General features: G+C 42.6%; 3 protein-coding genes across 7 annotated transcripts; 2 read left to right on the forward strand and 1 right to left on the reverse strand.

Annotated features, from left to right (window-relative positions):
* Nucleotides 1–32,844: 32,844 nt before the first annotated feature.
* On the forward strand, nucleotides 32,845–58,867 carry samsn1b (SAM domain, SH3 domain and nuclear localisation signals 1b). 4 transcript variants are annotated; one of them, XM_035780351.2, is made up of 16 exons: nucleotides 32,845–32,995; nucleotides 35,201–35,359; nucleotides 35,780–35,826; nucleotides 37,127–37,170; nucleotides 37,461–37,541; nucleotides 38,156–38,253; nucleotides 39,552–39,614; nucleotides 40,878–40,998; nucleotides 41,214–41,623; nucleotides 43,632–43,712; nucleotides 52,130–52,261; nucleotides 55,126–55,261; nucleotides 55,882–56,039; nucleotides 56,202–56,408; nucleotides 56,658–56,808; nucleotides 57,882–58,867. In XM_035780351.2, exons 1-16 carry the CDS (start codon nucleotides 32,972–32,974, stop codon nucleotides 58,070–58,072), a joined length of 2,103 nt encoding a protein of 700 aa, XP_035636244.1. In that variant the 5' UTR covers nucleotides 32,845–32,971; the 3' UTR covers nucleotides 58,073–58,867. The 4 variants fall into 4 exon arrangements, with proteins under 4 accessions (XP_035636244.1, XP_035636245.1, XP_035636247.1 ...); XM_035780352.2 differs by lacking the exons at nucleotides 32,845–32,995; nucleotides 35,201–35,359; nucleotides 35,780–35,826; ... (4 more) ...; nucleotides 40,878–40,998; nucleotides 41,214–41,623 and adding an exon at nucleotides 42,130–42,374; XM_052457030.1 differs by lacking the exons at nucleotides 32,845–32,995; nucleotides 35,201–35,359; nucleotides 35,780–35,826; ... (5 more) ...; nucleotides 41,214–41,623; nucleotides 43,632–43,712 and adding exons at nucleotides 51,163–51,307; nucleotides 51,718–51,911.
* Nucleotides 58,868–59,050: 183 nt separating this feature from the next.
* Nucleotides 59,051–110,531, reverse strand: LOC118390115 (glycerophosphodiester phosphodiesterase domain-containing protein 5-like). Of its 2 annotated transcripts, none has more exons than XM_035780355.2 (16): nucleotides 110,212–110,531; nucleotides 74,665–74,842; nucleotides 67,949–68,052; nucleotides 67,652–67,745; nucleotides 67,488–67,547; nucleotides 67,274–67,372; nucleotides 67,078–67,171; nucleotides 66,741–66,886; nucleotides 66,309–66,391; nucleotides 65,809–65,959; nucleotides 65,395–65,616; nucleotides 65,136–65,281; nucleotides 64,787–64,934; nucleotides 64,327–64,409; nucleotides 63,478–63,590; nucleotides 59,051–63,228 (listed from the first exon to the last, which is right to left on the reverse strand). In XM_035780355.2, the coding sequence occupies exons 2-16, from the start codon at nucleotides 74,782–74,784 to the stop codon at nucleotides 63,152–63,154; spliced, it is 1,740 nt and encodes a 579-aa protein (XP_035636248.1). In that variant the 5' UTR covers nucleotides 74,785–74,842; nucleotides 110,212–110,531; the 3' UTR covers nucleotides 59,051–63,151. The 2 variants fall into 2 exon arrangements, with proteins under 2 accessions (XP_035636248.1, XP_035636249.1); XM_035780356.2 differs by lacking the exon at nucleotides 110,212–110,531 and adding an exon at nucleotides 109,868–110,205.
* A 6,504-nt stretch (nucleotides 110,532–117,035) lies between these two features.
* Nucleotides 117,036–121,496, forward strand: serpinh1a (serpin peptidase inhibitor, clade H (heat shock protein 47), member 1a). Its single transcript, XM_035780360.2, has 5 exons — nucleotides 117,036–117,226; nucleotides 118,615–119,236; nucleotides 119,360–119,458; nucleotides 119,607–119,839; nucleotides 120,057–121,496. Exons 2-5 carry the CDS (start codon nucleotides 118,639–118,641, stop codon nucleotides 120,357–120,359), a joined length of 1,233 nt encoding a protein of 410 aa, XP_035636253.1. The 5' UTR covers nucleotides 117,036–117,226; nucleotides 118,615–118,638; the 3' UTR covers nucleotides 120,360–121,496.
* The last annotated feature ends 12,068 nt before the right edge of the window (nucleotides 121,497–133,564 follow it).

The raw sequence follows: 133,564 nt of genomic DNA on the forward strand, positions 1-133,564 counted from the left end.
CTCCACATAAAATGTCTCATCACACTCAGTTCAATGGTCCCTGGTACATCCATGATACTATGGAGGAGTGATCTGTGTTCATTCAGTACTTTAGCGGTATATTTCTCCTCTTAGACCAGGGATGTCAAACTTATTCCATGGAGGGCCTAGTGTCTGCAGGTTTTTGTTTTTCCTTTCAATTAAGACCTAGACTACTAGGTAAGGGGAGTTCTTTACTAATTAGTGACCTTAATTAATCAATCAAGTACAAGAGAGGAGCGAAAACCCACAGACACTTGGCCCTCCGTGGAAAGAGTTTGACACGTGCCATAGACTATATCTAATTAAATCCTTTGGCTATTTAAAGTAACATTTTTGGTTTTGAGAGTATTCCTTCTTGTAGTATGTGTTACAGTACCACCATGTGACTGGTTTTATCTTTAGGTTACATGGATGGCTAGTAATGCGTGCAGGGTCACAGTGGGTGGTAGAAGGGTGACTCATGGGTGGGTATTTGTTTAACAACTGTAAAATGCAAATGACTGTATACCCTGAACCACTGTTGTACTAACAAAGGACTTGAGGGAGACATCAGCAGTGTTTACAAGGGGCCAGGGGAGGAGGGAGGACAGATGGCTTTGGCATTAAATCTCAATTAGATGGATTTAAACACTAGATGGGTTGGGACTATCCATGATACAACAACAACAACACACATGATCTCACCATTAATGTTGTTTTCATATATAGTATTTAAACAGACAGTGCCAATAAAATAACATCAACTGAGTGAATACAATGCAAGGGCTGATATGACATCGAATTTGGAATGAACTTCAAAGCGACCAATGGAAACCAGGGTTAGGGTCAATTCCCTTCTAATTCAGTTAATTCAAGAAGTAGGCAAAAATATCAATGTTCCTCACTGAAGTGGAATTGACCCCAACCCTGGTGTAAACATCACATGATAGCTTAGTCATCTAGTGATCCTCTAAACCAGCCTGTCATCACAGGTGTGACAGACAGTGCGTCTTTGATTGTGGTTGTCCGAATGTTCCTTCCTGCCTCTCTTCACATGGTCCTAATGGGGTCTATATGAGAGGGCAGGTGGACATCACAGGAAGCCCTGTCTCTCTAATCCCATGGATTGCTGTCAGGTCAGGATGGCGCTGCTGCTGCTGCTTTGATGAGCGTTTTGACCACATGGTTCCTCAGAGTCAGAGTCATCCCATTCTTCTATGTTGTGGGACTGGGAGAGCAACGTGTTCTGTGGAGAGAGGTCGGTCGGCATCAAGGCCAACTCCCAGAGTTTGTGACGGTGGTGGTGAGATTACTCATTGGCGTCGTTTTGTTAAGGCTTTTCTCCAGCTTCAGCAGAACATGTTCCCGAGTGGCTTGCGCAGGGTCACCCTGATCCCTGCTTGCCCATTCTCTCCTCCTCCTCCCTCGTTCTCCTCCTCCTCCTTCGTTCTCCTCCTCCTCGTCTCTGTGTTTTTTGTGATGTTATCTTTTCACTCTCCTCCCACTCACTGCTGTTCCCTGAAGCTGTCTCGGGATGAACAGCTCATTGTTTTTGTCCTTGTGCTGGTTTCCAACACAGCATGCCTAGTCAGGGTGTTTAGCTGTTTCCTACACAGCCCCCTTTGAAAGGAGGACAGGTCAGCAGCAGGCCAATGCCAACTTAAAGACCTCTCCCAGCAACACGCAGGCTGGAGCCTAAATGTCAGTGTCCATTGTCATACAGCCCTGTTAGCATGTGATGTATAGATCTATGCACTATGCATGATTCATCTTCTTACTGTAAATAAAATCTACAAAACACCCTCCTGTTTATAGGCGAGACGTAGCATAATGAAACATATGAACGCCTGAACACAGAAGGGTGTACAGCAGTTCAATTGCTTTGCTTTTCTTGTATTACTAACACAGGCAGGAAGTGAGCACAGGGCCATTGCAGGGTCACGACAAGATAAAACAAGTCCTCTTTTCAGCTTCATCTGTTCACATAAGTTGTGTCACATAAATTGTGTCTCCTTTTGTCTTTATTTCATTTTCATTCTTTACACAAATCAAGAAGGAATGCTTTGCAGATGGGTTGATGAAAGCAGCTCTCTCTGCTCAGTGGGGGGTGGAGGGGGGCTGAGTGATTGAGGAGAGGACATGTTACTCCTCACGAGGGCCCTAAAATGTATGTGCCCTTTTGGCGCTGCGAGGGGTGACCTTAAAAATCAGGAACACTCAACGAAAGGCACGGCCACCGTCTCAGCACTGATCAATCTCCATCCTCAGCTCCCCCTCTGTACCATTCACACACAGATACCGCTACTCAAATAATACAATCTGTTGGTAAAGCTGGTGGCATGTCATGAATAAAGCTAACTCTCTCTCCTCTGCTCTCATCCTTCTAGACCTATCGGCTGCCTTCGATACTGTGAACCATCAGATCCTCCTCTCCACCCTCTCCGAGTTGGGCATCTCCGGCGCGGCCCACGCTTGGATTGCGTCCTACCTGACAGGTCGCTCCTACCAGGTGGCGTGGCGAGAATCTGTCTCCTCACCACGCGCTCTCACCACTGGTGTCCCCCAGGGCTCTGTTCTAGGCCCTCTCCTATTCTCGCTATAAGTCACTTGGCTCAAGTCACTTGGCTCTGTCATAACCTCACATGGTCTCTCCTATCATTGCTATGCAGACGACACACAATTAATCTTCTCCTTTCCCCCTTCTGATGACCAGGTGGCGAATCGCATCTCTGCATGTCTGGCAGACATATCAGTGTGGATGACGGATCACCACCTCAAGCTGAACCTCGGCAAGACGGAGCTGCTCTTCCTCCCGGGGAAGGACTGCCCGTTCCATGATCTCGCCATCACGGTTGACAACTCCATTGTGTCCTCCTCCCAGAGCGCTAAGAACCTTGGCGTGATCCTGGACAACACCCTGTCGTTCTCAACTAACATCAAGGCGGTGGCCCGTTCCTGTAGGTTCATGCTCTACAACATCCGCACAGTACGACCCTGCCTCACACAGGAAGCGGCGCAGGTCCTAATCCAGGCACTTGTCATCTCCCGTCTGGATTACTGCAACTCGCTGTTGGCTGGGCTCCCTGCCTGTGCCATTAAACCCCTACAACTCATCCAGAACGCCGCAGCCCGTCTGGTGTTCAACCTTCCCAAGTTCTCTCACGTCACCCCGCTCCTCCGCTCTCTCCACTGGCTTCCAGTTGAAGCTCGCATCCGCTACAAGACCATGGTGCTTGCCTACGGAGCTGTGAGGGGAACGGCACCTCAGTAACTCCAGGCTCTGATCAGGCCCTACACCCAAACAAGGGCACTGCGTTCATCCACCTCTGGCCTGCTCGCCTCCCTACCACTGAGGAAGTACAGTTCCCGCTCAGCCCAGTCAAAACTGTTCGCTGCTCTGGCCCCCCAATGGTGGAACAAACTCCCTCACGACGCCAGGACAGCGGAGTCAATCACCACCTTCCGGAGACACCTGAAACCCCACCTCTTTAAGGAATACCTAGGATAGGATAAAGTAATCCTTCTCACCCCCCCCCCCTTCCCTTAAAAGATTTAGATGCACTATTGTAAAGTGGCTGTTCCACTGGATGTCATAAGGTGAATGCACCAATTTGTAAGTCGCTCTGGATAAGAGCGTCTGCTAAATGACTTAAATGTAAATGTAATGAATAACAGGTTATAGCAACAGTTATGGAATCTTTTGATTCAGGTTAGCAAAGCTGCTGTTAGCTTGTTGGGAGCTATCTATCTAGGCTGAATTCTCCAATATCATTATGTCACCTTTGTGTGAAGGTCATAAGGTGAATGCACCAATTTGTAAGTCGCTCTGGATAAGAGCGTCTGCTAAATGACTTAAATGTAATGTGATGTAATGTACCTTTGTGTGAAGGTACAGTACCAGTCAAAAGTTACTTACTCATTCAAGGATTTTTCTTTATATGTAATATTTTGTACATTGTAGAATAATAGTGAAGATATCAAAACTATGAAATATCACATATGGAATCATGTCATAACCCAAAAAGTGTTAAACAAATCAAAATTGATTTTAGATTCTTCAAAGTAGCCACCCTTTGCCTTGATGACAGCTTTGCAGACTCTTGGCATTCTCTCAACCAGCTTCATGAGGAATGCTTTTCCAACAGTCTTGAAGGAGTTCCCACATATGCCAAGCTGCTTTTCCTTCACTCTGCGGTCCAATTCATCCCAAACCTTCTCAATTGGATTGAGGTCGGGTGATTGTGGAGGCCAGGTCATCTGATGCAACACTCCATCACTCTCCTTCTTGGTCAAATAGCCCTTACACAGGTTACAGGTGTTCTGTTGAAAAACAAATGATACCCACTAAGTGCAAACCAGATGGGATAGTGGTTTCTTTGCAGCAATTTAACCTTGGAAGGCCTGATTCACACAGTCTCCTCTGAACAGTTGATGTTGAGATGTGTCTGTTACTTGAACTCCGTGAAGCATTTATTTGGGCTGCAATCTGAGGTGCAGTTAACTTTAATTAACTTATCCTCTCCAGCATAGGTAAATGGGTCTTCCTCTCCTGTGGTGGTCCTCGTGAGAGCCAGTTTCATCATATCGCTTGATGGTTTTTGCGTTTGGATTGACTGACGATGTCTTAAAGTACTGACGGACTGTTGTTTCTCTTTGCTCAAACACATTAAGAAGGAAAAAAATTCCACTGTAACGATGTGTGCTGAGAGTTGGGAAGCAAGTTCAGGGAGTGAGTGTTTTAATAAATAAACACAACATAATACAAAATAAGAAACACGAACAACGCACAGACAGAAACAGGAACAGAAACAATAACGCCTGGGGATGGAACCAAAGGGAGTGACACATATATAGGGAAGGTAATCAGGGAGGTGATGGAGTCCATGTGAGTTTGATGACGTGCAGGTGCATGTAACGATGGTGTCAGGTGTACGCCATAACGAGCAGCCTGGTGACTTAAGAGGCCGGAGAGGGAGCACATGTGACATCCACAAATAAACTTTTACGAAGGCACACCTGTTAATTGAAATGTATTCCAGGTGACTACCTTATGAAGCTGGTTGAGAGAATGCCAAGAGTGTGCAAAGCTATCATCAAGGCAAAGTGTGGCTACATTGAAGAATCTAAAATCTAAAATATATTTTGATTTGTTTAACACTTTTTGGTTTACTACATGATTCCATATGTGATATTTCATAGTTTTGATATCTTCACTACTATTCTACAATGTAGAAATAGTAAAAATATAGAAAAACCCTTGAATGAGTAGTTGTGTCCAACCTTTTGACTGGTACTGTATATCACCATTCCGTTAAACATGAAAAATGTGAAGCACCACAGCAGTTTATTGTCCATAGCAGTTTAATATTACAGTGCCTTGCGAAAGTATTCGGCCCCCTTGAACTTTGCGACCTTTTGCCACATTTCAGGCTTCAAACATAAAGATATAAAACTGTATTTTTTTGTGAAGAATCAAGAACAAGTGGGACACAATCATGAAGTGTAACGACATTTATTGGATATTTCAAACTTTTTTAACAAATCAAAAACTGAACAATTGGGCTTGCAAAATTATTCAGCCCCCTTAAGTTAATACTTTGTAGCGCCACCTTTTGCTGCGATTACAGCTGTAAGTCGCTTGGGGTATGTCTATCAGTTTTGCACATCGAGACACTGACATTTTTTCCCATTCCTCCTTGCAAAACAGCTCGAGCTCAGTGAGGTTGGATGGAGAGCATTTGTGAACAGCAGTTTTCAGTTCTTTCCACAGATTCTAGATTGGATTCAATCTGGACTTTGACTTGGCCATTCTAACACCTGGATATGTTTATTTTTGAACCATTCCATTGTAGATTTTGCTTTATGTTTTGGATCATTGTCTTGTTGGAAGACAAATCTCCGTCACAGTCTCAGGTCTTTTGCAGACTCCATCAGGTTTTCTTCCAGAATGGTCCTGTATTTGGCTCCATCCATCTTTCCATCAATTTTAACCATCTTCCCTGTCCCTGCTTAAGACAAGCAGGCCCAAACCATGATGCTGCCACCACCATGTTTGACAGTGGGGATGGTGTATTCAGGGTGATGCGCTGTGTTGCTTTTACGCCAAACATAACGTTTTGCATTGTTGCCACAAAGTTCAATTTTGGTTTCATCTGCACAGAGCACCTTCTTCCACATGTTTGGTGTGTCTCCCAGGTGGCTTGTGGCAAACTTTAAATGACACTTTTTATGGATATCTTATCGCTTGCACAGTGCTCCTTGGGATGTTTAAAGCTTGGGAAATATTTTTGTATCCAAATCCGGCTTTAAACTTCTTCACAACAGTATCTCGGACCTGCCTGGTGTGTTCCTTGTTCTTCATAATGCTCTCTGCGCTTTTAACAGACCTCTGAGACTATCACAGTGCAGGTGCATTTATACGGAGACTTGATTACACACAGGTGGATTGTATTTATCATCATTAGTCATTTAGGTCAACATTGGATCATTCAGAGATCCTCACTGAACTTCTGGAGAGAGTTTGCTGCACTGAAAGTAAAGGGGCTGAATAATTTTGCACGCCCAATTTTTCAGTTTTTGATTTGTTAAAAAAGTTTGAAATATCCAATAAATGTCGTTCCACTACATGATTGTGTCCCACTTGTTGTTGATTCTTCACAAAAAAATACAGTTTTATATCTTTATGTTTGAAGCCTGAAATGTGGCAAAAGGCCGCAAAGTTCAAGGGGGCCGAATACTTTCGCAAGGCACTGTAAATGAACTACTCCTGAGATTGACTGGCAATGGGCATCTGACATTGCAATTTGCAATTAACCACACAGGAAGGATTAGGCTGGAAAGTATTTGTGGAAATAGAATCATACTATTTAGCAAGAGTTTTCATCTATATTTTTCATAGCTTTTGACCACCACAAACCGATGCTGGCACTGGCAGCACTCAAGAAAGCAAACAAGAAAATGCTAACGTAGAGGTGGCGCCCCTAGTGACCAGTGACTTTAATGCAGAAACACTGAAATCCGTTTTTCCTCATTTCTACCAACATGTAACCTGTACAACTAGATGCGCAAAAAACTCTGGATCACCTTACTCCACACACAGAGATGCAGACAAAGCATTCCCTCGCCCTCAATTTGGCAAATCTGACCTTAACTCTATGCTTCTTTCCTGCTTACAAGCAAAATCTCAAACAGGAAGTACCAGTGACGCACTCAATAGGGATGTGGTCCGATGAAATGCATGCTAAACTACACAGACTGGAATATTTTCTGGGACTCAGTTGATGGCATTAATAAGGGAATCGATGACATCATCTCCACAGTGACCGTACGTACATATCCCAACCAGAAGCCATGGATTACAGGCAACATCCGCACTGAGTTAAAGGCTAGAGCTGCGGCTTTCAAGGAGCAGGACACTAACCTGGACGCTATGCCCTTCGACTAGCCATCAAACAGGCAAAGCTTTAACTTCTTATGGGCAGGTGGGACGGTAGCGTCCCACTTGGCCAACATCCGGTGAAATTGCAGAGCGCAAAATTCAAACTACAGTATTATATATATTTAACTTTCATAAAATCACAAGTGTAATTCATCAAAATAAAGCTAAACTTCTTGTTAATCTAGCCGCGGTGTCAGATTTCAAAAAGGCTTTACGGCAAAAGCAAACCATGTGATTATCTGAGGACAGCGCCCTGCATACAAACACATGAAAAACATATTTCAACCAGGCAGGTGCGACACGAAAGTCAGAAATCGCAATATAAAAAATGCCTTTACCTTTGATGATCTTCTTCTGTTGGCACTCCAAAAGGTCCCAGTTATATCACAAATGGCCCTTTTGTTTGATAATGTCATTTATATCCATAAAAACTCAGTTTAGCTGGCGCGCTTCAGGCAATAATCCACCAGTTTCCCTCCATCAAAATGCATACAAAATGAATCCCAAACGTTACTGATAAACTTTTCCAAACAAGTCAAACAACGTTTATAATCAAACCTTAGGTACCCTAATATACAAATAAACGATAACATTTAAGACGGAGAAATGTTATTGTCTTTACCGGAGAAAAATACCAAAGATCGCACTCTTTTCCACGTGCTTGGAAACACTACAGCCAAAATGGGAGCCTCCTAAAAAAACGACAATTTCTGGCTCATTTTTTCAAAAACCAGCCTGAAACTCTTTCTAAAGACTGTTGACATCTAGTGGAAAGTCTAGTGATAGACTTTGAAAATAGAGGTAGGCTGATGTGTTTTGTTTGGGATGATTTGTCCTCGGGGTTTCGCCTGCCATATCAGTTCTGTGATACTTACAGACATTTTAACAGTTTTAGACACTTTTGAGTGTGTTCTATCCAAATCTACCAATTATATGCATATCTTAGCTTCTGGGCCTGAGTAACAGGTAGTTTACTTTGGACATGCTTTTCATCCTGACGTCAAAATACTGCCCCCTACCCCAGAGAGGTTAATACAGGACCAAGATCAAATCCTACTACACCGGCTCTGACACTCGTCGGATGTGGCAGGGCTTGCAAACTATCACGGATTACAAAGGGAAAACGAGCTGAGAGCTATCCAGTGATGGGAGCATTCCAGACGAGCTAAATACCTTCTATGCATGCATCGAGGCTAGTAACACTGAACCATGCATGAAATCACCAGTTGTTCCTGACGACTGTGTGATCACGCTTTCCGTAGACAATGTGAGGAAGATCTTTAAACAGATGAACATTCACAAGGCCGCAGGGCCAGACTGATTACCAGGGCGCGTACTCGGAGTATGCGCTGACTAGCTGGCAAGTGTTTTCACTGACATTTTCAACCTCTCCCTGATCCAGTCTGTAATACCTACATGTTTCAAGCAGACCACAATAATCCCTGTGCCCAAGGAAGCCAAGGTAGCCTGTCTAAATGACTATCGCCCCGTAGCACTCACATCTGTAGCCATGAAATGCTTTGAAAGGCTGGTCATGGCTCACATCAACACAATCATCCCATTCACCTTGGACCCACTCCAACTCGCATACCGCCCCAACAGATCCACAGATGACACAATTTCTATTGCACTCCACACTGCCCTTTCCCACCCGGACAAAAGGAACACCTATGTGAAAATGCTGTTCATACTACTCAGCGTTCAACACCATAGTGCCCTCCATCTCATCACTAAGCTAAGGACCCTGGGATTAAACACCTCCCTCTGCAACTGGATCCTTGACTTCCTGACGGCTCACCCCCAGTTGGGGAGGGTAGGCAACAACACCTATGCCACGGTGACACTAAACACGGGTGTACCTCAGGGGTGCTTGCTTAATTCCCTCCTGTACTCCTTTTTCACCCACAACTGCTTGGCTACATACAACTCCAACACCATCATTAAGTTTGCAGAGGGCAAGACGGTGGTAGGCCTGATCACCGACGATGATGAGACAGCCTACAGGGAGGAGGTTAGAGACCTGGCAGTGTGGTGCCAGGACAACAACCTCTCCTTCAACGTCAGCAATACAAAGGAGCTGTTCATGGACTACAGAAAACGGAGGGCCGTGCACGCACCCATCCACATTGATGGGGCGTAGTGGAGCAGGTCAAGAGCTTCAAGTTTCTCGGTGTCTACATCACTAAGGAATTATCATGGTCCACATACACCAACGCATTTGTGAAGAGGGCAATGCCTCTTCCGCCTCAGAATGCTGAAAAGATTCAGCATGGGCCCTCAGATCCTCAAAAAGTTATACAGCTGCACCATTGAGAGTATCTTGCATCACCGCTAGGTATGGCAACTGCTTGGCATTCGAACATAAAGCACTAAAGAGGGGCCAAGTTCCATGCCATCCAGGACCTCTATACCCAGCGGTGTCAGAGGAAGGCCCACAAATTGCACCAAGTCTGGAACCAACAGGACCCAGAACAGCTTCTTCCCCCAAGCCATAAGATTGCTAAATAGTTAGTTAACCAATAGCTATCCAGACTATCTGCATTGACCCTCTTTTGAAATCATCATATGCGCTGCTGTTACTGTTTATTGTCTATCCTGTTGCCGAGTCACTTTGTCCCTACCTATATGTACATATCTACATCAATTACTTCATACCCTTGCGCATTGACTCAGTACTGGTACCCCGTGTAGACACTAAGTGTACAAAACATTAAGAACAAATCAAATCAAATGTTATTTGTCACATGCGCCAAATACAACAGGTGTAGACATTACAGTGAAATGTTTACTTACATGCCCTTAACCAACAATGCAGTTTTAAGAAAATACCAACAAAAATAGTATGAGATAAGAATAACAAATAGTTAAAGAGCAGCAGTAAATAACAATAGCGGGACTATATACAGGGGGTACCGGTACAGAGTCAATGTGCGGGGGCACTGGTGTCAAGGTAATTGAGGTAATATGTACATGTAGGTAGAGTTAGTAAAGTGACTATGAATAGATAATAACAGAGAGTAGCAGCAGCGTATAAGAGGGGGGAGGGTTGCAATGCAGTCTGGGTATCCATTTGATTAGCTGTTCAGGAGTCTTATGGCTTGGGGGTAGAAGCTGTTTAGAAGCCTCTTGGATCTAGACTTGGAGCTCCGGTACCGCTTGCCATGCGGTAGCAGAGAGAACAATCTATGACTAGGGTGGCTGGAGCCTGACAATTTTTAGGGCCTTCCTCTGACACCGCCTGGTATAGGAGGTCCTGGATGGCAGGAAGCTTGGCGCTGGTGATTTACTGGGCCGTTCGCATTACCCTCTGTAGTGCCTTGCAGTCAAAGGCTGAGCAGTTACCATACCAGGCAGTGATGCAAGCCGTCAGAATGCTCTCGATGGTGCAGCTGTAAAACCATTAGAAGATCTGAGGACCCATGTCAAATATTTTCTCCTGAGAGGGAATAGGTTTTGTCGTGCCCTCTTCACAACTGTCTTGGTATGCTTGGACCATGTTAGTTTGTTGGTGATGTGGACGCCAAGGAACTTGAAGCTCTCAACTTGCTCCACTGCAGCCCCGTCAATGAGAATGGGGGCGTGCTCGGTCCTCCTTCTCCTGTAGTCCACAATCATCTCCTTTGTCTTGGTCACGTTAAGGGAGAGGTTGTTGTCCTGGCACCACACGGTCAGATCTCTGACCTCCTCCCTATAGGCTGTCTCATCGTTGTCTGTGATCAGACACTGTTGTGTCATCGGCAAACTTAATGATGGTGTTGGAGTTATGCCTGGCCGTGCAGTCATGAGTGAACAGGGAGTACAGTAGGGGACTGAGCATGCACCCCTGAACACCTGCTCCTTCTATGATATAGACCAGGGATCATCAACTAGATTCAGCCACGGGACAATTTTTTCCTGAGCGATGGTCAGGGGCCCAGAACATAATTACAAATAATTTGTAGACTGCATTTGACCGCAAGAATCCCAAACAAATATAATATTTGACTAAAGCATAATCATTTCAAGCCTTGTTATATTTGAATACGATCACGTGTCTCTCTATTATGTGTGGGAATACTTGGGAACAGATTTCCAAAATTAAAATCACTTGGAGCTGATTTCCTGGTGATTTTACAGTCTTTTACTTCCAACAATAAAATGGGTGAATGGGAAAGACAACAGATTTAAGTGCCTTTGAATGGGGTATGGTAGTAGGTGCCAGGTGCACCAGTTTGGTTCAAGAACTGTTTTTCATGCTCAACAGTCTCTCCTGTGTATCAAGAATGGGTCGGCAGGTAGCCTAGTAGTTAGACTTTTGACCGACAGGCATGATTGAATCCCCGAGCTGACAAGGTAAAAATATGTCGTTCTGCCCCTGAACAAGGCAGTTAAGTCACTGTTCGTAGTCCATCATTGAAAATAAGAATTTGTTCTTAATTGACTTGCCTAGTTAAATAAAGGTGGAATAAAAAATAAGATAAAAAATGGTCCACCACTCAAGGGACATCCAGCCAACTTGACTCAACTGTCAATCATTGGCGGGGGGGGTGTCCTCAATGCTTTGTACACTCAGTGTATAAAAAACATTTATATTATATACTGTACATATCTTTCTCTCTGCATTGTTAGGTAAGTAAGCATTTCACTGTTGGTCTACACCTGTAGTGTACACCTAATGCATGTGACAAATACAATTTGATTTGATTCGAATAATCATATTTTTTTCTCCCTGGTCTTGCGTTGCATTGTTACTCGATAATTACTGTGGTCCCTGGAGGATTCTCATTAGGGTGTTGACCTTGAGGAGGTTCATCCACAATTGACATTTTAACTAAAGACCGGAACACTCTTCATTCCATTCCCCAATGCACAGCTCAGGCAGGCAGGGACACACTGATCACATTGTCTGCTGTGAGCCAACTGAAGCGGAAAAGCCATTGGAAGTCCAGGAAGCATGGATAAAAACTCTGAATGTGATGAGGTGCTGCAAGGGCAAGATGTCTTAAATTACCCCCCCCTTCCCCTCTCCTTCCCCTCAGCCCCCCACACTTTTACCCTGACAGTCCCAAGCACCCATCCCCTACCCATTACTCTCTCACCCCCCATATTTATAGATTTCTTCAATCTCTCAACCTGTTCCAACCCCCACCTCTATTTCTCCCCTCCTTCCACAAGTTTGTTTTTCTGTTATTGGCTTGGTGAGGAGGAACACAGTAGGTTGAGTAATTCTCCCGGTGATAATGCCTCCTGACCTTTCATTAAACCTTAAGCAAAATAAGGACTTTACCGCTCCTTGTCTGCCATGACTGCCATTGGTGCATTGTGGGTCTGTGGCTGAGTGAGCCCCTGGAGTCAGGAGGGTCTGGAAGGGGGTGGCTCAGTGCTGTCACAGTGTGAAGCGTCAGGTGGTGGGGTCAGAGGCTGGGGCAAGGGCCCCTGGGTGGCATACAGGCTGACAGCAGACAGACCTGCTATTTGTTGGCTGTAATACCTCTGAGCTGAGGAAGATGTCAGCCAGCATCCCAACCGACAGGGCCATCACCTTTCCCCTCACTTCCACCCGCCTGCGGCCTTTGGAGGTGCTCTGCCTATAATGCAATAAAGATCCTCACCCTTCTATAGCAATAAGAACAAGTGACGCTTTGCACCTTATAATACAATGACCATGGCCCTTTGGATAGCATGATTGGTTCACTGTACTACACCAACGTGATAAATAAACATAGGAGATGATACAATTAACATACCACATCCATCGTGAATTCAAAGTCCAGAGAGCAATGAACTAACCAGTGATATTATTTCCTAATCCGATTGTACAGTATGAATAGTTTGGTCAGTCAGTGCTGTGACAACTAAGATCATTAAGAGTTTCCTGTGTCATGTGGTTCGCGATGGAATGGATAGGAAGGGCTTGTCAAGTCATGACAACAAACCATATAGGCTCCACATAGAAAACAGTCAAGCAGCTAATTCATTAGACCCAACAGAACATATACAGAATATACTTTTTCACTAGCTCAGATAACTGAAAGGAGATGGTGCTGGTTGTAGAGGCTTTTCAGAGAAACCCACAGGGAAGTGATTGGTAGTAGGACTGACTGGCAAGATAGAAAGTGGCTAGCTAAAAGCATTGCTGCCTGCTCTGGAAGAGTGAGTGGCCCATGGGGGTTGGGGTAATCGACAGAGCCTGAGCAGAGGCTGTATATACTGTATGTCACAGTAATACAAGGGAAGCAACCCCTTAATTTGAGACCCTGTTTACAAAGCCTCTTTTATGCAGCTTTTCCTAATTTACACCAGGCCAGAAGAATGAGTAATTCCTAACCAGAAAACAGGTTTATTTTCCTATCCTATTAAAACATACATGGTGAAAATCACAATGTTCCTCTTCTGGAGAGAGATAAGTAGGGAGGCAGCACTATGACGACAAAGACACACATGGGTGGGACTCTCAAAATTAGAACTGGGATCACATTCGTGGCACAACAAACATCACTTTTGGAGGGAATTGGGTGCCGTACGCTTGTGCCTTGTGCTCCTAATTTCTTCCCGGTCCCATAATAACAAACCCCTTTGTCAGTGATTGAGGCTTTGTAGATATTTACACGCCGGGGGAAATATGTTATTTTATTATACCAAACAATGGGGCTTACGCTGCGTCTGAAATGGTTCACAAACCGATTATAAATCGTTTTTTGGTTTGTTTTTTTGACTACTTTCATTCTCTATTTTTAGACATAGTAAGGAGGTGTTTTTTTTAAACATTTATTTTATTTTATCTATGACAGAAGATACAGTGGTGAGCATCAATAAACACTGTTTTTTAATTATTCTTTAGGAACATCTCATAATATGCCATTAAAACAAAAATGTCTGCTGATCCCAAACCATTCATGGACATACTGTGTGTGAAAGTGAGGACATTGACAGAGCATTATACACTGCTCAAAAAAAATAAAGGGAACACTTTTAAACAACACAATGTAACTCCAAGTCAAAACACACTTCTGTGAAATCAAACTGTCCACGTAGGAAACAACACTGATTGACAATAAATTCCACATGCTGTTGTGCAAATGGAATAGACAACAGGTGGAAATTATAGGCAATTAGCAAGACACCCCCAATAAAGGTGTGGTTCTGCAGGTGGTGACCACAGACCACTTCTCAGTTCCTATGCTTCCTGGCTGATGTTTTGGTCACTTTTGAATGCTGGCAGTGCTTTCACTCTAGTGGTGACATGAGCCGGAGTCTACAACCCACACAAGTGGCTCAGGCAGTGCAGCTCATCCAGGATGGCACATCAATGCGAGCTGTGGCAAGAAGGTTTGCTGTGTATGTCAGCGTAGTGTCCAGAGCATGGAGGCACTACCAGGAGACAGGCCAGTACATCAGGAGATGTGGAGGAGGCCGTAGGAGAGCACCAACCCAGCAGCAGGACCGCTACCTCCGCCTGTGTGCAAGGAGGAGCAGGAAGAGCACTGCCAGAGCCCTGCAAAATGACCTCCAGCAGGCCACAAATGTGCATGTGTCTGCTCAAACGGTCAGAAACAGACTCCATGAGGGTGGTTTGAGGGCCAGACGTCCACAGGTGGGGGTTGTGCTTACAGCCCAACACCGTGCAGGACGTTTGGCATTTGCCAGAGAACACCGAGATTGGCAAATTCACCACTGGCGCCCTGTGCTCTTCACAGATGAAAGCAGGTTCAAACTGAACACATGTGACTGTCACGACTTCTGCCGAAGTCGTTGCATCTCCTTGTTCGGGTGGTGCTCGGCGTTCGACGTCACCGGTCTTCCATTGGTTTTGTCTTGTCTTCCCACACACCTGTTTTCAATCCCATTCATTACCTGTTGTGTATTTAACCCTCTGTTTCCCCTCATGTCTTTGTCAGAGATTGATTTGTTGTCAGTGTAGTGTGATTGTTTGTATAGGTGCGCGTCGGGTCTTTGTACCCATGTTTTGTTTGTTTGTACATTTATTGTTATGGAGCATACTCGTGGAACTTTATTAAAAGACTCCATATTTACACTCCATTTGACTCTCCTGTGCCTGACTTCCCTGCCACCTATTACACCTATGCATGACAGAATCTCTGACCAATATATATGAAGTCAGCAGGAGAAGACACTATACCCATGGACCTGGAGGAACGCGTTCAGGAACAAGCGAGGGAGCTTGACTGTATCAGCTCCGTCATGGAGCACATTGTCCAGAAAATGGATCGCTGGGAGAGACAGGGAGTTTCTCCAGCGCCACCACCACCACAACCGGAATCTCCCGTGAACGTTTTTTCCTCTCCGGAATCGAGGATCCATTTATCCCTACCCACGGGATACAACGGAGATACTGCCGGCTGCCAGGGTTTCCTCCTCAAGCTAAACTTATATCTAGCCACAGCCTCCCCAGTACCATCTGACCGTGAGAAGAGTTACGCCCTCGTCTCATGCCTCACCGGGAAAGCCCTGGAATGGGCCAGCGCTGTGTGTAGAAGGGAGGATGCGGCGTTGGACCATTTTGAGGAGTTCACCCGCCAATTCCGGATAGTATTCGATCACCAACCTGAAGGCAAAGCAGCGGGTGAGCTCCTCTATCATCTGAGGCAGGAGACGAGGAGTGCACAGGATTTTGCTTTGGAATTTAGGACCTTGGCTGCCGGCGCTGGATGGAGCGACAGGGCCCTGATCGACCATTACCGTTGTAGTCTACGCGAGGACGTCCGTCGGGAGCTGGCCTGTAGAGACACCACCCTCACCTTCGACCAGCTGGTGGACATGTCCATCAAGCTGGACAACATGCTGGCTACTCGTGGACGTCTAGATCGGGGTCTGGTTGTTCCATCCTCCCGCACCCTCTCTCCTTAACCTATGGAATTGGGAGGGATGGTGCGCAGGGAGACCGGAGGGGGTTCCCGCTCGAGCACCATTCATGGTCGCAGAGGGCACACTGCTGGTCGGTGCCGGGTTGGTTCCTCTGGGAATAGAGAGGGCAGGCAGGGCATTCTGGCGTCACCCCAGGTGAGTAGGCACCATTCTCATCCAGAGCCCTCTGCTGCACTAATGTTTGTCTCTATCTCTTTTCCTGATTTTTCACTGCATTCCCAGTATAAGGCACTAGTTGATTCAGGTGCGGCTGGGAATTTCATTAATAAAAGTCTAGCTCATAGTTTAGGGATCCCTATTGTTCCTGTGGATATGCCTATCCCTATTCATGCCTTAGATAGTCGACCATTAGGGTCAGGGTTTATCAGGGAGCTTACCGCACCTTTGTGTATGATAACGCAGGAGGATCACAAGGAGAAGATTATTCTTTTCCTTATTGATTCTCCTGCGTATTATGTGGTGCTAGGCCTACCCTGGTTAGTTTGTCATAACCCCACTGTTTCTTGGCCACAGAGGGCTCTCACGGGGTGGTCGCGAGAATGCTCAGGTAGGTGTTTAGGGGTTTCCGTTGGTGCTACTACGGTGGAAAGTCCACCCGAATATGCCGATTTGGCTCTCGCCTTCTGTAAAAAGAAGGCGACTCAATTACCACCCCATCGACGGGGGGATTGTGCGATAGATCTACTGGTAGACGCTGCATATCCCAAGAGTCACGTGTATCCCCTGTCGCAAGCGGAGACGGAGGCTATGGAGACATATGTCTCTGAATCCCTGCACCAGGGGTTCATTCAGCCATCCATTTCACCCGTCTCCTCGAGTTTCTTTTTTGTGAAGAAAAAGGATGGCGGTTTACGCCCGTGCATTGATTATCGAGGTCTTAATAAAATCACAGTGAAATATAGCTACCCGCTACCTCTGATCAATACGGTTATTGAGTTAATGCACGGGGCACGTTTTTTCACAAAATTGGATCTCAGGAGTGCGTACAATCTGGTGCGTATTAGGAAGGTTGATGAGTGGAAGAAGGCATTTAGCACTACCTCAGGTCATTATGAGTACCTGGTCATGCCATATGGGTTGATGAATGCTCCATCAGTTTTCCAATCATTTGTAGATGAGATCTTCAGGGACCTGCACGGACAGGGTGTAGTGGTGTATATCGATGATATTCTGATATACTCTGCTACACGCGCTGAGCATGTGTCCCTGGTGCGCAGGGTGCTTGGTCGCCTGTTGGAGCATGATCTATATGTCAAGGCTGAGAAATGCTTGTTTTCCAACAATCCATCTCCTTCCTAGGGCATCGGATTTCCACTTTAGGAGTGGAGATGGAGAGCGACCGCATTACAGCCGTGCGTAATTGGCCGACTCCAACCACGGTAAAGGAGTTGCAGCGTTTTTTGGGGTTTTCCAATTACTACCGGAGATTTATCCGGGGTTTTGGCCAGGTGGCAGCTCCCATTACCTCACTGATAAAGGGGGGCCCGGTGCGCTTGCAGTGGTCGGCTGAGGCGAACAGGGCTTTTGAGCACCTGAAGACTCTGTTTACCTCGGTGCCTGTGCTGGCTCATCCGGATCCCTCTTTGCCATTCATAGTGGAGGTGGACGCATCCGAAGCTGGGATAGGAGCAGTGCTCTCTCAGCGTTCGGGTACGCCACTGAAGCTTCGCCCCTGTGTTTTCTTTTCGAAGAAGCTCAGCCCAGCGGAGCGAAACTATGATGTGGGGAACCGAGAGCTGTTAGCTGTCGTAGAAGCCTTGAAGGTGTGGAGGCATTGGCTTGAGGGGGCTAAACACCCTTTTCTCATCTGGACTGACCACCGCAATCTGGAGTACATCCGGCAGGCGAAGAGATTGAATCCTCGCCAGGCAAGGTGGGCCATGTTTTTCACTCGTTTTGTGTTTACTCTTTCTTACAGACCAGGCTCCCAGAACGTTAAGGCAGACGCATTGTCTCGGCTGTATGACACAGAGGAGCGGTCCATGGATCCCACTCCCATACTCCCAGCTTCGTGTCTGGTGGCGCCGGTAGTGTGGGAGCTGGACGCGGACATTGAGCGGGCGTCACGTGCAGAGCCTTCTCCCCCTGAGTGTCCAGCTGGTCGTCTGTACTGTCCGCGACCGATTGATATATTGGGCTCACACGTCACCCTCCTCTGGTCATCCTGGGATAGGTCGGACGATGCGCTGTCTTGAAGGAAGGTACTGGTGGCCCACATTTTACCTAAGGATGTGAGGATTTATGTTTCTTCCTGTTCGGTGTGCGCCCAGTGCAAGGCTCCTAGACACCTGCCCAGAGGTAAGCTACAACCTCTACCCGTTCCTCAACGGCCATGGTCGCACCTGTCGGTGGATTTTTTGACTGATATTCCACCTTCACAGGGTTACACCACGATCCTGGTCGTTGTGGATCGGTTTTCAAGGTCCTGTCGTCTCCTCCCTTTGCCCGGTCTCCCTACGGCCTTACAAACTGCAGAGGCCCTGTTTACACACGTTTTCCGGCACTATGGGGTGCCTGAGGATATAGTGTCTGATCGGGGTCCCCAGTTCACATCAAGGGTCTGGAAGGCGTTCATGGAGCGTCTGGGGATCTCGGTTAGTCTTACCTCAGGTTTTCACCCCGAGAGTAATGGGCAGGTGGAGAGAGTTAACCAGGATGTGGGTAGGTTTCTGCGGTCTTATTGCCAGGATCGGCCGGGGGAGTGGGCGAAATTCGTGCCCTGGGCAGAGATGGCTCAGAACTCGCTACGTCACTCCTCCACTAACCTTACTCCCTTTCAATGTGTATTAGTGTATCAGCCGGTTCTGGCCCCTGCGGTGGACAATTGGTTTCGGCACGCTGAGGAAACCTGGGAGGCAGCCCACGTCCACCTTCAGCGTGCCATAAGGCGCCAGAAAATTGGCGCAGACCGTCGCCGCAGTGAGGCCCCAGTGTTCGCACCAGGGGACAGGGTCTGGCTCTCGACCCGAAACCTGCCCCTTCGCCTGCTCTGCCGGAAGCTGGGTCTGCGGTTTGTGGGGCCGTTTAAAGTCCTGAGGAGAGTGAACGAGGTATGTTATAGGTTACAACTACCCACTCATTACCATATTAATCCCTCGTTCCATGTGTCTCTCCTCAGGCCGATGGTGGCTGGCCCGCTCCAGGAGGCTGAAGTGCGTGATGTTCCTCCGCCTCCTCTAGACATCGAGGGGGTTCCGGCGTACTCTGTTCGATCCATTTTGGATTCGAGACGTCGGGCGAGGGGCCTTCAGTACCTCGTGGACTGGGAGGGGTACGGGCCGGAGGAGAGAGGCTGGGTTCCGGTGGAGGACGTGTTAGATCCTTCCATGTTATCAGAATTCCACCGTCTCCATCCGGATCGCCCTGCACCTCGCCCTCCGGATCGTCCCCGAGGCCGGTGTCGGGGGGTACTGTCACGACTTCTGCCGGAGTCGTTGCCTCTCCTTGTTCGGGCGGTGCTCGGCGTTCGACGTCACCGGTCTTCTAGCCATCATTGATCCTTTTTTAATTTTCCATTGGTTTTGTCTTGTCTTCCCACACACCTGTTTTCAATCCCATTCATTACCTGTTGTGTATTTAACCCTCTGTTTCCCCTCATGTCTTTGTCAGAGATTGATTTGTTGTCAGTGTAGTGTGATTGTTTGTATAGGTGCGCGTCGGGTCTTCGTACCCATGTTTTGTTTGTTTGTACATTTATTGTTATGGAGCATGCTTATTAAAAGACTCCATATTTACACTCCATTTGACTCTCCTGCGCCTGACTTCCCTGCTACCCATAACACCTATGCATGACAGTAACAGACGTGACAGAGTCTGGAGACGCCATGGAGAACGTTCTGCTGCCTGCAACATCCTCCAGCATGACCGGTTTGGCGGTGGGTCAGTCATGGTGTGGGGTGGCATTTATTTGGGGGGCCGCACAGCCCTCCATGTGCTCGCCAGAGGTAGCCTGACTGCCATTAGGTACCGAGATGAGATCCTCAGACCCCTTGGCCCTGGGTTCCTCCTAATGCAAGACAATGCCAGACCTCATGTGGCTGGAGTGTGTCAGCAGTTCCTGCAAGAGGAAGGCATTGATGCTAAGGACTGGCCCGCCCATTCCCCAGACCTTAATCCAATTGAGCACATCTGGGACATCATGTCTCGCTCCATCCACCAACGGCACGTTGCACCACAGACTGTCCAGGAGTTGGCGGATGCTTTAGTCCAGGTCTGGGAGGAGATCCCTCAGGAGACCATCCGCCACCTCATCAGGAGCATGCCCAGGCGTTGTAGGGAGGTCATACAGGCACGTGGAGGCCACACACACTACTGAGCCTCATTTTTCCACTTTAATTTTGAGTGTGACTCCAAATCCAGACCTCCATGGGTTGACAAATTTGATTTCCATTGATAATTTTTGTGTGATTTTGTTGTCAGCACATTCAACTATGTAAAGAAAAAAGTATTTAATAAGAATATTTAATTCATTCAGATTTAGGATGTGTTATTTTAGTGTTCCCTTTATTTTTTTGAGCAGTGTATTTAGCCTGGCTTACAGTGATAATTAGAAAAACATCAATACCCAGCCATTCCCCCTCCTACATGGTGATCCCAAAACAAATCCAACTTGACAGCTTGTGATCATTTTCTAGTGAGTTATAATGATGGATTTTAACGTGTATTTTTATAAATATTAGATGTTATGCTTTTAGTTACGCACACACACACACACACACGGAGGTATTCATTAATAAATAATGAAGGCAACAAGAACACCACTAACAGAACACTAGACACTAAGGTGCTTTGTCATCCTGAGACATTAGTAGTTTTACAGTCCTCCCAGGCCCACTGTGTGTAATTAGCCTGGCTGTTGCCACATCTCTGGGAATGAAAGGGCACCTCACGACCCCAGGGTCATGCGGGATCAAAGGTCACAGTGGAACCATCATGAAGACTGGTGAGCACACATCAACATGCACACACACTCAGGCATGCACACACACTGAAGCAGGCAGGCACACATTGGCACACACAAATGCAGGCATGCATTTATCTTAAATGCATGCAATGTCTTTAATGTCCTTAGGTGTCACGGTAAAATATGCAAAGCAAATAAACTGGCTTAATAAAGCGTATTAATTAATCATATCACAATGAATTTTACTAGTTGAATATACACACCGATGTGATACTTCTTTGTACTACAACTTTTCTGAAATATTGAGGCAATATCTCCTTAAATATGCACATAATTGCATAACCCACAAATACATTTTTCTGGACACTGGATAAAGTCAACCTATAGAATTATGTTAAGTTTTGTTAAGAGACTCCAGGAACGGACTTGCATAGAGCAGAATGTGGATATATACTTTTTTCATCTTTCTATCTGTAAAAAACTAAAGCTGCATCTTTGGCGCATATTTCCAAAGAAAATGTTATCTATAATTAAAATTTGACAACATATCAACAATTCCCTCTATACATGTCTGGAAAATATATCTAAGGATAACTCACACAATTTGGTGAATGCAGTGCTTATGAAGCTGATTTAAATGAGTTGGCTGTGGGAAGCATCTGACTTTTGGGAAATGCCAGTTAAAGAGATTAAAGAGAAGTACAATGAATTTAGGCTACTAATCGCCAAACGCCTATTTAGACCCAATCTCTATAAGGTAAGTTACTACATAATGTCTAGTTTGTAACATTCTCTATGAAATGGGCTTTTACATTCTGTATGATTATTCAGAACAAAAATACAAAACGCAACACTCAACTATTTCAAAGATTTTACTGAGTTACAGTTCATATAAGGAAATCAGTCAATTTAAATAAATTCATTAGGCCCTAATCTATGGATTTCACATGACTGGGCAGGGGTGCAGACACCCACTTAGCAGCCAGGCCCACCCACTGGGGAGCTAGGCCCAGCCAATCAGAATAAGTTTTCACCCACAAAAGGGCTTTATTACAGACAGAAATACTCCTCAGCATCCCACCACCCCATCTCAGACGATCTCGCAGGTGAAGAAGACGGATTTGGAGGTCCTGGGCTGGCATGGTTACACGTGGTCTGCAGTTGTGAGGCCGGTTGGACATACTGTCCAATTCTCTAAAACAACGTTGGAGTCAGCTTATGGTACAGAAATGAACATTCAATTCTCTGGCAACAGCTCTGGTGGACATTCCTGCAGTCAGCGTGCCAATTGCACGCTCCCTCAAAACTTGAGACATCTGAGCCATTGTGTTGTGGGACAAAACACCATTTGAAGTGGCCTTTTATTGTCCCCAGCACAAGGTACACCTATGTAATGATCATACTGTTTAATCAGCTTCTTGATATACCACACCTGTCAGGTGGATGGATTATCTTGGTATGTAAACAAATAATAATATTTTTGTGCGTATGGAAAATGTCTGGGAGTTTTTATTTCAGCTCATGAAACATTGGACCAACACTTTACATGTTGCATTTATATTTTTGTTCAGCGTACATGCAGTGAGCATAGATATTATGGATTTATGTCCATTTGAATGTGTTAAAATTAATGACATTTTTATGATGGTAGTAGCATAAACATAAGAACATCTATTTACATCAAGTTTTTGACATTTACATTTTTAGATACTAATAATAAAGGACCAAAATACCTGCAAAAAAATCTAAATTGATAAGTTGATGCAAAAATGTCATTTTAGCCTGTGGTGCCTCGCCTTAATGAAGCCAAGTAAGGCTGTCCTCTCTTTTACTTCATTACTGTAAGGTTGGAGGGTGAATGTGGCCCTTAGGACAGGGTCAAGGAAATGGTAACGGGTCGACTGTGAGTGACATTTCAGATGGAAATGACATAGATTGTGTCACCCACATTCCCTGTGGCATGGCATTGAATGGAGGCAATGTCAACATGATCTTATTTAGCTACAAAAGCTACTGATAAACAGCCCACCCCCAATGACACACAAACATACACACGCATGCATCCTTATGTATATGCTTTAACACTCACACACATGTACACGTGTGCACATACACACACATCTCTGACACACGTGATTGTCAACCTTATCTCACGTCAAGTGACAATTAATAAGACACGCCACCTTCCACATGTGAATGCGCCATCCTAGCCACAGGTCAGGTTCAGCTGTGAGAGGTTTTAGTGAAATACATTCAGTTGTCTCATCGCGCTCGATGTCACAGTACTGTTTGACATGGAAATGGCTGAAGGTCAAGCTGTCCTTGTTTGTGTAAAAAAAATAGAGAACAGAAATGTGTTTGTAGAACTAGAAAGTCGATGAAAACTGTGATCACAATGTTCAGAACAAGTGAAGGTGCTTCTTATACCGCTGTCATAGTGAATATAACTATATTTCTAACAAAATGGGAACAAAACAAGCAAAACACTGAATTACAACTGTTTGTTGAAGGAATTCACATCCACCTATAACCTCATAATAACAAAAGAGTACAACATCCAATTACCTTATTCATACATGGAGCAACGACCTTTAGCTGTAACATTCATATGGTCAACTCCAATATCACTCATACCGTAAAAAGTCACCATAAATAGTTTCCCCCCTCTAACAAAAGCTTATCTTGAACTGGGGCTATGTTTGATATGGGATCTGTTCTACATAAGTCATCTGAACTACAACTCCCAAGGAGAACGGAGATCAGATATGGAGGTCAAGCATCAAGGACAGTGAAGCTATTTAAAGGTAACGTGCTCAGTCAACGCAAAACAGAACGCCAATCTATCTTCCCTGTTTGCTATATCTTCGTGCTCCTTGTTTCATCCCTCTCTCTCCTTACCCTGCTATTTTAGGCTTTCCCCTGCTCTCTCCCCCCTCTCCCCCCGACATGCTGAAGAGGCAGCTGTGAGGAAGCAGGGTAATAAAAAGAAGAGCTAATGAAAGGTCGCAAGGGGTCAGCGTGCTCACATACCTTCACCGGACAAGGGGATGAGAGGTCAGTCATTCCAGGGAGACAAACTGTTTAACTTTTTGACTAGAGTGCGTTAAATGTTCGAAAGGTCGCAAGTAAGGGTGCAGGGTCATAACCCCTGGGTTAAGATTCCGAGTGCCCTGCGGGTCCGAGGTCAGAGAAGGAATGCTGTGTAATGGGGGGTTGGAAGTTTGGTCTCCATCCTCCTTTTCAACGAATGATCGAAGGCTGCAGTGTAAATGAACAGTTGTCTCTCCTTGTTTTACCTCAGTCTCACCAACATCACCATTTGGGACGTCAACATACGATATGATGAATTTGTAACTCAAATGAAATATTTCAATAATGTAGACAGTTCATGGGTATATTGCGAGTATCAATATACTGAAATATTTCCAAATCATAAGGAATTTTTCATTGAATTTTAAATTGAAAGGGGAATAGTAAGAAAACTCATTAAAGCTATTTTAGTTATACATTTCAATAGCGATTTAGTTATCCCCTGAGACGTTAGTTGAAGGCTTAGTTGAGCCTGACAAAATAAAACAATATTCAAAATTCCTCCACTTAACTAACGTTGCAACAAAAATCACACCCGTCAGCTTAAAATGATTTTTATTGTGAAATGATTGACATAAACTGTTGATTTGATTCCAAACAAAAATACTTCTCTCAATACCACACGCATCAAAGTGTTTTGCAAGTGACAAGATGTGTATTACATCAGTCATAGTGAAGGTGGATTATTGCCAACAATAAGACATTAAACCCATTTCCCCCTGTGTTCTCTTGTGTTTTAACTGTATCTGAGACATGTGACAGTTCAGATCTGCTGAAAAGCAGTAGAGGTAACACTGCCATCTTGAGGAGAACATTAAAAACAGACACCAACATGCAGTGTGGTGCAGGGGTAGAACTCCCAGTAGAGGGCACTGCAATGGCACCTACCCAGTCCAATTCAACATGATTTCAACCCACTGCAAACAACAGCATTTAAACATCTATTTGAAATGTAAAGTCCTTTTAGGAAATCATGCTGTATAAGAGGTGACAGCACACACACAAGTTAAGTGTGTAAGTAAAGTCACTTTGGGTAATTTATATACTTGATACACAGTTGAATTCCTAACATCATTTGCTAATTCTCCTGGCCTGCTTATTGGATCTCAACTGTGGCGAATAACTGGATAAAGCTGAAGAGACATGATACATCTGTGTGTTTCCAGTGGACTAGCCACCTCCTCCTCCTCATCCCAGCTGTCCCATTAGATTCATGAATCAAATTATCTGCAGCAGATGAGTAACACCGATATGATCATTGGCAAAACATCAGATCAGGATTTGACCATGTACCTAGCAATTCTATCCATGTCAAACATACTGTACCAGGGATTAGTCTGTTTGAACCAATGGCAGCTAACTGCCGGACAGCAGCACACTGTCAGTCTGCAATGCTCAGAGTGTGGCATTATAGTAATGAATGGGTTTTAATAACTAACCTACCATATGAACTGCACTCCTCAGCTGTATACGAGCCTAATCAGTAGTCACAACAGAAAACATAGTTAATAATGGGTTTATAAATCTGTTATTAATTTTTTATATATTTGCTAATAAAAACTGAAATAGCTTATTTACATAAGTATTCAGACCCTTTGCTATGAGACTCGAAATTGAGCTCAGCTGCATCCTGTTTCCATTGATCATCCTTGAGATGTTTCTACAACTTGTTTGAAGTCCACCTGTGGTGAATTCAGTTGATTGAACATGATTTGGAAAGGCGCACACCTGTCTAAAAAAACGGGTTTTGCTTTGCATTATGGGGTATTGTGTGTAGTTTTAGAATCAGGCTGTAACGTAACGTGGAAAAAGTTAAGGGTCTGAATACTTTCCGAATGCACTGTATGTACACTGAGTTAACAAAAACATTAAAACACCTGCTCTTTCCATGACAGACTGACCAGTTGAATCCAGGTGAAAGCTATGATCCCTTATTTATGTCAATTGTTAAATCCACTTAAACCAGTGTAGATGAAGGGGAAGAGACAGGTTAAAGAAATATTTTTAAGCCATGAGACAATTGAGAAATGATTGTGTATGTGTGCCACTCAGAGGGTGAATGGGAAAGATAAAAGACTTAAGTGCGTTTGAACGGGGTGTGGTAGTATTTGCCTGGAGCACCGGTGTGTGTTAAGAACTGCTAGGTGTTTTATGCTCAACAGTTTCTCGTGTGTATCAAGAATGGTCCACTACCCAAATCACATCCAGACAACTTGACACAACTGTGGGAATCATTGGAGTCAACATGAGCCAGCATCACTGTGCAACGCTTTCGACATCTTGTAGAAATGTTACCTATTCTGTTAAAAACAACTATTAATCCAATAACATTATCATATACCACGCAATAGACAGCATATCTTACAGTATCTTGCCGTGCAGTGAGCAAAGCTGCTGCTATGTGTGTCGGAGTGAGAGTGATGACAAAGGAATTTGAGTCTTGCTCCAGCACACTAATCTAAATCCTGCCCCCCCCAGGCAGAAGGAGCCTAGTGTGAAGGCCACAACACACAGACAGACATGCAACGCTCAGCTGAAGGAGTCATACACAGCTCCAATGGATTTACAAGCGATACGGCTATCTCTCTGAACCCTGACAAATGCATGCATTTTACATGAGTGGAAAAAGGTGACATAAGGTATATAACTGCTACATCACACATTACATTAGCCTGCTGAGCTTAAGACTAGGCACTAGTTCGGTGAGCTACTGCAAGTCTCCAGGTCTCAAGCGACTTCCCAGCAAACCAAAAGTGGTTCTGTGAAAGTACTCGTTCTTTAGGTCGTCCAGTCGTGCTGATGATTATAGAATGATTATATAAAACATTCACCTGATGTTGCAAAACTGTTTTCTAGAACACGTTTAATCTGTTCTATATTAAAACATTTTGGGGGGTACTGTTACCCCTTTTTCTCCCCAATTTCATGATATCCAATTGGTAGTTATAGTCTTGTCCAATCGCTGAAACACCCGTACGGACTCGGGCTTCTTGACACATGCTTGCTTATCCTGGAAGCCATCCGCAGCAATGTGTCGGAGTCAGCGTGCATGCGCCCAGCGCCACAAGGTAGCTAGGGCGCCATGGGACAAGAACATCCCAGCCAGCCAAACCGTCCCCTAACCAGGACGACGCTGGGCCAATTGTGCGCCGCGTCATGGGTCTCCCGGTCACGGGTGGCTGCGACACAGCCCGGGATCAAACCTGGATCTGTAGTGACGCCTCTAGCACTGCAATGTAGTAGACTGCTGCGCCACTCGGGAGGCCCCTAATCTGTTCTTTAAAGACTACCAGAATGTTTCATTAGGTTGTGGGAATAATCTGGTGGGAGAATTGTGGGAACATCACAAAATAAACTGCCAAGTTGTGCAGACAATTCTACAATGTTTATTTTAGGGTGCACAAAACAGTAACCTGATGTTACAAGAATACTTGTCATCTGTTCTTTAAAAGGTTCCAGAATGTTTCATTAAGTTGTGAGAACCGTCTGGTGAGAACATTGTGGGATATCACAAACGATATGTTCCCAGAACACAAAAACTGTCAAGTTGTGCAGATGATTCTAACCAGTTGCCTCTACCAATCTCGTTCTGAACGTCGTCTATCTGCACGGACCCGGGCCTCACCAATGAGTTCGTACCACACCAATCTTAGTTGAATATTTATTTACTCAAAAGCTAAAATGATGATAAAAGATACACATAGACAAAACACATTATAGTCTATTGATTAGAACTTAGTATAACGGGCCAACACACTATGGCGCGTGTTACCCACAATGGGGATTTCAAAAGAGAGAGGAAAAAGAAAGTACACAAGAGAAATATACATTTGGGTGAATTTGTCAGCTATGCTATTCTAACCCTAGCCTCGCCCCAAACTGCCGCTCTTATGGGTCAGAACAATAATGATGTAATTACGTGGGGATGATCTCTGAGGATTCTCTGCGTAGGCCTTCAGGCTGCTCGATGACGCACTACTCCGGCGCACCTCTCTGATTGTCCTCCCGATGTCAGTGTCCTTTTTGGCTTAGGAGTCTGTTCCCTCACCCTTTGCTCTGGAAGGGGTCTTCTGAGGACAGACAGCTCTGTAGCTCAGAGCTCACAGCATAGGAATGAAACCCTTTAGATACCACGATTCGATGGGAGATGGAGGTGGTTCGACTTGAATTCACCCACTTAGACACAGCTCATCTGTAGCTTGGGTAGAAAAATGTTTCTTTGTCTTCAAACTTGCGTTGCATTCTGGGTTCGTTAACTTTTTAGACCTTGCTGCAGCTTGGGTCACGTTGTCTCCTGTAAATTCTATACTCACAGGTTTTATACCCTTGGGTCAGAAGTGGGCATAACCGCCTTTAGGGCAATTCTCTGGGCGTACCAAGTTAATGAGGCAAGGTCTAGATTTGATTCAAATCCAATTTTAGACAACTAACTTAACATTTCATCTTCCCCAAAACATTCTCTTAGATTTGGATATTTTCCATACAACGTACAATTTATAAACATCAAACATATACTAGGAAAACTCTTCACATTACAATGTTTTTGTAATAATGTCATCTATTAACCTTTAATAACAAAACAAAAATGACAAACATTTTCATATTCCATCTATCGTCATGACCACCATTGTGGCTGACGGAAACCATTGTTCCAAAGTCCCTTTATTTCATGTTTAATGTTCTGAGGCTGGTTCTCCATAGTAACAGGGCAAAGGAATTTGTCTGAGGCCAAGGATTTACCAGCGGACTGAGGGGTCATAAAACCCCCCACATCTTCAGACCCTTAGATCTCTCCTCCTCTGTTGGGGTTGAGAGATAATCTGTAGGGTTGTGGTCTCCTGTAACCTGACCTGGTCAGGACAGTCATGACACGTGTCATTGGCAAGATAGTTTTTTTAAGGGAAAAAATAAACAGAATAGAGCAAAGCACAGGCAAAATCAGAGAGAAAAATTCACCTTTCAGCAGGACAATAACATAAAACACAAGGCAAAATATACACTGGAGTTGCTTACCAAGACGAAATTGAATGTTCCTGAGTGGCCTAGTTCAAATCAAATCAAATCAAATCAAATCAAATTTATTTATATAGCCCTTCGTACATCAGCTGATATCTCAAAGTGCTGTACAGAAACCCAGCCTAAAACCCCAAACAGCAAACAATGCAGGTGTAAAAGCACGGTGGCTAGGAAAAACTCCCTAGAAAGGCCAAAACCTAGGAAGAAACCTAGAGAGGAACCGGGCTATGTGGGGTGGCCAGTCCTCTTCTGGCTGTGCCGGGTAGAGATTATAACAGAACATGACCAAGATGTTCAAATGTTCATAAATGACCAGCATGGTCGAATAATAATAAGGCAGAACAGTTGAAACTGGAGCAGCAGCACAGTCAGGTGGACTGGGGACAGCAAGGAGCCTTCATGTCAGGTAGTCCTGGGGCACGGTCCTAGGGCTCAGGTCAGTTGAAACTGGAGCAGGAGCATGGCCAGGTGGACTGGGGACAGCAAGGAGTCCTCATGTCAGGTAGTCCTGGGACATGGTCCTAGGGCTCAGGTCCTCCGAGAGAGAGAAAGAAAGAGAGAAGGAGAGAATTAGAGAACGCACACTTAGATTCACACAGGACACCGAATAGGACAGGAGAAGTACTCCAGATATAACAAACTGACCCTAGCCCCCCGACACATAAACTACTGCAGCATAAATACTGGAGGCTGAGACAGGAGGGGTCAGGAGACACTGTGGCCCCATCCGAGGACACCCCGGACAGGGCCAAACAGGAAGGATATAACCCCACCCACTTTGCCAAAGCACATCCCCCACACCACTAGAGGGATATCTTCAACCACCAACTTACCATCCTGAGACAAGGCCGAGTATAGCCCACAAAGATCTCCGCCACAGTTTTAGTTACAGTTTTGACTTAAATAGGCTTGAAAATCTATGGAGAAACTTGAAAATGGCTGTCTAGCAATGATTAGCAAACAACTTGACAGAGCTTGAAGATTTTTTTCAAGAATAATGTGAGAATATTGTAAAATCCAGGTGTGCAAAGCTCTTAGAGACTTACTGTACCCAGAAAGACTCACAGCTGTAATCGCTGCCAAAGGTGATTCTAACATGTATTGACTCAGGGGTGTTAATACCAATGTAGATGAGATATTTCTGTATTTCATTTTCAATACGTTTGCAAAAATGTATAAAAACATGTTTTCACTTTGTCATTATCAGGTATTGTGTGGAGATGGGTGAGAGAGAAAAACATATTTAATCCATTTCTAATTCAGGCTGTAACACAACAATATCTGGAAAGGGCCAACGGGTATGAATACTTTCTGAAGGCACTGTAGTTTAATGTTCTGGGAACCTTTAAAGAACTCAGAAAGGCTGTTCTATCAAAATTATTGCAACATCCTGATTGTGAATGTTTCTGAATGTCATTCAAAGGATATTTCATTTAAGAGATAAAACAAATCAAATAAAAATTGTCATTATCAAAAACATTATTGGTATGTTTTTGTGAAGTTATCATCCAAATGTTAGAGCAAAACCCTATCTAGAACTTAATGGGAATCTTAGCTAATGTTCTGGGAATGTTACCGTTTTGCTGGGTTATCATACATATACAGTGAGTGTACAAAATATTAAGGACACCATCCTAATATTGAGTTGCACCCCCCTTTTTCCATCAGGACAGCCTCAATTCGTTGGGGCATGAACTCTGCTAGGTGTTGAAAGCATTCTACAGGGAAGCTGGCCTACAGTATTTTGACTCCGTTGCTTCCCACAGTTGTGTCAAGTTGGCTGGATGTCCTTTGGATGGTGGACCATTCTTGATACACACGGGAAACTGTTGAGCTAGAAAAATGCAGCAGCGTTGCAGTTCTTGACACAAACCGGGGCGCCTGGAGCCTACCACCTCACCCCGTTTTGTCTTCACCTTCTGAATGGCACATATACACAATCCATGTCTCAAGGCTTAGAAATCCTTCTTTAACCCATCTCTTCCCCTTCATCTACACTGATTGAAGCGGATTTAACAAGTGACATCAATAATTGATCATAGCTTTCCCCTGGATTCACCTGGTCAGGAAATAGCAGGTGGCATTAATGTTTGGTACACTCAGTGTATGTGTTATCAGTGCTGACAGCAAGACATGTTGTTTTAAATATTTCAGACCTAATTCTGTTGCAGTGACCCTGTCATAGCCAGATGGAAAATGGTGTTAATGTCTGGATTAAAGACAAAAGGGGTGAGTGATGAGTAGATGAGAGTAGATGCCCTGTAAACAAATACAGCAGACAGATCTGGGTTCAAATAGGTCTGACAACATATACTGTACACACATTCCCTTGCCTGAGAAGACAGTGACTTGAGGCAGATGTGGACAAGAGAATAGGAGGGACGCAGACCAGAAATTCAATACACATGTGCCCAAGAATAGAGAAATGTGCCGAAGTTGTTAGTGATGGAGCAGAAGTACAGTAGAGGACAGGGAGAGGAAGGATTCACAGAGGATTAACCCTGCGCCTCACATCAATAATAATAAAAAATAATGTTATTTTTCTGAGGGCAATCCTCTACGGAACCTCTGCTTAGAGTAAATGGGCCATATAGCCTAGTGAAAACAGATATATATTTGTGTCATATCTGTCCTTGGAATGGAGAAATAATATCACTTTAATGCTGACAATTGACAGGATTTGTTTAAGAAAGATGTGGACAGTTGATCTGTTTATCTGAGTGGATTGAAAATGGTGGTATCATATCTTATGCTTTTAGTCTTTTGTGTTTATCGTTTCATTTTATATTCAGTGTAGTGCATGACATGTCTGCTGTGTGTGTCTGCTAACATTGTCCACGAAATCTATTGAACAACTGAAATCTAAACATGAAGAATTAACATCAGGGTTTATAAGAGATTATACAAAAGATGGTTTTAATGTCTGGGTTTGCCCAGTCGCATACACATACCAATTAACTTTACATGTAAAAAATGTTTAGCATGTTTAGCAGGCCTGCAATGTTTGGGTGGGGAAAATATTTTCTTGATTATTTAAATGTTTTGTGCCCTCAAGAAGGGTATAATATTGCAACAAATGTAAATACTGTATTTTTTCTATAAATTGTCAAATATAATTTATGAATAAAATACCTTTGCTAAGTGTTCACTCAGGAATATTAGAATTGTTTTAATTGGCAAAAGTAACCATCTTAACACTTTCACTTATATCACTAAAGCCTGACTAAAAGATCACAACTCCATCACGTCAAAATCCCAGTAATGACAACAACATCCCATAACAAAAGCGGCGTGAGCTGTAGCACTGTTTGTTGTGTGCAGTTAGCCAGCCTGAGCCAGCGCCTGCCTGCTGAGAGTGTGATTATGGGTGGCCTGCCTAGTCCAGGCCGGCCTGCCTGTTTGTGAGGGCTGTCTTGGACAGTAATGGTTCACTGCTTCTATTGGATTATGAGAGGGATTTTAAACTGGTACTAAGCCGCAGGGCTGTAGACAGCCTGCGGAGCGCAGGAGCTGTGTATTTGGGCATGTGTATATAGGGGTGTGTGTTTGTGGGTGTGTGTGTGTGCATGTGTGTGTCCTGGAGTCCCCAGCAGTCAGCTTGTCTCTACTGTTTTCCATTGTCTGTGGCCAGAGGTGGAGAGAGGCACAGCATCTGAAATATGAACCTATTCTGCTTCTCTCTGGTAAGACACACGCTTGCTTTAATGAACCTTCTCTTCCTTGTATTTTGTATTATTTTTTTGGTGTCTCAAAACTCTTCCATCTCAGACAGGGTTGTGGATGTTTACTTCCTGAATTGAATTAATTCAAATGGAATTGACCACATCGCCAGGACAGACTGTCTTGTCTCTGCGTTCCCTGTCCAGTCCCTCTCATAATCTGGCAGATTGCTCAGAAAGGATAGGTAGCACAGAGCTCTCTCAGAAGGAGACATAAAGGAGATTGAGCTTTCAGTTGTACTATGTTATAGTTATCAAAAGACATTTGTGTATTGTAGTTGTTGGTCACGTCGGGTTTTTAGAGCTGACAGATCATTTTAATAGGAGGATTAAATGTTCTGAATTGATGAAGCGGCAAATGTTTTATTAATTGGTCCTAAAATACAATTTTTCTTTGACAAAGTAGGTTTCTCTTCAAATACATACTTTTATAGAGGTTGACATAGAGTCAAGCAAGACAATGTGATGCTTTTGAACTTAACATTTCCTTTGTAATGTAACTTGAACTTTGAAGAAAAGTTTAAAATAGTATTCTTTGAATACTGTTGACATAGGGGTGTTGTGAAAGTGGTTAGGACACAGTTAGAGAGTCCATTTTCCCTATACACATCCTGGATGAGTCTCCAAAAACTAGTTAGCAACCTGTAACAATAGCCCACATTTAAGAAAAATAAAAAAGCATGACTTGTTTTTATAGAATGGACATTCGATGTCAAATTTAAAATACCTTTAAAAGTAAGAAAAAGTTCATTTTTTCGTTTTTTGCATAAATATTTTTAGCCTGTTTGGGATTACTGGGTGAATGTGGTCGACATGGAGCTCCATAGAACAGATCACGGCTCACCAGGTTATGTAGAGAGGAACATGTCCTATTCATGGATTAGGCCAAAGTAATCACCCCAGAGTCAACATTTAATCCCCCATGCTCACTGTGTAAAGTGTCAATGCAGCTACTTCATTTGTTGTTGGCATGTTATGTACACTTCAGAATTGGACTTTTACAGCAGGTCTGACTGTAACCTCAGGTAGGATTTAAGACACAGGTATCTAGGTTGGTTTAGCACACCATAGGGATTCATAACAGACTTTAGGGGTTTCCGAGACTAACCAACCCCGAATATGAATACAACAATTATAGTACTAGAGCAGTGCTCAAACACACTCAAGGGTCAAAGGTAAGAAGGACCGTGTCTTACTGTGTGTCATACTATAATCAGATGTATTTTATCAAGTCTCCTAACCTGACCTGGCTAGCCGCATTCCCCCTGATTGGAAGAATCCAGCATGTCATTCCTATCCAAATAACACGTATAGAACTTGCAACTAGACAGTGAACTTGGTGAAATGGTGTGTTAAGATCAGAAAGAAAAAGTGTGGCACTGCAACTTAAAGATTTGACTGTTTTCTATCATCACCTCATGCTTATGACAACCAATATAACACAGTAACAAGTCACGGAACTTGGCAACGTGTGAATTTTGACCATTGAGTATATAAACAATACCCCATGGAATAGTCTACTGAGAACATAAAGCAGGGGTTCTCAAACTGGGGTCCGCCGAAGTACTGCAGGGGGTCTGCGGCCAGATCTCAAAATATACAAAATATCTGGGAATCTGTGGGATCTGCGGAAAAAATGTAGAGGGTGTAATACAATACAATACAATATAATTAATCTATAATGTATCTTCGTAACCCTGTGCAACATGGGCCTGGGAGGCTCACAGGGATATTGGTATCCATCCTTAATACTTCTTGTGTTCCCCCAAAAAGTTGAATTTACTTTCTGTTTTACATAAATACACTGTAATTTAAGCTTTAAAATGACTAAATGATCTCCCTGTCTCATGGCAAAATGTGTAGAATCACAGGATATAATCTTTAAATCTGAAACAACAAAAAGTCTCTCTGCAAAATCTCTCTCTGATGCAAAGAGGTGGGCCTTCAAAATGTTACTTCCCAAGGCCCGAAACTTGGTTTGTTCGGCCATGCACTGCCGAAGTCATAGTAAACCTATGAGGGGGTCCCTGATGAATTTTCTATCACAAAAGACGTCCTCGACTCCCAAAAGTTTAAGAATCCCTGCTGTAAACCACAGCATTCAGTGTGTTTATACTGTTTTATGTCTTTCCTGTCCCTGATCATGTTGCTCTCTTCCCTCTGGTCTAGGAGGGCTCGACGGACAGCCTGTACGAGCCTGCTCTCAACAAACACCCAGTCATCCAAGAACACAGTTGTAGAGTTCCCAGTCGACACAACAGCCGACACAGCAGCCCTGCTCTGAGGGACAGGGCTAAGTGGAGAGGCTCAGATCCATGTATACCCACAGTGAGTTCTACCAAATATTTAACAAAATATCAATACACTAACTAATGTCCTCCCTAACCCTAGAAAATTGTTGCACATCAACACTGTTGCAGTTTCTAGATTGAGCATATATAGATAATCTATAGGTGACTATCCAGATAAAGCAGGACCTAAAGTAGACCTCATATCAGGCCAACAGCTTCCAACACACTGACGTTAGTCTCCAACAATAACAAACCAGTCAGACATTGCTGGTGACCTGTGACTGCAATCTGCTGCTGAAACTTCAGGTCATTGGATGGGTGCCTGAAGACCAAATTTTCTGTGTAAGCCTATACCAATCTCTAAGTTTAATCAGGGTATTTGGAGATGGCCTACTTGTGCAATACATTATGTGTGCCAGTTCAACGCAGTGTTACATTACATTTATTTTCTTCCCAGGAGCCGTCCGAGGCTCACAAATCCCATTTGAAAAAGAAGAAGAGAAGGTATGGAAGTTTGTATTGTTTTACGGATTTCAGTCAATAAATGCTTTGGTTAAAGAAAGAGTGAGGGATTTAGTTAAGCCCTGAAATGGATACTAAGGGGTGCTGCTTACTGTATACCTCCAGGAGGTGATGAGTTAATCCAGAGTTCTCAGCAGGTCCACCGTTAATGTTCCTGTCCTTTCATGGTGGCCTTCACTCTCTAAGCCTCCAGGGAGCTGTCTGTTTGGACCTTGGTCTATTAGAGGGCACCTATTCCATAATTTTCACATCGGAACAAGGCCATAGTTCATAGTCTGGTTTGACCGAGGATTGGATTTTTTAAAAATGACCCAATAGAGGTTGAAGTTCAAGGGTGTTCCTAGGGATGTAATGTAATGTTAATTCAAGCAGAAACGCACTGAAAGCTGAAGACTTTTTCTATATATTTGACAAATTACAAGCAGTCTACCTGATCTCCTTCACTTAATTCTACTGTAGTAAACAATTAAAGATGGAACTCTTTTCTTAAAGATGTACTTCTCTCCAAAGATCCACAAACAAATTGGCAAGCCCAGTCCATTTACTGACGTAGGTGGAACATAAAACATGTTTACAGTTGTAAACATGGAGCCTATAGCTAGCCTGTGGTTGTGTTTAACTATGATATTAGATCAATGCTGTGTATTAGGTGTTATGGTGCAATTTCACGAGAGTTGGGTGGGATTAGGATTAGATTCATTGGGATAAGAGTTGGGATATATAATATTCTTTCTCGTTTACATTTATTGCATGTACTCACCTATTGTAAGTCTAAAATGTAAGATAAAATATTTCACAGAATGTTGTTGGAAATACAGTACCTTGGATTTGGATTTCCCAGAATGTTTATTTAGGCTAGTGGTTTACAGAATGACACAGACCCAATCTTTTAAAGAAATTGCTATTGCATGCAAGGAGATGGGTCAAAATGTAGAATTGTACGTTGGAAATGACTTGTGTCTTGATTGACTTGATTGCGAGTGACTCAAACAGTTGTGTTATGACAAATCTTATCAAGCACTTCGTTGTTGTTGAAAGATAAAATCCAGTTAGTATTGTGTGTTTCACGTGTTCATACTGCAACCACAGCACCAGACTTCTTCTGAGGTGTTGTTAGAGCCATAATATGTCATCATCATAGACCGTTAGTGACATTTATCTAATATGGTTAAACAACAACATTCTGACAAAATGTCTGCATATTGAGTGAATGCTCTGCTGGCGACAACTTGTAGAGACAACCTCAACATTGACCGGAATCTATTTTCATTTGTCATTTCAGATCACATGTACCAACAACGTCAACATCGGACAATGAAACCATAGGTTAGTACAACAAAAATGATTGCAATACACTGACATACTCAGACGTGTTTGAGTGAGCGTAAAATCACAGGATTCTTACTAACTTTGCTTTGATCCTGCTCTCCAATTTATTTGGAGCTGTATAGTGTGCACCCAATGCTGCACTCAGTATTAGTAACCTACTTGGCTGTGCTAGACCTACTGGCTTCTGTACTCTATTTGATTTCACTTGGCTCCCACTTAGCCTTGCTTGCCACTAATATAGAGGCCTTAATGGCCTCTGTTTTCTTCCCCTGACCCCTCTATTGCAGATAACACAGACACTAATGTCTACTGGCAGTCACTCAGAGAGAAGCAAGATTTTGTTCACATCAAGAATAATGACAAAGAAGGTAAACGGCCAGAAACATATGTCAGCCAAAGAACATAAACTCCATGTTTCATTTAGGGTATGCTTGCTAAGGCCCGAGAGAGACACTATGTGTATGAGACAGACTTGTAGGATTTAGGTAATGATGACAGATACAGACAGACCTACTGATGCTCCCCATGCTTTTCCAAAGTCAGTGAGGAAGGAAAAAACCTATCGCAGTGTTTTATGATGAGGGATTATGTTGAATGGGACAGCTGAACAGGGAGTCTGTTGGCTGTAAAAAACTAACTGAGGCTGAGACAAATGGCCAGTTTCCTTTGGATTCTGGTTCATGAGGCATAGTTACAGTAGGTAACCTTACACCTGCAAATCTACAATCAAACAAGTCAAGATTGTGGTGTGTGTGTGTGTGTGTGTGTGTGTGTGTGTGTGTGTGTGTGTGTGTGTGTGTGTGTGTGTGTGTGTGTGTGTGTGTGTGTGTGTGTGTGTGTGTGTGTGTGTGTGTGTGTGTGTGTGTGTGTGTGTGTGTGTGTGTGTGTGTGTGTGTGTGTGTGTGTGTGTGTGGTACTGACAACAACCTACTGAGTACCAGAAAAGTGGTCTAACCTTGCATTCTTACCTGTGGTTCCTCAGAGATGGGTCAAGGTCCTTGTCAGAGAAGCGTGCTGGCGGTAGAGGACAGAGTGGAGCAGCTGAACTCTGAAAGAAGAGAAAAAGAGCCCGCAACTCAGGTAATACTATGCATATCATCATCATCATCATCATCATCATCATCATCATCATCATCATCATCATCATCATCAACCTCATCAACTGTTTGACAAAAGATCAATTGTAGGCTAGCACAATACCACAAATTCGATTAGAGATATTGGACTTCACTTTTCAAATGACAAAGGCAACTGGATAAACACTTTTCCCCTGAAATGAGCAGCATTGGCTTAATTTACCCAAACAGGTGAGCTCAAATCACCTGGCCTTGCTCATTTCATCAGTGAGGGATATATGGTACACATGCAATATTCTCTAGGTAAAAGTCACATTTTGAATTTCCGGCTTTTTCTAAATTCTTCCCTCCAATGCCCTCCCAATCACACATAAATCTCTAAAACGTATGGCCCTTGTTTTTCACTTTCTGTTTGAGATATAATCACTTCCTGATTGAAATGCTCGATCATTTTATTAATGAATTCCCCAGACACAGAGCTGTTTGGTTGTGTAAACATTTTGGGTCATCTTGAAATACAGAGAAAGCAACCTACAGTCCCTCAATAATTAGCACCGTAGCCTGCATTAGACCTACTACAGCCACAAATATTTAAGGACTTGGTGATGGTTGTGGTGAAGTCCACCCTAGGCTCCTATCCTCTTATCACAAATGTGTTCTTTGTCTCCCGCCAATTCGGGTGCATGAATTGTTTATTAAAGGTGAATTATCTGTTTATCAATTCCTGCAATTGACGCTAAATTTACCATTAATCCCCACCATTTCTCAATAATCTAGAACGATAGTGTTTGGATAACTTATTATTATTCACGGAATATATTATCAGTAGGCCCATCACATTCATTTATTTATTCTCATTCTTGGAGCGGACCCGTTTCCAGAGCTCACAAACCACGATACACTTGTGAGAAATACGTTTTGGAATATTTCATTTCATTTAAGACTTTTCTGTCAATTTCCAATTTTATTTGGAGAGCTCCATGTTTGTTTGCATGTGTCTGGTTCCTCCATCCCGACAAAATGTTCAGTGATCACACGTAGAAATACACACGCATGTCACGTTTGGGAGTCAGTAGGTCTATTGTGAGTTGAGATACATTTGGGAATAGAGATCAATTTGTGAACAGTCATAAAATAGTATGATTAAGTCTGATTTAGATGAATTTACCAACGTAATGAATGATATATAAATAGCCTTTTATGTAGTGCCATGTTGAACATTAGGCCTAACCCTGGATTTCACTAAAAGCATTGAGGATATAAGTAACTCATTAAACTTGTATTGTTATTTTGTTTGTGCAGGGGGTGAACTTTGAGGCCTGGAACCCAAACTATGAGCCCCCTGACAGCCATCAGCAGAACATGGTGAGTGTTATTGTCAGCAGGGGCAGCCAGAGTCCTCATGCCCATTGAATGGTGTATGGTGGTGTACTGATGCTGTACCTTAATACATTTTCAGTATTTATCTGAAAGATATACACAATAAATACAAGAAATACTCTCTTGTTTCATGCAGTGCTAAATACTGACCGTATGCTACAATAGACGACACAGTAATTGTAGATTGGAGAGAAGAACAATGCACTATGGCATTAGCACAATCTCCTGTGGGACAAGCAGGCAGCAATCACTTTAGCAGCACAGTGATAATTATTAGTAATGCAGTGCAGATGGCAGAGCATGGAAATGGTAATCCCTCACCCACATGGCCCCTGAGCTGCACACGGATCGGTCTCTCTGTGTTAGTGTGTTTGTCTGGATGTGGCACGCGGATCCTTGTGTGTGGATGTAGCAAGCCCTCTCTGTGCTTCTCTCTCTACATATAGTATAGGGGAATGTGAGCACACATGGGTTCTTACATGTTGTGTCCGTTTATATGGTTCTTCTGTATTTGGTTCTATCTATTTGAGATTTTGGCACAAAAAAACATTGCTGGAGCTGGCATATGTGTATTTATTGGGCTCCCGAGTGGCGCAGAGGTCTAAGGCATTGCATCTCAGTGCTAGAGGCATCACTACAGACACCCTGGTTCAAATCCAGCTGTGATTGGTAGTCCCATTGGGTTGCGCACAATTGGCCCAGTGTCGTCAGGGTTTGGTCGGTGTAGGCCATCATTGTAAATAATAATTTGTTCTTAACTGACTTGCCTAGTTAAATAAAGGTTATATTTAAAAAAATAATCGAGTGAAATGTACCTTTGCATTTTATTTTGGTGAGGTTTAAAAATGTCCCGGTCCATCCATTCCCTCATCCCGCCAGTTGAATTTCCAACTAATAGATCAACCGAAGTCCTCAGGTGACTGGGAAGGCACCATGTGGTACAGTTAGACCTACTGCTCTGCTGGCCAGGATTGTCAGGGTGGTTGGGGTGAGGAAGAAGTAGGTTGTGAACTGAGGGTAGGAGACGTCAGGTGTGTGTCTGTGGCGGCGGCCATATCACAGACACTCCTCCACTTTAATCTTCATGCTGACTCTATAACCAGTGCAAAACTAAAGACAAATACAAATAAGACAAAAACATGCCATGTCAAGTTTTCACTTGACAACTTGAGAGTACTAGGCATTACATAATGCACACTGATATTATGGACACTGATAGCCTACTCTACCCATATTATTCTGCTGCAGACTGGGGATGCGGAGGCTGACATGGCTGAATCTAAGGGAAAGCTGAAGAGGTTCCAGAGGCTAGTGAAAGTGAAGAAGGGAAGCCAGATGGGACTAGATGATGGAAAGACTGACAGCAATTGTGAGTTCTAATGGATGCACCTTGGCTCCAAATCCAAAGACAGAGCTGCCTGCCTGCTTGAAACACAACAAATCCTATGAATACAAAACCCTAGAATAATAGGGGCAACTCTCATTAACAATTGAAAGCTGATGATTTTATTGTTCTTTAAAGAATCAATTACGTATCTATGAATGAATAGGACTAAAAAGTCCTTTATTTCTCTTCTTGTCCAGGTCACTTGGCAGACTCTGTGTTCAGTAACGACAGTCCCGTCATCACCTGCATCGGGCTGGGGAAGAAGACAGAGAAGAAGTCCTCGAAGGCTGACCCACCATCGCCAGAGAAGCAGCAGACTAAGGAGACCAATGGGAAAGCTGTGGAAGGACCTTGGAGCACTGGGGTTCACGACCACCATTGGGGCCTCACAGAATTCCCTCCACCCTGGGATGTCCCCTACCACACCTGTCACCGGCCCCCAGACGAGCCCCGGAACTATGGCTTTGACTTCACCCTGCCCCGAGCAACAGCTTGGGACCACTTTGAGAGTCTGGTCCAGGAACTGGACAGCAAACAGACGCCGCCAGTGTTCTCACACCAACGGGTCATCCGCTCGATCACAGATCTGGACATCTCAGAATCCACGGTAAGATACGGTTCACTTAAAGTAGCTTACATACAGGTCTGACAGAGGTATTGTGGGAAGCTGTGGGACTGGTCTTTCCCAAATTATTTCTTTGTAGGGAACACTTCCCCCTACACAGGCAAATTTCTATTTGGTATTCATTTAACAATGAACAAGCTTATTAAGGTAATAGAAACGGAAACTGCAATATACAGGCTTTGTGGTAATTCACCCCTTCCTGTGCTCACCAGTTGCTTGGTCACTTCCTCATAATTCATTTTACTGGTTACAGTGAACTATCAAAAAACTATGAAGACAACAGTTTGTGACATAGTATGAAAAGTCTTTCAACCTTAAAAGATTGCAATTATGGCAACAAAAAAAACAATTACTCAATTATTACAACCCCAATCAAGCAGTCATCAATGAGGCTTTCTGGGTGCGCTGAGGATTATTCAGTGTCTGTAGCTTGTAGACCAGACTTTCCACCTCCCACCTAAAAGTACAACACATGCATGTCTTTCATCACAGATAAACAGACTGTGTAGAGATAGTCACATCCTGGCTGCCTTAGAGGAAATGTAGCTGCTCTGCACAACTGTCGCAGTACAGTAGGTTGTTGATATGATGATCGGTTAAATAAGCAACAGCACAGTTGTTTTTTATCAACAACAAAAAAACTGACCAGCAGTTATTCAGATTCAGCACTATGCTTCAGAGGAAACCGTCAAATGTCTCAAACAACGACACGAAGAGCAAGACAAAACCAAAGGTGAGATGATTTAAAAGTCTGTTTTTTTGTATAAAATGTGCTTTTCGATTTGCTGTTGTAATAACAGAAAACAACATTTTACATGGCTGAGCATTTTGTTTAAACATTTTTTAACTTAAAGTACTTGTTGTAATTTAAAAGGAAAAGTTGTAAAGCATATTTGCCAAACATTAGGCTGTATTACAGCGGTAACTCAGGATATTGAAAATGAAGATTCACTCAAAAGTTTGAGTTCATTATAAAAGCAATACTAGCATTTGTTGCTCTTGCTATTTGACCATTATTTCTGTTCGAAATCATTAGCTTTCCCCAGTAGGTGACAGTGACTGCAGCCGGTCAAGGTTCACGGTTCACTAACGGTCAGATGATCATTGCGGGGCCACGAGCCAGGGTTTAATGTAACAGATGTTGGATGAGAGCCTCAGAATGACCACAAAAACTAATCTAATGGGCCGCCAGTGAACAACGGGCCATTGCTTTTCACACAGTCACATTTTTTATGACGTTTATGCAGATTATTATCTTTCAATTAGCATAGTGCAGATGAGCAGATGACAGGTTTAAGGGCGAACAGCAGGATGTACTAGAATAATAAAATCCATAACAATAACGCTATTATATAACAGGAATACAACACACACAAAACATTGTAGCACAAGAATGACATGAAATAGTATAATATTCAATGTATTACATTGGATTTAGTATAAGAGATTTACATTACATCACTTTATGGCAAACAGCCGACCATAACTGATACAAACTCCATTAGCTGTAGTGAAGCTGAACACCACTCAGTACTCATCCATTACCATACAGAAGTACTCATAATACTCAGGATATCAATAGTAGTAGTAGTACAAAACAACAATACTACAAAGACAAGGTTTGGTTTGGTTTGGTAGCTTTAGAAAATACATCTGTAGAGTTCAAACTGAACCTGCAGTTATATCATCAAATCCAATCTTAGTCAAATGCAACATAAGACACAATAAGTACAAAAAAGATTAAGAGAAATCTCATAAAATGCCATAATGGAGCCTGGTGGTAATACAGACAGTACTATGTAAATACATGACCAGAGGAACAGCCAGGTTAGATGTATGGTTTACAAGGTATAGGCCTACTACAGACATTACTTGTTTGTATTGTGCTGCTTTGAGTTCAACATAAACACGACAGCCAGACAACATGTGTCCTGCTGTTACCATCTCAAACACGTTTTAATCTGTGAAGTTAATCTCTCATCTCACTCAGCGCTCCACCAGCTTTGGCCGATTTGACTCACTCAGACACCAACCAGCCCCAGTGAAGCCAGAGGAAAATGGAGGTGCTTTGGTATGTGAAGCATCTGTCTGATTTTGTTGGCTACTTCAACAAGTAATTCCTTATAAGTGATACTGTAAACTTTCTTCATTGTTTCTAGGGATGTGACGGTCATGGAATTTTGGATGACGTTTATTTGTCAGCCAAATGACCGTGGTCACCGTTATAGGCGTTCGAATAGCAAAATAAAATGAACAAATACATTTTCTCCTGACCGCATGTGCTGCCATAGAAATAGAATGACTAGAACGGTCATCCCCATTCAAGTCAATGATGGCATAATGGGTGGACTGGGGGCCATTGCAAGCATACCCATAGCAGAGGTCATTTTGAGAAGAGGGGAATCTCACTCGAATCGTATTAACACCCATTGTGTACATTTCCCATGTGTCGTCAATGGGCCACACAGTGAATTATGGGTGATTCTGGGACAGGGAGATCACTCCTTCAAGAATGGGAGTCAATTGGACGCTAAACTAAAAAAAAACAGCATTAGCATGAATTACTTGAACAAGAAGTACAACATTACGAATCTTTTCCGAGATGTAAGATAATGAACTTATTCTCTGTAATATCGTACAGCTTTGAAATCGTGATCCAATCACGATCGTCTCCATTCATTGGCCACTGGGATTCATATCTTCTCCTTTCTAAGTATATAAGTATATATAGACGTGACCCAGTCGTTCAGGCTTTTTGTTTTGTATATATAGACGTGACCCAGTCGTTCAGGCTTTTTGTTTTGTATATAGAGACGTGACCCAGTCGTTCAGGCTTTTTGTTTTGTATATATAGACGTGACCCAGTCGTTCAGTCTTTTTGTTTTGTATATATAGACGTGACCCAGTCGTTCAGGCTTTTTGTTTTGTATATATAGACGTGACCCAGTCGTTCAGGCTTTTTGTTTTGTATATATAGACGTGACCCAGTCGTTCAGGCTTTTTGTTTTGTATATATAGACGTGACCCAGTCGTTCAGGCTTTTGTTTTGTATATATAGACTTGACCCAGTCGTTCAGGCTTTTTGTTTTGTATATATAGACGTGACCCAGTCGTTCAGTCTTTTTGTTTTGTATATATAGACGTGACCCAGTCATTCAGGCTTTTTGTTTTGTACATATAGACGTGACCCAGTCGTTCAGTCTTTTTGTTTTGTACATATAGACGTGACCCAGTCGTTCAGTCTTTTTGTTTTGTATATATGGACGTGACCCAGTCTTTCAGGCTTTTTGTTTTGTATATATAGACGTGACCCAGTCATTCAGTCTTTTGTTTTGTACATATAGACGTGACCCAGTCGTTCAGGCTTTTTGTTTTGTATATATAGACGTGACCCAGTCGTTCAGGCTTTTTGTTTTGTATATATAGACGTGACCCAGTCGTTCAGTCTTTTTGTTTTGTATATATGGACGTGACCCAGTCGTTCAGGCTTTTTGTTTTGTATATGTAGACGTGACCCAGTCGTTCAGTCTTTTCGTTTTGTATATGTAGACGAGACCCAGTCGTTCAGGCTTTTTGTTTTGTATATATAGACGTGACCCAGTCGTTCAGGCTTTTTGTTTTGTACATATAGACGTGACCCAGTCGTTCAGGCTTTTTGTTTTGTATATATAGACGTGACCCAGTCGTTCAGTCTTTTTGTTTTGTATATAGAGACGTGACCCAGTCGTTCAGTCTTTTTGTTTTGTATATAGAGACGTGACCCAGTCGTTCAGTCTTTTTGTTTTGTATATATAGACGAGACCCAGTCGTTCAGGCTTTTTGTTTTGTATATATAGACGTGACCCAGTCGTTCAGTCTTTTTGTTTTGTATATATAGACGTGACCCAGTCGTTCAGTCTTTTTGTTTTGTACATATAGACGTGACCCAGTCGTTCAGTCTTTTTTGTTTTGTATATATGGACGTGACCCAGTCTTTCAGGCTTTTTTGTTTTGTACATATAGACGTGACCCAGTCGTTCAGTCTTTTTTGTTTTGTATATGTAGACGTGACCCAGTCGTTCAGGCTTTTTGTTTTGTACATATAGACGTGACCCAGTCGTTCAGGCTTTTTGTTTTTATATATATAGACGTGACCCAGTCGTTCAGGCTTTTTGTTTTGTACATATAGACGTGACCCAGTCGTTCAGTCTTTTTGTTTTGTATATATAGACGTGACCCAGTCGTTCAGGCTTTTTGTTTTGTATATATAGACGTGACCCAGTCGTTCAGGCTTTTTGTTTTGTATATATAGACTTGACCCAGTCGTTCAGTCTTTTTGTTTTGTATATATAGACGTGACCCAGTCGTTCAGGCTTTTTGTTTTGTATATATAGACGTGACCCAGTCGTTCAGGCTTTTTGTTTTGTATATATAGACGTGACCCAGTCTTCAGTCTTTTTGTTTTGTATATATAGACGTGACCCAGTCGTTCAGGCTTTTTGTTTTGTATATATATACGTGACCCAGTCGTTCAGGCTTTTTTGTTTTGTATATATAGACGTGACCCAGTCGTTCAGTCTTTTTGTTTGTATATATAGACGTGACCCAGTCGTTCAGTCTTTTTGTTTTGTATATATAGACGTGACCCAGTCGTTCAGGCTTTTTGTTTTGTATATATAGACGTGACCCAGTCGTTCAGTCTTTTTGTTTTGTATATATAGACGTGACCCAGTCGTTCAGGCTTTTTGTTTTGTATATATATACGTGACCCAGTCGTTCAGGCTTTTTGTTTTGTATATATAGACGTGACCCAGTCGTTCAGTCTTTTGTTTGTATATATAGACGTGACCCAGTCATTCAGGCTTTTTGTTTTGTATATATATACGTGACCCAGTCGTTCAGGCTTTTTGTTTTGTATATATAGATGTGACCCAGTCGTTCAGTCTTTTTGTTTTGTATATATAGACGTGACCCAGTCATTCAGGCTTTTTGTTTTGTACATATAGACGTGACCCAGTCGTTCAGGCTTTTTGTTTTGTATATATATACGTGACCCAGTCGTTCAGGCTTTTTTGTTTTGTATATATAGACGTGACCCAGTCGTTCAGTCTTTTTGTTTTGTATATATAGATGTGACCCAGTCATTCAGGCTTTTGTTTTGTACATATAGACGTGACCCAGTCGTTCAGTCTTTTTGTTTTGTATATATAGACGTGACCCAGTCATTCAGGCTTTTTGTTTTGTACATATAGACGTGACCTAGTCGTTCAGTCTTTTGTTTTGTATATATAGACGTGACCCAGTCGTTCAGGCTTTTTGTTTTGTATATGTAGACGTGACCCAGTCATTCAGGCTTTTTGTTTTGTATATATAGACGTGACCTAGTCGTTCAGTCTTTTTGTTTTGTATATATAGACGTGACCCAGTCATTCAGGCTTTTTGTTTTGTATATATAGACGTGACCTAGTCGTTCAGGCTTTTTGTTTTGTATATATAGACGTGACCCAGTCATTCAGGCTTTTTGTTTTGTATATATAGACGTGACCTAGTCGTTCAGTATTTTTGTTTTGTATATATAGACGTGACCCAGTCGTTCAGGCTTTTTGTTTTGTATATGTAGACGTGACCCAGTCGTTCAGGCTTTTTGTTTTGTATATATAGACGTGACCCAGTCGTTCAGGCTTTTTGTTTTGTATATATAGACGTGACCCAGTCGTTCAGGCTTTTTGTTTTGTATATATAGACGTGACCCAGTCGTTCAGTCTTTTTGTTTTGTATATATAGACGTGACCCAGTCATTCAGGCTTTTTGTTTTGTACATATAGACGTGACCCAGTCGTTCAGTCTTTTTGTTTTGTATATATAGACGTGACCCAGTCGTTCAGGCTTTTTGTTTTGTATATATAGACGTGACCCAGTCGTTCAGGCTTTTTGTTTTGTATATATAGACGTGACCCAGTCGTTCAGGCTTTTTGTTTTGTACATATAGACGTGACCCAGTCGTTCAGGCTTTTTGTTTTGTATATATAGACGTGACCCAGTCTTTCAGGCTTTTTGTTTTGTATATAGAGACGTGACCCAGTCGTTCAGGCTTTTTGTTTTGTATATATAGACGTGACCCAGTCGTTCAGTCTTTTTGTTTTGTACATATAGACGTGACCCAGTCGTTCAATCTTTTTGTTTGTATATATAGACATGACCCAGTCGTTCAGGCTTTTTGTTTTGTACATATAGACGTGACCCAGTCGTTCAGGCTTTTTGTTTTGTACATATAGACGTGACCCAGTCGTTCAGTCTTTTTGTTTTGTACATATAGACGTGACCCAGTCGTTCAGTCTTTTTGTTTTGTACATATAGACGTGACCCAGTCGTTCAGTCTTTTTGTTTTGTATATATAGACGTGACCCAGTCGTTCAGGCTTTTTGTTTTGTACATATAGACGTGACCCAGTCGTTCAGTCTTTTTGTTTTGTATATATAGACGTGACCCAGTCGTTCAGGCTTTTTGTTTTGTATATATAGACGTGACCCAGTCGTTCAGGCTTTTTGTTTTGTACATATAGACGTGACCCAGTCGTTCAGTCTTTTTGTTTTGTATATATAGACGTGACCCAGTCGTTCAGGCTTTTTGTTTTGTATATATAGACGTGACCCAGTCGTTCAGGCTTTTTGTTTTGTATATATAGACGTGACCCAGTCGTTCAGGCTTTTTGTTTTGTATATATAGACGTGACCCAGTCGTTCAGGCTTTTTGTTTTGTATATATAGACGTGACCCAGTCATTCAGGCTTTTTGTTTTGTACATATAGACGTGACCCAGTCGTTCAGGCTTTTTGTTTTGTATATATAGACGTGACCCAGTCGTTCAGGCTTTTTGTTTTGTATATATAGACGTGACCCAGTCGTTCAGGCTTTTTGTTTTGTATATATAGACGTGACCCAGTCGTTCAGGCTTTTTGTTTTGTATATAGAGACGTGACCCAGTCGTTCAGTCTTTTTGTTTTGTATATATAGACGTGACCCAGTCGTTCAGTCTTTTTGTTTGTATATATAGACATGACCCAGTCGTTCAGGCTTTTTGTTTTGTATATATAGACGTGACCCAGTCGTTCAGGCTTTTTGTTTTGTATATATAGACGTGACCCAGTCGTTCAGGCTTTTTGTTTTGTATATATAGACGTGACCCAGTCGTTCAGTCTTTTTGTTTTGTATATATAGACGTGACCCAGTCGTTCAGTCTTTTTGTTTGTATATATAGACATGACCCAGTCGTTCAGGCTTTTTGTTTTGTATATATAGACGTGACCCAGTCGTTCAGTCTTTTTGTTTTGTATATATAGACGTGACCCAGTCGTTCAGGCTTTTTGTTTGTATATATAGACATGACCCAGTCGTTCAGGCTTTTTGTTTTGTATATATAGACGTGACCCAGTCGTTCAGGCTTTTTGTTTTGTATATATAGACGTGACCCAGTCGTTCAGGCTTTTTGTTTTGTATATAGAGACGTGACCCAGTCGTTCAGTCTTTTTGTTTTGTATATATAGATGTGACCCAGTCGTTCAGTCTTTTTGTTTTGTACATATAGACGTGACCCAGTCGTTCAGGCTTTTTGTTTTGTATATATAGACGTGACCCAGTCGTTCAGGCTTTTTGTTTTGTATATATAGACGTGACCCAGTCATTCAATCTTTTTGTTTGTATATATAGACGTGACCCAGTCGTTCAGGCTTTTTGTTTAGTACATATAGACGTGACCCAGTCGTTCAGGCTTTTGTTTGTATATATAGACATGACCCAGTCATTCAGGCTTTTTGTTTTGTACATATAGACGTGACCCAGTCGTTCAGGCTTTTTGTTTGTATATATAGACATGACCCAGTCGTTCAGGCTTTTTGTTTTGTATATATAGACGTGACCCAGTCGTTCAGGCTTTTTGTTTTGTATATATAGACGTGACCCAGTCGTTCAGTCTTTTCGTTTTGTATATATAGACGTGACCCAGTCGTTCGTTCTGAATGTTCCATTGCCACACTGGCTGGTAACATTCTTATCCCTTGCTTGCTCGGTAGCCAACTATGGCTAACTTACAGTCATGTCAAAAGGTGCATACAGAATAACAGCAAAGTAGCTGTATTTGTGTTTGTTTAAACTGTTTTCTAGTGACATTTATTTGGATGCAGCCACAAAAATGAGCTAATAATGTGCGATTTCGCCTGCATAGAAAATGTGCTCTCTGATCAAGACACTGTTGTTTAGAGGAGCTAGCCAACAAACACAGCTAACACAATCACTTCAAACTGAAGCTGGAAAGACTGCAAACCAGCTGCATTTCATTTAGTTTCACCTGTTTTCTATTGACATGTGTTTTTATATATCAATAAAAATGACGCCAGCTGATTCATGAGTTCGACTAGCTGAGAAAAGCTGTCTTACTGTCTGTCTCCTCCCGACACCTTCATTACTATGGGACAGCTGAAGATCGAATTTCAAAATGTAAACAATGTTGCAAATGTCGGAGAGGCATACAGCAAGGTTAATACAAATCTCCGCAGTTGAAAACCAAATGCTAGTCTAAAATAAATGGGAGATAATGTCTAGATATATATGCCATTTAGCAGACGCTTTTATCCAAAGCGACTTAGTCATGTGTGCATACATTCTACGTATGGGTGGTCCCGGGAATCGAACCCACTACCCTGGCGTTACAAGCGCCATGCTCTACCAACTGAACTGCTTTTTATAGTGAAGATCGAGTTTATAAATTGCCTGGCAGGGTTGATGAGACTGTCACGTTCTTTCAAAATCGAACCCAGAAGCAGACCAGGACAAGGAAAGTAGGAAGAAGGTGAGTATTTATTTACAAGTGAATGTGAATGGGTAGATATATCCAGGTGGCGTAGCGGGCAGCGGTGGTGAGTTGATGGGAGTAAATAGGTGGATCCAATGGGGTAGCGCAATCCTCCGACGACCAGGCGGGAATGGGGTAAATGATCCGGGTGAGTAACTGAAGACAGAACAAAAGGAGATAAGTTCAAGGCAAGCAATACGTAAAAAACAACAAAATAAATTCTATCCAACTTGAGGCTGATTCTATGGCACAACATACTGTTCATGGCTAACGATCCGGCAAGGAATGGATGTCAGGTCAGAGCTTTTGAAGGGGAGAGGTGATGATCAGGACAGGTGTGCAGATTACTGATGGGATGCGGGTGAACATGATCTCCCAACAAGCTAATTCGCCCGGCAACCAGACAGGGTGCGTTCCAGGACACCGGAAACACACTCCAGGACAGAAACACAGGCAAACACAGACTCAGGAAGCGGGATTCGTGACAGAGACAGTGAATTGCGCAGTGAGATGGAACAGAGTAAATGGGCATTTTAATGTCATAGCTTTAGCGGGTGGTAAATTGTGGAATAAACACCGGCTGGAATGCAATTTTTTAAACAATCATCATCCAGGATTAGATCCACCCGTTGTATAATAAAAATACATTCCATTGCATGAGCCACATAAATTAAATGAACATTCCAGTTGTTGTTACACGTGGTCAGCCACTGCGAGGACGATCAGCTGTCCATCCTGTCTCCCTGTAGCGCTGTTTTAGGCATCTCACAGTACGAGACATTGCAATTTATTGCCCTGGCCACATCTGCAGTCTTCATGCCTCCTTGCAGCATGCCTAAGGTACGTTCACGCAAATGAGCAGGGACCCTGGGCATCTTTCTATTGGTGTTTTTCAGAGTCAGTAGAAAGGCCTCTTTAGTGTCCTAAGTTTTCATAACTGTGACCTTAATTGGTCTTAACGACCGTTCCACAGGTGCATGTTCATTAATTGTTTATGGCTCATTTAACAATCATGGGAAACAGTGTGTAAACCCTTTACAATGAAGATCTGTGAAGTTATTTGGATTTTAACTAATTATCTTTGAGAGACACCGTCCTGAAAAATGGGCGTTTCTTTTTTTGCTGAGTTTACATTACCATGGAAATTAGAGCATCACAATAGCAGGCAGCCATTGCGAATGTAACCTTGAGTTTACCAGTCAAATTCCAATCCCGTTCTTTTCATTCTATTTCCATGGGTGCTGCTGCAGAAAGGAGAGAAGGGGACTTTGCCTAGGCAACCAAAGACTTGTTTGCTACAACACCTTGCTTTTGTCAGCAAGGAGCAACAAAGTTTCATCACATTGTAAAGAGTTCAAGTTACCGCAGAAACAGATTCAACCGCATGAATGCCTGGCCGTCCTGTCTTCAGATTGTTCCACAAAAAAAACAATGGTTTCAAATGGTTATGACGTCTTTTTTTTTGGGGGGGGGGGGGCGTTGATCGGTCTTCATCCATAATCGGCGGTTACACAGTGCGGTTATTGTCCCAGCCCTAATTGTTTCAACATTAGTAGATTTGTATTTATTTTTCCTTTATTTCATCTTTTTAAATTATGTTGCTGTATCGTAGTTTAAGCATTTCAACTATGTAACAACAAGTGTATGTTTATATGTGTGCAGTCTGCAGAGGGAGAGCAGGTTAATAGTGACCAGACCAGATCAGGAGGTATAGGCAAGAAGATGAAGGCCATCTCACTGACGATGAGGAAGAGGATGGGCAGGCAGTACGCTAAAGCCCTGTCAGAGGAAATGGTGAGTGAGACGAAGCACGTTGTGGCAAACAGATCAACTGTGTTTTCTTTTCTTTATTTTTTAGTTTGAATAATTTTAAGGCGAATAGGCACCTTCTGAAGAAAACAACCCCAGAGAACCTCTCTTGTTATTTTGTGATTTTGACCTGTTGCTTCTTGGTGACGGGGGGCAGTATTGAATAGCTTGGATGAATAAGGTGCCCAGAGTAAACTGTAAAGTAAACTGCCTGCTACTCTGTCCCATATGCTAATATATGCATATTAGTAGTAGTATTGGATAGAAAACACTCTGAAGATTCTAAAACTGTTTGAATGATGTCTGTGAGTATAACAGAACTCATATGGCAGGCAAAAACCTGAGAAAAATCCAACCAGGAAGTATAGGTTTCTGTAAAAACCTAACATAATCGTTTGTAGTGCTTTCGCTGTAAAGCCTTTTTGAAATCAGACACTGTGGCTGGATTAGTGAAAATTGTATCTTTAAAATGGTGGAAAATACTTGTATGCTTGAGAAATTTTAATTCTGAGATTGTTGTTGTTTTGAATTTGGCGCCATGCACTTTCACTGGCTGTTGGCGAGGTGTGACGCTACCGTCCCACATATCCCAGAGAGGTTAAATATGTTCTGTAATTACTGTCCCTGTGACATCAACTTGTCAAAGTAAGAAATCTGTTGTTTAACAAATCTGCTAGGCCCTTCAAAAAATTGGTGCTGGCTTATCCGCTAAATATTAGGTACTAAAAACATTTACTTGGATCTACTTGAATTTTGGACACAGTTCCATGTAATGGAAACAGATTGTTGTTTTAGATTACATTTACCGTCTTACTTACTTAAATGGCCAATAGAGAAGGAGAGAAGAGAACTGGGCTGGCACTGTCTATCAGTCCACCGTAGATAGAATACTCTGTCCATAATATGTCAGGCACCTGAGACAGGATAGACTGGGCCTTAAATTTAGTTAAGGTAACATCTATTAAAACAAAATCAATATTGCACTTCAATTTTTACATTGCAATTATCATTGTACAGTTTTTCTATACATTGCAAACAAAACCGACAACCCCCCCAACCTCAACTGTATTTTTTGACATTCAGTGTACCACAGACCTCTAATAAAAGCCAAACGAGTGAAATGAAAGTTTAACTAAAAGAAAGCTGATGTCTTGAACCTCTTGCAACGAGGGGGCACTATTTTTATTTTTGAAAAATAACATTCCCAAAGTAAACCGCCTATTTCTCAGGATCAGCTTCTAGAATATGCATATAATTGACAGCTTAGGATAGAAAACACTCTAATATTTCCAAAACTGTCAAAATATTGTCAATTAAAAGTAAAAAATAAAGCCTAAGAAAAATCCAATCAGGAAGTGACTCATGTTTTGAAACCGTTGTGTTCCTATGCACCCCTATTGGCCACTGAAAGGGATATCAACCAGATTCCTTTTTCTACGTATTCCCCGAGGTGTCTACAGCATTGTGACGTAGTTTCACGCCTTTATGTTGAAGAATGAGCGTAAACAACTACATTGCGTAAGTGGCCAGCTGAGGGCTCTTAGAGTGATTCTTGCGTAAAAGACAGAGGTAGTCATTTTTCCTCTCGCTCCTACTGAAAAGCCAATTGTCCCGGTTGATATATTATCTAATAGATATTTGAAAAACACCTTGAGGATTGATTATAAAAAACGTTTTCCATGTTTCTGTCGATATTATGGATATAATTTGATTTTTTTCCCGGCATTGTCGTGACCGCTATTTCCGGTGGATTTCTGAACATAACGTGACAAACAAATGGAGTAATTTTGGGTATAAAAATAATCTTTATGGAACAAAAGGAACATTTGCTGTCTAACTGGGAGTCTCGTCAGTGAAAACATCCGAAGATCATCAAAGGTGCTTTTCTGATTTTCGTGACCAAGCTTCCTGCTGCTAGCTGGACATAATGCTATGCTAGGCTATCGATAAACTTACACAAACGCTTGTCTTGCTTTGGCTGTAAAGCATAATTTCAAAATCTGAGATAATAGGGTGATTAACAAAAGGCTAAACTGTGTTTCACTATATTTCACTTGTGATTTCATGAATATGAATATTTTCTAGCAATATTCTTTGACCGTTGCGCTATGCTAATTAGTGTAGTTGATGACAATGCTCCCGGATCCGGGATGGGTAGTTCCAATTAATGCAGAGGTATAGGCTGGTATGTAGGAAATGTACAGTAAGACCAAGTCCACATAAATCAACAATATAAAACCAACAGAACAGGAACCTTGGAAGTGAATAGTATAGAATGATAATACAGTGATCATAGAGTGGTAATAGAATACAGTGCATGGCTCCTCAGGAAGTAAAGAAAGGAGGACTATAAATTATGACGAACAAGTTAGGCTTTTAGTCCAGAGACCAACATGTCCAAACACTGGTCAGTACAGGGCAAAGACTCATTAACATGTCACCTGGTAACCAAGTCATTTGTGAAGCTAAAAAGACACAACCCTTCTCTCACAAAGAGAACGAGGGAGGTACAGTCGGAGTAGGTATAGGGGGATTACACACAGCTCCTGCGTATGTCAAGTCTCAGTTATAAATGGCAAGGCAGCTCTGTGTGGATTAAGGACTCAGAGAGAGAGGAGAGAAGCTCCTCTGTGTTCTTGCACAAACTGCCTGGGATACTGAGCCGTTTTGGCACGTGGAACATCTTAGAACCCTGCCCCCACCCAGCACTCTGATTAGTTTAGCTTTCTCCTTTCCTTCCTCCTCAACCATAATGCTGTGAGAGGAGATGAGGAGTGACGGCATAAGGAGAAAAGGAGGGCAAAGAAAATAAAAAAACGTGACCTGTTCTGTTGCTTTTTTAATGGTAGTGCGACGAGACGGAGAGAGATGAAGAAGGAGAAGGGGATGTTGTTTACGGCGTCCATTCATTTCCAAAAGGACACAGAAAGTCCAGTCACTCTCTGGAAAGCCTCTACAGTCTCAATAGTGGACAAAGCTCCTCCAGTAAGCACACAGCCAACACCTTACTGGATTAAACAAGTTCTCTCTTTACTAATGCAATTTTAGTTTAATCTGCAGTTGATTAAAATCAAGTGTGTAGTCTCATCTGCTAAGGCATGTTGTTGGACCTTGATTTACCCAACAAAGGATGCCTGACAAACATAATCACAGTCAAAAGTCTAAACTGTCAATATTTAATTCACCGCCATAACCATCATACTGTAACTTAATATTATAATTGTTAAGTAGACTACTGTTAGACCAGCATCAATCATAGGAGGCTGCTGAGGGGAGGACGGCTCATAATAATGACCGGAACGGTGCGAATGGAATGGCATCAAACAACTTACAACCATGTGTTTAATGGATTTGATACCATTCCCCTAATTCCGCTCCAGCTATTACCACAGGCCTGTCCTCCACAATTAAGGTGCCACCAACCTCCTGTGGCATCAACACTCATGAATAGGCATCGCATTAAGGAGTAAAAAAACTACCTCACTCTGTAGCATGATGTATGACAACACCTACAATGCTCACTGTAACACATTCAGCCCTGTAAAGGTTGTTTTGAAGCTAACATGATGTCTGTCTCCTACCAATCCAACTGTGCTGCGCCCTAGGTGGGGTTACCAGTGGATCAGACGGCTCCAGTAACAGAGACAGTCTGAGGCTGGATGAGGAGCTGCCCCTTCCCTACACAGGCCAGTTCTGTGGCAGAGCCCGGGTCCACACTGACTTTGTCCCCAGTCCCTATGATACTGAATCACTCAAACTTAAGGTAACCTACCTGACTGAACCACCTGACTGAATTGTCAAACATGTCCTTCAGCACATCCTCGTGGATTTTTAAGCAGTTGAGATTGAGCCAATGTCTTGCAAAGTAGCTTGTGTAGACCTAATACATGCATTGCTCAAGTAAAATGCCAATTTCTTCTTTCAGGTAGGGGATGTGATTGAGATCATCAGCAAGCCTCCTATGGGGATATGGACAGGCATGCTGAACAACAAGGTGGGAAACTTTAAGTTCATCTACGTAGACCTCATAGTAGAGAAGGTTCCTGAACCGCCTCAGAAGATGACACACGGGAAGAGCAGGAGACCCCGGCCCAAAACGCTACAGGAACTCCTAGAGCGCCTCAATTTGGAGGTAAAATGTCTCTCTCGCTCTCTCCTTGTCTCTCTCACGCTCTTCTCTGTCTCTTTCCTCAAACCTGCTGTCACAAACAATCGCTCTCAAAAAACTTGTTTCCTGCATTCTTAAAAAAAACCTATAAATTGCATCTTTAGAGAACCATACATTTCTGATGTCAACACAGTGATGACAGACAGGATTGAGATGTTTTTATTGTAACATGATGGCTTGCTTACCGATTGGTATTGTTTGTCTGTGTTGTAGGAGTATGCCTCCTCCCTGCTCCTTAATGGGTACCAGACAGTAGATGACCTGAGAGAGCTGAAGGAGCAGCATCTGGTGGAACTCAATGTGACTGATTCTGAACACAGACATCGTCTGATGGCTGCCGTCGAGTGCCTCCAAGAACCCCAAAGTGAGTCAGGGCAGTCTTTTCCCTACTTTGATTTCTAGGTGGGATGCAAAGGCACTCAAGACAATACCTGGGCCTTCTGGTATCAACATTGCCAATTTAAACAGATAACAATCCATACTCTTAGGTGAGGCGCTCCAGAGCTGCTAGTTCTGACAAAAACTGTAGGTGTGGAGGAGATCATAATTCCCTCTAAGCATATGTACTGTATTTAGATTGCCAAAAGTCTGGTTTCAGATATCAAGCAGATAAGGAAGGGTATACCATCAGCAGAGGAAGTGCTGTATCAGGGCCGTGGTATCAGGGACACAGATAAAGAGGCTAATGATAACTGGATAGCCAGCACTTACAGCACAGAGAACACAACAGGACAGTTACCACACATAGTTCAAAAGAGTTACAATAAACAATTCAGGACAGTTACAGCAAACAGCTCACAAAACGTACCAGTCACAGTTTAAAACCATGATAACAATACTGCTAAATTGGCAAACTGTCTATTATAACAAAATAATATCACTGCAAGAAGTGAACTTGCAAGAAGTGTGAACTTACACACAGTGTGTGTAAATAACAGGATATCAGCCATCTTGTCCTGGCCATAGCTAGATAAAGAAGATGTCTTACACTGCTAATACCTTAAGAGGCAGTTGCTAGAAGGACATGAAAGGAAAGGCTGAGTGGTAGTCAAGAAACATAACATTGAGTAATGCAAGACAAGACAAGCTACTAACAGGAAATGTAATTTTCAGAAGCAACTGTGGTTTGGGTGTTGCACTAGCCCATATATCTTGTTTTTCAATCTTGCAAACACTTTGGATCTTTTGAACTTAATAACCTTTAGCTGCAGTAACCAAAAGTAACAAGATCTCAGACTCAGAGATTCAACAGCCTACATTAAAATTGAAACATACCAGCTGCAATAGGCATAATAATTCAGTTCTTGAGAGAAAAAGGAAACTATGAAAAAGTTATTTCTGCAACTCTGATATTGTGGGAACATGACAGATTTGTGGACATAACATTTAAATAGACCACTATAATATCTCTAAGCCCACATGTCTGTTCCATTCCAGGTGATGGTCAGAAGGAGGGAGAGTTAAACAAGGAAGCCAAGTCCCCAACTGAGAGTATTAAAGCTGACCTGAACTGCCCCAGAGACTCTGGCTGCTACATGCCTTCTGACTGCTCAGACAACAGCAAGGAGGAGACAGACATCCACATGCCAGCAGCACTGAACCATCATCCTCCCATGGCTCAGACCTAACCGCCACCAGCAGATACACACTCCTCAGGGCCTTTCAGAAAAATGATCGATGTGGATCCATGCAACAATTTTCTCATGCGAAAGAGCCTTTACGTAGGACAAGAGCACTCCTCTTTGCTTTCACACTGCATTCAGTATCAGTAGCCTATGTGGCTGGCATTGCAGTTATGCATAAACCCACTATTTGCACATCATTTCAACCCCCAAACATCTGTGATGACGGTGAATCAACCTTTAACATAAATCCAATGACAATGTTGATTTCACGTTAAATTCACATTAGTTGACAACTCAACCAAATGTAAATCAAAACTAGATGTTGAACTGATGTCTGTGCCCAGTGGCTATCTACTGTACACCAAAGGCAGAACAGGCATTTCCTGAGTTGGCTTGGGTGCTGGTTTGTAATTGTTGATGATGATGTATCCCAAGCCTTTACAGTTATTCCTCAAGTCTCGTGAGTCATCCTGTCATAGGACCTGTGAAATCATTGCAGTAGGCTCGGCTTTGTTTTTAGCACAATGTGCAATGTCAACATTACTGTGTGTGGGTGTACAGTACATTTTCAGAGGTGCATGTGGAAGAGGGAGATATTAAATGAGGGTTTAAAGCATTTTTCTACTGTATCTCAGATTTATGGTATTATTGAACATTTTGTTAAAGTGATTTGAGAGTTAGCAGCTTACTGACAGTTTTTTGAAAGCTCTCCTTTATTCTAGCAATTGTTTTACCAATGTACCAATGAAATGACTATGAAACGCAATATTTTTCCAAAAATAAAGTATTATAATTTTCTGCAGCTGTTAAATCATTTCTGGTGAGAATGGCACATGGGGATACATTGTTTTTCTTCTGAATTTTCATCAGGAAGAACAACCAGCAGAGGTACGGCAATATAGGCCTACATTGGTTGGTAAAAATTCTTCATAATAAAGTAATTTATTAACATTTGCATAGGCATGAAATAAGCACACCGGATACATTTACATTCTTTATTTAAGCAAGTGGCTGATTTCAGATGGAAATCTGAGAGGAACATCACTCCACCCTTAATTCAGAGCAGGAGTCCACATGGTGGAAGTGTTCATTAACACCATATATCCTGGATTGGGCCTAATCCAACACAGGCCTATTTATTCCTAAATGTATAATCCTAAACTGAACAGATTTGACCATTCTGTTGTTAGCAGTGTGCCATGTATAATGAATGGAGAAATGTTTATAATAGCACAATCAGGACCCTTAAAGAACAGATCTGTGAAACACTGCAATTTAAAAATATACTTGTTTTGCCAACTCACACAACTATGGGGTTTAATATCGACTAGAAACACTTTAAAAATGACAGTAAGTACATTTGCACAGAGGTAAAAAATATATATATCCATAGTATGATGTACAACTACACAGTCATGTTTCCCCAAGATAAAGGGACACATCTATTGCTTTATTTCCACATATACACTGCTCAAAAAATAAAGGGAACACTAAAATAACACATCCTAGATCTGAATGAATGAAATATTCTTATTAAATACTTTTTTCTTTACATAGTTGAATGTGCTGACAACAAAATCACACAAATTATCAATGGAAATCAAATTTATCAACCCATGGAGGTCTGGATTTGGAGTGACACTCAAAATTAAAGTGGAAAACCACACTACAGGCTGATCCAACGTTGATGTAATGTCCTTAAAACAAGTCAAAATGAGGCTCAGTAGTGTGTGTGGCCTCAACGTGCCTGTATGACCTCCCTACAATGCCTGGGCATGCTCCTGATGAGGTGGCGGATGGTCTCCTGAGGGATCTCCTCCCAGACCTGGACTAAAGCATCCACCAACTCCTGGACAGTCTGTGGTGCAACATGGCGTTGGTGGATGGAGCGAGACATGATGTCCCAGATGTGCTCAATTGGATTCAGGTCTGGGGAACAGGTGGGCCAGTCCATAGCATCAATGCCTTCCTCTTGCAGGAACTGCTGACACACTCCAGTCACATGAGGTCTAGCATTGTCTTGCATTAGGAGTAACCCAGGGCCAACCGCACCAGCATATGGTCTCACAAGGGGTCTGAGGATCTCATCTCGGTACCTAATGGCAGTCAGGTTACCTCTGGCGAGCACATGGAGGGCTGTGCGGCCCCCCCAAAGAAATGCCACCCCACACCATGACTGACCCACCGCCAAACCGGTCATGCGGGAGGATGTTGCAGGCAGCAGAACGTTCTCCACGGCGTCTCCAGACTCTGTCACGTGCTCAGTGTGAACCAGCTTTCATCTGTGAAGAGCACATGGCGCCAGTGGCGAATTTGCCAATCTTGGTATCCTCTGGCAAATGCCAAACCTCCCTGCACGGTGTTGGGCTGTAAGTACAACCCCCACCTGTGGACCTCAGGCCCTCATACCACCCTCATGGAGTCTGTTTCTGACCGTTTGAGCAGACACATTTTGCAGGGCTCTGGCAGTGCTCCTCCTTGCACAAAGGCGGAGGTAGCGGTCCTGCTGCTGGGTTGTTCCCCTCCTACGGCCTCCTCCACGTTTCCTGATGTACTGACCGGTCTCCTGGTAGCGCCTCCATGCTCTGGACACTACGCTGACAGACACAGCTCGCATTGATGTGCCATCCTGGATGAGCCGCACTACCTGAGCCACTTGTGTGGGTTGTAGACTCCGTCTCATAATACCACTAGAGTGAAAGCACCACCAGCATTCAAAAGTGACCAAAACATCAGCCAGGAAGCATAGGAACTGAGAAGTGGTCTGTGGTTGCCACCTGCAGAACCACTCCTTTATTGGGGGTGTCTTGCTAATTGCCTATAATTTCCACCTGTTGTCTATTCCATTTGCACAACAGCATGTGAAATTTGTCAATCAGTGTTGCTTCCTAAGTGGACAGTTTGATTTCATAGAAGTGTGATTGACTTGGAGTTACATTGTGTTGTTTAAGTGTTCCCTTTATTTTTTGGAGCAGTGTAGTTCAAGTCAAAAGATCTGAAACACCTACTCATTCAAGGTTTTTTTTGGACTATTTTCTACATTGTAGAATAGTGAAGTCATTAAAACTATGAAATAACACATATGGAAACATGTAGTAACCAAAAAAGTGTTTAATAAACACATTTTATATTATAGATTCTTCAAAGTAGCCACCCTTTGCCTTGATGACAGCTTTGCACACGCTTGGCATTCTCTCAACCAGCTTCACCTGGAATGCTTTTCCAACAGTCTTGAAGTAGTTCCCACATATGCTGAGCACTTTTCCTTCACTCTGCAGTCCAACTCTTCCCAAACCATCTCAATTGGGTCGAGGTCAGGGGATTGTGGAGGCCAGATCATCTGATGTAGCACTCCATCACTCTCCTACTTGGTCAAATAGCCCTTTACACAACTTGGAGGTGTGTTGGGTCATTGTCCTGTTGAAAAACAAATGATAGTCCCACTAAGTGCAAACCAGATGGGATAGTGTATCACTGCAGAATACTGTGGTAGCCATGCTGATTAAGTGTGCCTTGAAGTCTAAATAAATAATTGACAGTGTCACCAGCAAAGCACCATCCCACCTCCTCCTCAATACTTTATGGTGGGAACTACACATGCAGAGATTATCAATTCACCTACTTTGCATCTCACAAAGACAGAGCAAGTCTCTTCTTATTGGTGTCCTTTAGTTGTGATTTCTTTGCAGCAATTCGACCATGAATGCCTATTTCAGGCAGTCTCCTCTGAACAGTTGATGTTGAGATGTGTCTGTTACTTTAAATCTGTGAAGCACTTATTGATGTCGTGATGGGAGCCAGTCATCATAGCGCTTGATGGTTTTTGTGACTGCACTTGAAGAAACTTTCAAAGTTCTTGAAATTTTCCAGATTGAATGACATTGTCTTAAAATAATAATGGATTGTCATTTCTCTTTGCTTATTTGAGCTGTTCTTGGTATAATATGGACTTGGTATTTTACCAAATAGGGCTCTCTTTCGTATACCACCCCTACCTTGTCACAACACAACTGATTGGCTAAAACACATTAAGGAAAGAAAGAAATTCCACAAATTAATTTAACCAGGCACACCTGTTAATTGAAATGCACTTTAATTGACTACCTCAGGAAGCTGGTTGAGAGAATGCCAAGAGTGTGCAAAGCAGTCAAGGAAAAGGGTGGCTACTTTGAAGAATCTCAAATGTAAAATATATTTGATCTGTTTAACACTTTTTTGGTTACTACATGATTCCATGTGTTATTTAATTGTTTTGATTATTCTACAATGTAGAAAATAGTAAAAATAAAGAAAACAACCTGGAATGAGTACTGTAGGTGTCCAAAATTTTGACTGGTACTGTTCCTGAAATAATATTTCTAGGAGTTGTGTCATAACAATATAAGTACTGAAACACACTGCCGCTGCAACAGACTCTTATTGTAACATACCAGGAAACTAGTTTACAAAAAGGCAGCCACGTGAAGAGATAAGGATATAATAACTTCAACCTAAAGCAAACCAATCATGGCATGACAAAATATGATTGCAACATGGACTATGTTGACTATTGAATTCCCTTCATGTTCATACCTGTATAACCACAATGCAAGAACAGTGTACATTCCCAATGACATTCCCAAATGTCCTTCACACATCGATAGGAGAGGACACACACTACTCATCATGAGAGTGAATTCAGTCTTATAATAGCATACCATTTAGAACACCAAACCATGACAATCCTCTCAGAGGGAAAAGAAAATCATTGAAAACAGTCATATTTACAAAAATGTACAGTTGAGAAGAAAAAACATCCCATGATCCTTCAGAGCTTGAAATACAACTTTTAAAAAGGTCACTCCAGCAAGTAGATCAACAGTCTTCAAAACATTGAACATTCACAACTTTTAGAAGTTCAAAGTTCTAACATGTTGGAAGAAACATCTAAGTTTAAAGTAGCAGCCATTGTGATTCTATCTGTTGCAGTCTCCGTGTGATGCCGTCGTAAGTGTAGTTAGCACAACCAGCTCAAACAGGTGCAGAGACAATTCATCTGTAGTGTGCATTGTCCTGGCCATTCTCCCGGTATACAGACACAGCTCACTTGTACTGCCCAATGTCATAGCCATTCTCTGGATATAAATGTTCATCTGTATTGGTTACTCCATTGCTTACCTCTAAAAAAGGAGAGAGAGAAAAAAAAAAGAAGAGTTCAACTTTGACCCTCACTCTTTGCCATTCTTGATTTGGTTCAGTGGGTTAGTTGAAGAATAGTGCTGGCAACATCAGGGTTGTGGGTTTGATACATGCATGGGCTACATACTGATTATACTGTATGTTTCCGTGTCAACTTCCAACAGTTCTGTCAGTTGCTTTGGATAAAAGTGTCTGCTAAATGCCTATATTATATTTGATTTATTACGGACCTGAGAATATGAGTTTCTCCTTCATGATGTTGACGTCTCGGCTGGGCCGGCGTGTCACAGCACTCAGCATGATCTGCTCTGGGTTGTAGTTCTGCATGCCACTCATCCTCCATCTGACAGGGCGACACCGCACAGTCAGAGACACATTTAGAGTCAATGTAAGCATAGTCAAATGATGAATCCATATTGATGAATACATATATAAAAAATAAACAGTGTACACTGAGTATAAGCATTAGAGCTTCAGGCACAATTAAAGCACAAGGACAGAAAATAACAAAGCAACATGGGAGTCACCCCAGTTACCTGATCAAGTGATAGCTGACAGACGCCAGAGTGCAGCAGAGAAACGTAGCATGCAGATCAGGCAGAACAAAATCAGTCAGAACAGATCAGGCAGAACAGAGGACAAATAGGGAAGAACAAGAGAGCGGAGGGAATGAAAGGAGACATAAGAAAAAAATATGATATGGACAAACAGAAGGAGAGAAATTGCCAGATGAGGAGGAGAAGAGAGAGACAGGGCAGTGAAAGGGAAAGAGCAGAAGCATCAGTTTAGAAGCAGAAGGCTACGCAACACAAAGTTCAGAACACAGACCTTTACATTTACACAACAGTCCTAAGAAACACTTAGTACATCAGACTAGACAATGGAGCAGAGCAGACATATCACCGAAGTGTGTGGATCCAGCTTTCATCAGGGATCAGTGTAGTAGAGAACTTTGCATTGTTATTATACTCTGGAAATACTCAAAAGTGTGAGGTTGAGCTGTATGCTGCAAATACACAACCATTCACAGCTAAATGAAAAGAGATTCAGTTTGATCATAATGAAAAATGGGTACTTACTTTTGAAAGATGAATATTCCTGTAACTATGGCGATGGAGACAAGATCTGAGGTGATCCAGACTAAGCAGTATTCATATGGGCTCTGTAAACAAGAACAGCTATTCAGAACAAACATCCACCACTAGATCGCAGCATCACCACAAATATACTGTACCTCTCATCATGATGAACATGCGATGACGATCAGAACATGAATGAAACTACTTGAGTTTTAAGTTCTAGTCTCGAGCTGTGTCGTTGGGTCTGCTGCTGTGTCCCCATGCCTCACGTCGCTCTTACCCAGCTATTCCCTAGTCACTATCTGTACTCTCCCCTGTGGTCCCCAGCCTCTGTACTGTAGCAGTTAAAAGGGGTACCCAGTCATAGAAAATTGACTGTTACACTCATGGGTATCTTCCATACGTCTATACTGTACCAAAAGTGTAAATGCAATGAAGTGGTGTAGACGGAGATTCTTACCATGAGCCAGATGGGGTAGGGCACCTTCCGGAGGACCTGGGGGGCGTCGGAGGAGACAGAAGGCACTCCGCTGCACCACAGCACTGAGTAGAGCCACGGCTCATTCACCGGGTACACCATCACACTCATGTTGTTCACCAGGAAGTCCCTACAAACAGAAATAGTTATTGGACATGCTAGCCTGTGAGTAACCATAATGCAGGGTGAGGTTAGGGTTAGGGATTAAGATAAGATTCTAGGACTTTTTAAATTACATGTTTGGACCTCCCAGACAACATTTTGGACAATCCCAGCAGGTGAATGGTTAGGTTTAGAGTATGAGTTTGAGAGTAACAGTAGTATGTCTTACTGAATGTCCTTGTTACTGGCCTGTGAGTAGCGCAGGGTGAGGCTGCTGATGCCCCTGTGTCTGAACTCCTCCACTGACAGTTTCTCTAAGGAGGTCTGCTGCAGCCCCCTGACACGGCCCCTGTCTGTGTCCGGGGTCCACGTCACCTAAAAAAAAAAAACAGGGCACGAGTCTGGACCTGCTTTTTGATTTACACAACATCTCTACCAATGTTGCTAAGGACAGATACACTGAAAGATACACAGAAAGTCCTCCTCACCCTCTTCTGTGATATCCCAGACCTCTGGACGGCCCACAGGGTGTCCATGATCCAGGTCTTGTAGTGTGGGTGTTCTGGGGGAGGTCTATGGAGGTTTAACAGGGCTGAGCGGTTGGCCCTGGCTGTCAGGCGGAGCATCTCTACCAGGCTACACACTGTCAGGTTCCCCATTCGGTTCCGTTCCCTCCCTGTCAGAGACCCAACTGTCCAGTAGGGGTCGCTCTGGAGAGAGAGGGAAGAGAGGTGTTTTATTTGATGAAGTGATGCAAAGTGGAGTGAAAAAATATACTTGGTGTGGGGAGAGGGAAGGGTAGACTAGAGAAGGGGAGAGAATAAGAGAAAGAGCAATACAAGGAGGGAGAGAGACATATACCCAGTGAGAGGGAGAGAGAGACAGAGGGGGGAGAGGGGTACCTCCAAAAACCACTGCCCCGCATTTAGAGAGCGAATCTCTGTCCAATTGAAGAGAGAGGCGTCCTCGTGCTGTTTGTCTGGAAAGACCTTGGCAATGTTAGTAGTCCTTCTCAGGGTGCGGTCTCGCATCAGGAAGGGCACACCGTCCAGACTGTAGAGGACAGTTGGGACCACAGACTGACATCACTGAACCAGTAACATTTATGTCATTTAAGTCACTGCTTTCATAAATAAAATAAAGAGGTTCTGTGGCAATGGGAGTACTGTAATAACAGGCTATAATGCACTAGTGAAAAGGAATGGATGTAAGATTAAAATAGTCTTAAAACAAGTTGACTATGTCAAAGGCAGGGTCAGAACGGGGGTGTTTAGATTTTCTCCATAACCTTTTACACGCTGTGAATGTTGCTATGGCTTCACTACAGAAAGGCCCACCTGCCGTTACCGGTCTACTGTAGAGAACTCATTACTCCTAACATTAAGGTGGTAGGGTGGGGTACCTGACGGAGACGTCGGCCTCCAGGGAGCTGACCCCCTGTTGCAGGGCCTTGTTGAAGGACATCAGGGTGTTCTCTGGAGCCAGCTACAGCACACACACACACACACACACACACACACACACACACACACACACACACACACACACACACACACACACACACACACACACACACACACACACACACACACACACACACACACACACACACACACACACACACACACACACACACACACGAGGTACAATGGGTTATCATGGGTTGTTAGAATTTGGTGGCAGTCATTTGAGCTAGAAAGGCAAATTATTTCAGCTTTAAAGAAATAGGAAATAGGTTAGCAGCCGACTACATGTGGAGATTCCATAGGATCTACATGAAGCGGCTAGAGAGTAGGGGGCAAGAAGATGTTTCTGTAGGGAGACACGGACTCACCATTGGAGCCCCCCGTCTTCCAATGACATCAGGTCGAGGTTTGAGGCTGTTCCTGTCCATGATGCAGGGTGAGGTGATGGCAAGGGGAACCATGTAGAAGACCAGCAGGACACTTAGGTAGACAAGCAGCACAATCATGTGGAACTCTGGGAAGGAGGAAGACCATAGAGTGAGGACATTAGGTCCCAGATTTCTGACTGCTGCTGCAATCATTGTTCATTATCAAAAATCTTTATGGTTATAATGATAATAATCATGAAGTAATGTAATAATGTATACTATTGGTATCCTGTTCGAGTTAAAGTGAAAGCCAATCAAAATCCAACCCAATACTTACTGGTTCTCCCTGCACGGATCACAAGTCCAGCGACCAGCCAACCCAGCGCTGTGACAGCAGCCAGAGCTCCTATGTGCAGGAAAGGACCTGTGGACTGAATTACAACACAGAAAGACAGGAGTTTTATAACCTTGTACACACACACACACACACACACACACACACACACACACACACACACACACAACAACTAGACCTGTAGCGATATAAGAATGATGTCCCATTCGTCCCCCCACACGTCACTGATGGAGACCACACCACTGACAGTGGTGATCAAGGCAGCCAACACACCAATCTGTGGGGACCAACATATCAACAGTTTGATTTGTTCTACACATTCCTATGCAGGGCTAACAGTAACATGGTATTCATTTCCTCATCAGTAGGTCAGAGTTCATTTGAAGGCCTACCTTGTGGATCCAGTAGAGGTTCAGCTGCTGTCCCAGTGAAATATGACAGAGTGCTAAAATCTGGATATGAACAGAGCCACAATCAGGTTAGATCTTACTGAACCTGCAGCAACAACATGTGTTTTACTGTGTATACAGGCATTTAACCAAAACATGAAACTTACCATTAAAAATGTTATGTAACTAAAGCCAACTGCGGTGGTTGCGAGAATGGGGACAGTGCCGTCCTTCCATTCCCCAGAACGGTTGTATAGTAACCTGAGAAAGAGAAACAGAGGGTGGGGAAGTTGAGCCAGTGTCTTGATAAGAAGAGGACCAGCCATGATAGGAGATATTGAAATATGCACACATTAAATTACTAATTGAAAGCTGCTCAAAATAGAGAGACTTGTTTCTGTCCTCCAGAAGCATGGTGCAAACTCAGCTCACAGCCACTCTGGTAAGGACTGACTTACACTCACCAGTTGAATTGGTTGTAGTCATTGTGGGCCTCCAACCAGAAGTAAGCCCAGAAGAGGAGCAGGGAGAAGGTGCTGCACAAGATGATGAACCATGCACATTCCCACTGGTGAACACACAACAGAATTAAGAAGACATGTACTTTCTATAACACTTAACATAATGTTCCACAACTTTCAGCTTAAACAATCACACAACGAGTAAAACAAGTCTAAAACAAATGACATCTTAAAACAAAACTAAACAGTATAAAAATCTAATTTTTATGAATTTCCCCTTTGATTGGTAACATAACTTCCACCTTTCATCTGTCCCCTGGCATGACTGGCTTGAAAGTTTGGGCAGGTTACCAGGCAGTAATCTGGAAGTCTAGTACCAGGAAGTCCCCTATAGTAATTGACTGGATTGAGGGGGGTAAAATAGGTCAGGGGCGCATGCAAAAAGGGAACAAGGTTGCAAAAGAGCAAATTTCCCAATTATAATTATTTTATTGAGGGGAAATGTCGTTCTCTCACCTAGCTATCTTAAAATGAATGCACTAACTGTAAGACACAAATGACTCAAATGTAAATAAGTAATTAAAGAATATGGAATAATGTCAGCTGTATTCATGACATCTCTATCTGCCACGTTTTACAACGTTTGCGTTGTGGCCCAGGTCAGACCACAGCCAGGTGGAGTTGACCAGTGATCAGCTTTACATCTCATGCTGGTCAGACTAGTGCTGCACCTCTTCCACATCTCCTACAGTCGATTATTAGAGGCCTGGTGATAATGTGTGGATGCGTGGTAGTTAAGAGGGGAATACCACATTAACACTTACACTGCACTCAGAGGAAAGGCTAGGAATCTCATCAGTGAGGCCTCACCTTCTATGGTTAGAGTTAATGCACAGGGGAGAATGGGAGAGTAGAGGGCTGGTGTTTAAATGATGTCTGGTTTCTGAGGTAACCACCACACTACTTCTGTTGAGACTGTCAATTACCTGGTCTCACACAATACTTCACAGCCGTGACAAGTGTGTGTGTGTGTGTGTGTGTGTGTGTGTGTGTGTGTGTGTGTGTACAGTGCTGTGAAACAGTATTTGCCCACTACATAGGTTTCTCTACTGTTGTATTTTTGTTTTACATTGAACATTATCAGATCTCCAACCAAAACCTAATATTAGATAAAGGGAACCTGAGTGAACAAATAACAATGATTATACTTATTTAATTTATTTCATAAACAAAGTTATGCAATACCCAATGCCCCTGTGTGAAAAAGTAATTGCCACCTGACACAACTGGTTGTTGTGCCACCTTTAATAGAAATGACTCCAATCAAACGCTTCCCATAGTTGTTGATCAGTCTCTCACATCACTGTGGAGGAATTCTGGCCCACTCTTGCATGCAGAACTTCTTTAACTCAGCGACATTTGTGGGTTTTCAAGCATGGACTGCTGGTTTCAAGTCCTGCCACAACATCTCAATTGGGATTAGGTCTGGACTTTGACTAGGTTATTCCAAAACTTCACATTGCTTTTTAACCATATTCATGTAGACTTGATTGTGTGTTTTGGATCATTGTCTTGCTGCATGACCCAGCTGTTCTTCAGCTTCAGCTCACAGACAGATGGCCTGACATTCTCCTGTAGAATTCTCTGATACAGAGCGTAATACACGATTTCCTCTATTAAGGCAAGTCGTCCAGGTCCTGAGTTAGCAAAGCATCCCCAAAACATCACACTTCCACCACAATGGGTGACTGTTGGTATATGGTTCTTACTGTGGAATGAAGTGTTTGGTTTTCGCCAAACATTATGGGACCCATATCATCCAAAATGTGATACTTTTGACTCATCTGTCCAGAGAACATTCTTCGAAGAGTCTTGATGATCATCCAGGTGCTTACAGGTGCTTTTTTGGCAAACTTCAGTCAACGTTTGGATGAGATGGGTCCAATTATGTCTAGCGAAAACCAGACATTGGATTCCAAAGTAAGAAACGCATACCAACGGTGAAGCATGGTGGTGATAGTGTGATGGTTTGCTACCTCAGGACCTGGGTGACTTGCCTTAATAGAAGGAACCGTCTGTGAGCTGAAGCGCAGCTGGGTCATGTGGCAAGACAATGATCCAAGGCACACAATCAAGTCTACATGAAAATGGCTAAACAGCATCACATTTGAAGTTTTGGAATGACCTAGTCAAAGTCCAGACATAATCCCAATTGAGATGTTGCAGTTCATGCTTGAAAACCCACAGATGTTGCTGAGTTAAAGCGGTTCTGCATGCAAGTGGGCCAAAATTCCTCCACAGTGATGAGACTGATCAACAACTACAGGAAACATTTGGTTGCAGTCATTGCAGCTTAAGGTGGCAGAACCCATTATTGAGTTGTTGTGTCTTTACTATCAATTTAATGAAGACTTAGTTTTTTTATCTAAGATTCCTGTAATTAGTATTATGCAATTAAACTGAATAATCATGTAACTGTAATTAACTACGAAGTCGGGGCACCAAGGAAAGTATTCAGATTACAAAGTTATAATTTCCCAATATAACCTTTCAGATATTTTCATATCTGATCAATAGTCTTCTGATTAATGATTTATTTGTTTTACCTCACATTAGTCTCATTCCAAACGTCATAAATTGTTGGTTATCTGCACGAACCCAGTCTTCACTATGAGTCATCCATACATCAATTGTCTTAAGTCATTTATTTATTACTAAGTAATTCACAGAAATGCATATACAAGGAGTGGGAGAGGGGGATGGGGTTGCTATACTCAGAGGCCAACATCATGACAGAGTGTAAGGGGGCAATTCATTTTTCACATAGGGGAATTGGGTGTTGCATAACTTTGTTAATTAAATAAATAAAATCAGTACAGTTGTTATTTGTAAACTCTGGTTCCCTTTATCTAATATTTTGGTGGAAGATCTGATAACATTCAGCATAAGTAAAAATATGCAAAAATTGGAGAAAATCAGTAAGGGGCAAACACTTTTTCATGGCACTAAAAGGAGTAAAGTTAGACTCTGGACCCAATGTGACAAATAGAAGTAATAGAAAAGTGACATGGGGAAGGGGCTCTGACAATGTCAGGTTTTATTTAATTTATTTAAGGTCGATTTATGCTGAGGTGAAAGTGCATAGGTGTAGGACTACAGCCACATTATGAATCTAACACTGACTCAAGAACAGTTGGAGGAAGCAGGGTTGGGTTGAATTTGATTATTGATTCCTTTAATTCAGGAAGTTAGCTAGTGCTGGGAGAGAACCAAGGATAATAATATTTTCTGCAACTTTCGCAGACAACACATTACAGTGGGTGATCATACCTCTCACACCTTTAAAACCCAAGGGGGTAGAAATATCCACACATTAGTTCTTGAAAACAACGAAGTCCAGTCAGTGACCCCAGCCTGGTTCTTCTCCCTGAGCTCCATAGACCGTCTGTGGTTACTGGTTTATCAATAGAGGGATAACTCTTTATTTTGACTGAAAACACTCCCCCACTGGACAAACACTAAGTGCACATTAGCACATTTGACTGTTTCTCAACTCTGGTCCGTAGGTACCCCCAGTCATATTGGGCAAACAGGTAGCATCCCTATGCAGAGTCTAAATGAATCATTTTGCAGGCATCTTTTCACCTTTCCAGGTGTAGTCTTTTTTTGCCAATATGTGAGATACATCAACCAGCCCAGTGCACAGCCAGTCACAATGGAAGTCATTTTACAGTATAGTAGGGCCATTTCAGAAAACAACCATAACCAACCACACTATCGATGATACAGGAAGTCAGTCTTTAGCACAGTGTCATTGTCACCAAGCTGATGACTTCTAATCCTGACGTCCTTCTCATCCCATCACTTCCTCCTCCAGACTGTGCCTTGGCTTCATTCTCCTTCCCTCTCTAACGTCTTCACAGCCTGCTAATTATAACCCGATAGACAGTGCTGCCCTACCACACTGTTTCATCTATTGAGAAGAACATAGCTACTTCATTGTGATGAGTCAAAGTCAGAGAAACCGTATGACTGCCTACCATTTCCGGCAAACGTGTACATCTCACTTCTGTATGATACAGTACTATGCACACTTATTATCCTATGGATTTTGCCATATCAGGTGCATGGTACTACATGAAAATACACACATAAAAATAGGACAATTATAATTTGTGTCTCAATGACAACTGATGGAGCTATGAATCCAACTCCAGCTGGAAATGTAACTTGTTCAGCATGGGCTGCTTTATGGTTTGCTAATCTTGAGGGAAAGCGTTTCTAGGTCATTAATTACAAAGTTCTCTATGGGTTTGAAGAGCAGGACAGAGGTAACCTGTTTCTGAGAAATAACAAAGTAATACCACTAAGTACCAGAAGAGAAAGCGATGATATACAAACACAGGAGGGTCAACTCAGGCCTGGGAATCACAGTAGCACTCTCTCAATGGTCAAGAATTAAAGGTAATAATCGTCGGAGAGATGGGTATTGTAAGAGTTGCATTTAGTATGTGTAGGGATGAACATGTGATTCTCATTGATGTGTATTTCGATGATATGAATGTCTGTGTGCATGAGTGTGCATCGTGTGTGCGTGTGAGTGAGTGCTTTGTAAATGGAGAGAGAGAAAGCAGGTGTGCAGCTGTGTGTTTGTATTTTTCCTCTTGGTCAGCACCTCATTACTGCCCCGCTCACACATTCCCTACTAACTGGCCTAATTTATGGACAACATACTGGGTTTTTGTAGTCCAATGACAAGTTAAGAACAGCAGGAGCGGCTCTGATACTCCAGTTTGCATCACACACAGCTGGGAGTCTGGGTGGAAGCATTATATTAAAACACCGCCATTTACTTCTACAACAAGCTTATGGCTACCAAGGCCTGCCATAAACCTAATACTTTACATTGAGCAAAGTGTTACATACCACTATTTACAGAAAATGTCATTTGAGTTACATTTAATAATATTACATTTTTTAAAGTATGCTATTGGATAAATTTAACAGTTTAACAAGGACGGTAGCTATAATAAATATATTATAGAATGCATTGGACAACTCAGACTTCTGCTTTTGGTAAATACTTACTTGCTTGCCTGCCTGCCTGTGTCACTTTTTTCGTGTATGTAGAGGTTTTAGAAAATTTTGGGGCCTCCAGAAAAGAATCAGACAAATGGAAAACGTTTAAATTATTCCTGAGGTGTGATAAGGTTTCAAGGCAGGATGGGCAGAACTATGTTCTGCGAGCCCTTTAAAATGAGTTGAGTTATATAGTACACACTGACCTCTATAGCAATGCACACTACTCACTCTACACTCTGCCCCTTCCTAGACAAGAAAATACAGTACATGGTAACATTTTACAGAAAGCTGACAGGTATTACACTTTATTACTTGTTGTAAGCACCTATGAACTATAATGTCTTATTATAAGGCTTATAATATGTTATTTCTCTCCAGGAAGCATATATCTAAGGTAGGGGTCATTCAGGCAGGTTCTTGCCTGGCAGGCTGACTGATATTGTTGTGCTCCATCTCACACGTGTCAGGTTACTGTATCTAAGTCCCCATAACAATTTCACCGTTCTTTCCCTGCAGGTGATATGTCTCCTGGCTTTGTTTTGCTTACAAACAAGCCTCACTATCAGTTTTGGAAATTCATCTGTCACTTGTGGTCTGAACAAGGCAGTTCTTCAAATAACAGACTTCTGTTGTGTAGTGACATTTTTACTACTGTTGCCAAAGCCCCTCACTGCTCCTAGCCCTACACTGCCCAAATACCTACTTTTATGCCAGTGGCCTAAAATAAAAGCTAAGCTAAGCAAAGTTTTGTAAAACTGTCCACTGAGACCAAGGCTAGTTTCATCATTTAGCTCAACATAGCTGCTGTGCTTTTCATTGCTTACACTAAAATCTCAAAGTAGCCGGACCATAACAACATAACATCAGACGGTAACCAGTTCATGAAAGATCGTTCTGGTTTAAAACAGTGAATTCCACTTTGGTATTTGGAGCTAAATCAGGTGCTGCAGTAGTGCTAATGACAGCCTAATAAACAGGCTAGCTGACTTTTGTTCTACATCCTGTACAGGGTCACACACACACACGCACACAAACTGTGCTTGTGAAGGTGTATCAATCCCTATATCGGTAACTCATCATTATCATTGATGATTTGCGGTCTCATGCTGCTCAGTAAATGTCCGATGAGGAGATCCAAAGCGTTTCCCTATTGACCTCAAGCCTAGTTATTAACGCAAGCTATATTAACGCAGGCTTTCCAGCCATACATCATTAGCACAGATCCCCTGTTTTGGCCTCAGTCCATGTGGGTAAATAGATATTATGTCTTACAGTCATTCAGTACAGGTTATAGATGTTTTACTCCTTAAAGGGGCATCAGTTTGTCTCAGTTTGATTAGGTGAGTGAAAGGGCATCAGTTCCTTTGGAATTTGATACTGAGGCCTAGCTTTCCCTAGTCTGTGCCACACGGCGATGAGAGGAGACAAGACGACAGGTCTCTCTGTACATCACTCCCTTTAGTAATAAGTCCTTTGACTGGTTTGACAAGAGTGTGTTGCCAGCATGTGCAATTAAAGGTCAGGACAATCCAACTCTCAGATATTCCATTGATTGGTATGAGAAGAAGACATACCAATACACCCATAATTTGTCCACAACAGAACATCTTGTGACATTTGCAAAAGTCTTCTCTCACCTTGGAGCTGTTGTCATGGGAACGCTGGTAGCGTTTCCAGCGGCAGCCATAGATCCCAGTGAGGAAGGACAAACACAGCTGCTTCTCATAGACCTGCTGCAAGGGTTGGTGCTTCACCATGCTCCTTCAGCCTCGGCTTGCCACCGGTCTGCTAGCATCCCACACTGAACAGGGAACACTGCAGGGAAAAAAGACAGGAGTCAGAAACATATTGAAGATCATTCAAGACTGGAGAAATCATTTTGAGAGGAGAGAGTAGAAGGAAAATGTGAAAATATTATAACTTGAAGGAAGATAGGCCAAAAGGAATTTGTTGTCAGAGTGTTTATGTAGAAGATCATTTATTACATTTTCCAGTTACTCAACATGGTGCCTGTCTTTTCATTAACTGAACTCCATGGTGATCGTTGTGAGGAACAACAGGAACCCTATAAAACCTGCATGAATACTGTGACTTAGTCATGTAAGGGGTAGTCGGGTTGTGGATCAGTGGATTGGTTGCGCTCTGCTAGGGTTGGGCGGTATCCTGATTTTCATACCATTCCTGTACCATACTGGATGGATGGATGGATGATGGATGGATGCATACATGCATACATACATTCGGAAAGTACATGTTTTCCACATTTTGTTTTCCACATTACAGCCTTCTAAAATGGATTTAAAAAAATGTTCCCTCATCAATCTAGACACAATACCCCATAATGATGAAGCAAAAACTGTTTAAAATATTTTTGCAAATTTATTAAAAATAAAAAAGGGAAATATCACATTTACATAAGTATTCAGACCCTCTACTCAGTACTTTGTTGAAGCACCTTTGGCAGCGTTTACAGCCTCAAGTATTCTTGGATATGACGCTACAAGCTTGGAACACCTGTATTTGGAGAGTTCTTCCCAGTCTTCTCTGCAGATCCTCAAGATTTTTCAGGTTGGATGGGGAGTGTCGCTGTTGAAGTCCAGGCTCTGGCTGGGCCACTCAAGGACATTCAGAAACTTGTCCCAAAGCCACTCCTGCCTTGTCTTGGCTGTTTGTTAAGGGACATTGTCCTGTAGTCTCCCAGTCCCTTCACTCTAGGGATGGTGCCAGGTTTCCTCCAGGTGTGACGGTTGGCATTCAGGCCAAAGAGTTCAATCACTGTGTTCTTGGGGACCTTCAATGCTGCAGAAATGCTTTGGTACCCTTCCCCAGATCTGTGCCTCGACACAATACTGTCTCGGAGCTCTATGGACAATTCCGTTGATCGCATGGCTTGGTTTTTGCTCCATATATAGACAGGTGTGTGCCTGTGAAAATTATGTCCAAATAATTTTGAATTTACCACAGGTGGAGTCCAAGTTGTAGAGACATCAAGGATAATCAACGCAAACAGGATGCACCTGAGCTCAATTTCGAGTCTGATAGTAAAGAGTCTGCCTGCTTATTTAGGTATTAGGTAGGCAAATATTTCTATGTGCAAAAATGTCTGAAAACATATTTTCGCTTTGTCATTATGGAGTATTGTGTGTAGATTAATTAGGAACATTAGGAAAATGTTTTATTTAATCAATTTTAGAATAAGGCTGTAACGTAACAAAATGTGGAAAAAGTGAAGGGGTCTGAATACTTTCCGAATGCACTGTATATATATTTATCACTCTAATTTTGGGGGTTGGGGTCCCAACAAATGCTAACAAATTACTAGAAAATTCCCATAGCGGACACCAGCTAAATGGTAAGAAGCGCAAGCAAACATAAACAAATTGCAAGGACAGACAACCCAGCTCATAAAGTTATACAAATATCTTGAAAGGCTACTCACAGTTTGCTGCACGCACAAAACAAATATTAGACAGTAGGGATGTTGATCCAGGAGGGGATTGATTGTATGTTATAACCAAGAAGCTTAATATTGCCATCTAGCCACTTAGCTAGCAAGTTAGAAAACCAAATACGTAGCTGGACCTGCAGATCATTTATTTGGCACATCTAGTTATAAGGAGTGGCATAACACATAAAGCTGAGAGCTTTAGTAGGCACCTTTAGTGGGGCGGTATTGAAAATCATACCGCCTGTTTCAAATACACCGGTATAGGGTATATACGGTATATATACCGGCAACCAAGCACACATCAGCACATTTCACAACAGCCTGTTAAAATAACAGTATACCTGAGAAAGAGGCCCAGCACATCCAGCTCCCAATCACTTCATCCTTCCCAAAATATTAGTTGTCTTGGTTGTCTAAAAATGTCCTCTTGGAAAGCTGTCGCAGTCATCCCTCTTCAAAAGGGGGAGACACTCTCGACCCAAACTGCTACAGACCTATATCTATATCTTCCGGCGCTGACTGAGATGGCCGCCTCGCTTCGCGTTCCTAGGAAACTATGCAGTTTGTTTTTTTACGTGTTATTTCTTACATTAGTACCCCAGGTCATCTTAGGTTTCATTACATACAGTCGAGAAGAACTACTGAATATAAGATCAGCGTCAACTCACCATCAGTACGACCAAGAATATGTTTTCCGCGACGCGGATCCTGTGTTCTGCCTTACAAACAGGACAACGGAATGGATCGCATGCAGCGACCCAAGGAAATGACTCCGAAAAAGAGGGAAACGAGGCGGTGTTCTGGTCAGACTCCGAAAAAGGGCACATCGCTCACCACTTCCCAGCATTCTTCTTGCCAATGTCCAGTCTCTTGACAACAAGGTTGACGAAATCCGAGCAAGGGTGGCATTCCAGAGGGACATCAGAGACTGCAACGTTCTCTGCTTCACGGAAACATGGCTTACTGGGAAGACGCTATCCGATGCGGTGCAGCCAACGGGTTTCTCCACGCATCTCGCCGACAGAAACAAACATCTCTCTGGTAAGAAGAGTGGCGGGGGCGTATGCCTCATGACTAACGGGACATGGTGTGATGAAGGAAACATACAGGAACTCAAATCCTTCTGTTCACCCGATTTAGAATTCCTCACAATCAAATGTAGACCGCATTATCTTCCAAGAGAATTCTCTTCGATTATAATCACAGCCGTATATATCCCCCCCCAAGCAGACACATCGATGGCTCTGAAAGAACTTTATTTAACTCTTTGCAAACTGGAAACCATTTATTCGGAGGCTGCATTCATTGTAGCTGGGGATTTTAACAAGGCGGTAGCCCGTTCCTGTAGGTTCATGCTCTACAACATCCGCAGAGTACGACCCTGCCTCACACAGGAAGCGGCGCAGGTCCTAATCCAGGCACTTGTCATCTCCCGTCTGGATTACTGCAACTCGCTGTTGGCTGGGCTCCCTGCCTGTGCCATTAAACCCCTACAACTCATCCAGAACGCCGCAGCCCGTCTGGTGTTCAACCTTCCCAAGTTCTCTCACGTCACCCCGCTCCTCCGCTCTCTCCACTGGCTTCCAGTTGAAGCTCGCATCCGCTACAAGACCATGGTGCTTGCCTACGGAGCTGTGAGGGGAACGGCACCTCAGTACCTTCAGGCTCTGATCAGTCCCTACACCCAAACAAGGGCACTGCGTTCATCCACCTCTGGCCTGCTCGCCTCCCTACCACTGAGGAAGTACAGTTCCCGCTCAGCCCAGTCAAAACTGTTCGCTGCTCTGGCTCCCCAATGGTGGAACACACTCCCTCACGACGCCAGGACAGCGGAGTCAATCACCACCTTCCGGAGACACCTGAAACCCCACCTCTTTAAGGAATACCTAGGATAGGATAAAGTAATCCCCCCCCCCCCTTAAAAGATTTAGATGCACTATTGTAAAGTGGCTGTTCCACTGGATGTCATAAGGTGAATGCACCAATTTGTAAGTCGCTCTGGATAAGAGCGTCTGCTAAATGACTTAAATGTAATGTAAATGTAACAAAGCTAATCTGAAAACAAGACTCCCTAAATTTTATCAGCATATCGATTGCGCAACCAGGGGTGGTAAAACCTTGGATCATTGTTACTCTAACTTCCGCGACGCATATAAGGCCCTGCCCCGCCCCCCTTTCGGGAAAGCTGACCACGACTCCATTTTGTTGATCCCTACCTACAGGCAGAAGCTAAAACAAGAGGCTCCCACGCTGAGGTCTGTCCAACGCTGGTCAGACCAAGCTGACTCTACACTCCAAGACTGCTTCCATCACGTGGACTGGGACATGTTTCGTATTGCGTCAGATGAAAATATTGACGAATACGCTGATTCGGTGTGGGAGTTCATTAGAACGTGCGTCGAAGATGTCGTTCCCATAGCAACGATAAAAACATTCCCTAACCAGAAACCGTGGATTGATGGCAGCATTCGCGTGAAACTGAAAGCGCGAACCACTGCTTTTAATCAGGGCAAGGTGTCTGGTAACATGTCCGAATATAAACAATGCAGCTATTCCCTCCGCAAGTCTATTAAACAAGCTAAGCGTCAGTACAGAGACAAAGTGGAATCTCAATTCAATGGCTCAGACGCAAGAGGCATGTGGCAGGGTCTACAGTCAATCACGGACTACTAGAAGAAACCCAGCCCAGTCACGGACCAGGATGTCTTGCTCCCAGGCAGACTAAATACCTTTTTTGCCCGCTTTGAGGACAATACAGTGCCACTGACACGGCCTGCAACGAAAACATGCGGTCTCTCCTTCACTGCAGCCGAGGTGAGTAAGACATTTAAACGTGTTAACCCTCGCAAGGCTGCAGGCCCAGACGGCATCCCCAGCCGCACCCTCAGAGCATGCGCAGACCAGCTGGCCGGTGTGTTTACGGACATATTCAATCAATCCCTATACCAGTCTGCTGTTCCCACATGCTTCAAGAGGGCCACCATTGTTCCTGTTCCCAAGAAAGCTAAGGTAACTGAGCTAAACGACTACCGCCCCGTAGCACTCACTTCCGTCATCATGAAGTGCTTTGAGAGACTAGTTAAGGACCATATCACCTCCACCCTACCTGACACCCTAGACCCACTCCAATTTGCTTACCGCCCAAATAGGTCCACAGACGATGCAATCTCAACCACACTGCCCTAACCCACCTGGACAAGAGGAATACCTATGTGAGAATGCTGTTCATCGACTACAGCTCGGCATTCAACACCATAGTACCCTCCAAGCTCGTCATCAAGCTCGAGACCCTGGGTCTCGACCCCGCCCTGTGCAACTGGGTACTGGACTTCCTGACGGGCCGCCCCCAGGTGGTGAGGGTAGGCAACAACATCTCCTCCCCGCTGATCCTCAACACGGGGCCCCACAAGGGTGCGTTCTGAGCCCTCTCCTGTACTCCCTGTTCACCCACGACTGCGTGGCCACGCACGCCTCCAACTCAATCATCAAGTTTGCGGACGACACAACAGTGGTAGGCTTGATTACCAACAACGACGAGATGGCCTACAGGGAGGAGGTGAGGGCCCTCGGAGTGTGGTGTCAGGAAAATAACCTCACACTCAACGTCAACAAAACTAAGGAGATGATTGTGGACTTCAGGAAACAGCAGAGGGAACACCCCCCTATCCACATCGATGGAACAGTAGTGGAGAGGGTAGCAAGTTAAGTTCCTCGGCATACACATCACAGACAAACTGAATTGGTCCACTCACACTGACAGCGTCGTGAAGAAGGCGCAGCAGCGCCTCTGAAGAAATTCGGCTTGTCACCAAAAGCACACAAACTTCTACAGATGCACAATCGAGAGCATCCTGGCGGGCTGTATCACCGCCTGGTACGGCAACTTCTCCGCCCTCAACCGTAAGGCTCTCCAGAGGGTAGTGAGGACTGCACAACGCATCACCGGGGGCAAACTACCTGCCCTCCAGGACACCTACACCACCCGATGTTACAGGAAGGCCATAAATATCATCAAGGACATCAACCACCCGAACCACTGCCTGTTCACCCCGCTATCATCCAGAAGGCGAGGTCAGTACAGGTGCATCAAAGCTGGGACCGAGAGACTGAAAAACAGCTTCTATCTCAAGGCCATCAGACTGTTAAACAGCCACCACTAACATTGAGTGGCTGCTGCTAACACACTGTCATTGACACTGACCCAACTCCAGCCACTTTAATAATGGGAATTGATGGGAAATGATGTAAATATATCACTAGCCACTTTAAACAATGCTACCTTATATAATGTTACTTACCCTACATTATTCATCTCATATGCATACGTATATACTGTACTCTACATCATCGACTGCATCCTTATGTAATACATGTATCACTAGCCACTTTAACTGTCACTTTATTTACTTTGTCTACACACTCATCTCATATGTATATACTGTACTCGATACCATCTACTGTATGCTGCTCTGTACCATCACTCATTCATATATCCTTATGTACATATTCCTTATCCCCTTACACTGTGTATAAGACAGTAGTTTTGGAATTGTTAGTTAGATTACTTGTTGGTTATCACCGCATTGTCGGAACTAGAAGCACAAGCATTTCGCTACACTCGCATTAACATCTGCTAACCATGTGTATGTGACAAATACAATTTGATTTGATCCTACCCTGCCTTTCTAAGGTCTTTGAAAGCCAAGATAAAAAAATAAAAAAAAACAGATCAGCAACCATGCCACCGTACCTTCTCCGCTATGCGATCTGGTTTCAGAGCTGGTCATGGGTGCACCTCAGCCATGCTCAAGGTCCGAAACAATATCATAACCGCCATCGATAAGAGACAATACTGTGCAGCTGTATTCATCAACCTGGCCAAGGCTTTCGACTCTGTTAATCGCCACATTCTTATCGGCAGACAACAGCCTTAGTTTCTCAAATGACTGCCTCGTCTGGTTCACCAACTACTTCTCAGACAGAGCTTAGTGTGTCAAATCGGAGGGCCTGTTGTCTGGACCTCTGGCAGTCTATGGGGGTGCCAAATGGTTCAATTCTCGGGCCGACTCTGTATATATATCAATGATGTCGCTCTTGCCGCTGCTGATTCTCTTATCCACCTCTACGCAGACAACCCCATTCTGTATACTTCTGGCCCTTTTTGGACACTGTGTTAACTAACCTCCAGACGAGCTTCAATGCCATACAACTCTTTACGTGGCCTCCAACTGCTCTTAAATGCAAGTAAAACTAAATGCATGCTCTTCAACCGATCGCTGCCCGCACCTGCCTGTCCATCCAATCACTACTCTGGACGGTTCTGACTATGTGGACAACTACCTAGGTGTCTGGTTAGACTGTAAATTCTCCTTCCAGACTCACATTAAACATCTCCAATCCAAAATGAAATCTAGAATCCGCTTTCTATTTCGCAACAAAGCATCCTTCACTCATGCTGCCACACATACCCTCGTAAAACTGACCATATTACCGATCCTTGACTTCGGTGATGCCATTTACAAAATAGCCTCCAACACCCTACTCAACAAATTGGATGCAGTCTATCACAGTGCCATCCGTTCTGTCACCAAAGCCCCATATACTACCCACCACTGCGACCTGTACACTCGTTGGCTGGCCCTCGCTTCATACTCGCCACCAAACCCACTGGCTTCAGGTGTACAAGTCTCTGCTAGGTAAAGCCCCGACTTATCTCAGCTCACTGGTCACCATAGCAGCACGCGCTCCAGCAGGTATATCTCACTGGTCACCCCCAAAGCCAATTCTTCCTTTGGCCGCCTCTCCTTTCCGTTCTCTGCTGCCAATGACTGGAACAAACTGCAAAAATCACTAAAACTGGAGACTCATCTCCCTCACTAGCTTTAAGCACCAGATGTCAGAGCAGCTCATACATCACTTCACCTGTACATAGCCAATCTGTAAATAGCCCATCCAACTACCTCATCCCCATACTGTATTTATTTATCCTTTGCACCCCAGTATCGTTACTTGCACATTCATCTTCTGCACGTTCTACAATTCCAGTGTTTAATTGCTATATTGTAATTACTTCGCCACTATTGACCTATTTATTGCCTGACCTCCCTTATCCTACCTGATTTGCACATGCTGTATATAGACTTTTCTACTGTATTATTGATTGCATGTTTGTGTTAATTCCATGTATACCTCTGTGTCGTATGTGTCGACTGCTTTGCTTTATCTTGGTCAGGTCGCAGTTGCAAATGAGAGCTTGTTCTCAACTAGCCTACCTGGTTAAATAAAATGAAAAAATTAAAAAGAGAGTTCTTTCACACCCGTCTGGAGAAGATGGAAACATTTCCTCAAATTTTAAACACCTCTGTTCTGGAGTCAATGACTGTCCTTCGTTTGTTGTATTACTCTTTGGTTCAACATTTTCATCTTGACAGTCATTTAAACAGCAGTATACAAAATAAAAAGTGGCTCAATGCAACTACTGTAGTAGGAACCTTTCTCATGGCTTCATATTACATACACACAACAAAAGAGGGTCAATTGTCTGAGTCGATTTTGTGAACCAGTGACCTTTAGTTATCTTTCTAGCTGCAGTTGGACGCACAGCCAAATTAGCCTAGAAGCCACAGACCAGAAGTATTAAACTGTAACCAGAGCACACCTCCAGGAGTTAGTAGTTACAGTACACAAACACCACTCAAACATTTATGAGCAACAAACAAACAAACAAGAAACTGGAGAGGTCCCGACATAGCAGAGATGGCAGGTAAAACATAATGAATATAAAGCTGGGTAAAGCAGCCTAGTCCCATAGTAAATGAGTGAACAATTTCAAGTTTCAGCCTTCCCATCAATTATTATTAACTCGGCACCAAATTAGCTGAGGCTGTCTAAAGAGGCTACGCCAAACCCCATGTGATACACTTTCCAACACTCAATAAAAGTATTGATTACTTCTAAAACAGAACATGATTGCACTTTTGATACATTATATTTTCTAGGTGGTGAAATAAAACAGGTCTCACAGCTGGAGATTGTATGTGGCTGGCTAACACAGATACAATTTGTGTGTGACCATCAGGTTGTCTGGGAACCCTAACAACAAACTACAGTATAAACACTTCCAACATTAGTGATATTGTGCACACAACTTATTAGTAATAAAGGCAGAGAAGCTACATTGTTGAGTTGCCACATCATTCAATAAGTAAAAAACTATAGTGAAACTAAAATGTTAAATGAGTGGTTCACTATTTTACATATTTCCTCACCCTGAAAGTAGTCTATGGGCCAGGGGAAACTGCAATCCATGGTTCAGTTGTTTTCCAATGGCTGTTTAAAGACATTAGCTAACTTTAGCCACTGCTAGCTAAAAATCTGGTGATCGGGGCATGTGATCATCTTACAAAAAAAATGAAAAATGAAGTCCAAATTGCCTCAAATCAGTCCAAATCAACTCCATATTTGGTTTGATAGTACTTAAGTGAATGTGCTCACATGCCCCCATCACTGCCATAGATTTTTAGCAAACAGTGGCTAAAGTTAGTTAACCCGAGGTTTTGTGTTGAAGTCAATATACCCAGAAGAGGATGGAAAATAGCTGTCCTCTAGATACACCATGGTGCTACCCCAGAGATTGCTGTTGAGGCTACTGTAGACCTTCATTGCAAAACTGTGTATTAAGCAGTTATTTGGTGACATCTGAATATAGTTTTATCTAAAACCTTAATGTTTCAATATTTTTTATTTTTTATGAAATTCACTGAGTAGGATGGTCCTTCCCTTCCTCCTCTGAGGAGCCTAGTATGGTCGGTGTCGATACTTTTCCGGTTATCGCCGCAACTCTAAACATCAGCGACATCCTCTTAGTTTCTCGACCTCAAGCTGAAAATCAATCCTACATGAGAACTAACGTTATCAATCATTGCCAACAGCTACATTTCCACTATCTCCTCTACTCTGTTGATTTACCATGCCAGCCTAAATGAGATAAGCACGGAAATATTGATTGGTCTTTTTAATCACACCAGCGGACCGGGTGAGCGTCAGTGAATGGCTGTCACATGAGGACATAGAACAGTGACAAGAGCCCATTTCCTGGGAAATCTTCCCAGACAAAGAGAGCAGTACATTTTCCCCTGATCCTTATCTCCTAACAGACAGTTTCTCAGAGAGCGTGAACGGAGAGAACGGAGAGAGAGTGAGATTGAAGATGTGAGAGGCTGGAAGGTGCACACGCTTAGAAAAGGGGCGACCTAGAACCTAAAAGACTTCTTCAGCTGTCCCCATAGGTCCTGTGTTGCTCAAATGGAAGAGCATGGCACTTGCAATGCCAGGGTTGTGGATTTGATTCCCATGGAGGACCAGCACAAACTAATACTGCAAGATAATCTGAAAAAGATAGTCTGCTAAATGACTAGAATGTAAAATAAGAAACCTTTTTGGTTCCAGGTAGAACCTTTTTGGGTTACATGTAGAAACCTTCCCACAGAGGGTTCTACATGGAACCCAGAGGACAGCCAAAATACCCTTTTGTAACCTTTTTTGTCGATGAGTGTAGCTGTATGGTCTGGTCTCCTCAGCTCAGTGAAGTTTGATTACATCTACTGTACCAGGTCCACTGTTTCCATTTCATTTATTTTCTGGCTGTTTTAGATGTATGTGACATGTATTCATTCCAAAGTAACCAGTTAAAAATATATATAAATATACAGTGGGGCAAAAAAGTATTTAGTCAGCCACCAATTGTGCAAGTTCTCCCACTTAAAAAGATGAGGCCTGACATTTATCATAGGTACACTTCAACTATGACAGACAAAATGAGAAAAAAAAATCCAGAAAATCACATTGTAGGATTTTGAATGAATTTCCAAATTATGGTGGAAAATAAGTATTTGGTCAATAACAAAAGTTTCTCAATACTTTGTTATATACCCTCTGTTGGCAATGACAGAGGTCAAAACGTTTTCTGTAAGTCTTCACAAGGTTCTCACACACTGTTGCTGGTATTTTGGCCCATTCCTCCATGCAGATCTCTAGAGCAGTGATGTTTTGGGGCTGTTGCTGGGCAACATGGACTTTCAACTCCCTCCAAAGATTTATGGGGTTGAGATCTGGAGACTGGCTAGGCCACTCCAGGACCTTGAAATGCTTCTTACGAAGCCACTCATTGCCCGGGCAGTGTGTTTGGGATCATTGTCATGCTGAAAGACCCAGCCACGTTTCATCTTTAATGCCCTTGCTGATGGAAGGAGGTTTTCACTCAAAATCTCACGATACATGGCCCCATTCATTCTTTCCTTTATACAGATCAGTCGTCCTGGTCCCTTTGCAGAAAAACAGCACCAAAGCATGATGTTTCCACCTCCATGGTTGGTTGCTGATAATGGGCCTCTGTACACCTATGTAGATATTCCATAAAAAAAAAGTTGTTTCCAGCTACAATTGTAATTTACAACATTAAGTGTCTACACTGTATTTCTGATCAATTTGATGTTATTTTAAAATGGACAAAAAGTGCATTTTTTTCTCCAAACAAGGACATTTCTAAGTGACCCAAAACTTTTAAACCATAGTGTAGTTAGAAAATAGGCACATTTGGAGAGCCTCCAAAGAGGCTCAAAATGTTGATCTAAATAAATGTATTAACAGAACACCTGGAGATTATTATTCCAAACTACAAAACACTATTCCTTTTTTTAGAATTAGAAAAGTTATTCAATAATTAATTTCCAAAAATGCACTCAAACAATTTACTGGATTCAGTAAAGTGATATGGGATTTCTTTTGGTATCATGTTTTAATACACCAATAAAAAAAATACACTTAGCGATAGAGTTTAGAGAACGAACAGAGTGCATCTTCTGGACATGAAATTTATTATACGTAAAAACTTTTTTTTAAACCTTTACAAATGTATACATACAGGACAGAGAAAAGCCGAGTCCTGATATCATTTGGGACAACTTTAAGGCATACATTAGAGGGATGATAATATCATACTCTGCACAAATTTAATCTGATTTAGTGATTTATTTTTCTTTCATTTTAAAATCTACCTTAAAATCTTTACATGTGCTTTTTCTAAGGTAAAAAGAAATTCGGAACTTAAACAGTACAATCTTACGATTTTTTACTTTTGAAGAAAGCCTACAACTACAGGTTAACTCAAATAAAGCATACTACTTAAAGGCATTCACCTCGTAAATATCTCACAGCTCTCACAAAACAAATATGCTAAACCAGTTATAATTTCTTAAGTTAAAGCTACAAGTGGTAATTAGAAACAATAATTTGATTAATGATCATTTTAAAAGCTTCTATGAAAATGTATATAAATCAGAATTAAACAGTTGAATGGATCCTATAGCCTTCTTAGACTCAACAACTGAAGCACTTAACGGACAACAAAAAAATTCACTAAAAACAGATCACCCAAGAAAAAATATTAGATACTGTTAAAACATTAGCACAGAGAAAAGCACCAGGAATGGATGGCTTGCCCATAGAATTTTATTCAACATTCTGAGCAAAAGCAGCCCCCTATTTACACAAATGACAACACACATGTCACGCAATTCAGTACTTCCTAGTTCCACGTATCAAACAATTATTTCAGTTAAATTAAAATCAGGAATGTCTGGAGAGGCCCAGCTGATTATAGACCCATAAGTTGAATACATTCGGACAAAATGATAACAAAGCTTATAAGCAATAGAAATGGCAAAAGTTTGACTAGACTTGATACATAATCAAACAGGGTTTATTAAAAATAGACACTTAAACAAATACAAGAGCATGGTTCAGTTTAATACAATACACAACAAAAATAAGATGTAGATTTATCAATAATAGCTGTTGATGACGAAAAGGGTTTTGACCGTCTTGAATGGCCTTTCCTATTCAAAACTTTGAACTTTCCAGCTGAAATAATAAAAGTAATAAAAAAATATTGTATAAAGCAAAAATATACACAAATAATACTTTATCTGATTGAATTGCTTTAGAAAGGGGCAGAAGACAGGGATGTCCTCGCTCCACCCACCTGTTTGTACTAGCAATTGAACCGCTTGCAGAAAGAATTAGACAGGACCCAAACGTAACACGTATCAGTATTGGTAAACGTGAATATAAACTAAACGTATTTGCAGATGAACTCCTAATATACCTGACCAATATTGAAAACTCAATGACTCCTTAGCTAAAAATATTTTCCGAATTTAAAAAAAATCTCAGGATATAAAAGTAATGTGAAAAAAAGAAAGTAATAACTCACTATCTACAGCAATCCTTTAAGTGGACCACAAAAAAATATGAAATACTTAAGATGCGAAATAAGTAACAACAAATATATAAAGAAAACTGAATTCCATTACACAACAATTTTATAGCAGATCTAATTAAATTAAATAATCTTCCCATAAATCTTACAAGTAGAATAAACCTCTTTATAAATGGCATGGCGGCCAAAGTTGATTTTTTTTTATTTTCGGTAATACCAATTACCTCTCCGAAGACATTATTTTAAAAAGTATACTCGGTCATAACAGACTTTATATGGGGAAATAAAATTCCTAGAATAAAAAGGAAAGTTTTACATCTTCCTAAGACTGAGGGTGGTTTTAAACTTCCAGAATTGGAATTGCATCAACTCGCTACCTAAGGTTTTTACTTGCGACATACACTGACTATACAAAACATTAAGGACACATCTTTCCATGACATAGGACCAGCTGTCAAAACTACTTCAATCAGTGTAGATAAATGGGAGGAGACAGGTTAAAGGATTTTAAGCCTTGAAACAATTGATACATGGTTTATTTGTGTGTGAAATTCAGACTGTGAATGGGCAAGACGAAAGATTGAAGTGCCTTTGAACGGGGTATTGTTGTAGGTGCCAGGCGCAACGTTTTGTGTCAAGTACTGCAACACTTCTGGGTTTTTCACGTTAAACAGTTTTCCGTGTGCATCAAGAATGGTCCACCAGCCAACTTCACACAACTGTGAGAAGCATTAGAGTCAACATATGCCAGCATCCCTGTGGAACACTTTTGACACCTTGTAGCATTCATGCCTGAACTAATTGATGCCGTCTGAAGGCAAAAGCGGGGGTGCAACTCAATATTAGGAAAGTCCTAATGTTTGATATACTTAGTGTATAGTTAAATGCACTAAAGAGGAACAATTGGGACATATTCAAGATGCTTTAGCTCATTCTCAGAATCTTTTCACGTGTCTATTTTCAAAGGATTAATCAAAGAACATTAACAACTGCATAGTTAAGAACACTATAACAATATGGAGGAAAATTAAACAAATTCTACAAGAACCAATATCACTTCCTAAAAACACATGCCTTATTTTCAGAATAATACTCGTGCCATATCGGTATGTGACGGATTATACTGGAGGCTGAGTTATTCCATTTGCAGCTGACCAAGAGAAATTAGCTAGAGAGAGACCAGAAGAAGAAATGAGACAGAAAGACAGGAGCGAGCAGATGTTGAGGAAACAGGCTTTTCCCAGAACGCACGGTGACTGGTGGTGCAGTTGCGGGAGATGCCTACCTCTACCAACAGACAGAGAATGTCTCAGCTGTTGATAATGGAGGAGGTAGAAAATCAGACTGACAATGCAGTAGATGGCATGTGTGTAATTAAACACTCCAATTTATTTATTGTCTCTCATCAATCCTGGTGTGCTGGAACCTTTTTTTAGAATGCCCAGGATCAACTGGAAACTTAGTGCCACACCTGACAGTCTAAATGGAAAGCTCTCTGAAGCGTAAGTGTTTGGGCTAATATTACTCACAGGCAATATTACCGCTAAGATGGGTGCGTGTGGGTGCCACTCAGAAGAACTATCAGCACGCGCAGAGAAGCACAAGACTGAACTTCACTCAACTTTCTAGTTTTCCCCTTAACAAATTTTTTCCATCTACTGTGGGAATTGCGATCGAATCGACGCACTATCAAAAAAAATGAACTATGCAAAAAAATGTTCTTGTGGGCAGGGCGCAATGGAGTAGGATTCTATTGCATTGACAGGCATGACTCAGGCCCATACTCTACACAAACATAACCAATCAGAGCTGCAGTATCGCTATCGGCAAATAGACCATTGTCATATATGGATCTGTGCCAATCACTTTGAACTGGACTGTGTTTACAGCATGAGTGGTCGCGAGTAGATACGCTTGTTTTGAGATCAAAGCAAGCAGGACAAGTGGATGAAAAGGTTAATGTCAACCCCTACAAGTTTTTGTTAAAAGTCTCATGGAATGTAGGCCAACATTGAACCCCACACATTTTCAGTTACTGTAGGCTGAATTATAGAACAGCTATTTCAATGTTAAAATGTTATGGGATACATTTTCTCCATTGTTTTTTATGGTAGACCACTTACACTATGATCAAATAACTGGAACTTAAAGTGGGTACAGCCTCAGTGTTCACAAGGAAACACGCACCAGAAGTTGCACATAATTTTCACAACATTCAGCAGACCTGAAATTCTCAGTAAAGAAACATTTTTTGGGGGAACATTGCTCAGAGGATATTTATATTACTCTAATAAAAAAAAGCCTACCTAATGACACTCTTTCAACTGTATTTTTGATTATCCTGCCTACACCCCATAATTTATCTGGCTACTGTAGTCCCCTTCAAGTTTGTCTGACAATGATGACATGCAGGTTTGATGCGCGCCATAGAAATAGAATGTATAGGATGCACACTTCACAATATGGGTGTACATAAACAATAATTTATATTACCAAACAGTGTAAGAAGTATAAAGTCATTTGTGCTTGTAGAGAAGAACATGTTACTTGCAATTGCCAGTCTAGCTTTTATACCAAAAATATCCTAATTAGCCTGTAAACCCACACAAAAGAGAAAGAAAAACAGCTGACAACTAAAACCCTTTGAACAATGAGTTGGCTATACTGTACATTCTGTACAGACAAAGAGAGACATCAATAGTATTGTGGCATGTAGCCTATCAGTTAGAATTTTGGGCCAGTACCCAAATGATTGCTGGTTCAAATGTCTAGCCAACATAGGCAGATTTTTCACTATGTGCCCATGAGCAAGGCATTTAATCCTAACTGTTCCTGTTAGTTGCTCTGGATAAGATCATCTGCTACATTACCTAACTGTATGTGCCATCATCAATACGGCTTATAAATTAACATGATTAATGATCCCTGAGCCTGTTATATTTTATGTTGTACAGGCCTAGGCCTATTTATTTTCTTGATTGTTGTACATAACATTGTCATGTATTTATTTTCTGTCTCTCTAGAGACAATACAGACTGGTCTCTAATCGGATCACCCTGGAGTGGATGCTGAGGGGAGAACATCTAGGTCAAGGTCAACGACAGATACTCCCAGCCTCTGTGGTGGCAGCAATTACATCCAACCACCCTGACCCCAACAGCCTCCTCATTGGATTCCAGGAAGTTGAGGAATTTTTCAAGAAATAACATTGTAGTTCAATAATTATTTATAAACAATTTAATGTTACAGTTACTATGCCATTCACACCGTCACTCAGACGAGGGATTTACAAACATGTTCCCGGGGAGCAGTCTTGTAGGTTTTCACTCCAACAGGTGATGTTGATTATGGTTGGGTTGAAAAACTATAGGACAGTAGGACAGTAGCACTCTAGCTAGAAGGTTTGAGAACCGTGGGGTTATGTAAAACAAAGGGAAGATCCCAATTTGCATCCTCTCTCCTTCTCAAAATGCATTGAATGAGAAAGCCAGAGGACCTCTGGCTTTCTCATCCAATGTGTTTTGAGAAAGAGATGAGGACGTGAGGATTATGCAGTTGAGAACTTCAAACAGAATCCTACTCATGACTCCGTGTGCTGGCTCATGCCTGGGAGGCAGCCCGGTTCCAAATGGAGTAAAACACACCTATCTGGGCGCCCAAGCCAGATTAGTTGAATCCTTTCATTGAATAGAACGGGTGTTCTCATTCAAGACAATGATGGCACAATGTGTGGACTGCCGACCTTTGCGACTGTACCCATATGAGCAAACCAGGAAGTAAAAGCAGAAAAGTATTTAGTCAGCCACCAATTGTGCAAGTTCTCCCAGTTAAAAAGATGAGGCCTGTAATTTTCATCATAGGTACACTTCAACTATGACAGACAAAATGAGAAGAAAAAAAAATCCAGAAAATCACATTATAGGATTTTTTATGAATTTATTTGCAAATTATGGTGGAAAATAAGTATTTGGTCACCTACAAACAAGCAAGATTTCTGGCTCTCACAGACCTGTAACTTCTTTAAGAGGCTCCTCTGTCCTCCACTCATTACATGTATTAATAGCACCTGTTTGAACTTGTTATCAGTATAAAAGACACCTGTCCACAACCTCAAACAGTCACACTCCAAACTCCACTATGGCCAAGACCAAAGAGCTGTCAAAGGACACCAGAAACAAAAGTATAGACCTGCACAAGGCTGGGAAGAGTGAATCTGCAATAGGTAAGCAGCTTGGTTTGAAGAAATCAACTGTGGGAGCAATTATTAGGAAATGGAAGACCACTGATAATCTCCCTCGATCTGGGGCTCCACGCAAGATCTCACCCCGTGGGGTCAAAAGGATCACAAGAACGGTGAGCAAAAATCCCAGAACCACAAGGGGGGACCTAGTGAATGACCTCTTGTCATTGCCAACAAAGGGTATATAACAAAGTATTGAGATAAACTTTTGTTATTGACCAAATACTTATTTTCCACCATAATTTGCAAATAAATTAATTGAAAATCCTACAATGTGATTATCTGGATTTTTCTTCTCATTTTGTCTGTCATAGTTGAAGTGTACCTATGATGAAAATTACAGGCATCTCATCTTTTTAAGTGGGAGAACTTGCACAATTGGTGGCTGACTATAATACTTTTTTGCCCCACTGTATAGGGCTTTTGGGGTGATCGTATTACCCCCACACCGGCGGTGACGAGTCACGAAGGCAGTCAAATTCCATGTGACTGTTTAGTCACGGTAATTCGGCTTCTCCAAGCTCTGATGCTGCTAATGGTCATTAGTTTATTTTTTATTTTTTTATTTTACCTTTATTTAAGGCAAGTCAGGCAAGTCAGTTAAGAACAAATTCTTATTTTCAATGACGGCCTAGGAACAGTGGGTTAACTGCCTGTTCAGGGGCAGAACGACAGGTACACCTTGTCAGCTCGGGGGTTTGAACTCTCAACCTTCCGGTTACTAGTCCAACGCTCTAACCACTAGGCTACCCTGCCGCCCCATTAGTAGCCTACCAACCTTGCTAACTGGTACACAGCACTCCATTGTGACATCAATGCAAATGTAATTTAAAATCAATTCAAACTTCATGAAAGCCAATGATCTCATGTTGAGCAACATTTCCATAGGCTTGGCAATTGTGAGAGAAAAGAGTGATGCCTATAGAAAGCTAATGGGATCTTCCTCTATTTAGAAGAGGGCTTGGCCTACTATATTTATTTGTCAACTTTCCTAATATTAATCACATTGCTTATCTTTACAACAGGAGTCTCTCTTTACACAGGAGTATAGCCTACCTGGCTAGCATGAAAATAAATCTGGGGAAAATAGTCCTCCATTCGCTATTTAAGTGCATAGATGACATGTATTTTTTCCCACTGCCCCCGTTTGAAGACAGGTGTGTGATAATGTCCCATTCTAAATCAAAAATTTCACACACATATTATTTAGTATATGTAAAGACAAGATTAAATCAAGAATAGTCTGATGTGTGACAATCACTTGTGAATGATATATTATCACTTTGAGTGACTTTTTCGAATCATACTCGCACACCTCATGTACCCATAGGCCTATATGTTTTGATAAGGTTTGCAATCACAACTAAAATGGCCAAAATAAATCTTGAAAATCACCTAAATCCGCTTTTCGTCACATCCTGATCTGTTTCATCTGTCTTGTGCTTGTCTCCACCCCCTACAAGGAGTCTCCTATTCTTCCCCATTATCCCCTGTGTATTTATACCTGCATTTTCTCTTTGTCTTTTGCCAGTTCACCTTGTTTTGTCAGGTCTTACAAGTGTATTTCTCATTTATCCAGTTCTCTAGTTATTGCTTTCAACTTCCCAGTTCTGACTTTTCTGCCTGTCCTGACCCTGAGCCTGCCTGCCATTCTGTCCCTGATTGACTCTGCCTTGGATTACAAACCTTTGCCTGCCCTCGACCTGCCCTTTGTATAATAAATATTGTAAGAACCAAACTATCCGCCTCCGGTGTCTGCATCTGGGTCACATCCTGAGTCGTTATAGTACGAACTGGCCATGACTGACCCAGCAGACTCGGACAAGCTCCACAACACTGTCTCCCTCCAAGGAGCCACCATTGGAAGACACGAGGAGTTACTGCATAACCTTGTGGACGGACTCCATATCTTGGCGGAACGCCATGACCATGCCTTCCATGCATTGTTGGAACAATTCTGCGGACTATCTACTAGGCAGCAAGCCACAACGGTAACCTCCCAGACTCCCAGTAACTCCTCTACCAGCGGTGCTTCTCTCCAGCCTACCCCAGTTTCCCGAGAATCCCGCTTACCTCCTCTAGGAGCACTACGCTGGGGATCCTGGAACCTGCAGGTCTTTTCTCTCCCAGTGCTCCCTCACCCTCGAGCTACAGCAATCTTTGTTTGCTTAGTCTGGAGGATTTCATGACAGAGGTAAGCTATGAGCCATACAGGGAGTCTCATCTCCTATTACTCGCACTCCTCTCTAAACCTCTCCTTGTGTCTTTGTGGAGAAGAAGGACAAGAAGAAGAAGGACTCTGCACCCGTGTATTGACTACAGGAGGATTAATGACATCACAGTAAAGAAACCTTACCCTTTTACCACTCTTCTCCTCGGCTTTCAAGCCTCTCCAGAGGGTGACCATTTTCTCGAAGTTGGACCTTCGGAACGCCTACCATCTGGTTCGGATACAGGAAGGAGACGAGTGGAAGACAGTCTAACACGGCTAGTGGGCACTATGAGTACCTAGTTATGCCATTCGGACTGACCAATGCTCCCGCAGTGTTCCAGGACCTGGTCAATGATGTGCTCCATGACATGTTGAAACGGCTTGTGTACGTCTACCTCGACGACATCCTTATCTTTTCCAGTTCGGCTCAAGAGCATGTTCTCCACATCTGACAAATCCTCCAGCGCCTCCTGGAGAACCAGCTGTTTGTTAAAGCTGAAAATGTGAATTCCATCGCTCCACTCTTTCTTTTCTGGGATACATCATCACTGCAGGGGACATTCAGATGGATCTTAACAAGGTGAGAGCAGTGGTGGAGTGACCCCAAGCCACCTCCAGAGTGTAGCTTCAAAGCTTCTTGGGGTTTGCTCTTTTCTACCACCACTACAGCACCCTGGCTTCCTCCCTCTGCACTCACCTCACTCAAGGTTTTGTTCACGTGGTCCGCAGCTGCTGACCAAGCGTTTTCAGATCTCAAGCATCGATTCGCCACAGTCCTCATCTTAATCCATCCGGACCCGTCCCGTCAGTTCGTGGTGCAGGTCGACACCTTGGACGTTGGAGTGAAGGCCGTCCTTTCCCAACGTTCTGTCCAGGATCAAAAGCTGCATCCCTGACCCTTCCTTTACCATTGTCTTAATCCCGCTGAGAAGAACTACGACATGGGAAATTGGGAACTTCTTGAGGTCAAGATGGGGCTGGAGGAGTGGAGACACTGGCTAGAAGGGGCAGAACATCCATTCTTAGTGTGGATCGACCAAAATAATCTGTAATATCTCCGCACCACCAAGCGCCTCCACTCAAGGCAGGCTCTTTGGGCTCGGTTATTCACTAATTTTAATTTGACCATCTCCTACTGCCCTGGGCTCATTCCTCTAACCTCACCTGCCATCCTGGCTACCACCGGACCCTGGCTTTCCTCCGACAATGGTTTTGGTGCCCCACCATGGTTCCTGACGTCTCCACGTTCATCGCCGCCTGCATTGTGTGTGCACAGAGTAAGACTCCACGGCAGGCCTCCTTCAAACACTCCCTGTTCCCATATATCCCTGGACTTTGTCACTGGTCTCCCTCCATCCGATGGCAACACCACTATCCTTACGGTAGTGGATAGGTTTTCCTAAGCCACCCATTTCATTCCCCTTCCAAAGTTACCCTCAGCTCATGGTCCAGCAAATTTTCCAGATCCATGGACTTCCGGGTGAAATGGTTCTCAGTTCTCATCCCGATTCTGGAAGGCGCTCTGCACCCTCATTGGGTCATCGGCCAGCCTTTCCACGGGATTCATCCCCAATCTAATGGCCAGTCGGGGCAAACCAATCAAGACGACTCTTCGTTGCCTCGTCTCAAATTGTATTATAAACCAATAGGAGAATGGTTAAATTAGCATCAGTTTGACTTAGTTGCATTTAGGCGGTCTCATGTCTCATTCGGGGATCTGAGACCCCCCTGGGCTCCCCGTAATTCACACTCTGGTGACCATGGTCATTTGGCTGACCAATAACTGTCATGTGTGTCATCATAACCAGATGTTATGCGTGTCATCATCATAACCAGATGTGACTGACCTAGCGGACTATGCTAATAAGACTAACCTAGCAATGAGGACTAGCAGATAGTAGTTCTGTGGACTGCATGTTAATAAGAGAGTTATTAAACATACCTAAACCGGATAACTCACTGCCTTGTCTCCATCCTGATACATGACCTTTACATCCCTACTATCATGTCCTCTTTAGAGGTTACATCTCTATCCCAGGCCATATACCATATTCCACCTCTCTCTGGGGACATATTGTTTGTAAATCACTGGCGACCTAAATTCATATAACAAGACTCAGAAAGAAATGCTTGAGCATCAGATTATGCAGATCCGCGTCGGTCCAATCGCTGTTTATTCATTGTTTGACTTGTATGGGAACACCCCAGCCCAGGGGAGATACTTCCTGGAAACCTAGCCCAGAGTGGCACACCATGCTGGGGGAAGCTGGGCCGTGGGCACCCTGCCAGAGTCCACATCCCGGGACAGGACCCCAGGAGAGGGTCACGCAGGGCTGCTCAGCCTTCCATCACAAGGGGAAGATTTTACCCAGGTCAGGTCAGGTTGACACACTGTGGCTTTTCAGAACAAGAAATCTGATGACAGGCTAAACATTTGTCTCGGTTAGGCTATTCCATTCAAATGAATAGTTGAACACAAAAGTAAAGGCCTTACTTTTTCTTCAGAATAGGAGTCAAATAGACAGAAGGACATGTGCTAGAGGGATGAAGTGTCAGCTGAAAAACACTCATACCTTATAATCAAACTGCCTTAAACAGAGACTAAAGTTATTTTTTGCAATAAGTACAAGCACTCCTTAGGGTTTAACATATCAAACTGCCAATGGTTGATGCAGTTAACTGGAGAAAAAAAACCTATAACAAAGCTTTTCAAGCTATTTGGAATGTAATATTGACCCTGGGCAGGAAAAAAAATCTCTGCTAGTAAGACTTCGGAGGCCTTTAAAGGATCGCTGCTGGGAGTTTCATAACTGGCACCTTTCTGTGGCTACCTACTGGGCACACACTCGTTGAGTCAGTGTTGTTTCCACAACATTTCCACAACTACCTAAGAAGACTCTGGTTCTCTCTCTGGGTGTTTCTCTTCCTTTACAAATCGGTTATAGAATTAGCTTCTCAGACAATGGTTTTAGAACCATCCTCTCAAACGATATCAGTATTTTATAAATGGCCTCTAAGACGATAGCGGTTTGCTAGAATTGGCCTCAAGCAATAGTCCCAGTCGGTATTCACGCAATAATTCCCCCCATTGTAAAAAAAAAAAATAGGCAACTTCATCATTAATTTTATACAGAAATAACAAAAAATGCAGAAAAGCTGCTGTGTTGTACAATGTACATGTAGCCAGGTAAATAATCCCGACCTACGGTTTGCAATGCTCCCACTAAGGGAAATAGAGCTCGCAAGACGAGCCCTCAGGCTTCAGGCTATTCGGTGTGGGAGAGTGGGAAATGTGGGGACTCTGTGTCCAAGTAGGCTACACGAAGCTATGTGTGTGGAAAACATTTCATCACAGGTAAGATATTTAACTTGTTTTGTACAGTCTGTAACTCCACTCACTACTTGTAGCTGTATAGTCTGTTTGTTGGTGTTGTTGGCGTTGGCCCACTTAAAGTGGAACTGGCAGCATTTTAGCAACATGAAATCTTATAAAAACCTGTTCATATACACCCCCAGGAAGAATGACACTTTAACCTTTTCATACGTGAGTTCCAAATATCTCTAACGATCGCCCCAGCAGGAGTTGTTTTATGTACGTGATGTCAGAATGCATTCACTGTTCCAAAATGGGATTGTTACGCAACAGGCAGTTAACACTTGTAAGTCGCTCTGGATAAGAGCGTCTGCTAAATGACTTAAATGTAAATGTAAATGTAACACACACACACACACACACACACACACACTGCCTGCTAATTACCTATAGGCTGTTTCAACATGTCAATTTCAAATGATTTTCTAACAAGTTGTATTTTCTAACAACAGTTTGAATTGAGGTGTGTTTTGCCTCCTCATTAATTCACATACAAGTAGCCAATTTCAGTGTTGCGGACAATTTATGTTTGAGGCTTTCCCTCTTCGAGGACAGCCCTTACCCATTTTGTCCACACATCAAGTATGCAGACTTGCACGAACTGGCACATTCTCTGGCTGGTGCTCACTTTGCCACCATTGTTGTTTTCCTTACAAATAATAACTTTGGACAAGTGTGCTTTTCTATCGAAGTGCCTTATTTTCTCTATATCATGCTGTCGTTTCTACTGTAGCATGAATTATGTATGCATGTATGTATGTATGTATGATAATATATTTACAGTTTTATTCACGTTTTCAATTACTTGTGACAATTATTACATAGATTGTAATGGACACCTATGATGTATGTAAAATGCTTTTTTGAGGGTTATACTGATCATAATGAGCTAATGCTAAGCTATTTGCCAGCTATGTGTGGCGCCATGTTTGCTGACATTATACAATGCATTCTGGGTGTCACGTAGAAGTCTGTCAGACCAAAGATGTTATAATGAGGTGAAGGACTGGTTCACTCATCTTTCATGTAAACTTCCCGACAATGAATTAAGGGAAGTGAATGATTGTAGACGACACAGCCCCTTCGACATGCGTACTGCAAACAGACAACTCATCGTCTCCTCTTATTATCTTTGGTTAACGCAAAAAACAAGTGTGCACAAACCAATCGTTGGATTACTTTCGATTTCAAGAAAGTGTTTTATTCAATTATTTAGATCAATGTTGAGCTGAACCGTAATGTGACAAATTATAAATAGTAATTGCCATTAACTAATTCATAGTGTTTTCTGTCAGCTAAGCGTTATCTAAATATCCCCGCTAGTGTTATGTCAATATTTCTTCAGTTAGCACTAGGACTAATGTAGCTTACATTATCCGGTCTGGATGACTGTGTATGCTGTTGGTACTTCTGTGATTGTCTGAACATGGCATCCAAAAATAAACTTCTCATATTCAGGACATAATTTTATAAGGACTGTGTTTGTGCAAAATGTTTCTGTGAAAAAACAGTGTGGCTAGCTCAAAAACTGACTGTCCAGTTGATTGACGCAATAATCTAAATAAGCGTTCTAATCAAACCGGTCTGAGATCCGCTGCAGGGACCACTGTAGAATGATCACTCTTTTGTTGGTATGTGTGAAAAGTTTACAAAAAAATTCTGACAAGCGAGCAATTAGATATGTGACTTGTTTCAGGAAACTAGGGGTATGTTGCACGTCACTACTTCACAGGAGTGCCATTTGAACGTAAACTGTTTTTCAAATCAAAATGATTTTTTTGGGGGGGCATAAATGCCTTCTGGAACGTGAACTTACATGTACCTTAATAACAAACTTGTATGCCATCTGTAATTACAAATACAATTGTTATAATTACAAGCCTAGTTGGTTTAGTCATGGAAAAAGTCAGCAACTTTCCCGCTAGACATGAGTGGCTGAGATAATGAGTGGGCTGGACATACCGAGAGAAGAGTTCGGATTGGTCTGCCATGTAGCACTTTGTCTATAATATGAGCTGGTCAGTATGTGTAGGTAATCTTTTCTAACGCTGATTTAAAAAAAAGATATCACGTAGTATTACTGCATAAGTGTTGTGCTCCACTTTCTGGAGGACAGAGTTTTGAAATTAGTGGAATTAGAGGATGATACCTAAGGAGATGGCACAAATTCTGGCGTTTGATTGCAAATATGCAGACGGAGTCAAAAAGAGAACACACAGAAGGCTGTTGTATAAAAAAACCTAACTGGATTACATCGTCAAACTAAGGGCAACAAGGGAGAAGCGTCTGTCCAGGTATATTGGTAAAAGAGTCTAGTTAGCTACATTTTCAGATATTACACGTTTCTAATTTTGTCAGAAAGTTGTTTTTATTTCAAGTTAGTGTACTGTTAGCTATCTAGCTAAATGTTACGTGCATTATCTGTGTAGTAATATTATTCGCATCCCAGAGCTATTTGAATTGATAGTTGTAGCCTAATGTTATCTATTTAACATTGAACCTGGTTGGTTAGCTACCTGCAGAATTATGCAGGGTAGTAACGTTATGAGTTGGGATTATGCTTCATTGTTTAGTTAGCTACAAAATACTCCATTATGCACATAACTACTTCAATAGAATGTTTACGATGTCTACCGATAGTTGTCGCAGTGACACTCTGGCACTCCAGATTAAATTTACAAACACTCCCGCAGTATAAGACAGGCATTAGTCTTGAAATCTTTGGTTGTTTTGTACATAGCTTCAAATGTGAATCCTTAAAAAGATGGAGCTAAAGCTTAAGAGGGTGTGAAAGATACTGAATGGGTGTAGACAAAGAAGAGCTCTCCAGTAGGTACCAAAACATTTAAGTTGTTCAACATTCAAGGCAGAATTAATTTCACATGGTTCCTCAACTGTAGTGCACGATATACAATTTTCTAGCTCGGAGTCTCACCTTTTATTCAACGTAAAAACACTTTCAAAATTTAGCTACAGAAGACAAATGAAGGCAGTCGTTCACATATGGTCATTTTCAAGACTTGATAAATTCTTAGAAGTTTGGGAATTACGTACAGTTGAATTCGGAAGATGACATACACTATAGCCAAATACATTTAAACTTATTTTCACAATTCCTGACAATTTATCCAAGTAAAAATGCCCTGTCTTATGTCAGTTAGGATCACCACTTTATTTTAAGAATGTGAAATGTCAGAATAATAGTAGAGAGAATTATTTATTTAAGCTTTTATTTCTTTCATCACATTCCCAGTGGGTCAGAAGTTTACATTCACTCAATTAGTATTTGGTAGCATTGCCTTTAAATTGTTTAACTTGGATCAAACGTTTAGGGTAGCCTTCCACAAGCTTCCCACAATAAGTTGGGTGAATTTTGGCCCATTCCTCCTGACAGAGCTGGTGTAACTGAGTGAGGTTTTTAGGCCTCCTTGCTCGCACACGCTTTTTCAGTTCTGCCAACAAATTTTCTATAGGATTGAGGTCAGGACTTTGATGGCCACTCCAATGCCTTGACTTAGTTGTCCCTTAAGCCATTTTGCCACAACTTTGGAAGTATGCTTGGGGTCATTGTCCACTTGGAAGACCTATTTGCAACCAAGCTTTAACTTCCTGACATGTCTTGATGTTGCTTCAATATATCCACATCATTTTCTTTCCTCATGATGCCATCAAGTTTGTGAAGTGCACCAGTCCCTCCTGCAGCAAAGCACCTCCACAACATGTTGCCACCCCCGTGCTTCACGGTTGGGATGGTGATCTTCGACTTGCAAGCATCCCCCTTTTTCCTCCAAACATAACGATGGTCATTATGGCCAAACAGTTCTATTTTTGTTTCATCAGACTAGAGTACATTTCTCCAAAAAGTATGATCTTTGCCCCCATGTGCAGTTGCAAACCGTAGTCTGGCTTTTTTATTGCGGTTTTGGAGCAGTGGCTTCTTCCTTGCTGAGTGGCCTTTCAGGTTATGTCGATATAGGACTCGTTTTACTGTGGCAATACATACTCTTGTACCCATTTCCTCCAGCATCGTCACAAGGTCCTTTGCTGTTGTTCTGGGATTGATTTACAGAACGTGTCTCCTTCCTGAGCGGTAAGACGGCTGCGTGGTACCATGGTGTTTATACCTGCGTACTATTGTTTGTACAGATGAACGTGGTATCTTCAGGCGTTTGGAAATTGCTCCCAAAGATGAACCAGACTTGGAGGTCTACAAAAGACAATTCTGAGGTCTTGGCTGATTTCTTTTGATTTTCCCATGATGTCAAGAAAAGAGGCACTGAGTTTGAAGGTAGGCCTTGAAATACATCCACAGGTACACCTTCAAATCGACTCAAAAGATGTCAATTAGCCTATCAGAAGCTTCTAAAGCCATGACATAATTTTCTGGAATATTTCAAGCTGTTTCAAGGCACAGTCAATGTAGTGTATGTAAACTTCTAACCCACTGGAATTGTGATACAGTGACTAAGTGAAATAATCTGTCTGTAAACAATTGTTGGAAAAATTACTTGTGATAGTAATGTAGATGTCATAACAGACTTGCCAAAACTATAGTTTGTTCACAATAAATTTGTTGAGTGGTTGAAAAATGAGTTAATGACTCCCATATAAGTGTATTTAAACTTCAGACTTAAACTGTAGATATAATAGTCATAACGTGGCTAGTAGGCTAACTTGTGATCATTGTCCTTGCTAGTTTGATTGTATCGACATTCCCACCCTTAGTTCCATTTGTCAGTTTTTGTCTAAAATATTGAGTCATTGAAACTGAAACAGTGCCTCCCGAATGGACTGGGATTTACAACCTGATAGCAATATTTTTTGGACTACCAAGAAATGTATTGGTGAATTATATTAATCATGCATTGAACTGCATCCCTCCATTCTGCCAACAATTCCTTAGTGTACACCATGGAATGTTGAGTCAGATATAACCTATTTTTAAAACCTCTTATAAAGTTGTATTTTCTTAGCATAAACTGGGATTTGTATCTTTTTGATTGATATTATGATTGCCAATATGAAACAGACAAAGTAATTAAAACGCTGGCAGTTCCACTTTAATGTTCTGGTCTAGCATTTTCTTAAACAGGGGCACGAGGGAAGCCCTACAATATTATATTTTTCTAAGTAGTGAGAATGCTAGGCAGCAGCCAATGTTGAAAATAATCTTTAGACATGTACTTTTTTCAATGTAGTTTTGCAACAGACTAAAACTAGCAGAAAACACAAATTAAGCTTGAAAAAGGTCAAGCTTTTGCAGTGAGCCACCTGGGTAACCTAGGTAACCACATGTTGTTTTTCCCACAGCTGGGCAGTGTCACTATGTTCTAATACAGACGGGGGTCTATAGCAGTTTTCTAGAATGGGCCTCTGACGACAGCAGTGTTCTAGAATTGGCCTCTCAGACGACAGCACATTACAAAGTTGCCTGTGTCATTAGAATCATCAGCCCATAGTTATTCATAGAATAATCCACTGAGTTTCAGCCATGGATGTCTAAAATTAGCCCTTTATATCGGTCAGTGTCACTTATTTCCAAGCTCCTCCATTATTCATTCATTCCCTCATGAAAAATATATCACACATGAATTATTCATCCCTGGATCTCTCATTCAGTGTATTCACTGCCCCACAATAGGGTTTGGGCAACGTTCTCATTAGCTACTCATGAAAGGGATGGTAGGACATAACACATTTACTATTGCCCTCATCGTGAAAACAAGGCTTCAGACATGACCCATACATGTCAAATCAATCATCACTGAGGTGGCTGGTGCCAGAAATAGCCTTTGCTGACACCGTGTTATGTACCTGACTTTATCAGATGGTGGGAGGATGTGACTTTTAATGGCTTAATGAGATGTTCCTCAGTAGCAAAGCTGTATAACCTCTTGGCCAGCATTTGATAATTTATGCAGTCTCCCAAGTAGCGGCCTAATCATCCATTCATTAATGAGGATTTCGACTTGACAGATAACCTCATGATGACGTATGTTGGGAAAAGCAGGACACAGAGTCTGGAAAGTGTTGTTACAAACGCAGTGACTATATAATATCTCTACCAGAATATCAAATGCAAAAAGACTGACAATTTCATTTAACAGAGACCCTAGAGTTACTATGACTGAGATGTTACAACTGCCCTGGTGCATTTGGCTGATGTGATAACTTAAGAGCTCATCCCAACCTTCTCTCTAAACCTGAATACATTACTGACCAACACACAAGACAAAGATAGGAAGAGATCCACATCACAATATGGTTGGCCAACACCTGCTCAAAAGACTTCAGACAGTGTATAACCTTCTAGAATGTAAAATGTCAAAACAGGCCTATATTTTTATTGTATTCAAATACCAAGCTATACGGTTGCATTCATGTCTTCGCTGGTTATTTATATATTTGGTTATCGATCAGGAGACAGGAGTTGGGGAACATTTTGCATGAAGTTGCCCTTCTGCAATCTGTAACTATATTGCACAGTGAGTCACATGATTCTAGCTTATCCCTGATTAAACATATTGAGAGTGTTACAACTATCCTGTGTTAGAACCACATCAGCTGTAGGCCTAAACTGTACTTTCAGACAAGGTGTATAAAACAAATATTAAACTAGATTTGAAGCAACTGGGCCAGTTCTTTTTGCATTAGTTACTAGTACAGTTACTGTGTGGTTATTTGGTAATTATGCAAGTGAATACAATTTAACTAGGTATCAGTGCAACTTCATGTACAGTGAGAAATTATACAATGAGATACAGTATGATGAAGTATTGTGAATTCTTATTCATTTTTAAACAGTCCAGGTCTGGTCAGCCACTGTGGGCTACCTGACCTAGGTTAATTAACATGTTTTAAATAAATCGGGATGGTTCTAACACAGGATAGTTGTAACACTCTCAATATGTTTAATCAGGGATAAGCTAGAATCATATGACTCACTGTGCACATGGTCAGTTTATAGTCCTCAACGTTTATCTGAAGAAGCAAGACCCTGTGATAAACTGCAGATTTTAATTACATTAATCTGATTGAGGTAAGAAATACATTTTTTTCACCAAATTTGTATTTGCGCTGGCATCACCTGCTTTGTCGTTAGATTCACCAAACTGAAATCAGGTTTATAACCAACGTGTGTAGACATAGTTGATGTAAGTTAACAATGCTAAAGTTTGAACATGTAAATAAATTGAAGATAGCTAATGGCTGCAAGGGTCAGCATTAGTTGTGACGCGCCTAAGGAGGTCTGGATGCTGGGAATGAAATTGATGGACCCACCAAGCCCGTACCCAGGGACTACCATACCACTCAAATTGTTTAACTTGGATCAAACGTTTAGGGTAGCCTTCCACAAGCTTCCAACAATAAGTTGGGTGTATTTTGGCCCATTCCTCCTGACAGAGCTGGTGTAACCGAGTCAGATCTGTAGTCCTCCTTGACTTTCTTGTCCTTAAGCCATTTTGCCACAACTTTGGAAGTATGCTTGGGGTCATTGTCTATTTGGAAGACCCATTTGCGACCAAGCTTTAACTTCCTGACTGATGTCTTGGGATGTTGCTTCAATATATCCAAATAATTTTCTTTCCTAATGATGCCATCTAGTTTGTAAAGTGCACCAGTCCCTCCTGCAGCAAAACACTCCCACAACATGATGCTGCTACCCCTATGCTTCATGGTTGGGATGGTGTTCAACTTGCAAGCCTCCCCCTTTTTCCTCCAAACATATCGTTATGGCAAAACAGTTATATTTTAGTTTCATCAGACCAGAGGATATTTCTCCAAAAAGTACAATCTTTGTTCCCATGTGCAGTTGCAAACCGTAGTCTGGCTTTTTTTATGGCGGTTTTGTAGCAGTGGCTTCTTCCCTGCTGAGCGGCCTTTCAGATTATGTCGATGTAGGACTCGTTTTACTGTGGATATAGATACGTTTGTACCCGTTTCCTCCAGCATCTTCACAAGGTCCTTTGCTGTTGTTCTTTTTGCACCAAAGTACGTTCATCTCTAGGAGACAGAACGCATCTCCTTCCTGAGCGGTATGACGGCTATGTGGTCCCACGGTGTTTATACCTGCGTACTATTGTTTGTACAGATGAACATGGTGCCTTCAGGCATTTGGAAATTGCTCCCAATGATGAACCAGGTCTTGACTGATTTCTTTTGATTTCCCCATGATGTCAAGCAAGGTTTGAAGATTAGGCTAAATTACATAATTTTAGTTATTGGAGGAATACCTGTGAATGTATTTCAAGGCCTATCAGAAGCTTCTAAAGCCATGGCAATTTTCTGGATTTTTAAAGCTGTTTAAAACTTCTTAGGGCTGCAATCCCGTTAACGGGATGATATGACAACAGCCAGTGAAAGTGCAGGGTGCCAAATTCAAAATAGAAATCTCATAATTAAAATTCCTCGAACATACATGTATTTTATACCTTTTTAAAAGGTAATCATGTTGTTAATCCCACTAGTGTCCGATTTCAAATAGGCTTTACAGCAAAAGCACCACAAACGATTATGTTAGGTGACCACCAACTCACAGAAAAACCCAGCCATTTTTCCAGTCAAAGAGAGTCGTCACAAAAAGCACAAATAGAGATAAAGATCATCAAAGGTTAGTGATTCATTTTATCAGATGACACTCATAGGACTTCATGTTACACAATACATGTTTTGTTTGATAAAGTTCATATTTACATAAAATCTGAGTTTACATTGGCGCGTACGTTCACTAGTTCCAAAAACATGATTGATTTTGTATAGCCACATTAATTCAACAGAAATAATCATAAATGTAGATGACAGTACAAGTTATACGCATGGAATTATAGGTATACCTCTCCTTAATGCAACCGCTGTGTCAGATTTCCCAAAAACTTTACGGAAAAAGCAAACCATGCAATAATCTGAGACAGCGCTCAGAAAATAAATACAATTATCCATGTTGGAGTCAAGAGAAATCACATTATAAATATTCACTTATCTTTGATGATCTTCATCAGAATTTACTCCCAGGAATCCTAGTTCCACAATAAATGCTTGATTTGTTTGGTAATGTCCAAGTAACTACTTTTGTTAGCGCGTTTATAGTACACAAATCCAAACGCTCGTGCAGGTCCAGATGAACATCGGACGAAAACTTCAAAAAGCTATATTAGAGGTCGAAGAAACTTTTCAAACTAAGTATAGAATCCATCGGGTGTTGTTATCATAAATCTTCAAGAAAGTTCCAACCGGAGAATTCCTTTGTGTGTAGAGAAGCCATGGAACGCAGGTCGCTATCATGTGAATTGCGCGTGACCAGCCCTTGGCTCTCTGCCAGACACCTGGCTCATTCAGCTCCCATTCAGTCCCACAACACAGTAGAAGCCTCATTCAAGTTTCTAAAGACGGTTGACATCTAGTGGAAGGCCTAGGAAGTGCAACTTCATCCATATCCCACTGTGAATTCAATAGGGGCTGGGTTGAAAAATCAACCAGCCTCAGATTTCTTACTTCCTGTTTGGATTTCTTCTCAGGTTTTTGCCTGCCATATGAGTTCTGTTATACTCACATCATTCAAACAGTTTTAGAAACTTCAGAGTGTTTTCTATCCAATAATAATATGCATATATTAGCAACTGGGACTGAGGAGCAGGCCGTTGACTCTGGGCACCTTTCATCCAAGCTACTCAATACTGCCCCTGCAGCCATAAGAAGTTTTAAAGGAACAGTAAACTTAGTGTATGTAAACTTCTGACCCACTGGCATTGTGATAGTGAATTAAGTGAAATAAGTGAAATAATCTGTCTGTAAACAATTGTTGGATAAATGACTTGTGTCATGCACACAGTAGATGTCCTAACAGACTTGACAAAACTATAGACCCGATGCCAAATTAACTGTTAGTTACTGAAGAGTTGTCCAGTGTTCTGTTTTTCTATAATTTTGTAGAGCGGTTAAAAAACAAGTTAACGACTCCAACCTAAGTGTATGTAAACTTGACTTCAACTGTATATTTATACAGTAATTATTATTTAATGTGTCATCATCTGGGATTTGAACTCACAACTTCTTGGTTGCCGGCATTATGATATTTCTGCTATGCCACCACACCTGTATTCCTGCACTTGTTAAATATACGCTCAAGAAAAACTATGATATTGTATTTCTCATAATGATTCAGGAGTAACATTGAAACATACAGAATACCCTCAAATTGCTGAAATATGTCAATTAAATCAACGATGAGAGAAAAGTCAGATCAAGTGATAACTAAAAGAGCACTGCCGATGGCACTCTGCATAGATTTATTATAGGCATTGAATGTGTAGGGGAATGCTACAGACATTATTGCTCAGCAGAAAGATCAGCACACCTAAAATCCAGAAACTGGGAGTCCAAATCCCAGGTGGGGTTATATTTGAGATGGAACAGCATACCACTTACTTTAAAACCACCATACCATTACTTTACTGGTCCTTCTGTAGCTCAGTTGGTAGAGCATGGCGCTTGTAACGCCAGGGTAGTGGGTTCGATCCCCGGGACCACCCATACGTAGAATGTATGCACACATGACTGTAAGTCGCTTTGGATAAAAGCGTCTGCTAAATGGCATATATTATTATTATTTTTTTAACTTATAATGGTTTGGGACTATCTGGGACCATTACATAACATTTGTGTGCTTAATCTACGTCACTTTTGTTTTCAGCAGACTTCGCAATGGGCTTTGAACGGGGCACCTGGCTCACGCCCGGGGGGCAGCCCGGTTCCAAAATGAATGCAATCACTTTTTACCTGGTGTAACAATGTCTCTTCCGTCCCTCTCCTCGCCCCAACATGGGCTCGAACCAAGGACCCTCTGAACACATCGACAACTGCCTCCCACAAAGCATGGTTACCCATCACTCCACAAAAGCCATGGCCCTTGCAGAGCAAGGGAAACAACTACTTCAAGGTCTCAGAGCGAGTGATGTCACCAATTGAAACGCTATTAGCGCGCACCCCGCTAACTAGCTAGCCATTTCACCCCCCTTTCACCGCCTCCTTTTCTGCAGCACCCAGTGATCCGGGTCAACAGCATCAATGTAACAGTTTTGCTTCTGTCCCACTCCAACCTGGGCTCAAAACAGGGACCCTCTGAACACATCAGCAAAACCACTAGGCAGATAGGCTAGTGGTGAGAGCGTTGGGCCAGTAACAGAAAAGTTGCTGGATCGAATCACTGAACTGATGAGGTGAAAATCTGTTGTTCTGCCCCTGAGCAAGGCAGTTACCCCACTTTTCCCTAGGTGCCAAAGTCATGGATGTAATTTAAGACAGCCCCCCCATACTTCTGATTCAGAGGGGTTGGGTTAAATGTGGAAGACACATTTCAGTTGAATGCATTCAGTTGTACAACTGACATTTCAGTTGAATGCATTCAGTTGTACAACTGACTAGGTATCCCACAAAGCATTGTTATCTATTGCTCCACAAAAGCCACGGCCCTTGCAGAGCAATTGAAACAATTACGTCAAGATCTCAGAGGGAGTGATGTCACCGATTGAAAAGCTATTAGCGTGCACCCCGCTAACGAGCTAGCCATTTCACACCTGTTACACTGGGGTAACCTGTGTCAGATAATCAAATCCCTTCAATATCTAAATGTGAAGTGTTCCAAAAACATGTTTTCCTATGTGAAACATGTTTTCACGTGATCACATGAACTTCACATAAAATCACATGTCATCACAAAGGATCACACGTGTTCACATGTGGAATTCATTTGTTTTTTTCTTCCATAAGGGACACCACAAACATTCAATTGTTTAGTCCAGATGTTGTAGTTTAGTTGAGAAGGACCAATTAATGGAATGTAAAAATAAACATTTTATTAATTCGGCTGTTCTCATGTTCTCAATATTTCGAATGTCGTGATTTATGCATTTATTCAAACTGTTACATTTCACTAAGCCCTGTTTCAACTGACCCGAAGGCGGGGTAATGTTTCCACAAAGTCACAATGTATCTGTTTTATTTAGAGAGATAATACCCATAACCATTTGTAGAAGACAGATAGATGGAAGCTGTTCCTATCACGTTGAATGTAGTAGCTCAAACAATCTATGAGAAATTGACAAAAATGCCAGAAGTGTTACAGCCGTCACCGGATCTCCCCTACAGTACAGTCTGACCAGTCTACACATCAATGTCTCATTAGGACTCATGAAATGATCGCTGGTAAACAAGGCAAGCCACAGTAGGCTGTGATATTGGTCGGTTTATATTACATTTAATCCGTTAATTTGCACACAATGTCAACACTCACCTTCCCTCCACGACTGCGTATCTTCTCCAAAGCAAAAGTTATAAAACTAGGTAGCCTATTAGACATATCTGTCATAGCCATATTCCCGTGATAGTACACCGATACTTGTCCCCTAGTTGAAGTTATTGCGGGTTCGTCCGACTTCAAATAATTCGCTAAACTTTGTTGTTCGCGAGAATTAGGTTTCGGGTTTTTGTCGGCAAACCATCGAATAACAAAATATGACATTTAGGGTACATAAACTACATACGCCGGCGTACCGAGAATGCTCATTTACAATGACAATTTCCGAAGTGAATTTTCATTGGAATTCTAACAAAATAATTCACAGGATTGTGACTCACCGAAGGTTTACACACTTCTCAGAAAATGATAGAACCTTAATCCGTCCTACACGGTGTGGGTGGAGCTGCAGTGAACACACTTTGCTCCGAGAGACCTGTTACGAAAAGGCTATGTATCCTCTGCCCGGCACTAATTCAGGGTATGGGTTTTAGAAACTAGCAGCCTGGTCTCATAGGCTAGACGTAACATAGTAAAAATAAATCAGTGACTGTCAAATTATACTGGACAAAAATATAAATGCAACATGTAAAGTGTGGTCCCATGTTTCATGGGCTTAAAGAAAATATCTCAGACATGTCCATACACACAAAAAGCGTATTTATCTCAAAGGTTGTGCAAAAATGTGTGTACATCCCTGTTAGTGGGCATTTCTTCTTTGCCAAGATAATCCATTAACCTGACAGGTGTGGCATATCAAGAAGCTGATTAAACAGCATGATCATTACACAGGTGCACCTTGTGCTGGAGACAATAAAAGGCCACTCTAAAATGTGCAGTTTTGTCACACACATAATGCCACAGATGTCTCAAGTTTTGAGGGAGCGTGCAATTGGCATGATGACTGCAGAAATGTCAACCATTGAATATTCATTTCTCTACTATAAGCTGCCTCTAATGTCATTTCAGAGAATTTGGCAGTATGTCCAATCAGCCTCACAACTGCAGACCAGTCTAGGACCTCCACATCCGGCTTCTTTACCTGCGGGAACATGCGACCAGCCACCCAGACAGCTGATGAAACTGAGGAGTATTTATGTCTGTAATAAAGCCCTTTTGTGGGGAAAAACATATTCATATTGGCTGGGTCAGGCTTTCAAGTGGTGGGCCTATGCCCTCCCAGGCCCACCCCTGTCTGTGCCCCTGCCCAGTCATGTGAAATCCATATATTATGGCCTAATGAATTTATATAAATTGACTGATTTCCTAATATGAACTGTACCTCAGCCAAATCTTTGAAATTGTTGCATGTTGCGTTCATATGTATGTTCAATATAGTATGATATGTTATGTTAGGTATGGTTATATAAGACAGTAGGTTACTTACTTCAGGATAAAAATGAAAGTAGGGCCTAAAGGTTGTGTGTTCGAATCTCATCATGGAATTGAGCATTTTAGCTAATTAGCAATGAATGAATTACAATGAATTACTACTTTTTAGCTACTTTGCAACTAATTGTTAGCTAACCCTTCCCCTAACCTTAACCCTTTAACCTAACACCTAACCTTAACCCAAAACCCTTAGCCTAGCTAGCCACCTGGCTAACGTTAGCCTCAACAAATTGGAATTCATAAAATATGATACATTTTGCTAAATCATAACATATTGTATGATTGTAATTTGTAACATATTTTTAAGAATTGCAATTTGCAACATACCATACAAATTGTAATACATACCATATCATACACATTATGGACATCCAGAAATGAATACATATCAAATGAAATGTAACTTATCATACTTATTGGAGTGTAATGGATTTACATTCACTATGTTATGTCTACCCCTGATCCAGGTTGCAGCTAGTGACTGACAATGAGCATCTGACATATAATCAGATGAATCAGAATAAGGCCCACACATTGGATAGGTAAATAAAAGTGAACAATGTATAGGACATTTTCCAATAAGGACTCAATAACTGAATGATCAATTATTTTCCATAGGTTCCCTGGATAATCGTCCTAAATCATGACGGCTGGTCATTTTTACAGGGTGAATTTGGTATTGATGCTTGAATACATTTTTTATTTAACTAGACAAGTTATTTAAGAACAATGATTTATTTACAATGATGGCCTACCCCGGCCAAACTCGGACGACGCTGGTCCAATTGTGTGTCACCCTATGGGACTCGCAATCATGGCCGGACGTGTGATACAGTTTGGAGTTGAACTAGGAACTGTAGTGACTCTTCACTAAGATGCAGTGCCATAGTGCTGCGATACTCGGGAGCCCTAATTGACATGTCCTGCACTATTTCATCATTTCCATCACTTAACATTTCAACTGTTCTCCTTGATGATGTCAATGGTACCTCCAAGAATCAGGATGGCTGCCCTTCACAGGTGCCATCTAGCACCAACCCCTGTTACAGCTCTGAGGCAGTGAGCCAACACCAGGCAGAGGGAGGGAGTGACATCCAGCAGGAGATCTATTCCAGGCCTAATGGCCACAGATTAAACCCCTGGTTTGGGAGATGTTTGTGTCAGGTACCTCTAAACTTGTGTAACTGACAAGTGGAGTAAATTTACTTAATCTTGTAACAGAAGATGGTGAGCAAAGAAGGTTAGGTGGGTCTACACACTCTCTGTGTCTGAGAGCACTATTCTGTAGATTAACTGCACTGATTTATAAGGGGGTTTAGAAGGAGTTTATACTGTTAATTGTAAATGTATTGATTGTTTTCTAACTGTTTATTACAGATTTATAAACTATGGATGAAATTGTGTGACTGTCACTGGAGAAAACCCCCATATATCTCAATCCTAGTCAAGAGAGATACAGAGCTTGTGGCTGCATGAATAAATCCCCAGCACTTGGCAGCCCCTGCTGGTGAATCATCATCATCATCTCCTGTATTCATTTGATGATTTTCATCCACCAGAGGAAGCTATTGCCTTCTGTATCTCACACAGCTAACTTGAGGGTCTCTCTTTACATTTGTCCAGTTCCAAATGTAAACTAGTCCCTAATAGACACACCGTCTGAAAGGACTGTCTACGTGAGTAAGCAATATGATGAAAATTACACCTATAATTTATGCCTGATACTAATTGTCTACACAAACTCCATTCCCTAGTGTAGTGGTCTTCAATCATCATTCAAAATACCTACTGTGTGTGCAGGATTTTGCTGTAGCCCAGCAATAACACACCTGATTCCACTAATAATATCAACTAACCCCTTGATTAGAATCAGATATGTTAGTACTGGGATGGAACAAAAGCCTGCTCAGAGGGTTTTCAGGGACATGATTGAAGAACACTGCATAAATGGGATCGGAATGAACTATATCAAAATATCTCTTAACCCTTTCACACCTTCCAGACAGGCACTAAACTACTTTACCAGAGTTTGTACAGTAAATCACATCTTTGAGTAGGTTTGGCCATAGTCGGTGATATTAAAACAGCTGAAGGTTGCATCAGCATGCAGGGCAACCTTACTGAGGTCTTACATCATAAGAAGACCAGGCAACATTCCATTACTAACAGATGAATACCCCCACACTGTGACCTGCTTCCTCATAGCAGAGAGCTCAGATTTGAGACAAAAGTTAAGGTTTGCTGAAAAATAGTTTACAGCTGAAGAATAAGGTGTCTCTTGGGGATGCTCCTCTGCTTCAATACACGTGAACTGTGAGCTATATTAACATATGGAAGTAGCCATTCTCAAAATAAAAAATGTTTTACTCATCCTCTAAACCAGAGTATCCAAAACTTGGTCTCTTGGGCAAAAGGCTAAATGTGCACCCAGGTGGTTTGGGAAACCCTGCTCTAAACTGATGGTTCTTTTACGGATAAAATAACTGATGGTTCTCTCAAACAAAAAATGACTTTAATTGATACACAAAACATGAAAAAAACTCCCTTATTAATGAGTTCATTTAATTTAGTAAAAGTGCAGCTAAGGTGCTGAAACCTGTTTTTCTCTTGAAGACTTATTTTCCCCCCTCCATGATCTGTGTCTCCACTCCTATGCTACGTGTTATTTCTGGATGTGGAAACAAGGCAGGCCATCACAGGAAGCTGGACAACATGGAGACGGATGCACATCCTGTTCCCCTGCCCCTTTTCCCTACTGTATGTTGATGGGATTCCCATGCTGCTATTGTTGCTATTTTTACATGCATCTTGACATGCAATAATTTGCAGGCAGTAACCAAAGTGAGCTATGAAGTTCTATGTGAAGGGTTATTCAATCCAGTCATCCAATAATGATAGAGAACATTGTGTTTGCCTTTGCCTATAAGATCTTAGTTGGAGACTGCACTATATAGCCCTTTATATACAGTGCACAGCCTTACCACAATGAAAACAATAACGGACTGGTCTGTAAGAATGTGTAGAAATGTGAGCAAAAACCACAAGATGTTATCAACCATTACAGTATGTAAAGAGGGTCTCTTCCATCAAGTTCAACAACTGAGACATAAACTGAACAAGTTCCACAGACATGTGACTAACAGAAATAGAATAATGTGTCCCTGAATAAAGGAGGGGGTCCAAATCAAAAGTAACAGTCAGTATCTGGTGTGGACACCAGCTGCATTAAGTACTGCAGTTCAACTTCTCCTCATGGACTGCACCAGATTTGCCAGTTCTTTCTGTGAGATGTTACCCCACTCTTCCACCAAGGCACCTGCAAGTTCCCAGACATTTCTGGGGGGAATGGCCCAAGCCCTCACCCTCCGATTCAACAGGTCCCAGGCGTGCTCAATGGGATTGAGATCCGGGCTCTTCGCTGGCCATGGCAGAACACTGACATTCCTGTCTTGCAGGAAATCACACACAGAACGAGCAGTATGGCTGGTGGCATTGTCATGCTGGAGGGTCATGTCAGGATGAGCCTGCAGGAAGGGTACCACATGAGGGAGGAGGATGTCTTCCCTGTAACGCACAGCGTTGAGATTGTATGCAATAACAACAAGCTCAGTCCGATGATACTGTGACACACTGCCTCAGACCATGACGAACCCTCCACCTCCGAATGGATCCCGCTCCAGAGTACAGGCCTCGGTGTAACGCTCTTTCTTTCGACGATAAATGCGAATCCGACCATTACCCCTGATGAGACAAAACCGCGACTCGTCAATGAAGAGCACTTTTGCCAGTCCTGTCTGATCCAGCGATGGTGGGTTTGTGCCCATAGGCGACATTGTTTCCGGTGATGTCTGGTGAGGACTTGCCTTACAACAGGCCTACAAGCCCTCAGTCCAGCCTCTCTCAGCCTATTGCGGACAGTCTGAGCACTGATGGAGGGATTGTGCGTTCCTGGTGTAACTCGAGCAGTTGTTGTTGCCATCCTGTACCTGCCCAACAGGTGTGAGGTTTGGATGTACCGATCCTATGCAGGTGTTGTTACATGTGGTCTGCCACTGCGAGGATGATCAGCTGTCCGTCATGTCTCCCTGTAGCGCTGTCTTAGATGTCTCACAGTACGGACATTGCAATTAATTGCCCTAGTCACATCTGCAGTCCTCATGCCTCCTTGCAGCATGGCCAAGGCACGTTCACGTAGATAAGCAGGGACCCTGGGCATCTTTCTTTTGGTGTTTTTCAGAGTCAGTAGAAAGGCCTCTTTAGTGTCCTATATTTTCATAAATGTGACCTTAATTGCTTACCGTCTGTAAGCTGTTAACGACCGTCCCACAGGTACATGTTCATTAATTGTTTATGGTTCTGTCACGCCCTGGTCGAAGTATTTTGTGTTTTTCTTTATGTATTTGGTCAGGCCAGGGTGTGACATGGGTTTTTGTATGTGGTGTGTAGCTTAGTGGGATTGTAGCTTAGTGGGGTGTTCTAGGAGAGTCTATGGCTGTCTGAAGTGGTTCTCAATCAGAGGCAGGTGTTTATCGTTGTCTCTGATTGGGAGCCATATTTAGGCAGCCATATTCTTTGGTTGTATTGTGGGTGATTGTCCTGAGTGTCTTGATGTCCTTAGTCTGTGTTAGTTTGCACCAGTTAAGGCTGTTTCGGTTTTCACTATGTTTATTGTTTTGTAGAGTTTGTGTTTTGGATTCGTGTTACGTTGTGTAAATAAACATGGATCAAAATATACGCGCTGCAGTTTGGTCCGACCCTCCTTCACCATTAGAAAACCGTGACAGGTTCATTGAACAAGCATGGGAAACTGTGTTTAAACCCTTTACAATGAAGATCTGTGAAGATATTTGGATTTTTACGAATTATCTTTGAAAGACAGGGTCCTGAAAAAGAGACGTTTCTCTGTTTGCTGAGTTTAGTACAAAAGCACTAAACATGTAGCTGAAAGCTATGCTTTTCATGTTGAGGTTGAAGATATGGTGTGGGGTTACTTTTTTCATCCTCAGACCAATGTTGGCTCTATGTAAGTAGTTCAGTAATCTAAACATCAACAGAACATGCTTCTTATACATAGCCTTTTCACTCTAGAAGTGCTGAGGCGTAGTCAATGTAATGTGACCTAATTTCTAATATGATGTCACAAATTCCTTGGCACCAAACACTGGGCTACTGTGGCATGTTGAGTGATTTCCTAAACTTTATTGCTGCTCAGTAGAAACACTACTATGTTTGAGAGTATCTAAATGGGTGCTTTTTAGGCAAGGAATAATTGGATATACTGCATGTCCACAGAGGAAAAAATGGTGCCCATGTTTGGGAAAAGAGAATCAAACGATGTGCCGTTAGACACCAGGGCATTTTAACAATTTGGCATGGCCCGGCATTGAATGGACACATCCCCCTCCTGCATCCCACGCTACAAGCCTCGCAAATCAGACAGACACAGCTGCAAACGTGGCACTGGGAGGAAGAGGTGGACAGTAAAACCTTTGCAACTAGAAAGTAAACTTTACTAAATCATAACAATTATAATACCGAAGTACTTTCTACACCCTAAAAATGATTATTCTTCAGCATTCAGCCTTGCAGTAAGGCTATGGTAAATCATGTTGCATGGTCTAAAACTGTGTACAGTATATTAAATAAGCATAATTTCAGAATACAGAACTATGAAATTTATAAAAACTCTGCCAGATGTCTGTCGACAGTGTGAATGAGCACTCAGTGTGTCTCAGGCTTTAGGACCTGGAGGGGGAAAGTCCATCTGCATAGCTGCTCCACAGTAATGGGATACAGTGGGAGGGCCCAGCTCAGCTCACTGTGCATGGAAAATCACTGAACCTCATTGAAATACTTATTTTCCCAACTTCCAGAAATTCATTTCCCACGGTTTATAGACCAGCTGAAGATCTGTCCGTGTAGAAGCTGAGAGAGATACTAGAGTAAAACTGCTGAAAGAGCCTGGTAAGTTAAAGGGGGATGAGATGGGAGTGAGAGTGGGGGAGGGATATTCACTGAACTGTTAACTGAAGGAAAATGTCTGACCAGGAATGTGAAAAGTCCCTCCATTTTGGGCTTAGGGTTATAAAATGCCTTTAGAGAATGTAGTGCTGCATTAGAATACAGCTTCATGTCGTTGAGCATTTTGTCGGCCAGTTGAATGGAAAAGATGCATGCGAAAAGTTGCCAGGCTAAAACATACTTCTTCCTCCATCTTCAGTGTTCACGCTTAGTTAATGGATCACATAACAGTGAAAATGTTGTGATGATCAATTAAAAGTGATTATCATTTGAGTGGCAATGCTGCTTTGAACTGTGCCTTGTCTGTAGAGTAGGCCTATCTTATTAGTAACGGCCCCACCCAGCAACAGACTATCTGTGCTCTGATCTAACGTACAGTTTGCTCTGCCATGGGGCATCTCTCTTTACATGGTGGTAGAGAGTGTCGAGTCTCGAGAAAGCATCCAATCGATTACGCAGAGGTAAATAAGCGGTGTAATTTATAAACATACTGTATGTTCAGACAGATATTAATGATGATGATGATGTAAACTTAAATATCCCTCCTCCTATAGACTCTCTCACACTGTGGCAGTGCTGATTGGTCCGTTTTTTTAAATGATAGATATAATGCAAACTGAGAATGTATTGAAATCATCTGTACTTCCAACAAAACTTTGAAAACATAATCCCTATAGCACAGACATGACAGCCTGAGTAAGCTGAAATATCAAACTTTCTGTTAAGACAGTGAAACATTTGAAACCTTGCACCTGCTTAAAAGGTCACTCCTTCCAGGCCTCAGAGGATGCATACAATCCTTTTGTTTAGATTCTGCAGCTGAATCTGACCCTGTTGAGCACTTGTCTGTGTAGTCTTCCTGTAGGGCAACACTCCTTCGAGTAGCAAGAGAAAATAAAAGTGATTGGTCCACCAGATGAAGCGAGAGCTTGATTGAAATATCGTAGGTGTTCTACAGCTGCAGTATAAACATGGCTCTTGAGTCTTGCCTTGAACTTGGCATGGGCAAACCTGCTCTCAGATTCTCCACCAATGAATTACATTACAGACCGCATACTGAAAGCTTAGTATACCACACAGAATGTCTATTCTGCATCATCCAGGATGAATAAAGGACGAGTGGTATTCCACTTGAATCTCAGCAACGGGTTGGAGAGGTGGGTTATCTCCTTAACTCGTGCTATGACTGGCGAGAGTAAGGAGAGAAGTCCTACAAAGGTTTTCTGTTCTCAAAATCCAGGGCAAATTTCATTTAATTTTCCTCTGACACTAAAGATTTGAGACTCTGTTGCTCTGTAATTCCTCTGATTCTCTATCATGTCCCCTCTCAGGTCTTTAATGATCATTCTGACACTATGTGGGTGACTAACCTGGTAGCCATGGCCCTACTGGCCACCGCAGCCTCCGCTGCTACTGCCGTCTTGGCAGACAAGGTCCTAAGTAACCACGCCACCCTGCTGGCCAACAACAGCGCCAGCCTGGCCTTTAGCCTCTACCAGAACATGGTCAAGGAGAAGGACCTGGAGAACATCCTCATCTCCCCCGTGGTTGTGGCCTCTTCCCTGGGCCTGGTGGCCCTCGGGGGCAAGGCCTCCACCGCCTCCCAGGTAAAGACTGTGCTGAGTGCCGACAAGGTGAAGGACGAGCAGCTTCACGCCGGCCTGGCTGAGCTCCTAGAGGAGGTCAGCAACTCCAAGACCCGCAACGTCACCTGGAAGATCAGCAACCGCATCTACAGCCCCAGCTCTGTCAACTTCGCAGATGCCTTTGTCAAGAGCAGCAAGAAGCACTACAACTATGACCACACTAAGATCAACTTTAAGGACAAGAAGAGCGCTGTGAAGTCCATCAACGATTGGGCGGCCAAGTCCACCGACGGCAAGCTGCCCGAGGTCACCAAGGACGTGGAGAGGACCGATGGGGCCATGATCATCAATGCCATGTTCTTCAAACGTGAGTTTGATCTTACAAAGCACCAGCACTTGGGAGATACTCTTCTCTCTTTTGCCTGGTTTTTTATCCATTCACATATTTACTAATTTACAGTCAATTGTATTTTACTTTCAATCTGAACAGCCCATTGGGATGAACAGTTCCACCAAAAGATGGTGGACAACCGTGGCTTCCTGGTGTCCCGCTCTCACACTGTTGGTGTACCCATGATGCACCGCACAGGTTAATCAATTACAACATGTCCCTCAACATAATATTAAACAGTATATTTAAACTGAACTGGGGTGTTTTAATTTCAGTGTGAAGGAAGATGTACAGAAAAGCTCTAGAAATGTCTCTGAGTCTGTACTCATATTGGTTGTACCTGCAGGTCTCTATGGTTTCCACGAGGATACAGTGAATAAGCTTTTAATCCTGAGCATACCCCTGGCCCATAAAAAATCCAGCCTGGTGTTCTTCATGCCCTACCACGTGGAGTCCCTGGAGAGGCTGGAGAAGCTGCTGACCTGCAAGCAGCTGGATGACTGGATGGGCAAGCTGAAAGAGACGGCTGTGGCTGTGTCTCTGCCCAAAGTCAGCATGGAAGTCAGCCACAACATCCAGGTACTGGAAGAACCTAGACATGGCACAAGCCATTGGTGAAAACCACATTTATTAAATGTTTATGAGATGCAAGTTTCAATAACATGTTAGTATACACTAACTATACAGTACACATCCCCGATGCTCTTAGGTGGCTGAACTCCTTTACAACTCTCTCTCTCTCTCTCTCTCTCTCTCTCTCTCTCTCTCTCTCTCTCTCTCACACACACACACACAGAAACACCTTGGGGAGCTGGGTCTGACAGAGGCTGTGGATAAGACCAAGGCGGACCTGTCCAACATCTCTGGGAAGAAGGACCTGTACCTGTCCAACGTCTTCCATGCCTCTGCCATGGAGTGGGACACTGATGGGAACCCCATCAATACCAGCATCTTTGGCACCGATAAACTGAAAAACCCCAAGTTGTTCTACGCTGACCACCCCTTCATTTTCCTTGTGAAGGACACCAAGACCAACTCCATCCTCTTCCTCGGCAGACTGGTCCGACCTAAGGGCGAGAAGATGAGAGATGAATTATAACAACTTTGAGTCTTAGGTGAAGCGTTTTTGTATGCACAGGCATTTGTGTGTGTATGTGTTTGTATTTTCCTATGCAAAAGAGAGGAGAGGGAGAAAATGAATTGTACATTTTATAACTCAAGAGTACATTCCCATTTCATCAACTATGTGCCAACATTCATGCCTGTTTTTCACAATACATGATTCAGAAATATATTTTTGTGTATTTTGTCCTGTGTTGTAAGAAACAAAGCATTGTGTACTCCAAAAAAACATTAACTTCACCTTAACATGGTATCATCATCAAGCCTGCAATCCAAACTGAATAGAAAGCGATATTCTGTTTGGATTCCAGGCTAGTTAGTAATCACCATCGCCACGTGGCATGTTTGAGTATTTTAATTAAGGGCAGATCACAGGATGGATACTTACATTAAGTATGATCTCCCAGACTATCGCCTTAAATATAAAATCAGTGTTACTCTCAGGGTTTCCTCTCCTGTCTGTCTGTCTGTCTGTCTGTCTGTCTGTCTGTCAGTCTGGGACCCCAACTGAATGCACGCTCTGTTTCACTATTGTTTCACTTTACTTTGAATTCCAGACGATTTGTTTCTACCAGTTTACTTGAGATTAAGTCAACATCAAATTACGATTGTCGGGGTATTCATACTCTTTATTAAAAATAACTCATTGTGATAATCTCATTCAAATGTGCTGAGCAAGTAAACTGTTTCTGTTTTCTTTACAACTTTTGATGTGATTACCGTGTACCCGTCACCAAATATCACATTTTTGTGAAATTCGTGTGGGTTCCAATATCTTTAATGTAAAAAAAATGTTTTTTATTTCACAAGCCTTTTCACAATCTTACTACATGGTGCTAGCCTATTGTTCACTCCCACAAAGCACATGAATCTATGACCCAGGGGACGCGCCTCTGTTTGGCTTTTTACTGATCCGCACTGAAAGCACTGCTCTGTACTCTTTAGCTAACTAACCTCTGAGTGAAAGAAAGGTGATGTCTGTGGAAGACTTTTGATTAATCAGCCAAGCCCTGTCTCAACACTGTCACGTTTTGCAACAAAAAAAATGCTTTTTTTGGAACAATGGTATGAGATAGAAGTTCTCTTTTTCCAATAAAATGGTAAAACAAAAGAATGTTGTAATGTGACTTGGTTCGAGGAGGAACTTATGGTGACAACTAGGAGGGAATGGCAGGGTTTGTGAGGTCAGAGGTCAGTGCAGGAGCTAATAGGAGTTTCCAACTGATTGGCCAAAAGGAATTACAGCTATACGACTTTAGAAAATTCACAAGGTTGTGCTACCAAAGGAAATGAATATCTTTCAAATGTTATGCTGAAACACCATCTACTGTATGTATTGTGAATGGCTTTGCATAACAGTGCATGTCATACTCTCCAGTGCCACATCTCCAAACCGTGACAACCTATGCAGATGTCTATAGCAGCTACTATGTCCAGATCATAGCCTTATATAAGTATTGGTCAGATGGAGTGGGATGCCATAGGCAAAGAAGCCCACAGGATTCCCACCATGGGCCGATTGAGTGTTATGGGACCATTCACATATCCAAGTTAGGTTTGCATCCCAGCAGCATACCACCCTGCATCCCACTGCTGGTTTGCTTCTGAAGTTAAGCAGGGTTGGTCTTGGTCAGTCCCTGGATGGGAGACCAGATGCTGCTGGAAGTGGTGTTGGAGGGCCAGTAGGAAGCACTCTTTGCTCGTCTAAAAAAATATCCCAATGCCCCAGGTGATTGGTGACACTGCCCTGTGTAGGGTGCTGTCTTTCAGATGGGATGTTAAAAAGGTTTCCTGACTCTCTGAGGTCATTAAAGATCCCATGGCACTTATTGTAAGAGTAGGGGTGTTAACCCTGGTGTCCTGGCTAAATTCCCAAGCTGTCCTTTATTCCATCATGGTCACCTAATCATCCCCAGCTTACTCATCCCTGTAACTAGTCCCCAGGTTATTGCTGAGAATTTGTTCTCAGTCAACTTACCTTGTGAAATATAAAATCCTGTGGCTCTCTTTAAGACGATCAGGTCAGACAGTTGTTGGGATTCAATGAGTTGCTCCTACACCTGTGTATTAACTTGAAATATGTTGCTACTGTAGTAATTCATTACTGAGTTATTAAATAGGTATAAGAGCAAGTGTTTTCTAGTTGGTCAAAGGAGTAAACTGAAATCTACAGTAAGTCTAAGTGTTTTATAATTATAATAGGCTCCATGCATGCCTATCTGTAATCATGTGGCACTGGGGATCATTTAGGCATCTCTCTCCATCTAGTGGCTTACAATGTAGGCAAACAAAATGTAACATCCCATGGGCTCAATGGGCTTACTATTTCTCCCTTAGATCAAGAATAAGTATGGTTTTGCTTACATTTATATATTTTTAAATGATAGATGACCAGCAGGGTCAAATAATAATTGCAGTGGTTGTAGAGGGTGAAACAGGTCAGTACCTCAGGAGTAAATGTCACTTTTCATTTCCGAGCATTCAGAGAGAGTCAAAAACAGCAGGTCCGGCACAAGGTAGCACTTCCGGTGTACAGGTGTGGGTTCCATAGCCGCAGGCAGAAGAGTTGAAACTGGAGCAGCAGCACGATCAGGTGGACAGGGGACAGCCAGGAGTCATCAGGCCAGGTAGTTCTGAGGCATGGTCCTAGGGCCCACAAAGATCTCCTCCACCACACGAGCCCGAGGGGGCGCAAAACAGGACAGGAAGATCACGTCAGTGACTCAACCCACTCAATGGACCTACCCTTCCTAGGAACAGCATGGAAGACCACTAGTAAGCCAGTGACTCAGTCCTCGTAATAGGGTCAGAGGTAGAGAAGCCCAATGGAGAGAGGGGAGCCGGCCAGGCAGAGACAACAAGGGCGGTTCGTATCTCCAGTGCCTTGCCGTTGACCTTCGCACCCCTGGGCCAGACTACACTCAATCATACTGAAGAGATGAGTCAGAAAAACTCAAACAAATATGGGGATGAGGTCGGTAGTTGTTTGGATGGGCTATTTACAGATGGGCTGTGTACAGCTGCAGCGATAGGTAAGCTGCTCTGACAGCTGATGCTTAAAGTTAGTGAGGGAGATATGTCTCCAACTTCAGTGATTTTTGCAATTTGTTCCAGTCATTGGCAGCAGAGAACTGGAAGGAAAGGCAGGCAAAGGAGGTGTTGGCTTTGGGGATGACCAGTGAAATATACCTGCTGGAGAGCGTGCTATGTGTGGGTGTTGCTATGGTGACCAGTGAGCTGCGATAAGGCTGAGCTTTACCTAGCAAGGACTTACAGATGACCTGGAGCCAGTGGGTTTGGTGACGAATATGAAGTGAGGGCCAGCCAACGAGAGCATACAGGTCGCAGTGGTGGGTAGCCGAGCGGAAATGGAGGAAAACTCGCCTCCCTGCGGACCTGGCATCCTTTCACTCCCTCCTCTCTACATTTTCCTCCTCTGTCTCTGCTGCTAAAGCCACTTTCTACCACTCTAAATTCCAAGCATCTGCCTCTAACCCTAGGAAGCTCTTTGCCACCTTCTCATCCCTCCTGAATCCTCCTCCCCCTCCCCCTCCTCCCTCTCTGCAGATGACTTCGTCAACCATTTTGAAAAGAAGGTCGACGACATCCGATCCTCGTTTGCTAAGTCAAACGACACCGCTGGTTCTGCTCACACTGCCCTACCCTGTGCTCTGACCTCTTTCTCCCCTCTCTCTCCAGATGAAATCTCGCGTCTTGTGACGGCCGGCCGCCCAACAACCTGCCCGCTTGACCCTATCCCCTCCTCTCTTCTCCAGACCATTTCCGGAGACCTTCTCCCTTACCTCACCTCGCTCATCAACTCATCCCTGACCGCTGGCTACGTCCCTTCCGTCTTCAAGAGAGCGAGAGTTGCACCCCTTCTGAAAAAACCTACACTCGATCCCTCCGATGTCAACAACTACAGACCAGTATCCCTTCTTTCTTTTCTCTCCAAAACTCTTGAACGTGCCGTCCTCGGCCAGCTCTCCCGCTATCTCTCTCAGAATGACCTTGATCCAAATCAGTCAGGTTTCAAGACTAGTCATTCAACTGAGACTGCTCTTCTCTGTATCACGGAGGCGCTCCGCACTGCTAAAGCTAACTCTCTCTCCTCTGCTCTCATCCTTCTAGACCTATCGGCTGCCTTCGATACTGTGAACCATCAGATCCTCCTCTCCACCCTCTCCGAGTTGGGCATCTCCGGCGCGGCCCACGCTTGGATTGCGTCCTACCTGACAGGTCGCTCCTACCAGGTGGCGTGGCGAGAATCTGTCTCCTCACCACGCGCTCTCACGACTGGTGTCCCCCAGGGCTCTGTTCTAGGCCCTCTCCTATTCTCGCTATACACCAAGTCACTTGGCTCTGTCATAACCTCACATGGTCTCTCCTATCATTGCTATGCAGACGACACACAATTAATCTTCTCCTTTCCCCCTTCTGATGACCAGGTGGCGAATCGCATCTCTGCATGTCTGGCAGACATATCAGTGTGGATGACGGATCACCACCTCAAGCTGAACCTCGGCAAGACGGAGCTGCTCTTCCTCCCGGGGAAGGACTGCCCGTTCCATGATCTCGCCATCACGGTTGACAACTCCATTGTGTCCTCCTCCCAGAGCGCTAAGAACCTTGGCGTGATCCTGGACAACACCCTGTCGTTCTCAACTAACATCAAGGCGGTGGCCCGTTCCTGTAGGTTCATGCTCTACAACATCCGCAGAGTACGACCCTGCCTCACACAGGAAGCGGCGCAGGTCCTAATCCAGGCACTTGTCATCTCCCGTCTGGATTACTGCAACTCGCTGTTGGCTGGGCTCCCTGCCTGTGCCATTAATCCCCTACAACTCATCCAGAACGCCGCAGCCCGTCTGGTGTTCAACCTTCCCAAGTTCTCTCACGTCACCCCGCTCCTCCGCTCTCTCCACTGGCTTCCAGTTGAAGCTCGCATCCGCTACAAGACCATGGTGCTTGCCTACGGAGCTGTGAGGGGAACGGCACCTCAGTACCTCCAGGCTCTGATCAGGCCCTACACCCAAACAAGGGCACTGCGTTCATCCACCTCTGGCCTGCTCGCCTCCCTACCACTGAGGAAGTACAGTTCCCGCTCAGCCCAGTCAAAACTGTTCGCTGCTCTGGCCCCCCAATGGTGGAACAAACTCCCTCACGACAGCGGAGTCAATCACCACCTTCCGGAGACACCTGAAACCCCACCTCTTTAAGGAATACCTAGGATAGGATAAAGTAATCCTTCTCACCCCCCTTAAAAGATTTAGATGCACTATTGTAAAGTGGCTGTTCCACTCGATGTCATAAGGTGAATGCACCAATTTGTAAGTCGCTCTGGATAAGAGCGTCTGCTAAATTACTTAAATTATGTAATGTAATGTATATGGGTCTTTGGTTACAAAACGGGTGACACTGATAGATTGCATTCAATTTGCTGAGTAGAGTGTTGGAGGCTATTTTGTAAATGACATCACCGAAGTCAAGGATCGGTAGGTCAGTTTTACGAGGGTATGTTTGGCAGCATGAGTGAAGGAGGCTTTGTTGCGAAATAGGAAGCTGATTCTAGATTTAATTTGGGATTTGGAGATGCTTAATGTGAGTCTGGAAGGACAGTCTAGCCAGACACCTAGGTATTTATAGTTGTCCACATATTCTAAATCAGAACCGTCCAGAGTAGTGATGCTGGGCGGGCAAGCGGGTGCGGGCAGCGATCGGTTGAAGAGCATGCATTTAGTTTTACTAGCATTTAAGCAGTTGGAGGCCACGGAAGAGTGTTGTATGGCGTTGAAGCTCGTTTGGAGATTTGTTAACACAGAAGGGCCAGATGTATACAGAATACTTTGGGTTGCACGATCAAAAAGCCTGTGCGTGCGTATTCTGTTATACATCTGGTGATGTGATTAATCCTTTATTCCAGTTCAGAATGAAATGATTTATTGTATTTTAACAGCAACAGTTCCAACCGAGCCAGATATGTCAGTGTTTTTAATGGGGAAAATAAACATCAAAATATATTCATGGGTATTTCATTATTTGTTTTTGTCAATATTGCATTTTTTTAGGCATAATGGCAATGAAATGTACCAATATTTACTTATAGTTGCATATTTTCCTAAGCTTGGGTCCCAGGAAAGCACAGAATTTCTCATTTGGGTCCTAGGCTGAAAAAGTTTAAGAACCCCAGCTGTAACGGATAGCAGTCCCCTGAAACATTAATTCACTCATTTTCAAATAAGTCTGTTAATTCATTAAATGGATTTATACCCTTCAAAGTCAAAGATAAGGTTGCACTTAAAATTAGTGAACAAAGATACTGTGTCCATTTCCTAAATAAAACCAAAATGCAGTTGTCTTAGTCATGCTGGCAACAAATCTGTCCCCCTGTAATGAATTTCCTCCTCTTCTTCCGAAGAGGAGAGGCGAAACAGATCAGAGGACCAATACGCGGCGTGGTAATTGTCCATGGTTCTTTTTAATACGTTAAGGTACACATGAACAACTGACTACAAAAAAACAAGGAATGTGAAAACTCAAAACAGTCCTCTCTGGTGCAAAGACAGAGACAGGAACAATCACCCACAAACACACAGTGAAACCCAGGCTACCTAAGTATGATTCTCAATCAGAGACAACTAATGACACCTGCCTCTGATTGAGAACCATACTAGGCCGAAACATAGAAATACCCAAATCATAGAAAAACAAACATAGACTGCCCACCCAACTCACGCCCTGACCATACTAACTAAATACAAAACACAGGAAATAAAGGTCAGAACGTGACACCCCCCAACATTTAGAACAACACCCTCCTGTTTTATGTTCTCTCTAGCAATTTCACTGCCAAGTGTGGTTTAAGGTTTCCAAGTAGGAATATTCTATTGAAAGAGAAAAGGAAAAAGGCATTAAGACCTATGTGTGTACTACTACAATAGTTTGAGTGTACCAACTTTTTAAAATCTAATATGTAACCAAATAACAAAAAATAATTCTAATGCAAAAGTAATGCTAATGCAAAAATACTAGGTGAATTTAGGAACAGTTCATTCATGTTCCAGAGTTCAGATAGGGTTGGTTGGCTTATAGTATATGGAAGATTTCAGTGAATAAGCTGTGCTTTGTACAGCCACACCTGGTGCCCCATGCTGCCCCCTGGGCAGGTATTTCACCATGACGCCACAGAGCTTGCACACACACACACACTGTACAGCTGATCCCTTCCAGGAACAGAGACTGGGACAGGTGTGACCTCTCCCGTTGACATGATGAGACATCTGAGCAGTGTGATGTTCTCTAGAGCACAGGGCCACAAGAATGACACATGTCTAATTTGCTTTGTATTCACACTGCCCTTGCCTTTGAATGATGACTCAACTCTTTTGCCAGTTCACTGGGTTCACTGGGGGCTGCGCTACCTGGAGACCATGGACCTGAGCCACAACACACTGGAGGAGCTGGCCCCGGGCTGCTTCTCTGGCCTGCCCCTGGCTGACGTGGACCTGAGCAGCAACAGGCTCCAAGATCTCAGCTTGTCCATCAACCTGCTGACCACGGGCATGACTAGGGATCCACAGGTGCTGAGCCCTCCTAACATCCAGATCTTCAATCTGGCAAAGAACCTTTTGAGGGCCGTGCCCAAGCTGCAGGGCCTATGATTATGGCCCAGATTCACAAAACACTTCTTATGCAAAAATGTAAGCAACTTCTTAAGAAAAAAATAAAAGTTCATAAGATAGTTTGTAAATGCAATTCCTCAACAATCTTAAGATTTCATAATTTTCTTAGGAACTTATCAAATATCTTCTTAAAATGTTTGTTGCTGGGCAACCGTTTTAGCTAGTTATCTAGCTAGCAATGGCAATCATGCTACCATATTTCTTACTGAGATTACTGTAAATAATCAATACTGAAACTTTCAGATGAAGTTTGTGTGAATTAAACATGTTCAATGGCTTTCATGAGCTTACTAAATAAATAAATAAATAAAGTAACACAATAAAATAACGATGCTATATACAGGGGGTGCCAATGCTGACTCAATGTGTAGGGGAACTGGTTTGTTGAGGTCATTTGTACATGTAGGTAGGGGTAAAGTGACTATGCATAGACAATAAACAACGAGTAGCAGCAGTGCAAAAATAAAGGAGGGGCTGGGGTGTCAATGTAAATAGGCCTGATGGCCATTTTATTAATTGTTCAGCAGTCTTATGGCTTGGTGGTAAAAGCTATTGAGGAGACTTTTGGGCCTAGACTTGGCGCTCTGATACTGCTTGCCGTGCGGGAGCAGAGAGAACAGTCTATGACTTGGGTGACTGGAGTCTTTGACAATTTTTTGAGCCTTCCTCTGACACCACCTAGTATATAGGTCCTGGATGGCACGAAGCTTGGCTCTAGTGATGTACTGGGCCGTACGCACTACCCTCTGTAGCGCCTTACGGTCAGAGGCAGAGAATGTTGCCATACCAGGTTGGTGATGCAACCGGTCAGGATGCTTTCGATGGTGCAGCTGTATAACTTTTTGAGGATTTGGGGACCCATGCCAAATCTTTTCAGTCTCCTGAGGGGGAAAATGCGTTGTCGTGCCTTCTTCACGACTGTCTTGGTGTATTTGGACCATGATAGTTTGTTGGTGATGTGGACACCAAGGAACTTGAAACTCTCGACCCGCTCCACTACAGCCCTGTCGATGTTAATGGGGGCCTGTTCAGCCCTCCTTTGACTGTAGTCCACTATCATCTCCTTTGCCTTGCTCACGTTGAGGGAGAGGTTGTTGTCCTGGCTCCACACTGCCAGGTCTCTTACATCCTTCCTACAGGCTGTCCCATCGTTATTGGTGATCAGGCCTACCACTGTTGTGTCATCAAACTTAATGATGGTGTTGGAGTCGTGCTTGGCCACGCAGTCGTTGGTGAACAGGGAGTACAGGAGGGGACTAAGCATGCACCCCTGAGTGTCCCCAGTGTTGAGAACTGAACCCAAACTTGCAGAGAGTTATGTCAAGAATGTTGTAGAAGGCTTACCATTCATCAGATGTTGGTTGACTTACTTTTCTCAAGTTCAAGCTGGTCCATCTTAATACCATCTTGGTAACATCATGATGAAGATCTAGAAGGACAAGACAGAAATTATTGCCTGCACTTTATGCAGATGTGTTGTACCAAGATTTCAATCCCTCTATTATTTTTCAGTGTACCTATAAACTGGTATTTCTGGCTATTATGTCACAGCTTCCTGAGTCCTCTATTTGTAAGGAACAAAGCAGTATAGGCTATATTTCCCAATAAATGAATAGAATACACTTAAATGGGCAATCTGCAGTTCAATCAATAACAAATCATCGCCCAGCCACTGTTTTGGTAAAAGGATAAGTGATGGGGCTGGAGAAATGTAACCGTTTTCAAATTCATAGACAGAGCTATGGATGCAAGGACTGGCCATCGATGATGTCAAAATGATAGTTTGAACCATGTTTTAAGACTATACAGTGTTTGTTTACAATTAGGCCTGTATTGTTAACGAACAATAGAGTAAAACATGCCTATATTTTGGGTTCTGATGGGGAACGACAGTTGAACTAAGCTCATGGGGCATTTTAAAGTGTCAAAAATTATTATGGTACATAAATCACCCGTTTTTTAAAAATGTATTTAATTACATGGTTTAAAGTTAATTACACACTAATAACACAAATGAATTAAAAGCACAATCATTGTTGTACCATTTGCCAGGATGAGAACCCGAAAGTGGCCTATACCGCTGATACATTTAAGAAAACACTGTTGTGAATGTCGGTATGTTTCTGCAGTAACCTGCCCAAGCAAATCTCACCTGTATCAGGTTGGTTGTAAACCAATGATGTGTATAAACCCTGGAGTGCTTATGCTATGTAATGGCCAATGAGAGACTTCATAGCCACCGGCCACCATATTGGTACTCCTCAGTAGGAGCAGTCCGCCATAGGAATGAATTGACTTCTACAGTATTTAAATCAAATGTATTTAGATATTTTTGTTGTTGTTGTAGTGGGGACAGTAAGGTATTCTTACTATTCCCAAAAAATATATACAGTACCAGTCAAAAGTTTGGACACACCTACTTGTTCAAGGGTTTTTCTTTATTTTGACTATTTTCTACATTGTAGAATAATAGTGAAGGTATCAAAACTATGAAATAACACATATGGAATCATGTAGTAACAAAAAAAGTGTTACACAAATAAAAATACATTTTAGACTCTTCAAAATAGCCATCCTTTGCCTTGATGACAGCTTTGCACACTCATGGCATTCTCTCAACCAGTTTCACCTGGAATGATTTTCCAACAGTCTTGAAGGAGTTCTCCCATATGCTGAGCACTTATTGGCTTCTTTTCCTTCACTCTGCGGTCCAACTCATCCCAAACCATCACAATTGGGTTGAGGTCGGATGATTGTGGAGGCCAGGTCATCTGATGCAGCGCTCCATCACTCTCCTTCTTGGTCAAATAGCCCTTACACAGCCTGGAGGTGTCTTTTTGTTCATTGTCCCACAAAAAAAAAAAATGATAGTCCCGCTAAGCTTAAACCAGATGGGAGGGCGTATCACTGCAGAGTGCTGTGGTAGCCATACTGGTTAAGTATGCCTTGAATTCTAAATAAATCACAGACAGTGTCACCTGCAAAGCACCCCCATACCATCACACCCCCTCCTCCATGCTTCACGGTGGAAACCACGCATGGAGATAATCCGTTCACATGCTCTGCATCTCACAAAGACACGTCGGTTGGAACTAAAAATCTCAAATTTGGACTCATCAGACCAAAGGAAAGTTTTCCACCAGTCTAATGTCCATTGCTTGTGTTTCTTGGCCCAAACAAGTCTCTTCTTATTGGTGTCCTTTAGTATTGGTTTCTTTGCAGCAATTCGACCATGAAGGCCTGATTCACGCAGTCTCCTCTGAACACTTGATGTTGAGATGTTGGTCGGTTTTCCTTTCCTGTGACGGTCCTCGTGAGAGCCAGTTTCAATATAGCGTTAGAAGGTTTTTGCGACTGCACTTGAATAAACATTCAAAGTTCTTGAAATGTTCCATATTGAGTGACCTCCATGTCTTTAAGTAATGATGGAATGTCATTTTTCTTTGCTTATTTGAGCTGTTCTTGCCATAATATGGACTTGGTATTTTACCAAATAGGGCTATCTACTGTATACCACCCCTATAGACTGAGGCCTATACCCGGAAGTAAGGCTGACCCTGACTCAGTCGGAGACTATGTCCTTCGAAAGACCAGAATGCCCGAAGCCCTGCTAGAACAGTGCTTCAGCGACCTAGAGAGCAGTAGGGAGACCAGAGAGAGGGATCCCTTATCACCATGGGAACGTTGATGCGCTCAGGAGGACAGGTAGTGGGTGCGGGTTCCCTCTCCAGAGCCTGGCGAATGTCCACATCTACATCCTAGACCACAGGGGCTAAGACTCTAGGGGATGGGAAAGCAGGTCCTCCGGCATTCGAGTGACCAGTCCGTGATACTCATCCTTGACCATGAGATGTTGGGGTTGGGGTTGTGGCATTGGAGCCTTGGGAGGCTGATCTTGTGAGCTGGTGCACTAATGATGAAGAAGGGAACGTTTTCCTGATGAATGGACTCCACGGTTAGGGTGAGTGGTGTGGTGATGAGTGTGATGATTCCAGATCCTAGTGGCCAATTATCAAGGCCTTGAAACAGAGAGCAGAGCGGGTATCAGGTGATGTTCAGAGAGGAGGCAAGGGTCTGATCAATAACGTTCAAATCAAATAAAATTTTATTTGTCACATACACATGGTTAGCAGATGTTAAATGCGAGTGTAGCGAAATGCTTGTGCTTCTAGTTCCGACAATGCAGTGATAACCAACAAGTAATCTAACTAACAATTCCAAAACTACTGTCTTATACACAGTGTAAGGGGATAAGGAATATGTACATAAGGATATATGAATGAGTGATGGTACAGAGCAGCATACAGTAGATGGTATCGAGTACAGTATATACATATGAGATGAGTATGTAGACAAAGTAAACAAAGTGGCATAGTTAAAGTGGCTAGTGATACATGTGTTACATAAGGATGCAGTCGATGATGTAGAGTACAGTATATACATATGCATATGAGATGAATAATGTAGGGTAAGTAACATTATATAAGGTAGCATTGTTTAAAGTGGCTAGTGATATATTTACATAATTCCCATCAATTCCCATTATTAAAATGGCTGGAGTTGGGTCAGTGTCAATGACAGTGTGTTGGCAGCAGCCACTCACTGTTAGTGGTGGCTGTTTAACAGTCTGATGGCCTTGAGATAGAAGCTGTTTTTCAGTCTCTCGGTCCCAGCTTTGATGCACCTGTACTGACCTCGCCTTCTGGATGATAGCGGGGTGAACAGGCAGTGGTTCGGTGGTTGATGTCCTTGATGATCTTTATGGCCTTCCTGTAACAACGGGTGGTGTAGGTGTCCTGGAGGGCAGGTAGTTTGCCCCGGTGATGCGTTGTGCAGTCCTCACTACCCTCTGGAGAGCCTTACGGTTGAGGGCGGAGCAGTTGCCGTACCAGGCGGTGATACAGCCCGCCAGGATGCTCTCGATTGTGCATCTGTAGAAGTTTGTGAGTGCTTTTGGTGACAAGCCGAATTTCTTCAGCCTCCTGAGGTTGAATAGGCGCCCACTACTGTTCCATCGATGTGGATAGGGGGTGTTCCCTCTGCTGTTTCCTGAAGTCCACAATCATCTCCTTAGTTTTGTTGACGTTGAGTGTGAGGTTATTTTCCTGACACCACACTCCGAGGGCCCTCACCTCCTCCCTGTAGGCCGTCTCGTCGTTGTTGGTAATCAAGCCTACCACTGTTGTGTCGTCCGCAAACTTGATGATTGAGTTGGAGGCGTGCGTGGCCACGCAGTCGTGGGTGAACAGGGAGTACAGGAGAGGGCTCAGAACGCACCCTTGTGGGGCCCCCGTGTTGAGGATCAGCGGGGAGGAGATGTTGTTGCCTACCCTCACCACCTGGGGGCGGCCCGTCAGGAAGTCCAGTACCCAGTTGCACAGGGCGGGGTCGAGACCCAGGGTCTCGAGCTTGATGACGAGCTTGGAGGGTACTATGGTGTTGAATGCCGAGCTGTAGTCGATGAACAGCATTCTCACATAGGTATTCCTCTTGTCCAGGT

This window comes from Oncorhynchus keta, chromosome 11, assembly GCF_023373465.1.
Source record: "Oncorhynchus keta strain PuntledgeMale-10-30-2019 chromosome 11, Oket_V2, whole genome shotgun sequence".
Lineage (NCBI taxonomy): Eukaryota > Metazoa > Chordata > Actinopteri > Salmoniformes > Salmonidae > Oncorhynchus > Oncorhynchus keta.

Bases quoted from the DNA above. Each gene is read 5' to 3' on its own strand.
- serpinh1a (XM_035780360.2), top strand. From the start codon at position 118,639: ATGTGGGTGACTAACCTGGTAGCCATGGCCCTACTGGCCACCGCAGCC. The intron at 119,459-119,606 runs GTTAATCAATTA...TTGTACCTGCAG, and splicing joins ACCCATGATGCACCGCACAG to GTCTCTATGGTTTCCACGAG. The intron at 119,840-120,056 runs GTACTGGAAGAA...ACACACACACAG, and splicing joins AAGTCAGCCACAACATCCAG to AAACACCTTGGGGAGCTGGG.
- samsn1b (XM_035780351.2), top strand. From the start codon at position 32,972: ATGAACCTATTCTGCTTCTCTCTG. The intron at 43,713-52,129 runs GTATGTGAAGCA...ATATGTGTGCAG, and splicing joins AGGAAAATGGAGGTGCTTTG to TCTGCAGAGGGAGAGCAGGT. The intron at 56,409-56,657 runs GTAAAATGTCTC...TCTGTGTTGTAG, and splicing joins TAGAGCGCCTCAATTTGGAG to GAGTATGCCTCCTCCCTGCT.
- LOC118390115 (XM_035780355.2), bottom strand. From the start codon at position 74,784: ATGGTGAAGCACCAACCCTTGCAGCAGGTCTATGAGAAGCAGCTGTGT. The intron at 66,392-66,740 runs GTGAGTCCGTGT...TGTGTGCTGTAG, and splicing joins GAAGACGGGGGGCTCCAATG to CTGGCTCCAGAGAACACCCT. The intron at 63,591-64,326 runs GTAAGTACCCAT...TCGCCCTGTCAG, and splicing joins GGAATATTCATCTTTCAAAA to ATGGAGGATGAGTGGCATGC.